Here is a 118,648-nt window from a genome sequence, read left to right as displayed (position 1 = left end):
TTTAGGAGGCATTTAAAAAATATTTTAGATGGCTAAGGCCACTGAAACCTCACACAAAATTGCAAGTTTTTTACAACGTCAGTAATCATGAAACTCCAGCTCATAAGTAACTCTTTACCCTGGAATCTGCTGAGTCCAAATGCATCACCTCTCTCCCTTCTAAGTGAAACCGGGACTCGCTGACTCTGTACCCCATCCCTCAACTGCAGCCTTTCCTTACGTCCAACAGGCACGCAGGCCACAGGAGTCATTCCCACTGTTCACCTCGCCAGCCCTGTAGGTTCTGTACCACCATCCTCTTCTCTTAACCCTCATTCAGCCCACCTCTGCTATCCCTGCCTTTCCCCTTTGCAGAAGTAACTTGAGACTTTCCGCCGAGAGCCTCCTGCCAGGATGAATGATAACCTCGCAGAGGGCTGCAGTAGCTGTGCTTTCTGTTGGCAGTCCACGTTTCCGCTTCCCCGCTGCTTCCATGCGGAACCCAGTCTATGCAGTTCCGATGCAGAACTCATGGTGCGGCCATCAGCCTTTACAACTCAACTGCTAGGTGCTACTATTTTCCCCCAATACAGACTGAAGTCAGAGAAATGATGTCAGCTCCTAAGAGGACAGGGTAGACTGAGGATTATTCTTCCATGTCTTGCTCTATAATCTTTTGTATGGCTTGAATCTTTTGATGTATTTTTTAAAATAATTTTAAACAACTTAAAAAAATAAGGATTCTCCTTTGCCCTCTTGGACTTCTACCGTTCATACCCTGACGACCTTCAACTGTGGGTTCATCCAGCATCCCTCTTTGGTTTTGACCCTAAGCTACTGGAGACTGCTGTACAAAGTTGGGAAACGGAGCGACTACTCTGGTCTCTAGTGTGGCTCTATAACCCTCCCTTGAGCCCTAAGCGGCTCTAACTTCCCCTCCTAGCTGTTACAAACCTCCCCACTCCTACTCTGTGCCAGCTGGTTTTCTCTGGGTCTACTTTTCTTTCCCCACCGGAGCCCAGGTGTCTCTAAGTGCTGGCGCTGGTGTCTCTCTCCCTCCTGGATTTCCCCTCACCCGATCACACACGAATCCTCACATCACACCCATCCTTTCATCACTCTCCCTCCCTGACCCCCTTTCTCATTTCTTTCAAGGACAACCTTTTTTAAAAAAAACATTTATTTATTTGGCTGCGCCAGGTCTTAGTTGCGGCACGCTGGATCTTTTTTTTTTAAGTTGTGGCATGTGGGCTCTTAGCTGCAGCATGCATGTGGGTTCTAGTTCCCTGACCAGGGATTGAACCTGGCCCCCTGCATTGGGAGCTCGTAGTTTTAACCACTGGACCACCAGTGAAGTCCCTCAAGGACAACCTTCTTGAAGAGCAGAGCACACTCACTGATCCCTGGGCTCCCACCCAGTCCTCAGCCCCTGCAGACTGGCTACCACTCCACACAAATGGCTCTTGAAGGTCATGACCTCAAATTCGACCAAATCGAGGTCATGATCTCAAATTCAACCAACCGTCAAACTCGAAGGCCTCTTCTCCGACGTGTGCACCACTGGCTGCCCCCCGAAGTTCCTTCCTCCTGTTTTATCTGATCTTCCATTGGCTTGTCTTCTCTTGCCCCTTGAACAAAAGACCTTCTAAAGGTTCCCCTGTGACCTCCATCCTTCTCATGCCGCATGATCGCCTTGTTAACCTTCTCGAACCGACCCTCAGCTGTGAGGAAAGCTCCCAAATCCATACCTGCAAGCCTGCACTTGTGGGGAGCCAGGCCCATTTCCTGGGTGTGTTGTCCCCCCACTTAGGTGCAGGTGCCTCAAGCTCAGCACACAGGGTCTGACTGTCTCCTCACGGAACCTGCTCAGCTCCCGTGACTCTCTGTCTCAGTGGCGAGGTGGGGGCAGCTTCCTCCAGCTCTCAGCCCCCTCCCTCCCTCGTTTTCACATCCAGCCAGCTGACGCGTAAGAGCCCATCACCGTGGTGACCCTCCCATCTCTTCTTCTTTCCACACCCACGGCTGTTTCTAGTTGTGTTGCTGCTTTTCTCAGCAACTGCAACAGCATTTCCCCTTTTCTACCAATCGCAGTGGGTGCCCACCCGCACGCAGGCTGTGATGCCTGTCCAGCCCACCCCCCTCTTGTACTCCAGACCCTGACAGATGTTGACTTACAGGAAATGGCCTGTCTGGGTACCATCTTGGCCCTGAGCTAATGCCTGCCATAAGGTGGCTTTCCCCGCTGTGGACAACTCCTAGTGACTTAAGACAGACAAGTATAAGGGTGCATGTTCACCTTTCTCCCTGCCTTGCTCCTTCTAAATGGATCCATCCGACCAACCCAACAAGTCCTAAACAGCATCTTCACAAAGAGCTCAGTTATGTACAGTGAAAGAACCTTTACTGCCAAATAAAGGTGACAACACAAAGTAACAAAGAGCTTTATTTTCATGTCCTGGTTTCTTCTAGGTTTTGCTAACGACCTGGATTCCTGCACTGTTGAGCATGTCAACTGTCACAAACACGTCACCTTGGGGAGGAAACAAGTCGCTTTTTTCTAAAGCCCATGGACACACCGGGAAGGGGGCCAGCTCCCTGGTCCCCCCGTTTCCCCTCCTTCTCCTGGCATCTCTGTCCCATGGGAAGGGTCCAGGCAGGAGGCTGAACCTGAGCAACACTCTCCTGTTACTCCCTCCCTCATCCCTGGATCCCTCTTGGGGAACCAAGAAGGATAATTCCCTTTTCCTGGTTCTCAAATGGAGGGACTTAACACCAGCCAATGTTTCAAAACCAAAACCAAACCAAACCAAACCAAACCCCTGCAAAGCGATGCTGGCTCAGCTGTCTTCCACTGGCTCTCATTTTCGCCGCCCCACTGTCACTCCGGGAGGTTTCCCCTTAACTGCCATCGCGATTTGCCTCATCTGTCAACAGTGGTGGGATTAGATAGGAAGAATTAACCAGAACTAGAAAAGAACAAAATCGGACCCTGTGGAAACTGCCTCAGCCTGAACTCCGGTGAGATGAACACCAACAGCACTGGCATCCCGACCCCACTCCCCCAATTCCTGTCCCCAGTCCCAAACCTGCCCACCACTGCTGTGGCGACACTCAGGCATCACGGTCCCTCAAGGGCAAGGCTCTGCGTAGAAGGGGCCCGAGCACCCGAGGAGGGCGGCACCTGCTCTGGCTCGTCCAGCGACAACCTGGGCTGGCACTGGGGGCACCACCACGTGAGCCTCTGGAAGCCCCCTGGAGGTCCCAGTGCCTCCTTCACAACCTGGTGCCCAGCAGGGCACCACTCCTTCTGGTAGATCTGCGTGTGCTGCTGTCTGCCCTGGAACTTGCCCCGCAGCCAGCCTGCACTGAAGGCCACCACGTGGTCCACCAGGGCCTCGAGGCGCGGAAGACCCAGGAGTGAGCCGGGAGAAAGCGGGTGGATCCCAGCTCTGAACAGGACCTCGTTCTTAATGATGTTCCCTAGAAGGAGGCAGGGAGGGGACAAGGGAAGGAAAAAGGACACATCCATAAGGAAAGCTGGCCACATAATTAACAAAACAGAGCGCAGCTGATACGATGGCAGCGGAGAGCATCTCAGGAAGATCCAGCGTGGCCGAGAAGCTCTCGGGCAAGCCTCACACTGAATCATCCGGCCCGTCTGCGAAGTAGTTGCTAACACTTACCCTTTAGGTTGTTGTGAAGACAAAATGACATAAAACTCACGCGTGGCCCATGTTACAGCAAAGAGATTAACAAAATGGGCTCCGGACCTGAGTGCCTGGCTGTGAATCCCGGCCCAACCAGATCCCGGCTACCTGACCCTGGTGAATTCCCTGCCTTCTTGAGGCTTCCGTTTCCTGGTCTGTAAAGCGCGGGTAGGTTCCCCGGTTTTCGTGGGCAGTAAATGAGAATTCTCACACACACATACAAATGCTGAACACTGTGCTGGTACGTAGAGAGGAATCAATAAATACTAGCTGTTATTATTATTTAAAATGTCAAGCATGATGCCTGAAATATAGAAAGTGTTTAGGAGGTACTATTATATTATTTTCCTACTCCTGCCTCATTTGCTGTGAAGTCAACCTCGACCTCTCCTTCCTGAATCAGTAAGTTTCTTCAAAATGTCCCAACAGTGCACTTTCTTTAACCTCTACTAGGCATTTATCATAGTCTATCTTTAGCTCCAGGGGGCTGAGTCCATGCTTGCTGGGTCACTAAACAACCCTCTCCTTCAGGAGAGAAGGTGAGCTCGGTGGAGGCCAGGCGTTTGGCACGTGTGGTGCAGATGGACAGGTGAAAAGGCTGCTCTTTCCAAGAGCTTCACAGTCACACAAAATTTCTCTCTAAAATTCGCCAGCAGACTACCTGCTTCATATCTCAGCTGTGCCCTTAGAGCAATGTGTCTTTTGCTTTAGTTTCTTCATCTGAATGAAGGGAAAACTAGTAAGTGGCCATCTTGAGGAAGAGCAGTAAGGATGAACCCACGTACCTAGCACAGTGGAGTCACCTGAAAAATGTCGGGTGTTCTGATTATCGTTTGTAACAACAGCCGGTTACACAGCATTTCTCTTGCTAATTTACCCCAAAGGCTGCTCCTGGAAGCCTGTGCTCCTCTGGGTGCAGGGTCTGCGTTTGTTCTACTATACTTCAATTAAAAAATAAATTAGGGCTTCCCTGGTGGTGCAGTGGTTGAGAGTCCACCTGCTGATGCAGGGGACGTGGGTTCGTGCCCCGGTCCGGGAAGATCCCACATGCCGTGGAGCAGCTAGACCTGTGAGCCATGGCCGCTGAGCCTGCACGTCCGGAGCCTGTGCTCCACAATGGGAGAGGCCACAGCAGTGAGAGGCCCGTGTACCGCAAAAAACAAACAAACAAACAAACAAAAAATAAATTAAAAAAAAAAAAGGATGGAGGGGATGTGATCCCTGCCCTCTAGAAGGTCATGCTCCAATGTGGCTATCAGGCAGACTACGACTGATAATATAATTAGGGTAGGAGAGAAGTTAGAAATGGCCTGATCTACTCCCTCATTTTAAAAACGAGGGAAGTGGAGCTAAGGAGCCCAGGTGATCGTCCAGCATCACTGACACCAGTGGCGGGTGCCAGTTTCCTGCCTCCTGGACGAGGGACTTTTTCATTAGGTCGGTCAGCAGGATCACCCTCTGCCATCAGCCATACCTAAGCCTGAGAAGTATCTCTGGTCCAACAGCGTATAGCAGACGGGTTGCTCCCGGCCCAGAGCTTCCAGGGCCTGTCCTCGATGGAACTTTTCCGACAAGATGTCAGAGGTGGGTCTGACCACCGGGCAAGAGGAGCTCCACACCATCCGACAGTTATAGAAGGCCAAGAAGCCGCCCCCGCCGAAGTGCAGGACCAGCCTGGGAAGAGAGGAGAGGTCACAGTGCACAGGGCTGTGACAGCAGCATCAGGTCACACGTGCACACACAGCTCCCACTCCGCTCAGGATAATCTGGGGAAGCTAAGGTCCCAGAGGAGAAAAGGGATGGCTCTGCCAGAATTGTTAAACTCTCACGGCCAAATGGAGTAATTAAAAGAAAATGTCTACTCTCTCCTTTTTTCTGATAATAACAATACGTGTTGGCAGAAGACAACTTGGGACGTACAGAAAAGTCTCAAGTCCAGGAGGTGTGGCTATGGCACAAAGCAGGGCTTGTTAAGGAAGGAGGACAGAGAAACTGATGCCAGGTAGGCACCTCTCCCAGTCCCGGGCAAGATCTACCAAGAAAGACACATACACACACCGCCCCCACCAGGGACACAGGAGAAACCTCATGAACCCTGATAAGCAATAACGGGCTACTCTGTGAGGGGAGAGACTCGGGCTGCAGCTGGACTCCAAGACTCACGTATCTGACCTGGGTGGTATCTTATGTGAAAGTAAAGGGACAGCTTGAGAGGAACAGGACTCAGAAAAACACCTACGCATAGTACCTGCGGTAATTACTCAAGGAAAAGTACATCCCAACAGAAATTAAATCAGCAAGGATCTCAAGAGGAGGGGAGATGGAAAGGATGGATGGAAAGATTAGCACTGGACTCTGTCACGTCTACTGTGAGATCCGAGTGGCCTGCAATCATAACAGTGCACCTGTAATCCAAGTGTGAGGAAAGGATTCTCTGAACAAAAAGACACCTATATTAGTGTGTTTTTAATATTAATTAATTTAATTATACATAACTAACAGTGTAGTTAATTAACAATACGGAACTAAAATTCTAAACTATCTCAGCAGACACAAGAGATGGGGTAGAAATGGCAGGAAAGTACAGAAGTAGAAATATTTTAAAGGTCTCATCTCAGATGGAGGGGGGAAAGAGAGTGAGCAAAATACCATTGTTAATAATAAGGGAGAGATTATTAATTTAATACTATTAAAAATTTGATAGTTATTAACTCAGGGAAAAAAACAGATATCATTTAAAGATAATATTATTACCAAAAGAATAAAGATGAATAGCAGTACTTCCAAATTAACAGAGGTTTAAAAAAAAAAGGAAGAAAAGAGACTTCCCTGGTGGCGCAGTGGTTAAGAATCCGCCTGCCAACGCAGGGGACACAGGTCCGAGCCCTGGTCCGGGAAGATCCCACATGCCGCGGAGCAACTGAGCCCATGCGCCACAACTACTGAGCCTGTGCTCTAGAGCCCATGAGCCACAACAAGAGAAGGCACCACAATGAGAAGCCCACGCATCGCAACAAAGAGTAGTAGCCCCCGCTCACTGCAACTAGAGAAAGCCCGCACACAGTAACAAAGACCCAATGCAGCCAAAAATAAAATTAATTTTTAAAAAAAGGAAGAAATGTGATAAATCCAACAGAAAAAAGAAAACAAGGGACAATAAAACTACAAATGAAAGAAAATCCAAATAGCACAGTTACCCCATTTCAAAACAAGGAGTTTGCATCTGAGTTTAAAGAGATACAAAAGCCTGCTATTTACTGTTTATAGCAAGCATACCTAAAATAAGTGAAAAAACAGACCTACAACTAAGTGGAAAAAAGACCAGGGGGTGAGCCAACCAAACATGGAGTGGCACTGTTAACATCAAAGAGAAGCAGAATTAGGGCTAAAGGCAGAGACAGGGTCCAGGATTGTTTAATAATGAAGCTGCAAAGAACCTTTGAGAGTCAGGGACACTGATGCCTGGGACCAAGGGCAGCAAAACACAGAAACAAAAACGAAAGACAAGGAGAAACTCTATAAAACCACAACTAGCCTGGGGGACTTCAATGATCCTCTTCCCAAGTTTTGCATATTAAACAAAAAAAAATAAGCAAAGGGCTTCCCTGGTGGCGCAGTGGTTGAGAGTCCGCCTGCCGATGCAGCGGACACGGGTTCGTGCCCCGGTCCGGGAAGATCCCACATGCCGCGGAGCGGCTGGGTCCGTGAGCCATGGCCGCTGAGCCTGCGCGTCCGGAGCCTGTGCTCCGCAACAGGAGAGGCCACAACAGTGAGAGGATCGCGTACCGCAAAAAACAAAAACAGAGAAAAGCTGAGCTATCAAAACAATAACCTGTTCTTAACATTTACAGAATGTTTTTCTTTTTTTGTTTGTTTGGTTTTTGTCAGAATGTTTTACTTTTAATGAACATTCTATCTTCATTTATGTACACAAAACGTAAGCAAAGATCAATTATGTGTTTGGCTGCAAATCTTGATGCCAAAAGTAGAAAATTTACAGGCTGCCACCCTGATCGTAATCCAATAAAAAAAATTAAAACAAAAACCCCAAAAAAGATGACCACAAACACTCAAAGATTTGAAAAATTAGGAAATAATCTTCCATGTGGTTAGTATACAAAACTATTAATTATTTGAAAGACCCACAAAGTAGATAAAACTCAGGCAAGCCTAATAAAGAAAAAAAGGGGGTAGGGCAGGCAAAGCAAAATATGCAACATGGAAGGAGTTATAACGTGACAGGAAGAGATTCAAAAATAAGTGAATGACATGAGTTCACTGTGTGGCAATAAATCTGAAGGCCTGCAGGACAAGCCTTGTTAGTGGAAGAGCGTTCCAATCGCCCCGGCTGGTGACCGGGTCCGGAATCAGCCAACGAGCCCAGCTTCGGGGCCATGAGAGGTTTCCTGGGGGTTTCGGGGAAAGCTCTCCTTGCTCATCTGAACTTTAGAAATGACCCTCTCTCCTCTCTTCCTCTTTTCTTGTGTGGATATAAGGCCTGGAACTGCAGGAGTCTCCTGCTGCTGGTCTAAGGACAAAAGCAACATGTGGCAAAGTGCAAAGTCAGGAGAATCACAAGAATGTGAAGCCAGAGGCTTGCACCTGCGTCAACGCCTCAGCCCGCACTCCCTCTGAGCTTCTAACGTGGTTGACCCCTGAACAACTTGGGGGTTGGGACACTGACCCTCTGAATAGTTGAAAATCCGCGCACGTAACTTGCAGCCGGCCTCTGTATCCACGGTTCCGTACCCACGGATTCAACCAACCTCAGAGTGAGTCATGCAGCAATGTAATATTACTATTGAAAAAATCCCCGTGTAAGTGGCCCCGTGCGGTTCAAACCTGTGTTGTTCAAGGGTCAACTGTCTGTGAGTCAAAAGAATCTCACCATTCAAGCCAGTCTGAGGTTTTCTTTTTTTCTCTCTCTCTCTCTTTGTTTTTGGCCTCACCATGCGGCTTGCGGGATCTTAGCTCCCCGACCCGGGATCAAACCCAGGCCCTCGACAGTGGAAGCGCCAAGTCCTAACCATTGGACGGCCAGGGAACTCCCGATCTGAGTTATTTTTATTGTCCCAAGCATCTTACTGGCCTTACATAATACCATAAACAAAGACTGTAGTTCTGGACATGAAAAAATATATAATTATGAAACTAGAAAAGTATTTTGATTTGGAGATAGAAGGAGCCTTCTTTAGCAAGAGGATAAAACTTAAGAGCTATCAAGGAAAATACTGACCACTCACTACCTACAAACTAAAAATCCTGAATGCCTAAAGGCACAAACACCATCAAAGGACACAGACAGGCTGGAAACACTAGCACCACACATCACAGAGGTTAACACACAAGGTCCGAAAGCCCCTACAAGTTGATAAAAAGTACACAAAAAACTCAGTGCTACCAATAAGAACGTTCATTCTCTCTGACCAGCAATGATTCCTCTGGGAATCTACACTAAGGAAAGAATCCTGAACATGGATAGAGTTTTCTGCACCGATATTCTCCTCAACATGAACAGACTGAAAACTGGGGCAATTCTGTCCCTAAATTCAGAGAGCACTAGTCAAGCCATAAAATGTTGTTCAGAGGCCTCCCAGCCTCAAGGGCTGTGCTTGTTGGGAAAGTACTCCCCGCTCTCTAAGCTGCCAGGTGGTCCCCATCCCTCTCTGGGTGCAGACCACAGTCGACCTGCCATCTCAGTAGGCAGAGGAGTGGGTTCTCTCTCCTAGGCGGCAGGCTGCTGGAGATCACCCAGCTTGCCCGCAGAGCCCGGCCCAGGCCCGCACAGCGGAGCCCTGGCGAACCCCACAGACCCCGCACAGCTGCCGACAGTCACAGCCCACGGCCTGCTCAACCACGCCTTACCTTGGAACAGGGTCCCTCCAGTCACCCCTCTTGTTTGCTTTCTTCGCTCTGGAGAACTCGTTCCCCCAAACGCTGCCAAACAAGCCAAAGCTGACCTGCAGCCACCTCTTGGCACCTCCTGCAGGGGTGTCTCCCCACAAACACCGCAGACCATCACCTCCACTGGGGACAGCATCGTCTCCTCCTGGGAACCGGGAGGACTGCTCAGAGACTTCCTGGTGGTGCCCGGCCTCTTCCTTCCACTCTTTTTGTAGAGGCTCTGACAGTGGGTTGTTGCCAGGGGACACGATTTCTTCATCTGGATCAAATCTAAGGAATAATTTCTTTCCATGGACCTAGAAAAAGATGAACATGATCTAAGGCTCTGCTATAGACTTATCTGTGTCCTCCCAAAATTCAGGTGTTGAAATCAACCCCCAGTGTGATGGTGTCTGGAGGTGGGGCCTCCAGGAGGTGATTAGGTCATGAGGGTAGAGCCCTCCTGAATGGGATTAGTGCCCTTATAAAAGAGACTTCAGTGGGCTCCCTCAACCCTTCTTCCACATGAGGACACAGCAAAACGATGGCTGTCTACAAACCAGGAAGTGGGTCCTCACCAGACACTGAATCTGCTGGCACCCTGACCTTGGACTTTCCATGCTCCAGACTGTGAGAAATAAATTTCTGTTGTTAATAAGCCACCTGGTGTGAGGTATTCTGTTACTGCAGTCAAAACAGACTGAGTCTTACCCAGAACGGGGAAGACTGGAAGAGGTGTATACAGACATTTATCCTAACGCAAATGTCTCCCCTCTTGCCTCTTCCATGAAACTTTCCCAACTTGAATATTTGGGACTTGCCTTTTCCTTTTTGCTCCAGCCATGTGGGCACTTAGTACATGGTTTTCAAAGTGATTAGAAGCAAGTGGAAGAATCAGATCAGCAATGAAATAGATGCACGCTAGATGCAGGGCCACCCTAGAATACCTGAGGGGAAATACTCCCAATTTTTTCATGAATTAGCTAATAAGTAAATACTTATTGTCATTCCTGTATTCAATTCATAATACTTTTTCTTTGTTAGAAATAATCAGCATACCTACACACACACACCACACGCAAATTGACAGCAGCTGAAGACGACCCACTGTAAAATTCTGCAGCCCTCACCGTCCCCCCGAAATTGGATTTCATAGAAGGAATGGCCACACGAGACCTCACAATCAAAAATGACGATCAACACGATTGCAGTAGAAGAAAATGAAAACAGAAAATGTGTGTAAAAGAATGTTCCAGCTGCTGAGTATCCTATTTTCATATTGCTAGTCCTGGCAGGTAATGTGTATATGGCCCGATTCCAGGATAAGCGTGTTCTGCAAGACCCGAAATTCAGGCAGTCTTTCCAAGAACTAAACACCAAACATCTGGCATTCATAATGGAACTGCCTGTGATATTTTGACCCCCAAAGGTACGTACTTAAAGATCACAGTTCTGATGAGATCTCCAATTTGTCAATTAGTATAAAAGTTAACCACTGGAGCAGTCTTTTGAAGGCCTCTCCCCCAAAGAGGGCATTATCTTTCTAAACAATTCCAGAATAGCTTAGCTGCAAATCTGAGCACAGTTGTTTGCTGCCACACATCAGAAATGGCTTAACTGAGCTCACATAAAAACCTGGGCAAGGAATTAAGCAGGCATGAGAGAATCTGCTCCAGGCAACACTTTCTCGGTGCAACTCACCCACGCTGGAATAAGGGTGATGAAAATATCTGTCAGATGACCCTCAAGGTCAAAACATTTACCAGGTCAAAAGGCCTAGGTCAGGAGACCCTTGCACCCTTCCCAACAATGGCAATTTCCGCCGTCCCTCTTTTAAATTCCTCTGACACTATGGATAGTTCAGTTCTAACTGCTAACTGGGTTTATACAACGTGCCAGACAGTGTGCTAGGTGCTGAGGGTCACACAGAGGAGTGAGCCTCTGCTCCTTCCCTCAGGGAATTCAGGATTTAAAAGGAATGAAGTTCTGACACAGGTTGTAACAGGGATGAACCTACGAAACATTATGCTCAGTGAGAGAAGCCAGTCACACATGGCATGATTCCAAGTATGTGAAATGCCCCCCCAAAAGGCAAATCTGTAGGATAGAAAAGAGAGTAAAATGGTCGCTTAGGGCTGGGGGTGGAGAGTTGGGGTGAAAGGGAAAGGACTAATGGGCACAAGGCTTCTTTTGGGGGTGACGAAATGTTCTGAAGTTGATGATGGTGATGGTTGCACAACTCTGTGTCAAGAAACTGAATTGTACACTTGAAATGGGTGAACTGGATGTGATGTGAATTACACCTCAACAAAGCTGTACATATTTTTTAATTGGAGGACTGATATGAAGTCTAAGTATACAGTGGGATTTGATCTCCAGATGTCCCACCCACCCAGACTAGGATGGGACAGAAACATTAACAGGCGGAAAGGACTCAGTATTTACCTCCCACCCCTAATGCTTTCTTAGGCAGCTCTGGAGTGTGTGCTCTGCAAAATGAGAGGCTAAAACAAAAGAGAAGATGATATGGGACCAAGTGTGGAGAAACTGCTGGCTGCCTCCCAATATCCCTCTCTCCCCTTCTCCCTACCAACAAATTTACTGATTTACAGGAACATCAACATACTCAGCTAAAAACCTACGTCTCCCAGCCTCCCTTACAGATGGGGAAGCCAGTGAGATTGTGCAGCAATGGTCAAATGTGGTTTCCGGGAAATCTCTTTAAAATGGATGAACCAGTTTCCAGCTCTCTCCTGCCTTTTCTTCCTGCCTGGAATGTGGATGTAATGGCTGGAATTCCAGCTGCCATGTTATCATCATCATCATGAGGATGAGGGCTAGACCCCAGGGAGAGAAGAGCAGGAGCTTGGGCCCCAGTGATCTTGCATCACTCCTACACCACCCTGGACCGCCTCCTCTGGACTTCCCATTATGGGAAGGGGGAAAAAACCTCCTGACTTGTATAAGCCACTCTTCTGAGTCTGTTATGAGCAATTATACATAATTCCTGACACAGAAACTGGAGAGCTTATAAGGAAGGACAGTGAAGGGCCATGCCAGATATACAGCCGGCACAGAGTGGAGCCAATTTTCCTCTGCCTCACGAGCCCACCCTGCTCATTCCACCTCCATGTTTGAATCTGTAACTGATTCTCAAACCTGAAATGCCCTTTCTTCTCCTTTTGACCCACTTAAGTCCTCCATCCTTTAAGGTCCAACTCAAGTCCCATCTCCATCATGAAGGCTTTTTCTCCAGGCCACAGGACCTCTTCTATGTCGAGGCCCCCAGCTGGGCCTTAATCACACACTCCCTTCCTCCATTCATTGTTACCTAACAGCTTCCCATTTAGGGACACAGGTCTAAACTTCCAAATTCAACTCTCAGATCCTGAGAATAGGACCCACGGACAGAGAAACAGAAAGGGAGCCCACTGATGGGGACCCAAATGCCAGGCAGCTCCCCAAGGCCACCTCCCTTAGGCTTCTGGGCTCCCAACACTGACCCCTGCCTTGGTTTACTGGGAAACCAGTGCCCAGATCCATCTCAAGGCTCCCTTGCCTCACATTCTTCTGTCCACTCAGCTATTGAGTAAATATTTTCTGCAAGCCAGCTCTGTGAGGGCAGGTGCTAAGATCCCGGCCACTGGGACCCAGAGGCAAAGGGACATTAATCCTGTCCTGCAAACTCTGCAGGACAGTCTGGACAAAGAGTCCAGGTGCTCTCACGGGAACAGCACAAACCTGGAGGTCAGGGGGCCTGTGCTCCAGTCTCTGTCCCTTGCTAGCTATGTCGGCTTGGGCTAACCGCTCCCCCTCCCTGAGCCCCACCTCCAAATGCAGAAAACACACATGAAGGTGTAGCAGACCTCTTCCAGACCGCTTCCAGTTCTAACCAAGAATGGTTTTATAGCCCGTGTGTGTGTGTGTGTGTGTGTGTGTGTGTGTGTGTGTGTGAGTGAGAAGGGCAAGGTGGAAGACAGAGAACTAGTATTTACCGACCACCTATTATGTGCCAGGTGTGTGTGTGTGTGTGTGTGTGTGCGCGCGCGCGTGTGTGTGTGTGTGTGAGTGAGAAGGGCAAGGTGGAAGACAGAGAACTAGTATTTACTGAGCACCTATTATGTGCCAGGTGTGTGTGTGTGTGTGTGTGTGTGTGTGTGTGTGTGTGTGAGAAGGGCAAGGTGGAAGACAGAGAACTAGTATTTACTGGCCACCTATTATGTGCCAGATGTGTGTGTGTGTGTGTGTGTCTCTGTGTGTGAGAGAAGGGCAAGGTGGAAGACAGAGAACTAGTATTTACTGACCACCTATTATGTGCCAGGTGTGTGTGTGTGTGTGTGTCTGTGTGTGAGAGAAGGGCAAGGTGGAAGACAGAGACTAGTATTTACTGAGCACCTATTATGTGCCAGGCATAAAGTCGGCTTAATTCAACAATTTTAACTGGTAGGTGTTTATCCCCATTTTACAACTCTAGCAGACACTAGAGCTAAGAGGTTATGTAACTTGCTTAGAAACACACAGCTAAGAAGCAGCAGAAATCCTTGGTTTTTCTACCGCCAATTACCAAATGCCTCCTAAGTGCCGAGCACTCAGTTAGGTGCCAGGAATACAATATTGCGCCCTGTTTACTTGTCTCCTCCACTCAACAGGCAGGACAAATTCAGCAGTGAGCATCCAACAAGAGGTACAGGGTGCCCGGGAAGCACAGCAGAGTCTCTTCTCCAACTCAGAGCAGGCAGGGCAGGCTTCTCAGAGGACGTGATGGCAAGGCTGAATCCAGAAGGAGACTAGGAATTACCATGGTAACATGAAGGGACAGGAATGGGGGTGGAGCTGGGAGAAAAAGGGAGACCTGCCCGCACAGGGGAGCAGCACGTCACCATGAAGGACTGTGAGAGGAGCTCTAGATAGTTCAAAATGATTGGAGAGAGATCTGGGGCAGGGTGAACTGCAGGCCAGAGAGGGAGGCATGAGTCAGACCACAAAGAGCTCTGCAAGCCCCTTAGGGCAGGGGTCCCCTACCGCCGGTACCGGCCGGGCCGTAGCCTGTTAGGAACCGGGCCGCACAGCAGAAGGGGAGTGGCGGGCAGAAGAGCGAGCGAAGCTTCATCTGCAGCTCCCCGTCGCTCACATTACCGCCTGAAGCATCCCCCCCAACCCCACCGCCCCCGCCATCCGTGGAAAAACTGTCTTCCACGAAACTGGTTCCTGGTGGCAAAAAGGTTGGGGACTGCTGCCTTAGGGAATTCTGACTCATGCTCAGAGCAAAGATGAGTCAGGCTGAAACCCAGATCAGAAGGCTATGCTCTTTCCTCACCTCCTTGCTGGCCCCATAGAATTAAACACGGTTTCCAAACAAGGTGCACATCAGTCTGTCCGAGTCATCACCACCACTCCAGACGCTGAATGTGAATACCCAGCTCATGCGCGTGTATTTTTTATAGTTCCACAGGCTACTGTGCTGCTCACCCGAGGCTGAGAAATGTCAGAAGGGGAGCTGCGTGGGGTCCCAGCGTGGTCGCCTCAGGCTCCAGGAAGTGACAGCATGAAAAGTCTTGAGATAAATTTAGGGGCGGTACAGGGTGTGCTGATGGAGTCGGCCCGCTGGGGTGAGCTGTGGAACGAGCCCATCAGAAGATGACGAACTCACCTGGGTGTCCTGCAGCCACAGGGACTGGAAGCCCACAGGGTTCAGCTTCTTACTGCTGCCCCCTGTCTTGACCACCTGCTGCCCCACGAAGGGGGAGACCAGATGGTGAAACTTCCTCACAGACGGCCCCTCCGGCATCCCTGCAGGCAGAAATGTGGAAAAGAGGCCACTGACTTAGCTGGTTTCTCTAGCATTTCTGATGGGTGCCAAGCTCCACACAGCCGTTTTTTGGGGGGTTTTTTGCCATCAACTTTAAGAGCATATACGGCCAAAAAGGGAATGTGCTGGGAAGCGGGGGTCGGATCAAAGAGAAAGCCCCGGTGCGGCAGGCTGTGAGACAGCTTCCTGAGGACCGTTGCCCCATCCCAGACCCTCTCGCCTTTCTTCAGGCAGCACCAACAGTGTGCCAGGCATCACACCACAAGCGCCCTCCGCTTTGATCCTGTGGCAGCCTGGACGGGAGCCCACCCTTGTTACTTGTTTCCTGGACTGTGGTCCTAACTCATCTCCAGGCTTTCTCTGTCCTCCTTCTGCCTCCCCAAACCGATCATTCCAGCCCACTGCTGCTGCTTTATCTCCCCTCTTTCAGTGGAGAGATGGTCGAGGTAGAGAAGGCTATAAGGGACACAGACACAGACGCAGATCCAGCCCTGCCAGGATCACCCTGCTAGTAGCAGCACTGCGTATGTGACAACAATGCAGGGCTCAGAATCATGACAGGTGCAGACACAGGGTCATGTCAGGTCAGATCAGGGAGACGCCACATCCGGCTTACCTAGAGAAGATTATCCCTGGTAACTGAGAAACAGCTGGGGCTCCATTTTAACCGTGATGTAGGATGACCTGTGACCCCCACCTCTTCCTGCCCAAATCATCCAAGTTCACTGCGAGCTTGTGTGGGAGCCATTCATATGTTTGGGCCTGAGCGCTCGGCACCCCAGCTTCTAAGACACAGAAGGCATTCCCCCCACCCTTACCCTACTTATCTACCTGTTTCCTCACCTGCACAAGACTGCAAGTTATGATGAAAACCCAAAGAACTAAGCAGTTTCCTGGCACAGTGGTAGCTACTGCATTTCAGTAATTTTAAGTAATATTTAAAAATCTCTGAAATGGCGGTGCCTCTCACAGTCCATGCTTTCTCAGAGTTTAATTAGCAGCACGTTCCATAATATGTATTTTTAATTTGATGGTGCTTTAAACTCACTAAAATGTAGTACAATTGCCCCTAATCAGACCTTCAAGTCACTCGAGAGGCTCTCCTGACAAAACTGCGGGGCTGCAGGAAGACCGGCCACAGTGCAGCCGACCTGATCCTCTACCAGCTCTGCGCCCTGGTCTCTCTAACCGTGGAAGCTTCTGGAAAAGCTCCCCTCTGAAATGCCTCTGATGCTTAAAATCTTCCGACACAAGGGCATGTTTCTTTCTCGGTTTTATTTATGGAGATGGAAAGCTGGGCAGCGAGCTGCCTCTACCACAGCCTTAAAAGATAAGAAGCCGAAGGGACACAGGTCCCGAGGGGACACCCCGCGCACCCTCGTTAACCGAGGGTTAACGGCGTAAGGGGCTGGCTAGCGGACCACACTGACAGAGGAGAGGGCGTCACCGCCGCCCCCGGGAGAGTCTAAAATGCCTGCTTTGCCCAGCGCCTTCTCGGGGTGATGCGGGGGAGAAGCGGGCGCAGAGACGGGACTGACGGTCACTGCAGGAGCCTCGGTCGCGGGCGGGGGAATGTTAAAAAGTGGTAAACAGCCAAAAAAGGAAGAAAAATTCAACCCGGGCTGCGGGTTTCCATGAGGGACGCTTCTAAAAGGTTCGGTAACAGTTTTCACGCCGGTAACAAGGTGACGAGGGTAAAGCTGGGGAAAGCCCTGCATTTCCGACGGGGGAGGTGGACCCGCTACAGCCAAGGACGCGCCGCTCCGCCCCCTCCCCACCCGCGCACGTCCCGCGACGCCGCAGCGGGACTCGTGGCGGGACTTACCGGCTCCCCGCCCGCAGACGCCGGGACCCCAGCGCCTGCGAGGCCCGCAGACCGCCTCCGCGCGGGCCGTGGAACACCCGGCGCCCGGTGTGCGCGCGGGTTCCTCCCGGGGTGCGCGCTTGACTCTGTCGTAAGCGGGCGGGGGAAGCAGACCTCTGACTGGAGGTGGGGAGTGGGTAGAGCGAGGCTCCTCCCTCGAGGGGGTGGGGTAGCTCGGGGCTCCGCCCCCCAGTCAGCGTAGGAGGCGGGGCTCGCCCTGCGTGGGTGGGGTTCGGGATTTCGTTGTCCAAACAGGTGCGGGGCTCTGTCCTGGGAGGCGGGAGTGGGGGGCGGGTCTCGCCCTTGGGAGAGCTGGTGAGGGTGCGGAGCTCCTCACCTAAGGAGGTCGCTGGACGCTGGGCCAATGCCGAGTGTCGCGGCTTAAGGGTGGAGAGAGAGTGAGTCTGAGCAGATGCGGGGGAAGAAGCAAACCGCGTTTGGAACGTTTATTGTCTTACGAAGGTAGAGAAAATTAAGTTGCTGAATAGGAGAACTTTAGGTGGTCAGGCAAAGGCAAGCCTTTGGTTTTGCTGGGCCTCCGAGCCCGGCGAGGTAATTGTGAAAAGGAAACAGGTTGTCAAGAAATCTCATGAAGTTTTTAAAGGGTGGGATTTTTTTTTTTTACTTTATATGATTTGAATATTATTATTTGAATTTTTACCATAAGCAAATTTTGCTTTAAAGGTAATATTAAATTTTTCCAGACAATACAAAAGATAAAATAGTAGACTATTTTAAAATAAGAATGTTCCATTGTTGTTAATTCTCCAAAGAGGATGGGGAGCCAGCACTTTCCAAGAAGTCAGCAGGGAAGTTTGGGGAAACTGATCCGGATGGCAGGCACCAGGGACCATAGCTGAGAGGGCCCTGGGGAGGTCTTGGCCAGCACAGGGAGACAGGCCCAGCCCCTCCCCAGGTTGTGTCCTGCTGATCCAGCCGGAGCAGTACGGGTGGCCCTTCTACTGAACCGGCTAGGGCAGGAAGTGAGGAGAGGAAGGCTGGAAGGTCTGTGTGCTGAGGGTGCTCAGCACAGAGGAGCCCTGGAGGGGGGATGAGGTTTGAGGGGATGGTGTTTCCATCCCCCCCGGGCCTTCTGGTCTCCCTCTTTCTGTACCTGGCGTCTTCTGGGAACAACATACCCACCACAGGATGCCACCTGCTATAGGATCAAGCACACCCTAACAGTAGCTTCTGGAGCCCCTAACTCCCCATTCTGTAGACTCTGGCTGAGCTGGGAAGGAAGCCAGAGACACAGTCCTTGCCTCACCTCTTGGACTGAATGCCTGGTGCCTAAGAGAGCTCTTCTGAGGCCGAAGGCTTGTAGAGTTGAGCAACCACGTGGTTCACAGCTTACCTCTGTCATTTACAGCATAGCTGTTGTTTGCTGAGCACATGCACTGTTCTAAGCTCCTTACATATATTGCCTCAATAGTAGTTATGGGGAGACAAGCAAGTCACAGTACCTCTGAATCTATTCAGCATGAAGTGGGATAGCTATTTCATGGTGTTATTATGGAAATATCACAAAGCAAGGTTTGTAGCAGGGCCCAAGATTTTGCCTTTTTCCCACAAGCTCACGGATGCTGCTGCTGCTGCTGGAGGTCCAGGGACACAAGGTGGAGCAGCGAGGACTCAGCAGCACGGTGGTTGGCAGTTGGTGGGCACTTAGTAAATATTCTTTGAATGAATGGCTAAATGAGGTCTTAGATACGAAACTCATAAACTGTAAAGTGCGGTGCAAATGTATGCAATCACCATTCTAAGACAATAGAGCTGGGGAATCTGCCTGGAGAAGGGCAAGCTTCCAGAAGCGCAACTACAGGATAGCAGTGAAGAACACTGTTGCTGCCTCAGACTACCTGAGTCCAAATCCCACCTCTCAGTGCGCAGAGCTGGGCGAGTAATTTAACCTTTCCATACCTTAGTTTCTTCGTCTGTAAAATGCAGTGAAATGCCTACCTCACTGGCTATGGTGGGATTTACTGAGATGATTCACCTAAATCTCTTAGCACTTAGCCTGACATGTAGCGATAGATCAATATGTTCTTAGTTATTATTAGTTGCGTCCTGGACGGGGACGGGGGGCCACCTCAAAGCCCACAGGAGCCTGGGCCTCAGCACAATGGGGGTCAGCACCCAGTTTTCTAAGGGCCATGGAGCCAATTTCTCCCTCTCCCTTTGTGCCGGTGACATCTTAAACAGGATTAAAGTTACAATGACCATGAAAATCGATTAAAGCAAGAAAGGATGTGATGGAGAAAAGCAGTAGGATGTGGTGAGGAATCAGACTGCCAATGAATGAGCTTGGGGTCCTGAACCACATGGAGGAGGTTTCATGTGTCTCTAGGAACACCTGGGGAGCCTGGAGAGCTGAGAGTGAGGCTCCCGGGTCCATTCCAGTTGTCCCTCTTTTTTGGACGTGTTACTGTGGACGGTGAGCCCTATTTTCCAGTGGTTCTAGGGCCTTCTTTCATCATGTCTAAATTGGAGAATTCGGAACCAAGGATTCTCCCCAACTTCTAGAAAGACGTTGAAAGACTTCAGCTTGGAGTGGGACCCCAGGTTGTGTGGGGTTTTCAGCTTTTAGGTTTCCACTCTTCGGGAGAGGCAGGGGGGCGGTGTAAAAACTCAGATTCTGCAGTCAGGTTTGAATCCTGGTTCTGCATGTACTAGTTCTGCGGCCTAAGGGAGCTACTTAAAATCCATGGGCTGTATCTCCTTCGTGTGCAAAACGTGGTTGTGAGGGTACAGGAAAGTTTTAATGGATGTATAAGGCTACTTACTAGCGCAGCTGATTTGCAGGAGTGCTCGGTAAGTGGCAGGTACTTTTTTTAGCACAGTTTCCGGGGTGGTCTCAGATTGAATGTTTGAAAATCAGGCTGTTGCATTGTGGAGGCCACAAGGAAGAGAACGCCGGCGCCCCCAAATGGTGAGCGCATTAACTGCAAGGGAGGTATCTTTATGCCAGTCTCGGCCTCCTTAGTGAGGGTAGGTGCTCAGTAAGTGCCCCTCTTCCTCATACCGGCTCTGTGGCCTTGGGCAATTTCTCTCGACGATGGTGGGACAAGAGGGTTTGGACCCGATGATCTCTGAAACCCCTCATGATCTGTAAATGAGTCAGGCATGGCCTCCCAATCCAGGCATCCTTTTTCCTAGTGGGGTTATTTCCCTTCAATTCGACTTGCCCTGGTCAGCTGAGGAAGGAAACCTCAGCAATACTACCCCCAGTCCTTAGCAGCTCGTGTCCTGTAACCCCCCCTGTACTCCCACAGACTCCAGGCCCAAACCCTTCTGTAAGGAAGGGGCTACCAGGAATTCCTCAGCCCTGTCCCTGTGCAAACTGCTAGATTTTAGGCTGCAGGACCTCCAGGGGGGCCTAGGGCCTTGACAACTGCCCTGGGACTGTCCCACTGCTTTACTTCATAGCTAAATGGCAAGGTTTGCTCTGGGTCCCAAGTACCAGGACACCCTGGTCAGATGGAGCTGACCTGGTCAGTTCGACCACCACAGCCTTGCAGCCCTGGACTAAACTGGAGCCTGAGTGTAGGTGTTCTTAACCTGGGGAATATGGAGAAGTTTCCAGAGTTCATAGAACCCCTGAAATTGTGAATGGTGTATGTGTACCACTCATATATGTGTACCTTTCTAGGAAGGTGGTCATGGATTTTGTTACATTTTCAGAGAGGTCTGGGACTCCAAAAATTTAAAAAAAAAAAACACTGCCCCAAATTGCAGAAAAGACTTTCTTCAAGCATTCTCCAAGCAGGACCCTGTTCCGGTCCCATAACCTGCAGCGCCTCTCAAACCTCATCAACGCAGCTGGGTAGTGAGGGAAGACACCAAGGTCATTTGATGGACGTAAGAAAACACAGCACAACTACAGCATGGCATGCTGTCCCCATCAGTGTGACAGTGGTGAAAGACCTGAAAATGTTTCCCATCGATCTGCTTCCTCCACTGAAATCAGCTTTCAGTGCCTACAGTCCTTTCTTCAATAGCTCTTCATGATGGCAAATTTCTATTCTTTGAAGGGGGCGTTTAGGATCAGGACAGGTGACAAAAATTGGTCAAGTGATGTAATTCTATTTGGGACCCCCAAATTCTGTTTGTGGCTGAGAAGCAATAAGCTTGGTTCTTTTAGGCTGATCTGAGCAGGTCTGGAGAGCCTCTAAAGGGAGTTCCAACCTGTGTTTTCACCGTGGCTGAAACAGTGGAATTAGTAGTTTCCAAGGCAGCAACCTTGAGAGGCAATGCTCATTTGGATGAAAAGCTTCTGAAACATTTTTAAACCTCATTACTTGGGTCACAGTAAAGGTACTATTTTCCGCTTGGAGAACATCCATCCGGAGTCTCCAGAGGGAGTATTTTCAAATCTTGGGGCCCTGAGATTTCATCTGTACCAACAAGAGTATGTAAGACTCAGAGAGATGAGCCACTTTGCTCAACTTGTGGTTTCAGAGCTGCTGGTCCAAAGTCCTGGATGCTGTATCAGTGTGACCCCAGGGATGAATTTCTTCATGTCTTTTCCTGACCATCCTCACAGCATGACACCAACCAGCATGGGACTTGTGCTCCCTGCGTGATACCAGATATGGCAAGGATAATTTCGGATTATTTCTGCTCTCACAACTGCTTAGAGCTTAAAGAGAACTTAAAGATTCCCTCCTCCAAAACATTTGCAGATGAAGCTGCTGAGGTGAAGAGCAGTTTGGTGAAATGCCCAGAGTCACACAGCTAGACACTGGCCAAACCTGGGCTAGAATTCTGAAACCTCAGAATCCCGTGTCTAGTGGTGGGCTCCTCCCTTACTTTTCTTTTCTTTTTTTTTTTTTTGGTCGTGCCACACAGCTTGTGGGATCTTAGCTCCCCGACCAGGGATTGAACCCGCGTCCTTGGCAGTGAAAGTGTGGAGTCCTAACCACTGGACCGCCAGGGAAGTCCCTCCCTTACTTTTCAAGGAAGCAGAAGCACAGGGGGAAATGGGTACAGAATCTGTTCCAGGAAGTGATTGTATGGTAGTGTTCCCCTCCGAGAGCCCCCGGGACCCAGAGATTCACCCAATAGGACCCCATGAGCCATTTTCAAATAGTCAAAAAAGCCCCAAGGTAACCAGCTATCCGATAGCCATACCAAGAGTGCAGAGCAACCTAAATCGAGCATCTCTGCCTAAGACGGGAATGCAATCAGCTTAGTGTTACGGACTATCTGGTAGTACTTGTCAGCAGAGATGAGCAGTTATGCTTTCTGTTCTTTAAAAAACTGAAGTGTAATTTATATGCAGTTTGGGTTTTGATCTATAAAAAGTGAGAAAAGCCCAAGTAATTATGTAGACAAAATAATTTCAAAACGTAGGGTGGGGTAAAGGGGGAACTTTGGCTATGGTAAGGCTGGAGGCCACATTAAGGAAACCTGCAAGGATGTTAAGGGGTGGGGGGACAGGAAGACTTCCTGAAAGTGTGTCCAGCCCATACCACTCCAGAGAAGTCTGGGGGATTCTCTGACTAAGTACAAAGCGATGGCTTTACACTGTAAAGCACATTAGCTGGTATCACTCATTGCTTTGTTCAGCAGAGTCCTGGTCAAAGGTCTGTTTAGGATTCTGTTATTTCAGTCTTACCTCTTTTGTTTCCCAGCCCAGCCCCAAAGTCTTAAGAGAATCAAGAACCCTAGAAATAACGGATCTTTTCAATTTTTTATTTTCATGAGTTCTAAAGGAAAAGGACAGAGGAGGAATGATAGAGCTAAATGTTTCACATGTCTAATTACAACCCAATTCATCTGAGTAAATCCATCTTAAAGAAGCAGTGGCACAAGAGACTACAATATCTTGGTTGTAACAGGGGTCTACTGGTAGTGTTCACTAGTATCATTTACTAGTAGTGAACTTCATCTGAATTAAGTCCTGCAATCAGAGATTCACTGATTTGGAACTTCCAGACTGCCCAGTGATTTGAACTTCAAGTACATCTGGTTAAAAACCTATGCAGTCACATGTTTATTTCTCAGGTGAAGCAAGGCCACCACAGCTGTAGGACAGAAGGCAGTCACCGCAGAGCAGGGAGGGGATGGAGTGTGTGCGTGACGGGGTGTGGGGATCTCACGTATCACCCTTCACTCAAGAGAAGCTCCCTCTTTGGGTCTGTCTGAAAACCCCCTCGCACAGGGCCTGCCACCGCTGCTAAGCTGGGGCTCAAGAGTACCACCCGGTACCTTGCAGGCTTTTCCTGGTTCCACTGCTCCTGTTAGCCCAGAGCACGGCTGTGTATGATTGCCTCTTTCTGTAAAACTAAACCCACAATCCCCCAGGCTTCAACCAGTGATCTAGTCATGCACAGACCTAAAGAAAACTGGACTTTGAGAAACTAGGTCTGTTTTAATGCCATTCTTGCTTGGATTATTTAGTTCTCCTTGTTATTGAAGTCTTTTTGCAAATGTTACAGCTGCAGCTATTGGAGGGAAGATAAAAATTGCACAGGAGCCAGGGTGAAGTAGAGCAGCAGTGCTCCCAGGAGGCTAAGGAACTGAACGGAAAGCAACAGTGTCCAGGGCAGGGAACCCTCAGGAGCATGGATTCCACTTCCCAGGCTAAACCTGGAAGCTTAGAGGCTGGTCCTTGGTTCTGGGAAGATACATATCTGTGTTGGTAAGGATGGTGGCGTGTTTGTGTTCCAGCTTCAAGCAAGGCAAGGATGCAATCTGAAGAGTAGTTTCCAATGTCAGAAAATGATTTAAAAAACTGAAAACCCGTCACCTCCACTCCCAAAGCAGCTTTCCAAGTGGCTGTTTCTCATGCGCTAGTATCCAAGTCAGTAAGTTCTGCGGGCTCGGAAAGGGGGGTACATCAAATAAACTCCAGCCCAGCTCCCTCTGATGCATGTTCAGTGAATATAAACTTATTTTCGCTACTGTCAACCCAAGCCAAACATAATCATGGCTAAATCTGCTACTACTCACCCCCTAAAGGCATCCAAAAGTCAAATATTAAGGATTAATGCTCTCGACTGTTAAAATGATTTGACCTGTGCTTCAGAATCTTTGTCGTCGTGAGAGGTGAGCCCGAAAGGGAATGTGAGGGATGTCTGAGCCCGAACACATGCCACTGGCTGCTGCACTCACCGTATTAGGCCAGACATTTCTTGTTGCTGGCCCCCTACCCCCCCCCCCCCACCTCCAGCCACTTCCCAACCATCTGGGAATTGCATCCTTTTGAGTATCCTGATTGGTAGCAACTTGACTTACTCTGAGGATGCATCGATTTGGGAAAGCAACCAAGTGTGGTGAGCAAGGAGGCTGAATCAAGCTGGATTTCACCATCTGGAGTGAAGCATAAGTTATGATTATATAAGGAGTGAGGTCAATCTTCTGGTAGTGTGTGTGTGTGTGTGTGTGTGTGTGTGTGTGTGTGTGTGTATTTCTGAAAACCATTCCTGAAGGGAAGTGGCAAAAATGTTCTCAGCAAAGACTTCATCATCAGAAAACACGTCCTCCCCAAGGCCAACATAAATCCTGGTAGGTTTTATTTTTGGTTTTGAATCTCTTGTTATTCTTTGCTAGAGTTACCGGTTACTCATCCCTTTGGATGGTAGCTGTGTTTAGTAGCTTTGGCTATTTCTCAGCCAATTAAAAAGCTTTTCCTATTTTACATAGAAGAATGGTTGTTAAGAGTTTTTTTTTTCCCTTACCTGCTCAAAAATAACAAGGGTGTTGTGAAAGGTCAAAGGCCGCCAGTTGCCCACTGGGTTTGGCATAAGCCAGCTGAGCGGCAGGAAGCTACTGCCAACAATTCTCAGTGGGGGTGGATTTGCCTGTCCGGGTTCCGTTCCCCAGGGCTTAGGGCCGCTCCCCTCAACCCTACCTCACTTTTAAGATGAAGCAATTAAGCAATTCTGTAGACTAAGAAAGTGAAAACAAAATGGACAAAGGAGAAATTTTCACCTTCTGTGCCACTGGCGTGGAGCACCACTGACCTCCTCCAGGGGCTTGTTTGGATCAAACCAGAAAGTAGGAGATGACAGAGCACGTCTAGTGCATGTCTCAAACCAGGAGGGCTGGAGAGACCACTGCCCTGCAGCTCTGCCTCATGCTCCAGCCACTGGTGTACCCGAGGGGAGGTCTAAAAATGCCCCCTTCGTTGGGAGGCAACTTCTGGGCCACAGGATATTTAGTTAAGGGCTGGTCCAACCCTCTCCTAGGAAAGCAAGCCTAGAGGTTACCTGTCAAGGTCACAAGCTAGTCCTTGTCACTAGCCCCCGACACACACAGAGGAAGCCTCGGCCAACTGCCGAAAGGAATGAAGGGAGAAGCGATTCAGACGCAGCCTGTGAGCGGATCAGCAAAGGGGCCTCAGTGGCTCAGGGCTGCCTTGCAAAGGGCAGCAGCGAACCTCCCAGCAAAGACCTCAGAGGGAGGAGGAGAAGGGGAAGAGGAATACAGATAAATTTATTAGTTAAATACTGATTTTACAGCCATTTCACCTTAAGACAACGTTAGCAGGTTTGTGGATTAAGGAAGGTATATAAAGGCGGCTTTCTTAGAAGAAAGCGATGTAAATGATTAAAACAGAACCTGGGTTTAAAGATACTCTCTGCTACCGCCAGGAGGATTTGGGCTGGGGGCTGGGTGTTTGGAGCACAGAGGAAGGCCAGTCAGCTACATTCTGTTGGCAGCCAGGACACGGAAGGAAGCGTCTTCGTGAGCCCAGGGCCACGGGCAGCGACAGCAACGTGGAGAGGCGGCCGATTCCCAGCCCGTGAGAGTGGGAGGGCACCCCGCCCCCGGCCGCCCGCCCGGTGTCTTCTCATCACTCGTCGTCTTTCTTCCATGAGTTGTGTAGTGTTGGTTTGAAATTATGTTGAGAAGCCCCTAGCATTTGCCCTCCTGGACAAAAGACTGCAGCTGGAGAAAGGACGTGGGTGCAGGAGCTGCGCCCCTCGGATGCCCTCGGTTGTCAGTCCCGGCAACAGACGCGTCTCCGCGGAACCACGGCGCATGCGCAAATTCCAGGCTGACAACCCCGCCCCGCGCAGCGCAGCTCCAGGCCCGGCGATGGTGTCCACTAGACATCCTCTCCAGAAAGATCTCAAGTCTTGGATGAATGCTAGTCAAACTTGCTTCAGCACCAGAACCGTTTTTGTTCTTACTCAGGACCCCCCTGAGCGTGATGGGGTGGAAGAAGGATTTGGGGACGTGTTCAGGCTGCGGGCAGAGCTGAATCACCGAGAGCAGTGGAGGGGCGCTTATTTTCAGAGGCCTCGGGCATGAAGAGAAGGAGCGATTTTAGCCGCGGAAGGAACTTGCGTGGGAGGCAAAGTTGCCAGATGGCGAGTTTGCCGAAGCCACTCTGCGGTGGGAGAAGCGGCCCCTCCTCCATCTCCCCACGGAGCATCCGGTAACACTGGCCCTACCCCGTGTTTCTGGAGTCAAGATTCGGTATGAGGGATGCAGGTGTGCCAAGCCGGAAGGGGAGTGTTGGGCGAGGGCAGGACCCGCCGAGGGGCCAAGGCGTCCAAACACACGTCCATCAGATACCCTGATTCAGGCTGGAGCAGGGGCCCCGGCACCCTGCCCTCGGATCCCCCGTGCCGGGAACACCGTGCAAAAACCACCATTTCGGGCCACAGCGGTGGAAAGACAAGGGAGAAGGACATCTCGTCTCTTGTCAGGGGTGGTGAGGCAGAAAATGAGAAAGAGTCTGCAACTCCGTGGAAGGGGCTTAAGTGTGATCTGGCGAAGGGTGGGGGCTCTTCCAGATCAGAGTCTGCGCTCTCTCCAGTCCCCCACCTGCAAAGCTATCCAATAAAATCCAGCGCCCGCTCCCCTAACCAAATCATTGACTTCAAGTTTCTTCCCAGTTGTTGTCTGGAGTCATTCCCAGACAGAGCAGGCCGGCCCCCGGGAGCCCAGAGCCTCATCTCTGCTGTCCTCCGAGTCCCAAGTCCATGCAGGAATCCAAGGAGGGAAGGAGGTGACATTATGCAGTGATTATGTCCCCGTGACTGTCAGCCAAGGCCAGGCTGTTCCAAGGGTCCTGCTTGGAGCTGGCCTGCGGTGACTGGTTGACAGAAGACGCATAACCTTGCGGAGAGAGCTTCAGGGCCGAGAGGACTGGGTGGATGGAGGACCCGTGGCCGGACATCGCGCTGACCGAGAACGTCTGAAAGCGAGAAGTAGTAAGATGCGGTCAATGGGATCCCTCCTGGGGCTCAGGAGGGGGTCTGGGCTGGAGAGGGGAGCCCCATTCCACAGCTGTGCCCAGGCTGGCTCCCACCCCAGGAAGGGGACGAGAGGACAGGGCCAAAGGAGAAGGGCAGGAGAGGCAGCGGGCAGCACTCTGTTCCCCTGACCCCTGTGTGCTATGGGATTCAGGGGGTCTGCGTGACTCGTCAGCTGCTTCTGAGCACTGACCCAGTAGCTTCGTGACTATTCTGGTTTCTCAGAAGCCTCTGACGGTCACACGAGGCATTTTCTACAGTCTTTTCACCGTCAATCTCCATTTTCAGAAGGAAGCCATCCCCCCGCCCCCCCTCCCTGCCCAGAAGGGGCTCCTGGCTCTCCTGGCCCCAGGGCACCAGCTTCTCTTCACCCTGACGGCAGAAGGCTCCTTAGGACTCGCCCGCCTCAAGTACAGGCGGAGAAGAGATCAGAGTTACTGGGAGACCGTGACCAAGCTCGGGGGCATCCTGATCCCGGATGGGGGAACCACACAGGGAAGGGGCTAGAGGAGCAGGATTGCCATTGTATCTGACAGAGGGAAACGAGGGTCCTGCTGGCCCGTCTTCTGGACACACATGTGAAGCTGGACCCGCAGCCAACCCTTGTGACAACGGCATCCTGCCTGTGACCTCCTCACCAACCCCAGCCCGCCTGCCCTGCCCTCTGCAGCTTCTACACCTTTGCCCACGCCAGGAGGGGCCTCCTCCTCCCCTTCCTCCTGTTAAGATCTACCCACCCTCAAGGCCAAGGTCAAGCCACCCTTACTTAGGAGACAGACTGGCCTAGAAAGCCCCGCTCCGCCTCCCACACAGTGGCCGCACTCTGATTCCGGTTGTAGCAATGCTGTGTGCCAGCACACGGGTCCTGGCACAGAGGAACTGCTAAACGCGTGCATCACGGTCGTGTGTCCAAATCGCTGTAGCTTGATCAGATGTGCTGAAACATATCCTCGTGCAGACAGCCCCTCGCCTCGGGCGGGAGCCTGGCCGCCTGGAGCCTACCCCCCAACGAGCAGTACCTGCGACAGGGAGCTGCCGTGCCCATAATGGGATGAGAGCCCAGGCTCTGTCTTGATGGGACGCATCTCTTCCGCGCTGCTGCTGGAAGCGCTGGTGGTGGGAGGGAGGCTCTCACTGCCCGAGGGACCTGGAACAAGGCAGAGTCAGGACACCCAGCCCAGGGGCAGGGACAAACGGATGGCGGCCCTTGGAGACAGCCAGGGCAGATCCGCACTAACGGCTTGTCTACATTTGCTGGGGAGAGAAGCAGGGTCCTTCCATCAGTGCAGGGCAACGGTTCTCACAATGAAGCAGAAGTAGCAGAATTTCGAGGGAACTTTTTCAGATGACAGGCTCACCACCGCTTATCCCAAACGCTTGGGGCTACGTGTGTCTCAGGATTCAAACTTTTGGATTTTAAAAAGGACAAAGACTGAGTATTAACAGAATACCTGCAGCGGGGTCTGGGACAACACCCCGTAATTAAATACATTAATAGTTCTACAGCAAAACATGGGAATATTCGCACATGGGATAACTGAAGACTGTAACTAGCCTGTGTCAGTTCAGATAACATTTTACTGCCAAATCTAGCTCCCTGGATTTGGAATTTCGGATAGGGGATTGTACACCTGAACCGACGCCTGCTCCCGCTGGGACCCCACCATGTAAAGAGATGAAGTTCCCCAGGGGAAGGTGCTGTTTGTATAAACAATGTGGAAGCAGGGAGAAAGGCCGAGGACCTGGTGTGAGCCAGTGAACGCTCTGCTAAGACGTGACTGCCAGAAGGAGCGAGCCACTGTTGAATCTGGAAAAGGAGAACTTTGGTCATGTTCTCAGCAGTGGAACAGGGAAACTTATCTGACTTTGTCAGGCCTTAGATTAGAAGATAAACTTTCCATCATATCAGCCGACTTAATTTCTCCACAACTGCCACATTTTCCAGTGAAATCTTTAATTTGACAGCGGTACTGAGGAGGGAGTGCTCTTGGTAGGGGACCCGAGTAGTCCTCATTCTGAAATCTAGAAATTGAGAAGGCAGAGTATATATTGAACAGAATATGGGCCCTGAAGTGAAAACTCTTGGGTTTAAATTCCAGCTCTACCCATTCACAGCTGTGTGACCCTTGTGATGTCACTGCCCTCTCTGAGCCTCAGCTTGCTCATTAGTAAAATGGAGATCATAAATGGGGTCTCATGGGGGTCTGTAAAGATCAATGAGATAATATTTGTGAAGGAGCTTGGCAAGGTACAGAGTACTACATGATGTTAATTATACACTGGCTTACAAATTAATGTTACAAATCAATCTGAACATGACTCACAGGACCCTGTCTTCCTGCACCCCACTTAGCCCAAAGCAAATTGAAAGAACTTGAGTTCCTGAGTGGCTGGAGCACCAAAGATGGAGGGACCGACTCATGTTCCTTTTTCCTCCAGGCCCTCAACCGGTCCAGCTGGACCTCTGCAGTCTTTGCAGCTGGCAAAAACCAGGCCACAACATGAGTTGAGCCTGCTTTAAAACCTCCCAATATGTTCCACGGTGATGTTACTTTTGCACTGGGTTATGCATTCTGTCCTGAACGGCCGGGGATGGACGATGCTATCATTACACCCTGGTAGCCTGGGCTGGCCCACCTGAGCATACACGATGCTCACACACTCTGAGAGCTACTGAGTTATTCATATAATTATACATCGATCTTTTTCTCACCTGCTGGTGTCTTCGATTTGTTAAGGTTCTTGGGCTTCCGTTTTCTGGTTTGAATCCCCTCTTTCCGCATCGCAAGAGGCCTGGGGACCTAGGGGGTCACAAGTCAATATACGTGGTTTTCCATTTGTACCTGACCCGTGACATTATTTACACACACACACACACACACACACACACACACACACACACAAATACACAACGAGAAGGCCAGATCTATGCAATTCCTCTACAAACCTTGGGGCTGAGCCTGAGTGAATCAGGCCTGGAACTCCTGCTGAGCAAGAAATCAATTCTACCAAAAAAAAAAACATGTTGAGCATGTCTATTCCATGCTGGGTATTATACTAAACTCTAGAGAAACAAAGACCTAAAGACACAGTCCCTTCTCTCCAGAGGTTCACAGTTGGGAAAGACAGACAGATAGAAGATAACCAGATTCATAGGTGATGAGGGAAAATAGAAAAGAAACACTGAACTGTTTCCCGGGCTGGGGGAGGGAAAGTGGCACATGGGCACATCAAGGCAGGCCTCCCTGAGGAGGTGATGCCTGGGTTGTAGGAGACTGTCAAGTCGATGAGGGGCAGACATTTCAAGCAGCAAGAACAGTACGTGCCAAAGCCGCTAACTGATCAGCCACACTGGGACACTGTGCGAGTGAAGAGGGGGTGCTATTAATAGCTATGCCGAGATCATGGGCACGCCCTGAGGCGGCCTGGAGAGTGGGGATGTAAAGTCACTCTACACGGAGCAGCTCTGCACCGTGCTGAGCCTGGCTGGGGCAAGTGGTGGTTTCCATGGGTGTCGGGAGCAGCGGGGACAATGGTGGAGAGACTGCCCTGTGGCCAGTGCCTGAGTCCTTTATGACAGCACTTTAGGGCGTCTGAATTCTCCTAAAGAAGCAATGACTGTCGGGCATCACACTCCTGAGCCATTCAAGATGCCTAAACAAGTGTCAGGGGCAGGCCTGCAGGGTCATCTTTCTACTAGTTTAAAATAGTGTGCCTGCCCCACATCTGGCTTCTTTCAGGCCTGGCCAACCAAATTGTTTAGCCCCTGGTCTGTGCTAGTGTCCCATATGGAACTAACAGAGGCCACACCCGCAAATACAGAAGGACAAGTGATGACCACGTCGGAGATGTGAACATGGAATTGTTAAGAAAGAAGTGCAGGGAATTCCCTGGTGGTCCAGTGGTTAGAACTCTGCACTCTCACTGCTGAGGGCCCGGGTTCAATCCCTGGTCAGGGAACTAAGATCCCACAAGCCGCGCATGGTGCGGCCAAAAAAAAAGAGAAGTGCAGTAGCATACGTGAACTCGAACTGCCTTCTAGTCAACTGCGAGTCAGACGAGACAGCACTCCCACTCGTGGAGGAAAGTATCCTCCCCTCCCCGCCCTGCCTCCCCCTACCACCCCTGCCCCCGCGCCCACCTCTTGAAGACCATCCTGACTTCAGAAGAATCCTGTCCTCATGTTTATCCCCACCCACCTCAGTACTTTTTTAAAAAAATTGTCATAAAATGCACATCACATAAAATTTACCATCTTAAGCATTATCAAGTGTGCAGTTCAGTAGTGTCAAGTATACTCGCATTAATGGATAAAGTCACCTGTGACAGTATAGTGTAAAGAAAGGGAATGCTTTCTAAAAAGACTTCGCAGATTTTCATTTTGAATTTTAAGTGGCAATTTTGAATTTCGGCTGCCAGTGCCAACCTCAAACCTGTAATTCTTAACATAGACGTTAAGATCGTACTCGTAATTATGATCAGATATATGTTAATTGATTTTCCTAACTTGGTGTCAGTTTCTAAGGATAAGTCTCCTCTTAGATGCCATAATTAAATGTGTTTAGAGGGCTTCCCTGGTGGCGCAGTGGTTGCGAGTCCGCCTGCCGATGCAGGGGACACAGGTTCGTGCCCCAGTCCGGGAAGATCCCACATGCCGCGGAGCGGCTGGGCCTGTGAGCCATGGCCGCTGAGCCTGTGCATCTGGAGCCTGTGCTCTGTGGTGGGAGGGGCCACAGCAGTGAGAGGCCCGCGTACCACCAAAAAAAAAAAAAAAATGTGTTTAGAGCTGATGATAAATTTCTTAATCTTAATTATTCTGGGAGTATTGTCCTAGAGACATTATGTTCTTATGAAAATTCCAAATACCAAAAATGCCACAGGGTATTTTGACATAGCATAGTGATGGTGGGGAGAAGAAATGCATGTGACTGAGAGAGTCACTAATTCAGTGTTTCTTAAAACTTTTTTTTGTTTGTTTGTGGTACATGGGCCTCTCACTGCTGTGGCCTCTCCCGTTGCGGAGCACAGGCTCCGGACGCGCAGGCTCAGCGGCCATGGCTCACGGGCCCAGCCGCTCCGCGGCATGTGGGATCTTCCGGGACCGGGGCACGAACCCGTGTCCCCTGCACCGGCTGGCGGACTCTCAACTACTGCGCCATCAGGGAAGCCCCCTTAAAACTTTTTTTCATCAAGCCCACCCCTAAAGCCTTTTAAACTTTTTTTTTTAAAATAGTGCCCCAATGAATTTTTTTTGGCCGTGCCACATGGCTTGTGGGATCTTAGTTCCCCAACCAGGGACTGAACCCGAGCCCTCGCCAGTGAAAGCATGGAGTCCTAACCACTGGACCGCCAGGGAATTCCCCCAATGAATTTTAATATCATAGATATGCTGTATATGTATTATATCTGCTTTATACATGAAAAGACTAGGGGCTTTTTTGGGTCCTACTTGGGGGTGACACCACGTGACACCATCCCCATTTGAGAATGCGCATGCTAATATATCTTTTTTAAAAGGAGAGGGGACCTAGTGATAGACATTTGCACTGGCAGATGTATCTCTATGTGTGTCCAAATCTTGAAGCAGTATTTTTTTCTGCCAGCGTCACTAGAAAATAGAAGAACTTTGTTTTCTGCCAGTCACCATCTTTTAACAGCTGTGCTTTATACCCTTCCCACCATAGGCATCAGACAGATCATTTCCCACTGGCTTTGGAGGTCTTGCTAGATTCTTACTTGATTTATAAATGTACCATAAATAGAATCATTCAGGTTCCTTCTCATTTATAAAAATCAATTAAAATCCTAGGTGAATGAATTTATTTTAATTAAAGTTTTTCATCATAACACGTTGATAAATGGCACTGAAATTTTACTGATGAGTCGACTGTCATATTCAAGTAGGCTGCTTGCAGGAACTGATAGAACTATTGGTTGATTTAAAATGTAACACAGATGCCAAAGTTTTAGTGTACATTATTACCTAGACTACTGCATTATCTTTGTAAAAATTTCCTCAGATGCTATGTACAGGTGCCATGTAAAACAGGCTAATGTGCATTTCTATGAGAATTCTGGTAAACTGCCTTGCTATGATTTTTCATGTAAAGTATGTCCTCTAGTATTGATACAGAGTATGTCTATTCACCAGTCTACTGAAACCTAGTGGTTTAAAATATGATTATTAAGAAATAAGTTTTTGGGCTTCCCTGGTGGCGCAGTGGTTGAGAGTCCGCCTGCCGATGCAGGGGACACGGGTTCGTGCCCCAGTCCGGGAAGATCCCACATGCCGTGGAGCAGCTAGACCTGTGAGCCATGGCCGCTGAGCCTGCGCGTCCGGAGCCTGTGCTCCGCAACGGGAGAGGCCACAACAGTGAGAGGCCCGTGTACCGCAAAAAAAAAAGCAATAAGTTTTTAAGAAGACTTTATTTAAGTGGGATCTAGAAGATGTGATAAGTACTTTTGACTTCAAAATAATGAATTTATAATTGGCCTCTGTCTAAAAACTTGAATTGCAGTGGATTTGTACCTAAACACAATCTTATGCGTAATTGTATGAAATTTGGTGTGGTTCAGAAAGGCTTTCCCTCCCCACTTTTTTTCCTTCTATTTAACTGTGGGCTATTAGCAGCCATATCAAATCCAATCATTTTAATTTTCCAATGCACCTATAATCCTTTTATCCTTATTCTAAGATTATCATTTCACCTCTTAATGAATTGAAAAAATGGTGAGGATACTTTACAAATTCACTCAATCACTGTCAATTTAGTAACTCTTTTTTTTTTTAAAAATAAATTTATTTATTTATTTATTTTTGGCTGCTTTGTGTCTTTGTTGCTGCGCGCGGGCTTTCTCTAGTTGCGGCGAGCGGGGGCTACTCTGTTGCGGTGTGCGGGCTTCTCATTGCAGTGGCTTCTCTTGTTGCGGAGCACGGGCTCTAGGCACACGGGCTTCAGTAGTTGTGGCACGCGGGCTGTAGAGCATACGCTCAGTAGTTGTGGAACACTGTAGCACACAGGCTTAATTGCTCCGCGGCATGTGGGATCTTCCCGGACCAGGGCTCGAACCCATGTCCCCTGCATTGGCAGGCAGATTCTTAACCACTGTGCCACCAGGGAAGTGCCCCAATTTAGTAACTCTTAATAACCTGAGTTAAAGTAAAAGCTCAACTGCTCGTGCCTACCATAGAGCCGTTGAGGACACGTGGCAACAGATCTGCTCAGTCCTTTGCTTTGTAGACTTTATCTAGAGGGACCAGTCAATATCTTATTAAACTATGATATGATTAGAATGGCTATGGCTGTATTATTGCAGGTCTGGGAACTATGCATTAAATGTGTCTAATGAATTTGGGGTGCTACAAAGTTATCAAATATAACTGAGCTGTTTCATTTCAGGGAATTTCCAGTCAGTGTAACCATTTTTAAATATTTTAGGATGAAAATAGTTTAAACCATTTTTTTAAGCTTGAAATCCTGAAGGCTGTGCTTCAAGTTGACTTAGAGGTAAACCTATTGGGGAAATAAGTGACCCACTTACAGACTGAAGGCCTCTATTACTTCAGAAAGATGCTCTACATTTTCTGGCATCCTAAGAATCAGATTTTATCTCTGTAAGTACACCTCATTTCCATTCTAGTTAGGACTAATGGATCCTCGTGTGGCAAAGAGCTGAAGAATGGAGAAGACTGGATAGCTGATAATCCAGATAGTTCTTAGCACTCTGAACAATCCCAAGTACAGCCATCCAAGCCAGTAACTACACTGCTGCATTATTTCTTTGTGAAATTTGCTTCTTGTCTGTACTCTTGAAATTGAATAACATTTCATGAGACTCCTTAAAAAAAAAGTATACTTGCATTGCTATGAACCATCACCACCATCCACCTCCAGAACACTTTTCATTTTGCAGAACTGAACTCTGCTCATTAACTGGTCACTCCTCATTTCCCCGTCCCCTCAGCCCTTGGCAACCACTATTCTACTTTCTGTCTTTAAGAATTTGACTCCTCTGGGACCTCATGTAAGTGGAATCACACTGTGTTTGTCCTTTTGTGACTGGCTTCTTTCATTTAGCACCATGTCCTCAAGGTCTATGCATGTTGTAGCCTGTGTCAGAACTTCCTTCCTTTTTTTTTTTTTTTTTTTTTTTTTGCGGTACGCGGGCCTCTCACTGTCGTGGCCTCTCCCGTTGGGACGCGCAGGCTCAGCGGCCATGGCTCACGGGCCCAGCCGCTCCGCGGCATGTGGGATCTTCCCGGACCGGGGCACGAACCTGTGTCCCCTGCATCGGGAGGTGGACTCTCAACCACTGCGCCACCAGGGAAGCCCAGAACTTCCTTCCTTTTGAAGGCTGAATAATATCCCATCGTATGTGTAGACCACATTTTGCTTATCCATCCATCCATCAATGGACACATGGGTTGCTTCCACCTTTTGGCTATTGCGAATAATGCTGCTGTGAACATGAGCATACAGATGTTTGTTCGAGATTCTGCTTTCAATTCTTTTTGGATCTATACCAGAAATAGATTGCTGTATCATATAGTAATTCTATTTCTAATTTTTTACAGACACAATCCTTTTAATACCTGCATAATATTCCTCTATCAGTTCCTTTTATCGTTCCCCTATTGAAGAACAATAGTTTCTTTAACCATTTTCCTCCCAAAGGTTTTTTTCCTCCATTTTCATTATTACAATGATTCAACAAGTATCCTTGTATACACGTCTTACAAAAGTTGACCCTTGAACAACATGGGTTTGAACTGCATGGGTCCACTTAAATGTGGATATTTTTTCAATAGTAAATACTACAGCACTACATGATCCGTGGTTGGTTGACTCTGCACATGTGGAACCACAGGTAAGGAGAAATCATGTACACGTAGGGCAGACTATAGGTTAGAAATGGATTTTTGAGTGCAGAAGGTTGGCACCCCCACCCCCTGCATTGTTCAAGGGTCCATATGTTTTCTTATGAGTATTCTTAACTATATTTTTAGACTTTTTTTTTTTTTGGCTGTGTTGGCTCTTTGCTGCTGTGCGTGGGCTTTCTCTATTTTTAGACATTTTTAAGCTCATTATAACAAGAAAACATGAAAAGATGCATGAGATTAAGTTAATAACAACCCCTCCCATCTTACTACTATCAATCCTCTGCCCATGAGGCAACTGGAATAACAGCCTGTTTCTTACATTTTAAAAAGTTCTCAAACATGTGTGCACATGTACATATCTATATACATATGTATGTGTATTCATCCGTCCAAAAGTGTTCAATGTATATATAAGCAACTACATATAAATTATGTTCTCCCTCTTTCTTTATAAAACTGGAACCATGCTATGTACAGTGTTCTGCGCGGACTTCGTTTTTAAGCACTATGTAATGGAGATTGTTCCAAATTAGAACATAAAGAGCTTTGGTAATTCCCTGGCGGTCCAGTGGTTAAGACTCTGCACTTTCACTGCCAACGGCCCGAGTTCGATCCCTGGTTGGGGAACTAAGACCCACAAGCCGTGTGGCCAGAAAAAAAAGAGGCTTGTAGAAGCTCTCTGTGTTCTGGAAATATTAATCCTTTTTCTCATGTATGTGTATATTGGTTTTACTTTCTTGGGGTATCTTTTTCCATACACTAATATGAATGTTATACAATCAAATATATCTAATTTTTCTTTTATGGCTTAAGAGTTTTGAAAACGTGCTGAAGAAAACGTCTCCTCCCACCCTTAAGGTTATATAAATACTCCCCCTCTACATTTTCTTCTAGCATTTTTCTTGTCTCTATTTAAAGATGTTTTACGTTTCATATGTTTAATACATCCAAGTTTGTTTTTGCTTTTGGTAGGAGGTAGAGGTCAAGTTTTCTTTTTGTTTTCCAGATTATGTCAATACAGTCATTCTTAAAAAGCTATCCCTTATCCATTGAATTGTTACCTTTGTTATATATCAAACTACCACACATATAGACTATTTTTTAGTCTCTTCAACTGTGAAATGGGAATTAGACTTATGTAATGTTAAAGATGGAAATGATGTTCCATAGCAATGTCTCTGTTATGGTCTGAATGTCTGTGTCCCTCTCAAATTCATATGTGCACAAACCTAACATGCAAGGTGATGGTATTAGGAAGTGGGGCCTTTGGGAGGTGATGAGGTCATGAGGGTGGAGCCTTCATGAATGGGATTAGTGCCCTTATAATAGAGACCCCACAGTGCTCCTTTGCCCCTTCCACCAAGCGAGGACACAGTGAGAGAAGTCTGCCACTGGACAGGGGTCCTCCCTCAACCCTGCTGGCCTCTGATCTCGGAGCTCCAGCCTCTAGAACCATGGAGGTTAATTGCTATTGTTTAAGCCGCCCAGTCTATGGTATTGCTATAGCAACCCTAACGCACTACGACAGTCTCTAAGGTCCCTTCCAGATCTACATTTCTTTGTTAAGAAGGAGAAAATGAATTATGATCTGCAGGGAGGAAGAGGGGTGAGACCCGAGCGGTGGAGGAAAGCGCGGGACACGGTCGGGGGACGCTTACGCCGTGGAGCTTCATGTAGAGGCCGCAGGCGTTGCACACGGGCTCGCCCTCGGCGTTGCGGCGCCACAGAGTGGTGGTGGTAGTCTGGCAGTTCGCGCAGGAGAGGCCCACTCGGCGGGAGGCGGACTGCAACACAGGAGACAGACCCTTCAGGTCCAAGGACAAGGACACGGCAGGTGCCGCAGCATCTCGCTTCACCGGCAGCAAGTGTGGGGCGCGGCTGTGTGAGAGTCTCAGACCAGCCACTGCACCGGATGCTCGGATGCCGCGTCCCTAAGCCTCTCCTGGGGGCGTGGGAGCAAAAGGGCTGTGCTGCAGGGGATGGCAGATCCTGGTCATAACTGCGGCGTCAGCAACATTATCAGTCACTCGCGTCAGGGAAAAGCCCAGCAAGCCCTGCACGCTGTAGGCAGAAAAGCTTCTCCCCAAAGTAGAACGAATCCGGGCCTCAGGGGCCGGGAGTGAGTGGGGGTGAGGAATTACTGTGTCCGAGTGTCTTCAAAGACTGACCTCAAGAAAGGGAAGCACCAGGGTTTATCCCCTCTGTTCTTCTTTCCCTAATATCTGTGGAAAGCTAGTTCAAATTGGTCAAAATCAAAGTTTAGTAGAAAAGACCAGGAAACTAGGAGACAAAAACTTGGTTCCAACTCTTCCCCAGCCACAGGGCCCAGCATGCCCCACATAATCTCCCTGGTCTTTGGGTTTATCAACGGATCAACTGAAAACAGGGTAAGTCACAACACAGAAAGGATGAATTAGCCTTCCTTGTGGAGTTGATGTGAACATAGGCGATACACCAGACCACGCTGGGTCGGGGAGCAGGAAGTCTGGACTCTGGTCCCTGAGGGGAGACTCAGTGTCTAAGTGGCCATGGGCAAGGCCATTAGTTTTTCTGAGCCTCACTGTTCATTTCTGCATAATTAAGGGGTTGAACTAAATGGCCTGGACCATCCTCGTAGCTCAAGCCAACTCTGAAGGCGTAAGAAATTACTATTTGCCACTCATCCAGCCCTTAAACCTGCACCTTCTCTGAAACATGACTTGAAGCCCCAAACTCAAAACCAGGAATTTCCCACCAAGGCCGAGCCCTGAAGCCAGGAGCTGACAGAAGGAGAGAAGCCTGGCTGCTGGGCGCGCGGCACTGGCTTACCAGGCGGCGCTGGGGCTTGATGAGGGGCCGGTTGATGCCGTTCATCTTGTGGTAGAGGCCGCAGGCGTTGCACAGGTAGTGTCCCGTCCCATCCCGCCGCCACAGCGGGGTGGACATGGCCCCGCAGTTGACACACTCTCTGCCTTCCGAGAAGTCGTCAAACATATCTACTGGGTGGGAAACAATACAGAGGATTAGTTCTCTGTTTATGCCAGAAATCTCACAGTGGAGAATCTAGACACCAAGGAAATAATGCCCTCTCCTTGCAAGGAGTGGAAGACGGATCGCTTTGGGCTGCCTGGCTTTTCCTCGCTTGGCCCTAAGCCTTGGGAACCGGCTCAGAGGGCTGTCCTAGCAAGTGGACCTTACCCCCGGCATCCCAGACACAGCAGGCTCTCCCTGGTCACGAGAAAGGGAACAGAGTGTGGCAGAGACCACGAGCGCCTGGATTTCTCTCTTCAGAGCCTGGCGGGGGCGGGGTTTCACCTAACACTGAGTTCCACTCAAGACCTTCTTTCTCTCTTTTTTCCCTTTCAAAATTGAGATTCCATTTCCTTTTCAATAAAAATATAATAAATATTTACTTCGGGAAAATTAAATGCTGGGATGTGTAAAAAAATATAGGAATCATACATAATCCTGTAACTCAAAGATCACCATGTTATTAACATCTTGTTCTGTTAGATCCTTTGCAACATTTTATATATTGACATATTTTTGTCTACTTGAGGTCAAGCTGTATCATTTTGAGCCCGTTTTTTCACTTCGTAACAAAGCGTTTTCCCACATTAGAAATTCTTTAAAAACGTATTTTAGTGTATATTATCCCATGCTAGTACTGCACCATCCTTTATTCTCATTGGACTTCTACTTAGCCAGTTTCTGACTTTTGTAGACACCGCTCATTTTGAAAACTAATCTTAGCATTTCTGCTTATTCCTTAGGATACTCCCCCTAGACGCAGAATTACTGAGCCAGAGGGACTATCTTTTTCTGAAAGTTCTTGAAATTTTCAAACTTTCCTGCAGAAAAAGGCTGTAACTCATTTTTCTCATTTCAATGTATCTGTATGATATGCTGTGTCATAGCTTGACATTTTTCTTGCTTATTGGAACATAAAATAAAGGTGCATATTATGAGCAATGGTGTTTTAGAGTGGAACCCGTCCACAGGAACGTGGCCATCCCTGCCATTTCCCTGCACTCACTCACAGGCCCCTCCCTCCCCATCCCCTTTGTCTTCCATGTCTATAGAATTTAACAATTGACTCATCTCACTCGTGGCCATTTCAGTCATCCTGCTGAGACAGGCTGGGCCAGTTTCCTTATTCCTTGTGATCTACATAAAGTCTGGCTCAGAACTTCCAGAAGTCTCTCTGACTCCATGTATACAAAATGCTTCCTATTTTGAACATTTTTATATCCTTTCTAAATTTTCTGTCCCTAAATACAGCCACCCTGGTGTTCAGATTGTTCTTGTCCTACTACCAGAGGCAAAAGTGGATTTTTCTCTAGTTCAGGGGGCAGACTTGGGGAGGAGGGTAAGAGCTCTCCCTCCATCAGCCTAGCCCCTTACCCTGGGGTTTAAGGCCGCACATTCTGCTAGTTCTGTGGCCTCGCTACCTGCTCTGAGGGAACTCGGGCTGGAGAAGAGGATGGTGGAGGCCCTCTCCTCAACTCTGGGTACACAAACAGTCATTTGCACCTGCAAACAAGTAACTATGAGTAAACAGTGTGCAGGTGTGAGGGGCTGTTTGCTCAGGCCGGGGAGCTGAGCACACATCGGTCACAAGAGAGGCTATTTTTGCACCTGGGTCACACTGAGAACCCTCCAGCAAGGTCACCTGCCTTGAGAGCCGCACATGACACGATGACTCCTGTTCCCGGCTTGCTTCCCCAAACCCGGGGGGAGGCGTGGAGTGAACAACCTGCATGTCACCCTCCACCTGCCCTTGCCCGGCGGCCCTGCTCCCTCGGCTCAGCCTTCCAGTGAGGGGACTGGAAAGGCCAGGGGAGCTCACACAAGGCCCTCAGACCAAGGAGGGGCGCTGGCAATGTCCTCATTTTGTAGAGTGTTTGCAATCAACACTAGATGGCGCTACAGCCCCTAAATTGATCCTCTGCATTCCTGTCTAAATCACGACGGAGGGCTTTTTACATTACCTTTCCAGTCCAAACAGAGCACAACCCAATTAGTCTATTTTTTTTTTTAACAATGAAAAAATTTAAACATATTAAAAAGTGGCCCAAATAGGAAAATGAGCGCTTATTTAATCACCATCCAGCTTCCAACAATTTGTGGCCAATCTTGTCTCAGGTACACCTCCTCCACCCACTTTCCCCCATCCTGATTTCTTTTGAAGAAAATCCCAGACATTCTGTCATTTCACTCATAAATATTTCAGAACGTGCCTCTCACCGATGAAGATTCACACTCTTTTCCTTTTAAAGATAAGCAAACCAACCTCTTTCCTATGTTCCAGTTCATCTAAAGAAGGCTGCACAGGGAGAGGGTCTTTCTCCATCCATTCCGCTTTTCTGGAGGGGAGATTCCCTTTTCTCTTCATATTTATTGTTTTACACCCAGGACAGGATCTCAGCCCAGGAGCCTCCCTAGCAGTCCTGGTCTCTCTACTGGTTACTGGCCTGACTACCTTGAGAACCCAGCACCGAGGCTCGCCTTAGAAATGCCTTCTTGCCACACAGAATGGGTTACACAGTCAAGCAACCATTTTACAGGCTGGGGGAAGGCACTGGAGGTTGGCAAGTGTGTATTTGTCACCGACAAATACTTACTGAGCATCTGCTCTTTCAGCACTCTGATAGATGTCACAGGAGCTCAGAATGCTAATGACCTGGTTGGGCAGATCGGGTCAGAGTATCAATAAGGAGTAAATATTACTGAATTCATTTGGGCCACATATCTTAAACAAGGTGGGCATTACGGGGGCAGAGACTTCTTGCCTAGGGTAGGAAGTGCAGTCCCAGATTGAAGAGTCAGGTGTTACAACAGCAGCCAAAGGAAGGATGGGGAGGTGAAGGCCGTGCTTCCTAAAAGCATCCCTCAGGTGCACCACGTCTCCTTACAACCCACCACACCTCCAAATGGGCAAAGTTTCCATATCTTCTACCAGAAAATCTTGCCATCCAACCCACTCAATGGAACGTTACATAATTGTAAATGATGATGACAAAGACAACCTAACAATAAAGAAAAATGCCTACCTCCCATGTTAAATGAAAAATGCATCACGCAAAACACCAAATACACTGTGATGGCAGCTGAGACTACCAGGAAGGGGCTTCTATTAGGCTAATCAAATTGTACAGACTTTTAATTTTTTTTTAATTTTTTTATTTTTTAAATTTACTCAATTATTTTTGGCTGCGTTGGGTCTTCGTTGCAGTGCACGGGTTTCTCATTGCGGTGGCTTCTCTTGTTGCGGAGCACAGGCTCTAGGCACGTGGGCTTCAGTAGTTGTGGCACGTGGGCTCAGTAGTTGTGGCGCATGGGCTTAGTTGCTCCGCAGCATGTGGGATCTTCCCGGACCAGGGCTCGAACCCGTATCCCCTGCTTTGGCAGGTGGATTCTTAACCACTGTGCCACCAGGGAAGTCCCTGGACTTTTCATTTTTTAAAACACCGTTCTGTAATGTTATAATTGCTTACTTTTTAAAATGTGAAAAAAAAAATAAGAATGAAACAAAAAAAAAATTTTGATCACCTCAAGCAGCTCCCAGTACACTCTGGGGGAAGGGACTGTTTTGCTCTCTTACATCTGACACATACATATATTTCCCCCCTTGAACTGAAGAAGGGAGAGAAAGAGGTTCAAACCCTGCTGTTTAGCACCCACTCTGGGGGAAGTGGGAGGTGACAGGCTGGGAGCCCCAAACCAGCACCATCATCTGACGGTGTGAACCTTGCTAATAACCACTTCATCAGACATGCACTGGGTGGAACTTCCCGAGGGCAAGTGGGCAGCAGCCTGATTTCTAATAAGGAAGGGCACAGCCATGGCCTTGAATTACGAAAGCCCCACCCACCCAGTGCTGGGCATCACGGGAACTGGACCAACCACTTAGAAGGCAGTGGGAATCCAGCTCTCGGAAGTGGGTCAGCTTTACCCCACATTCAGAGGAAAGACTCGTAATAATAGTTGTAAAGTACTTTGTAAATAAGAGGAAAAACTCACAACAATGGTTGTTAAGTGCTTTGCAAACACCAAATGAGATAACAATGATAGGTTATTGTCAGGGTTGGAGGGTTTGGGACGGAGTAGGGACAACCAGGGAGAACCTTGGTGCCTGGATATTGGGGGAGGGACAGATAAAAGAGCCAGGAGATTTGGGAATCTGACCTTTTCTCAGAATTGTAAATTGTCTATCACTCTCAGACTTGGTCCAGTTTGAGACTTGTGGGCAGGGAATGAACTTGCAGGCAGGTTGACTGGTCTCGGGGCTCTGCTCATGGGAAATATTAATTCATGATCATTTTAGCAACCAAAAGGAGAAAATGAATTGTGCCCTCACCCCAAGAATGGGGGTCTAACTCCTCACTTCCATCCATGCCCCACTTAAAAAAACTCTTTTTAAAGAGGGGAACAAACCCAGCCTGATTTCTTCGGCATCTAATTTAGTACCGATAGTCCTAGGAACTAAGGCAGACTACTCCCATCCAAGTGCCTGAAAGAAAAATGGGGGCCAGGAGGTTGAAGGATCCCACCCTGACTTCCCCACGGAGAGCTGACGCAATCACGGGTAGGGACCTGACCTCTCATGCCCGGCTTCATCCATCTCGGGGAACCCACCCACAGGCCAGCAGGCGAGTCATCCATCTCGGGGAACCCACCCACAGGCCAGCAGGCGAGTCAGGGCTGGGAGGAAGAACGCCAGGAGAGGAAAGAGGGGAGGTGGAGGGGAGGAGGAAGAGGACTCAGAGGCCGGGATAGCAGTTGGCAACACCCACTGGGCGCGGCCCCAAAGCTGGTTTGTCTCCCGACTGCTGGAGAGAGAGCTCAGGCTGAGGGATGGGGCCATGCGTGTGCCAGCCGCTGGGTCAGAGCCACAGAGCCTGGCTCTGCGCTGAGCTCCACCACAGGGGTGTCCGTCACACCCTCCCTCTTTGGAGGGGCTTCCACTTGCTAGGGGAGCTGGGTCTTGAGCCCGAGCCCGGGTGGGAGAGACCCTCCTCTCCCTCACCCCTCAGGTGCTGAGTCCATCTGGTTTCTGGTGGGGAGCCCAAACATTTGCCGTGTGTGTCTGCTCTACCTGCCTCTGTAGCACGTGCTGGACATAGAGGTATACTAGGTAAAGTTGGGGCAAAAATCTCTGCCCAAAGTTGTTTCCGTCTAGCTGGGGATGCATAACTCAAAGCAAATAATTACATAAAATGTGACAAACTGCAATGACGTCTGGACTGCATCACTACCCGGCCCCCCCTCCCCCCAGCAGCACATCCTCAGCCATCCTAGATCTCTCTGCGATCTGCGGAGGGAAGACACACAAACACAACGGAAATTACCCATGCCCAGGGTAGCGACTCAGTGCTGCAAATTAAGGCCGGCAAAGAGAGGGGAGGGGCCGCCCCGGAGACCTCCCGGAGCCAAAGGGGCTTCAGGAACAAAGTCCCCAGCCCCACCCAGACGTCCCATGCTGAACCCCAGCCCCGAGTCCCATCCAAAGTTCAGCAGAGATTGTGCCTGGATTTCCTGACAGGCCCGGCTCTGTCCCAGGGGCTGGCGCCTGGTGAAAAGCAAACAAACCCGGAGGTTTTGGGGCAGCTCCTGAGGCTTCAGAATTCTGGGCTTCGTCAGGCCCAGCCTGTGACAGGCTGCTGCGGCGGGGAGGGCGGACACAGCTCAGGCAACGTCTGGCTGGCGGGATTAGAGCACCTACTTTGGAAGCTCCTGCCGAATAGAAGCGGTTCCTGCTGGGCTGGGCTGGAGCTGCCCTGCGGAGCCGGAGCCGGAGCCGGGGGCCCTGCCTCTGAGCGCCCAGAACAAAACGCTGGGGTTCACAGAAAGCATCCACTACATCCCAACCCGATCCACGAGGGGCAGACAGCTTTAGAAACTTACAAACAAGGAAGCTGAGTATAATCTATATGAAACATTTAGCACACTACATTTCTGGATAGCCACGGAATAATATGAGAGACCTTTAAACTTTTCTCCGGGTGAATACTGTAATTGTACTGGAAATAGATTTCCACCACAACCTCCAACACACACACACAGAAACACACACACACACCCCCCTCCAGCATTTACCTAGGACCCTGGCTTCAGGCTTGAGGTGAGAGTTAAAGAATGAGTCAGGTTAAAAAAAAAAAAAATCACAAAGAAGCAAGGACATTCTGAAAGGAAGGAACAAAAGCACCAAAAACAGGGAGGGATGGAGAGAGAGAGAGAGAGAAAGAGGGAGAGAGAAAGAGATAGAGAGGGAGGGAGGGAGGGAGAGAGAGAGAGGAAGGAAGGAAGGAAGGAAGGAAGGAAGGAAGGAAGGAAGGAAGGAAGGATGGAAGGAGGAAAGAAAGAAAGAAAGAGAAAGAAAGGGAGAGAGAGGAAGGGAGGGAGGAAGGAAGGGAGAAAGAGAGAAAGAGAAAGAGAAAAGGGGAGGGAGGGAAAGAAAGAAGAGGTTGAAGAACAACTCTTGCTATGACAGACTGGAGGAAAATATTTACAGCATATTCCCAAGAGTTAATACCCCCTAATAAGCTAAGAAAAATTACACATCACACAGAGAAACATGAGGAGAAGACTTCACTGGGCAGCCAATGCCTGTCACTGAAGGAGCTGTGGGAAGAGCCAAGCCTCTATCTTTCCATTCTGTGGACCACCTGCTCCTCCCTTGAAGATCTACAGGCTCCCAAGTATCTACCTTCACTCCTACCTGGTCTGTGTGCACAGCAGGGGCAGAGTGGGAGGGAGGCCCGGAAAGAGGAATGTCACTGGGGTTCAGAGAAGTTAGGTCTTGCCCAGGAAATAGAGCAGCTGGGATTTCAACCCAGACTGACTGGGCAGCCTCTTAACCGTGGGCCCAGAGTCCCACCAGCTCCTGCCGGCAGATAGATGGCTTGACCATCCTGTCAGGGACTAAATTCTCTTCCCAGCAGCAGACAGTATCAACGCGAACAGTTCGAAAATCAGTAAGTGAAAGACAGTCTAGGGTCGCAACATGGCATGTTAGTGACGAGGACCACAGGAAGTCCAGGACGCAGGTATGCCCTGTTTACCCAGCTCACCTGATAACAGAAGCGTCTCAGGGCACGTGTGTTTCAGTGCTCTCCAGCGCACCAGCTCGGGAAATGCCTCCTAGCCTGCATCTTTGTGGCCTTCAAGAATCCCCACATGGGCTTCCCTGGTGGCGCAGTGGCTGAGAATCCACCTGCCAATGCAGGGGACACGGGTTCGAGCCCTGGTCTGGGAGGGTCCCACATGCCGCAGAGCAACTAGGCCCGTGAGCCACAACTGCTGAGCCTGCGCGTCTGGAGCCTGTGCTCCGCAACAAGAGAGGCTGCAACAGTGAGGCCCGCATACCGCGATGAAGAGCGGCCCCCGCTCGCCGCAACTAGAGAAAGCCCTCGCACAGAAACGAAGACCCAACACAGCAAAAATAAATAAATAAATAAACAAATTCCTACCCCCAACAACAACAACAACAAGAATCCCCACATGTAGGGATATAATTACAGTGTAAAAATTTCCCCATGACAGATGGGTCAGTCACCGGCCCAGGAGAAATTTCTCGGTGCTTTAGAATTCCCAGTTGACCCTCAGTGACCATGACGCCCTGAGCCTCCTGCATTGTGCAAAGTTAAGCCCATGATGGATACAGACTGCCACGCGGCTATTTAGAATTCTGTGGTGTTAGGTTCTGAGAATGTGACTTCGTTTGCCAGATCTGGAAGTTAAACACCCGAAGACTCCCAGGAGAGGGTCACTGTGGCCCTTCCCACCTGTGATCCACGGGCTGGGAGACCGTCTTCAAAGTAGGCAAATGAACTGAGCAGGAAACACTCAAAGATTGTGTTGTGTTGTAATTTCTATTGTAAAACTCTTGCTAACGTCGATAGTTTGTCCTTCTAACAATAAGTGTTTTTACGAACACTGTTTTGCCCAGTGGTCTCCTCGTCCTCTGTGGGCTCCCTCCTGTCCATTTCTACCCAGTGGATGAGCTGCCTGGAGTCTTCCCCGAGGGGCCCGGGGAAGAACCCTGCGGGACGTTGAGTGAAGACTAGCCAGGGTCTCTCTATAGGCTGCTGCGTTCAGCAGACACCCTGTCCTGTAGCCTCCACCCTCTTAAACCCGGGACCACCGGCTCTCCTCCTTTCTAACACCCCTCGGGCTGGCTTGGATGCCACACACCTCATCATCCAGAATGGCACGCTTCTGAGGGAAAGGTGCTTAATACCAATTATTCTGGGACAAGAGGCTTAAAATCAGACGTATGGCCACTTGCGGCCGAACTCCAGGTATGAGACCTACCACCCTGACACGCTTACTCCCCCGTGGTCCCCTGCACACTCGTTTCTCCCCAGTGCCACCACCTCCCAGGCAGGGTGCATGCAGAATGCAAGGAAAGGGGTGCCGAAAACCGCTCTAAATGCTGGGTTCTCTAGTTGGTCACTGACATCTCCCAGCTCCCTGGGTTCAGGCTGGGTTCAGCCTTCGGCTCGGCTACAGCCACGGGATCCCTGAGTGGCCACCAGTCATTGAAAATGTTTGCTACTTCCCGGACTCTGGGTACCGAGCCCAAACCCTACCCTTCCTTTTCTGGGCCTGGTAAGTTCTGAACAGCCCCTCATCCTGGTCGCCTTGTGATGGCTCTAAGGCTTCTGGGAGGGCAAGCACGCAGTCTCGAAAAACTAGAAGAGGTGTTTGGGTGACTCCGTGGACGTGCAGTGGAAGAAACCAAGGTCCAGAGATGGTGAGTCACTCACTTAAGCTTCTAGAACATTTCGTGACCTGATCTTTGCCCTGCGAGCACCACGCTGCTCTCAGGCTGGGTCACTCCATCTGCAGTGCTCAGCACACAGCAGAAACTCAGTGCATTTTGACCGATCGGATTTCAACAAATCAGCATCCTAAAGCCTCTAACGAGGCAGCAGCAGGATGGTGTCAATCTGAAGGCTCTGCCCCTGGCCTGCCTGCCTGGCCACTAAGATGCATGTTCCTGGACAAACATCATAATTCGGCTGACAGAATATGTGTACATATAATTATATATACAGATGGATGGATGTGGAAGAGTGCTCCGTGATGCATTAAAAACCAGCCCACACTTGCTAGTGATAAAACTGCTCTAATAATTCATTAGTATACATTAAAAGGACCCCATCACCACCACACAGAGAGACAGAGGAAGAGAGAAATATTTATTTTTAAGATGTTCATGGCAGGGCTTCCCTGGTGGCACAGTGGTTAAGAATCCGCCTGCCAATGCAGGGGACACAGGTTCGAGCCCTGGTCCGGGAAGATCCCACATGCCATGGAGCAACTAAGCCCATGCGCCACAACTACGGAGCCTGTGCTCTAGAGCCCGCGAGCCACAACTACTGAGCCTACGTGCCACAACTACTGAAGCCCACGTGCCTAGAGCCTGTGCTCCCCAACAAGAGAAGCCACCGCAATGAGAAGCCCGCGCACCGCAATGAAGAGTGGCCCCTGCTCGCCTGCACGCAGCAACGAAGAGCCAATGCAGCCAAAAAATAAAATGTAAATAAAATAAATAACTTTATTTAAAAAAAAAAAAGATGTTCATGGCAAAACACTGGAAACAACCCAAATCTCCACTGATAGGGGAATGAGTAAGAAAACTAAGCTGCAGTAAAAAAAATATGAAAATTTGAGTTGATTTTTAAAATGACAATTACATGGACTATGTTTAGATTTTCTCTTCCTATAACACAGCTCAAATTCATTAAATCAGCAGCTAATTAAATAAGCATCTCTGTATTTGGGGAACAGGGCTAGAGGCAGAGGGAACAGCAATGCAAAAGCCCTGAGCTCGGGGGAAATGGATGGTTAAAAATAATATCATGTACCGTGAAAGAAGCTGGTCACAAAAGACCACTGAATGTGTGGTTCCATTCATACGAAATGCCCAGAATGGGCAAATACACAGGGACAGAAAGTCGGTTAGCGGTTGCCAGGGGCTGGGGGAGAGGGAATGGGAGTGACTGTTAATAGGTTCAGGGTTCTTCTTGGAGCGATGAAAATGTTCTCAAGTTGATTGTGAGACGGATGCACAACTCTGTGAATATACTAAAATCCACTGAATTGCACACTTTAAATGAGTGAACTTTACAGAATGTAAATTACATATTACTTGCATAATGCATATTAATAAGGCTGTTACAAAATAACTAATACCATTTTTTTCCACATATACCAGTGTGTATCTGTGAATCCCAAACACTAATACAATTTTTAATTTACTTTTCAAAAGCATCTCTGCCTAGGAGTCGAGGGATTAGAGAGATGTCTACTTCATTTCTTCAGTTTCCCATGATCCTCTCATTCCAGTGACAAAGTGTCTTCTCCACTGTGGGCCCAGGTGCCTCCCCTCCCACAAAGGTGGCCCTCTCTGGGCTCAGGTATCCACTATGGCACAGACTGTTCTTCCCACCCCACAGAGGGAAAGACGAGGGTCCTTTCCACAGGGGGCACGACCAGAAAGTGTGGGGATGTATGACAAGCTAATGAGAAGCTGCCTGCCCATCTTGCTGTGGACAAAGTCCGGCACTGCTTCTGGCTCCTTGGAGTCCAGGCCTCCTGCCAGCCTGCCTCAGTTACCTAATTGTGCCCTGGGAGGGGGGTGTGGGGAAACAAGCAGGCAGATATTGATGGAGAGCAGGACATGGTACTGCCTGGGGCTAGGGAGATGGGCAACATGACAATATCTCAGGAAGAGTATAAACACTTGCACACTTGATCTAGAAATTCCACTTCCAGGAATTTATCCTGCAGATGCACTGGCGCTTGCGTAAAATGGCTGACGTATGGGGATACTCAATGTGGCATTCGTTTCCGCAGTGGCAGAGGACTGGGAAAACAACTTATATGTTCATCAATATGGAACTACTGTCAACTCAGGGTGCACTGTGTAGCCATAAAGAATGAAAATCTTTTACACACTGATATGGAATTCTTTCCAAAATATACTGTGAAATATTAGAAGGTACAGAACAGGGTATATGACACTCTCTTAAAAAAGAAGAGGTAGGCATCTATACACAGATTGATTTGTATGCACAGTAAAAATACCTCTAGGAGGATAGACAAGAAACTGATAATAATGACTTGCTTCCAGGGAGACTGTAACCTGGTAGCTCAGGGATACTGTTCACTGTATGTTCTTGTGAACATTTTGAATACTGAACTATGCTAATTTACTTCCTAATTACAATAAATAATTCTTTTATAGGTTAAATAAAGTAATGAAGTAAATGAACATGCCCTGACTAGCATCGTCACTGTTTCATGCAGTAATAGGTTTCATTTAGAGCAGGGAAGTTTCCCTTTTTTGATTTCCCACAAGAGCATCTTATCTCCCACCATTTTCCAAGCGGGTTCTCAGTCTAACCGACCCGCTGTCATCTCTCAGAGCACCCTGGTTCCTGTCCCAAGGGCCCCCCGGCCTTGCCTTCTCGGCAGGCTTAGGCCCCAGACCCCGGCGGATCTGGCTTGGCTTCTAACGCTCAGTTACACCCATGCACACTGCTTGTTTAGACCTTGTTCCTTTTATTAATTAGGAAGACTGAGAGGGAGCTATCGCCAGGCCCTTTATCAGGGCCATAGGCGGAGACTTATACCGAGGCAGTCTGGGCCCGTTTGACTCTGCAACCCCTCTTTAAGCTTGTGACAAGCTGGCAGGAGGGAAAGGAAATACTGAACAAATTGGCAGACCAGCTCCCTCAGGGATCAAGACAATGGGTCTGGAGGGAAAAGGCTTTTCCTTCCAGCCCAGTGGCTGTCAAAAGGAAACAACTTTCCTTTCACCTCCTGGAATGGCAGCAGCCAGCCAGCCAGCCGGGGAGATTTATGGAGATATAATGTGACCTCTTTATTGCTCTGAATGCTAGGGAGGCATTTCAGGGGAGATTTACGCCTTCTAGAAGGGGAGCAGCGCTACGGTGTAGAACTGTGTACACGGGACTATTTCCCCCTCTGGGGCTTTCTTGAGGATTATTTAATCAAACTAAGGTTAAACTCAATCACCAGCACTTTATATCTTCTTCTCCTGCTAATCCACCTAGTTACCCTGCAAGCTTTTCGCATGAAATGTGATTCTGAGGAGAGTCAGGAGGGCTCTGTTTAGCTTTGAGTTCACTTGACGTAAAACAAAACAAAAAATAAGGATGAAGATCGCTTACAGCAGGGCCAGGCGACGGTGTCCCTCCCTAGCGATGGACCCAGGCAGCATTCGCTGTACCTGCCTATGACCAGGATCTTCTTTGTAAAATGGGGGTGTCAGACCACCTATCGAGGCCCTTCCTAGTTCTAAAATTATCCAGATTAGTATCAGATCAAATGTATAAATGACTCTGCACCAGTGATTTTGATGTCACTTGTTTTTTTTAAGCTGCAGATCCATTTCTTCAAAGAGAATCTTATTTAGGAAGCTTGACATAAAAAGACAGCGAAGAGCAGCTGATTGGGTGAAAGGATGAACCAGACTCTTCCCAAATCCCCCTGGACATATCTATATCTACTCACGGTGGCCTTGAGGAAAGTCCTCCAACCACTAGAGGGCGCAGAAGTATAGCTGCAGGAGTGTTTCTCAGGACTCTCTGCCTATGATGTCAACGGGGTCCAGTCTTTGCTTCAATATCACAAACTACATTTACCAGATTTAAAGGCTGGGAGTAATGAGAAAAAATTCCAGAAGCAACTGGAGGCCAAAATGTTCAGCAACACTAATGTTACCTCTCTTGCGCTGGTCTCCGCAACTCAAAAATAAAATATTTGGAAAAGATGATTTCTAGCTCCCTACTTTTTGAATCATCTAACTTGGCACTACATTGTAACTCTTCTCATATATATATTTATTTATTTCCCCCTAATTTATGTTTAAATTGTATACATCATAACTGCTATAAGAATTCAAATACTCCAATAAAGATGTTAAAAAAAAAAGAATTCAAACAGTACAGAAAGATGTCACATGAAAAATAAAAGTCTCCACAATTACCATTATCCCACTCCTCAGAGGCAACGGTGGCTAACAAATTTTCTATTTCTAGACATTTTCTGTTATTAATTATAATTTTCATTTTTAGAAATTTAGAATTACAGAAAAGTACCAAAACTAACAATCCCTTTTATTCCCTATCAGCATCTCTTAACCAACCACTATTTTGAATTTAGTGTATATTCTTCCAATTCATTTTTATACTCTTACACACATATATACGTACCTCTGAACATTATAAGTATGGCTTTGTATAAATTTAAATTTACATGAATGCCCTCACACTGTACATTATGTTTACAAATTTACTTTTTAAAAAACATGGAATATTTCAGTAATTGAGAAGAAAAGAATATTAAAAGACTCCTGAAGCCAGCACCTAGCTTTGTTAAATCTTAACATTTTACCATATTTTCTTCTGATTTTTCAAAGAAATAAAGCACTGCAGATAGTTGACTTCTGTGTATCCATCCCATGATCCCCATCTCCTCCTTCCCTCAGTAGGAAAAAACCTCTATCTTGAATAGGTTTATCATTCACGTGAATGTTTTTACTCTGGTAATATATGTGCATACTTTTTTAAAAGCAATATATAATTTTTTTGCATGTTTTAAACTTCATAGAAATAACATGATTTGTATCCTTAAGTTTTATTTTTCATATTAATATGCTTCTGCGTTTTAATTATGTTGATACATGTGGAGCTACTTTATTTGAGTTGCTTTATCGTTTTCCATTATATTCACATATCATGTTTAGTTTGTCAATTTCATTATTGATGTATATTCAGGTAGTTTTCAATTTTTGCTGTAACAAATGCTGCAACAGGCATCCTTGTACATATCTCTACGATATATTAGGCACGTTATAGACATGTTCAAAACCTTCCATCCCCTGTAGTTATTGACTGCATGTGCCAGGCTTCTAGAAATTAGTACGTTAAACTGAACCAACTTGATGGGAGTAACTATCCACTGGACTTGTTTTCCAAAGAAAAGTACTGTTTAGAGCAGCAAAATTATAAGCTTACCTAGACATGTTGTAAAGTCCTTGAAAAGTAACTCAGAGCCAAGTTTTGTGAATTGGAATGCAGTGCTCAAGTCACATTCTGCTTTAAAACTTGTAACAGATAAAGATGAATTAAAGAGAAAAAATATATATATTCAGAAAACACTTATGTTTGGTTTTGGTGCTGTTTAACAATGTATCAGACAGCTTTTGCTAGGTTATGCTGTAACAAACAATCCCAGAATCTCAGTGGCTTACTATATTAAAGATTTATTTTCTGCTGTTCACATTACATGTCAGTTGCAAGTTGGCTGCAGTTCTGTTATATGTGTGTGCTTCACTCCAAGACCCAGGCTGAAGGTGCAACCTCTGTCTGGGTCATACAAGCCTCATGGCAGAGGCAAAAAGTCATGTCAGAACTACATAATGACTCTTACAGCTGTGTTTGGAATCTGCACAAGTGACTTCTAGTTACATGTCACTGATCAAAGCAAGTCTCATAGGCAAGCCTATGTTATCAGGGTTGGGGGATATAATTCTGCCCCGGGAAGGGACACCTGGAAGAACAGTACCATCTGCCCTGAATGCAAATGGGATCATAGCACACAGACTCTTCTGCAGTTTAGTTTCTTCATGGAAACTCATGTAGTTGGATATTTTCCCATATCAGTACAGATCTATCTCACTCTTTTAAAAGGATTTATTAGTTTTACACTGTAAAGGTATAAAACATTTATGTTCTAATCCATAATTCCCACAGTTGTTTAGCTGTACTTTGATATCGGAAAGGGTACATCATTTAATGACAGTCTTTTTGTACCATAGCTTCCCCTTTCCTAATGCCTTGGCTGTATTTCAGCAAGTAATTTTTCACTACTACATACAGCAGGGCTGTAATGAAGATCATTGCCTTAATTTCTGCCAGTACCTGTTTATTTTCACTTGTTTTGATTTCTGATAGCAAAAGTTCTCCCTTCTTACGTTTTCTTTATAAAAACGATCTTGGCTATTCTTGCACAATAACTCTTCCACATAAATTTTATAATCAGCTTGACAAGTTGTATTTAAGAAAGCCTGTTGGGATGTTTGCTGGGACTGCATTAAATTTATAGATTTTGTTTTGGTGGGGGGGAATTTGGAAGAAAGAATACTGCTAAGTTTTCCAATCCGAGAACATAGTATCTTTTCCCACTTATCCATGTCTTTTTAAAATATGTCTTTTAAATTTTATAGCTTTCTCCATAGTGATCTTACATATTTGTTTACCAAAGTTGACTATTTCATCTGCAGATAATGAAAACATTGGCTCTTCCTTTCCCATCTCATCTATTTTCTCACCAGGTAGGTTTACATGGGCTGGAAATCTGAGAGGTACGGATCAGCTTTCCAAGTCTTCCCCTTGATGTGGTTTGAATTTCCATTATATTTGAGAGTATTTCTGTAGTTGAGGGAATTTTCCTAGTTTCACTGGAGATGAACTTCTTACTGTATTCTGAGGGTTCTTTTCATCTGATTTATCAGTATTCAGGGAGGAAGGGGAGAAGGCATACTTTACTCTGCTATCTTCCCCAGAAAGTCTCTACCCGCTTCTTCACTGTTTTTTGCGGTACGCAGGCCTCTCTCCGTTGTGGCCTCTCCTGTTGCAGACCACAGGCTCCAGACACGCAGGCTCAGCGGCCATGGCTCACGGGCCCAGCCGCTCTGCGGCATGTGGGATCTTCCCGGACCAGGGCACGAACCCACGTCCCCTGCATCGGCAGGTGGACTCTCAACCACTGCACCACCAGGGAAGCCCCTGCTTCTTCACTGTACAAGCATCCTTCTCACATCCTAGCACCTGCTCTTCCTCTTCTTGTCGCGAGCCTTCCTAGACTAACCCGATGCTTCCATGGGTTTATTCGGCAATTTATCACATTGATCTTCAATTGCCTGTTCGTATCCTTGTCTTGGAGTGTCATTTACATCTCTTGGTATGACTTCATTCTTTTCTTCCAAACTATATTTTGTTCCTAAACCAAGTTACAAACACATGGAGATCAGGGTATAATTTATACCTTGTTTATGGGGTTAGTTTTATTTTCTTTCCCCTTTTTTCACTCTAGTCTCAGAACTCTGAGGCCAAGCAGACATTTACAAATTACATATAAAGATGTGGAGTTTCTCCACACTGGGGGCCACACAGCGCCCAGCTCTCAGCCCTTCTTTCTCCCACCTGAAGCGCAGCAGCTGAATCCCGGCGCTCCTGGACCGTTTTTGATGACAAAGGTCTAGTAGTTCAACCTGTCCTTTTACAACTTTCACAAACTTGGCAGACATCTCAGGAAAAGTGTGAAGCTGCTACAGAAAAGCAATCTTAGAGAACAAGTTCAGAAGAGATAGTACCACCAACTCTTAGATTAATACTGCTTACACCTTTGTGGAGGCAAATAGTATGCAGTGTTGGGGACTTGCTAAGCTTTTACACGGTCTCTCTTTCTGTTTTTTATTTTTAATCGAGGTAAAATACACAAAACATAAAATTACCATTTAACTGTTTTAAGTGTACAATTCAGTAGTGATAAGTATTTTCATATTGTTGTACAACCCATCTCCAGAACTCTTTTCATCTTGCTAAACTGAAACTCTGTGCCCATTAAATAACTACTCCCCTCTCCCCTCAGCCCCTGGCAACCACCATTCTGTCTCTATGACTCTGACCACTCTAGGTCCCTCATGTAAGTGGAATCATGCACAGTTTTTTGGCTTATTTCACTCAGCATAATGTTCTCAAGATTCATCCGTGCTGTAGCCTGTGTCAGAATCCCCACATTGTACATATACACACCATGTTCTGTGTATCCACTCATCTGTCTATGGACACTTGGGTTGCTTCCACCTTTTGGCCACTGTGTCTCTCCCTTTTAAATCAATTATTTATTCATCTTTACAAAACAAACAAACAAACAAAAGCTAAAAATCAGGAACAAATGCAGAGCTGTGCACTGAACAGCCGAATAAATCAGTGAGATCTCGACCACTACGGCTCCGGTTTGCTGGCCCAGCTGGGGAGATTCCTCATGGCAGGGTCTTCCTACGGCTCTGTCTTCCAGAAAGAAACTCAGAGGTAGCAGCAACTTCAGAAGAGCCAAGACAAAAGGAAAATCCTGTGGCGGCAAGATCCCGAGGGAAGGAAGACTGCCCAAGTAGCCCAGCCTCAACAGAGCTGTTCAGGCACGTGTGCGGTGGCCTCAGCACACACAATTCCCTGAATCCTCCATGATGATGTTAACCAAGTGGTGCTGGACTTGGACCCCAGGGAAGACCCCACCGAAGCAGCTCAAGGCGGAAGGGGTTCTCATTTACTGTCAGACTCCCAGCGACAGACCCCAGCCGGGCCTCCTCAGGACACATACCCCCCACAGACACACCACACAACCCTTCTTCCTTTCTAAGTGGTTTCTTCATTTTTTCCCTTTTGTTCAGCTCTCGCTGGAGGCAGACAACTGGCTCCACCTTCCTTGGAAGGATTTAAAAAAACATTCCAAAGCTATGACAAAAGTCACTCTTCAGGTGTCTTATAAGCCCCATTAGCCTTATGGCCATGTGTCCCCCCCCCCCCCCGTATATAGAAGAAATTACAGACATTAAGTTGGATATGGGGTCTATGTCCCTAAATGTAGACTAATACTGAGAAAGAAGGCCACTTCGAACAAATACAAAACCCTCATTTAATTCCACCTGGCAACCTAACCTTTCATTAGTGGAGCCAAAAAATCCTGTTTGAAATAATATCTGTTTAATGATAACAGTGAACATTTACTAACAGGTGACCCGTGACTAACACTTAAGGATGCTTACCGCGTGTCAGGTACCAGGCATTATGAACATTATTCCAGTTACTCACCATGACCCTATGAAGTGGCTTCTATTCAATTTTACGGACGTGAAAAGTGGGGAACACTGCAATGGGTAATAAAGCTGGAGTTTTAAATCGGATGTCTGACTCCAGACTCGCTCCCTCCACCACAAGCCTCTTCCGTCGCCCCGTCATCACCTACCAAACAGTAAAAAGATGTACGTCCCAACAAGATATATAAGAAAGAGTTGTGACTATGACGAAAACCAGCCCAGCTAACGGGCTCTGCCTTCACCGAGAACAGCTGGTCAGATGGTGCGCTCGGCCAGCTCTCCCCGGCCAGGCAGATCCGTCCTCCTGGTCCTTCTCCACCACGCCCCCCACCGCCCCTTCTGCTTTGTCTTGGGAAAAGGGTCCCCTTTATTAATGCTATTCCTGGAGATGTGTTTACACAGGGCAGGAAACTTAATATCAACATTCCCTGAAGGAGAGTGTCTTGTCACTTCTGTGAAGCACTTCAGGCAGGCAGAGACCAGCCTCCCAAATCAACAGGCACTTATGCCCTTTAAACAGAGTCTGACGGGAGAGTTTGTTTCTACAGAGAATCTTTGAGTTCCTGAGCCCGTTTGTTATGATGAGTTTGAGAGGCGGTTACCCGTATACACAAAACTCTCCCTGGTGCCTTAAGAGGCTCTCTAAGAAGGATCTCAAGGAATCTATTCACAGCGAGGAGGAGGGAAAAGAGTGGATTCGGGCACTCAACGGGTTGGAAAGGACAAACTTGATGAGTGAAATTCTGCAAGTCTCCATACACTGGCAGGGGGAGACGGGCTCCAGGGCCAGAATTCTGATAGGATGTGAAGGCTTGGTGGCAGGGGGAGGGGGCCTTAGGAAGCCCAAGGGGGCACCATGAGGGCTCAGCAGAGCATCACAGGATCAAAGAATGAGCTCAGGTGGGTTTTGCGAGGTGAAAATGGAGGGCACGTAACTGTCGATTTTTTCAGCTTCCTTTCTTAGCTCCTCTTGTCAGGCATCTCTTACCTGTTACCCCTCCCACCTCTGCTGGAGGCCAGCACTGCCCCCCCAGCCCCCCGTCACTGTCCCCACGACCCTGGGGGATCTCTCCTGGTCTCATGGCTTCAAACAGAGTGATGATCCCAGACTCCAGCCCCGGCTACCTGCCTCCTGGACATCCCACCTGCCTGTCCCTCCCCCATGCCTCTGGCCCACCATGTCCAATACGTTGTCCCACCCCTAGGTGCCCTGTTTCCTTGCTGTTACCTTTGAGGACATATCACTAGAGTCTTCTCTGCTCTCCCCTCTCCCGCCACCTCCTAGGTTTGGGCTGCCTGAGCATGATTCTAACAGCTCTTCAATATCCTCCCCTCCCCACCCCCCAGTCCCACCAGATCCCTCTCCCTGTAAAACTGATCATGATGGGGCCATGCTCGTCCCTGGACCCCTCCCCCTCAGGTTCCTTTTACAAGGATGGTTCCCTCCTCCCAGCCAGTCTCAGTGGACCCGGACTGCAGGTATGAATATATGAGCCGGAGGGGCCATATACTTTGTGATGAATTCCTGATTTTATCTTTTCAGATAATGAACGTTTACTTAGTATTTACCATGTAATCGTATCCTGGACTCCAAACTGAGTGAGGTATAATTCTTGCCCTGGAAACACTTTCAATCTAGAAGAACTATAATCCAAATAAAAGGACAGCACCATGGAAACGGTGAGAACGCTGGCTGTGTACGATTCTCGGGGATTCTGCCTGTAGGTGAGTCAAAGGCTGCCTGGAGAGACGAGCCCACCCCAGCTCTCTTGCATTCACGACAAGAGCCACCTCTGCTCCCTCTTGGCTACCAAGAGGCAGTGTGAACCTGATCTCTTTGATTCTTCCTTGTTTGCTTCTGGTTCTTCCACAGGCAGGTGAGTGAGAAGAAGAGACCAAAGTTGTGTGCATGAAAAAGCCACTGTGGAATGACTAGGGTAGAAGGAGAAATGAGACCATCAGATCCCAGGTGGCTTGCCAAGGCGTTTCCTCCCCAGGACAGACAGCAGGCAGCCTGGCCTCTGGAGTTCAGAGCTGAGCTCAGAAGCTCCCACCATCTTGGCCTTGGCATCAAAGGCCAGGACTCTCCAAGCTAAGCAGTAAAACCCAGGGATTCTCTGGAATACAGCAGAATTTGCCCTGCTCTCCACAGGAAAGCAGTCAAATAAGAGCCTGCCAGCTCTCCTTGGTGGCCTCGCTGAGAGAGGCCAGGCATTTTCCGGGCTGTCCCAGCAGTCGGAGGCTACCAGGCAAAGGGGGAAGTGATGCCTCTGATTCCCCAGGCCTTAAATGGGGACGTGCGGGTGAGAAATTCTACCTAACAGTTTACTCAACTCCCTATTCACAAGTTCCTCCAGACTTTTTCAGTGCAGCAAATCAAGGTACTGGGGGTAAGGGGGGTGTGTTCCTGATGGGGAAGTGGAATCCCAGACAAGGGAAGAAGTGACATTGGCCTGGTCCACACAACAGGTCAGGGATGTGAGGCCTCAAATCCAGGATTCCTACCTCGATCCAGTATCCCCTTTGCTACCGTGTATCCCCTCTTTCTCACCCCCACTCCCACCGGGAGATTATCAGCTAAGTGGAAGGGCGGCGTGGTGGAAGAACAGTTCAGATTCCCAGAGAAGGGAAGCAAACTCAGATGCCACCTCCGGGCCAGCGACTGGGGGATGACCACCCCCAGCCCATGTAAACTGGGGGATGAGGGGCGCATGGAAGCTGACATACCACTGTCTTCACCCATGCCTTTCCTGCAACAGTCTGGCCTGGTAACGTCTCAGGCCTTTCCTTCCATGTCCTCTGCCATCACTCACTCATTATTCAGGCTAGAGAAAGCCTCTGACAGCCTCTAACTGAACCAGAGGCCTTCTGTCTCCATGCCAGCCTCCCTCCCTCCCTCTCTCTCTCTCTCTCCCACACACACACACACACACACACACACCTCTGTGTGTATGTATTCCCAATTTATTGCTTCAATTACGTTTGCCTCTATTCATAAAGTCCTAAACTCCTCCACAACCGGCCCCACTGTGTCAACCCTGCCGGTCCCTAAAGGACAACCAGGCCGCTGGAGCACTGGGAAAAGGTCTAAGATGTGGCGGATGACGTGCCAGATGCCCAAGGTGGTCCTCTGGGGTGCAGCACTGCATCAAGAAGCAGGAGATAGGGCGAGTTGCCGTAAGCAACCAGCTCGTGTAGTTGCAGAGGAGCCCAAAGCCAAGAGCTGGAAACACTGGAGGTAAATCCGGAGCCAAAAGGCAAGGAAGGACCAAACAGACAGAACAGGTTTCAGTAACCGAGTGTCAAGGTTAGCGTCGGTACGGGTCTCCTCAGACTCTTACGGATGTTACGGCATAAAGCAAACGAGGAATTATGTTGGGGTTTTTGAGGATGAAGATTCTTGGTGTGGATGAGAAGATTTAAAGATGTAAAATGGTGCAGTCGCCATGGAAAACGGCATGGTGGTACCTCCAAACCACACACAATTACCACACGATCCAGCAACTCCACTTCTGGGTATATTCCCAAAAGAAATGAAAGCAGGGACTCGAACAGATATTGGGACACAGGTGTCCAAACAGCACAATTCACAATAGCCAAAAGGCAGAAGCCACCTAAGTGTCCGTGAACAGATGACTGAATAAACAAAATGTGTTCTATCCGTACAACGGAATAGTATTCAGTCTTTAAAAGGAAGGAGATTCTGACACAGGCCACAACACGGATGAACCCTGCGGACAGATGCTAAGTGAAATAATCCAGACACAAAAGGACAAACACTGTATGATTCCACTTACATGAGGTAACTGGAATAGTCAAATTCCTAGAGACGGAAAAGAGAATGGTGGCTGCCAGAGGCTGAGAGGAGGAAATGGATACAGAGTTTCACTGGGCGGTGGCGGGGGGTGGGGGGGGGAGACGAAAACGTTCTGGAGACAGATGGTGGTGACGGAGGCACAAAAATGTACATGCACTTAATGCCAACTGAAGTGACACTGAAAAACTTGTTAAAATCGTCAATTTTATGTTGTGTATATTTTACGACAGTTAAAAAAAAAGGATGCATAAAGGGAAGTGAAAGTCTTTCAGTCCTAAATTTGAATTGGAAGTATTAGCATCCACACATGATGTATTTTATCTTATCTTCAGGTGGACGGGGGAAGTATTTCCTAACTCTCTATACGGAATGACTAACCCAACAGCAAAAAGCACAACTAGCGGAGCCAACTCTAAGAGTGGTGTCCAAATGCCATTTCTCACTAAAAGGAGTCAGGCTTTCCTGGAGAGATAGCCAAACCCAGGTCTGGGAGGAGAAAATGTATAAGAGCTTGGAACATTTTGTAGTATGGAAAGCAGGAAAGGATCAAACCAAGATTTTGTCAAAAGAACTCAGGAGCCAATTTGGACAAGTTTCCACTGGCAAAAGATGGGACAATGTGAACATCAATCAGGATAATAAGGACATGGGATAAAACACATCATATCTGTTTAAATCCATGAGTTCTTAATGATACTAAAAAGTTTTTATTTCACTGGTAATCTTGGAAGGATGCTAGGGAACTAATTCACGATTTTGAACACTGAAGAGTAAAGTGAAAGAAGCCAGCATTTATCCTGCCTTTCCTATACAAACTGTATCTCAGGGTAAACAAATATTTGATAAACTAAAAAAAAAATTTTTTTTACTGTTATAGACGTGTATCAGCTAATAAATGAAGAAGGAGTGAGAGCGTTAGAATGCGACCGTTTGCAACCCCTGATGAAATAACAGATCTAGGTAATGACCGTCCATGGCTGCTGAACATTACCTAGCCTATTTTTCCAATCACAGATTTACACGAAAAACAGGGGACAGAGGAACATGTTAAATGAGGGAAACGCAATCAACAAAATCCAGGCTGTGGGAAACCTACAGGAAATGCCTAGTTTCTTTAGCAAACATACTGCTGGAAAAAGAAGAGAGAGTAAAAGGGGAACTATAGGTTAAAAGAAACTTAAGAGACATCAACAGAGGCAACGTATGGACCTTATTTAGATCCCAATTTGAACAAATTGTTAAAGAAAATTAGACAAATGGGAAATTTGAACACTGATTGGATATTTAATGATATTAAGGAGTGGTGGTTAACTGTATCAGAGTGATACTGGTCCTGTATTTTTTTTAAAGTGTCCTTATATCTTTTAGAGATACAGACAAGTATTTAGAGATAAAATGATAAGTTGTCTGGAACTTCCTTCAAAATAACCTAGTGTAGGGGAATGCGGGGGGGCGGGGGGGCGGATACAGATGAAATACAGCTGGCCGAGAGTTGAAGCTGGGGGATGAGTAGACACTCGCTACTTTTGCATATGATTGAAATTTAACATATTCTTAAAAACTTGTTTAAAAGGCAGGAATTGAACTTAAAGTCTTAATCTTCACCTCTAACCCTCCTGGGAGGGAGGTGCTGTGGCATCCGGCTTTGCACACCTGCATAAACAGTATTTTCCCCTGTAATTATCTGTATTCCTATTCAGGCCACTCCTGGCCCTTTATACCTCACCTTTACGGGCAGAATCACTGAGAAGAAGAGGGTGGGACCCCACCTCTGAGGTCAGATCAGCCACGGCCCCATCCTTTCCAGGGCAGGGATCTGGTTTGGGAACTAGAATCAGCCCGGATTTCTGCCCCTTCTTCTACCTCAGCCTGGACACAAGCCGCCCAGCCTCACTGTGCCCTACTGCTAAAGCACCCACAGACACACAGCTCCTCCACAGCATCTTCACAGCGCGCCTCTTCCTTTCCATCAGACATCTTTCTCTAAGTGGGAACGGGTGCAGAAACGCAGAGGGAAGGCGGTCATCACCTTGCAGGAGCGAGGCAAAAGCAAAACAAACAAGAGCCACTATTTTTAGCCTTTCTACACGATAACCAAAATGACATATCCAAAATGCTACTTGAATCCTGCCCCTCCACTGTCTAAGTCTTCTCTTCCCCAGGCCAAGTCCGAACTCTCCAGATGCCTCTGCCTGCTGCGTGGCCCCCTCACCCCACCCCCCGACACTGCAGAAGAGCCAACTCAAGAGATGTCCTCAGCTTACCATGTCCTTCCTCCCATGCAGCAAACTCCTAATCATCGTTTCAGACTCCCTATAGGAGTCCACTCCTCCAGGAAGCCTGGTGTCTGTCGGTTTGGCAACCTGGACTCTCGTGGAACCCAGATTTACCCCTCTATAGCCCTCCATATACTCAGACTCTCACAATTTTTTTACCTCCCCTGCCAGACTGTAGGCTCCTGGGATGCAGAGACCACCTTGTTCGTTTTCGATCTCTAAAGCCTAACAAGTGCTCAGCTCACAGGAAGCAGGAAAAAAATATTTGTTGGCTGGTTGGCTGATGAGGCAAATGATGTGTCTGGTACTGGTGTTTGTAACAGAGCTCTACCCTCTGTGGATCTCCACGGCCTGCGGGGACCTTAGGCACTGAATGGGTTTAGTTAATAACAGAAAAACAAAACCAAAGGAACCACAAACTGAGACCAACTCTGAGGTCACTTAACCCATGGTTTCCCACCGTTGTTTTTACATTTTAGTAGTTAAGTATTTTATAAGAAAAAATAAAATTAGCCCATCAAACTTGAAATTTCACAGATACTATTGCTTAAAATGAGGCAGGTAGCCATGGAAACCTGCTCTACACAGACTGCATGAAGGCAAGTGGATGCCAGGTAAGCTCAGGAAGGTGACATGTTACTATGGTAGCTTTGCTGTAACAGCCAGCATGAACTATTGTCATGGGCACTGCCATCAGACCCTGGATTGATTTGATTTTCTTTCTCCTTCCTTCCTTCCTTCCTTCCCTCCTTCCTTCCTTCCCTCCTTCCTTCCTTCCTTCCTTCCTCCCTCCCTCCCTCCCTCCCTCCCTCTCTCTCTCTCTCTCTTTCTCTCTTTCTCTCTTTCTTTCCTTCCTTCCTTCCTTCCACTGTGGGCCTTAAGGAATCTTAGTTCCCCGACCAGGGATTGAACCTGGGCCCACGGCAGTGAAAGCGTGGAGTCCTAAACACTGGACCGCCAGGGAATTCCCAGACCCTGGATTTTAAATACCCCTTCTCACTATTTCTGTGCCTGGCCTGATTTCTTAACCTTACCAGTGCAGATACTCAAGCTCAGAGGGGCTTCATAAGTTGTCCAAAGTCACACAGCAGGAAGATCAGAGCAGGGGACAGGATCTTGGCGCTGGACTGATACACTTTCACCTCACTGACCTCCCCTTCTACAAAGTGGGTTGAAAGCTACTTGCTCACATTTCTCAACAAAGCAGAGCCTCAGAAATCAACACATCCTGCAGCTGGTCACCTCACTTCAAGGGGGCGACCACTTAAAACTTATAAATATGCTGCAGCCTTAACATGGCTAAACATAACACGCTGTGAGATTGAAAAGCTATGCTTTCACACACAACGCTCCCATTTGATCGGCTATTTATTATTGGCAGTTCTTTCGGTCAATTGCCCAGTTTTGCTCTATTTAAGAGACCAGTCTTTAGGAGCCAGTCTGGGTCACCAATCTTATGAAAACTTTCTTCAGTGCTGAAATAACTAAACAGTAACTTTTATGACTGTTTAAATATATAGATATACACATGCCTGTATATGTATGGTAACTAAGAAGTCAAGGATTAATGTCTAACAGTGGTTATCTTTGGATGGTAAGATTACAAATTCTGTGCGTTGGTTTATATGAGTTTTTCATTTCTCCATAGTAAATATACCTGAGTTTAATAAAAGAAAAATAATTAAGTTTTACTGATACTATTTGAAAAAAAAAACTTTGTTTTTCTGAAGCCATCTTTGACGTGGAAAACATTCTCTTTTTTCAAATAAGCAGTATTTTCCTATTAAGTGTACACTGTGAGAACCACGGGTCAAGTTAAGTTCTCCCTATATGCTAGCGAAAGGTTTTATTTGTTGTTTGTTTTCCCCCGCCTACTCAATTTTGATGAGTAACCTGTATTATTGCCTCTCTTTGCCTAGTTTGATTTATGATCCTGGAAGTCAGGTCATTCTCTGCTAGGTCAAAGAAAGAAAGAGAAAAAAAAAAAAAGGTTTCCCCACCTAATACCTGATAAAATATCTGAAAAGGTCATTGCAGACCTTGACAGAAACACATACAATTTCAACCCAATCTGATAAAACAGCAACTAGAAAACTTTTATCAGGAGAAAATGTAACTTGCCATTTCCCAGCTCAGTTGACTGAACTTTTTTTTATCTGAAATGACAGACATCATAAGATAGGAAAAGCTGCAGATAAGAAGAGTTGTCTTGAATCAGATCCGATTGTCTGCCTGGGTTCAAACTCCCACACCTGCTCTGAATGTGTCAATGAGAGTCTCTTGGCATGGTCCCGGAGGGGTTTGGAAACATTGCAAAAGTGGTGAACTTTGAGACTCCAGCGTTTATTCTGCGATTATAATTAACCTGCTCACCAGTTGCTATCGATCAATACTGAATGGAGCTGATAAAGTTTGACTGGATTTCTAGAAGTAGAAATGGAGACTTAAACTAGGAAGAAAAAAAGGAAGATTAAAAAAATACTTTAAGGATTTAATTCCACTTTAAGCAGCAAAACTGAATCTGTGACTGACGAATCCCAAAGCCTGCGGCTTAATAATCCTCAAAATTTCCCACCATATTCTGGTGGTAACTCCTTGATGTCTCATCCTCCGAAATAAAGTTCATCTATGATGATTCAACACAGAGTGAAAGACATCCTCACGTTCATTCCATTTGCAGAAGGTGAACCACATGGCATGGCTTACCTGTCTGGATTATATTCCTCCCTCGGCAAAAAAAAAAAATATATATATATATATATTTAAAGACATGAAGGCAATTTGGGGGCTCCTGCAAAGTACTGAAGCCCAGAAAACCAAATTCCCTTCATTCAGATAAGAGGCTTAAATATCCTGGCTCAGTTCTGATTACAGAGTAGCAATAGATAAAACCCTAGGCCCCCTGCCAGAAACGAGAAAGCTTCCACTCATGGCTTCTGTGATCAGCTCAGACCAATTCCATGGGCTCTTCCAGCCTGGGGTTTTATCCACTGTCTTGATCCATGCCCCTATTCTCATCTTCATTAAAAAATATAATCACTGTGATTCCTCTCCTCCTTTCTCAGCTCCGACCTTCGGAGAAAAGGGAATACGGAGAAGACGGTTCTAGTTTCCTTAAGAAAAGGGACGTTTGAGAGAGCCAGACGGCTTTGCTCTTCTTATGCAGCCAGCAGTCCCCCCCAGAGTAAGAAGAATCTTCTAGTTTGGAGGGTCTGAATTCTGGGCAATCTCTCTTTAATTCTCCGCACACCCAAATCAGGATGCTGAAAGGAAGCTTGTGTGAGGCAGGGACTCCTGGCATTGCAAGTTCTGCAGTATCAGAATGAGATGGAGAGACATTGGTGGGAAACAGGAAAACAGAGAAGAGAAACTACACTGGGGAGAGGGAGCAGGTAGTGAGCAGAGTAACAGAAACTCCTGAAGCTTACTTGAGTCCTTCAAACACCACGTACCTTCTGGATCTGAAGAGTGGAGCGCCCTTAAGCTTGGCAAATGCAAAGTGTGGCAAACAGGGAAAAAGCATGGTCCTAGAAGTGGGACTTACCTGGGTTCTAAGCCAGGGCTGTTTACTACCAGCAGGAATTGGGGCAGATTAATCATTCTGACCATCAGCTTCCTCTTCTGCAAAATGGAGATCACAATATCTAATTCTCAAGAAGGACTTAAAAGTTCCTGTTACCTGACAACTTCCTCATTGACCCTCGAGAAAGGATCCAACTTACTTGCATATATGCACAGTACACAATACGTGTATATATATATATATATATACACACACACATAGATATATGTATGTGTGTGTGTGTGTGTATATATATATATATATATATATATTCATATATGGTACAAGATATAGGTTCCTATCCCTAAAAAGTTGAAAGTTGTTAGCTGGTTTCCAAACATGAATGTACCCAAACTTGTAAACTTATTTTGTATAAATTAAAACAGGTCAGAGGTTATTCCTAGTATAACCCCACTCACATTATTTTCCCTTACCTTCTTGAGAAGGAGACAAAAGAGTAGCTCTATAGTAGCCAATAAAACGTTTAAATAATCCTCCCTGGAGTGTGTTACATGAGACCATGTCATGGGCCATAGAAGGTCAATATAACAGAGTGATACTCATTCCCAAGCCATGAAAGAGCCTTATCAACTGCACCTTATGCAGGACTGGAGGTCAAAGAAGTCACCAGCAGACAAATACTTTCCGATGTCAAAAAGGCCCCTTCAAGATCTTAAAACAGCAGCATCCCTGGACCTGCAAGAATTGCCCACTTCTAGAGCAAGGCAATGGGAAAACCTGCGGTCCTTCCTCTTTCTTATGCAAACAGAAGCAGCAACGTTTGCAGCTCTACATTCAGTACAACTCAAAGGTCTTAAAACGACAGGTTGAAAAGAATTGGCTAAAAGACTTACCTTGCCTCGGAAGAAGGTAATGTGGTTTTCTAACACAATCCCATCACTGTCCTAGGTTAGTGGTTTTCCATTCTGGCCCCAAAATAACCTGAGGGAGAAGTACCCACACCAGGAAAGGTCACCAGTGTATGTGCCCACGAGGGGATCTTAGGAAGTCACGTCAGTGGGGTTGGGTTCGGGAAAGGGGGCGACATCTGACAACTGTGGACGGAGATCTTGCTCCCAGAAGGCATTACTGAGAGTAGGATAAGGGTTTTTTGACCCCTAGGTAAAGGACTCTCCTGTTGGATAAGCAAAAATCAAAAGCCGAATTCAGTAAATAACAATTTATGTTTTAAAGTACTCTTCCTGTACATCCATAAACTCTAAATATAGAACTCTATTTTTTTTTAAAAAAGGCGGGAGACTTTCAGGAAGTTAATTCATGAATACTATGTCTTTTTAAAAATTTAATTGGTCTAATGTTTTTTTAATTGGTAATATAGTCACATGGCTCAAAATTAAAAAGGTTCCATTTGTACACCCACGTCCACAGCAGCACTATTCACAAGTCAAGAGGAGGAAACCACTCAAGTGTCCATGACGGATGAATAAACAAAATGTAGTACACACATACAATGGAACATTATTCAGCATTAAAAAGGAAGAAGTCATATCACAGGCTACAACATGGATGAACCTGGAGGACATTATGCTAAGTGAAATTAGGCAGTCACAAAGAGATGAGTGCGGTATGATTTCCACTTACATGAGGGATCTAAAGTAGTCACATTCATAGAGACAGATCTGAAGTAGTCAGATTGGGCTTCCCTGGTGGTGCAGCGGTTAAGAATCCACCTGCCAGTGCAGGGGACACAGGCTCGAGCCCTGGTCTGGGAAGATCCCACATGCCGCAGAGCAACTAAGCCCGTGCGCCACAACTACTGAGCCTGCACTCTAGAGCCCGTGAGCCACAGCTACTGAGTCCACGCACCACAACTACTGAAGCCCGCGCGCCTAGAGCCCGTGCTCCGCTACAAGAGAAGCCACCGCAATGAGAAGCCCGCTCACCACAATGAAGAGTATCCCCCGCTCACCACAACTAGAGAAAAGCCCGCGCGCAGCAACGAAGACCCAACGCAGCCAAAAATAAATGAATAAATAAATTTATTTAAAAAAATAATAGAGTAGTCAGATTCATAGAGACAGAACGGCGGTTACTAAGGGCTGGGGGAGGGTGAAGTTCGGAGTGTTGTTTAATGGGTATAGACTTTCAGTTTTGCAAGACAAAAAAATTCTGAAAATCTGTTTCACAAGAATGTAAACAACAACTTAACACTACTGAACTGTACACTTAAAAATTGTTAAGGCAGTAAAAACAAAACAAAGTAAATCTTAACTTTAACCTCCCTGTATTTTAAATGTATTTTCTTGTTATTTAATGGATTAATAAAGAAGCACAGAAAGGACAATGAAAGCTGGTTAAGGTGGTTAAAAATTCAAAAAGTTCCAAGGCACAGATGGTGAAAGTCCTTTTCTCACCCTTTCCCCTCACCTCTCCAGTTATTCCCGACGGGCAATCAATGCTACAGGTTCCTTGTGAATATTTCCAGAGAGAAATTAAATATTTCCAAATGCATATAATCTTTTCTTCTCTTTTTTTACACAAATACAGTGCTACACACACATCCTGCACTTATAAATGTCTTGAAGAGGATACCATACCATTACATAATGAACTTCCTAATTTTTTATGCTGGCAAGATATCATATTGTTTGTACCATGTGAACACAAACACTCCCCTAATAATGCGGATATAGATTATTCACAATTTTGGTTGGAATAATTAGTTCCAACGACACAACAGTGCTGCAACTAACATATGCCCATAGAATATATTCTATATTTGTAGAATAAATTCCTAGAAGTTAAATTTCTAGGTCAAGGGTATCAGCTCTGTAATTTGTCAGATATCACAAAGGGCTCTCCATAAAGGTTGTACCAATCTACACTCCCATCCACAGGTATCAGAGTTCCTGTTTCCCCACACCTCGGAGTATGTTTGTTTTCTTAGCTCGTTTAAGTAAAAAAAAAAACAAAAATAGGGAGGGATACTGAAGAAAGTGTTATCTAAAGCTGTCTCCTGTGCATCATTTCACCTGAGTGCTTAGAAAGTACCTAACAAATGTGGCTTGACCTTTCAATGGGACACCCCTGGGCAGGTGACAGATCTCACTAGAAGCAGTGACATATCCCTGGCTACGCCCCCCTCCCCAGCCACACACACACCTTCCCCATTTAAATGGTTCTCAGGGCAACACCACAGACCAGCCCCAGCTCTGACTGACCTGCTCAGGGTGGTAACGGAAGTTAAACAACTTTGGTTTCTCAAAGACTGACGAATGATTCTCTAGCCAAACAAGATACCTACGACGAGTTGATCTCACAAAGTTCCCTACATAAATGCACTGGCTCTGAAAGCAAGTGGCTTAATTGATAAGCAGTCCCCAAAAGATCCAGAAAACACTTCAGAGTCTTCCACCAACCTATACCATAAACAAACTCTTAGAACACCGTGAATGAGACAAAGCTTTCAAAGAAACCATTTGGCTAACACTGAGTGATATACATGCATTTCTTTGTGTTGTTATTTTTTTTTAATCAACCCTTAAAATGATTCAAAACTGTTGCACTCCTTTGAAATTATAACTGCTTGTTCTTCTATTACACAAAAGAATTGTTATTCCATCATAAACTATATTTTCGTAGCTTTTCCAGTAACATCTACCACAATGTTATTTTCTTTAAGGCATAGTCTCATATAATTTCCAGTTTCCTTTTCAGCCTTAAGTATTTACAAGCATTAATTGGTACAAAAATCAACGTTATTGTGGTGTAATGTACACACAATAAAACACTCCTATTTTAATAGTATACATCCATGAATTCTGACAAATGGATGTGCCTACGTTAACAACCGTGATCGGGATCTCTAAAAGGAGACAGCTATATCATCCCGCCACAGCTAACTCACAGGCACACCAAGGCAGACCCGAGCCCTTGAAATGCAAGAGTCCCCAGCACAGCTCCACTGGCAGATGGCCACACGGTGTCTCCTTAAGCACTTTCAATGCCCAGGGGTGCATGAATAAGACATAGCCATTCCATTTCAACAGCTACAATCCTGTGTGCAAAAGTGTTCTTCTCAAAACTAATGTCTGCTCACCTAGAGCAACACAAAGTTAAAAGGACATAGACTTTTGCCTTTTAGATATTTATACAGAGACACTCTCTCACTCTCTTAACCACCCTGGGACTTCTCCAACGGAAACTGCTCCAGTGGTTTCCCAAGGCTTCAGGAACCCTCTCCCATCTGGCTCACGCCTCCCCAGAGCCCTCCGGTGGGTCTCTTCAGCAGCCGTGGTGTGTGGTTTGACCTGGGCAGAGGACTGCAGCAACTCCCTCCTGCATCTCCACTGAAATATTTGCTCAGTGCCCAGCGTGTGCCAGGCACTTACACATGGGTGAGACTCTGTACCTGGTCTCAGTAAGGTCACATAATTCCATCAGTGCAGCCTAATTCATGAATTCAATGGTTGTGTCAGGGCTCATATTGAACTTGGAATGAATTAAAGTTTATATACATGGCAGTCAAGGCAGAGTCATTCCTTCCACCCTAAGTCCAGAGCTCTACAGAGGCCCCTGTTTGCTTTTATTACTTTGCTTTTTGCCTTATTCCAATAACCAACAAAAGAACTCTGGCAAGATATGAACTATTGTTAATACTAACGTTTAATACTTCATAGAGAAATGAAGGTGGTCTCTTTTTTCTCCTCTTTGAAATTAAAAACAGTTTCTGTGTGAAGAATGAGTTAATCTGTGTGGTTTCACCTATGGTGATAAATACATCATTTAAACAAAGCCAAGCTGGGTTCTATTATTTCATGGTACCAGACAGTGTGACAGTAAATGAGGGCATGCATTTTCTTTCTTTTTTTTTTTTTTCTTTCCAAATTGCAGGTACTTTTCCTGACAAACTTCTATTTACCCTTCAGCACCAACTGCAGACAGCACCACTCAGGTGAAGACTTCCAGATTCCTAGACAGAGGGAGGTACACCTCTGTCTTCTCTCCTCTGCTCTCAGCTCATGGCCAGAGCCCATTGCTGGGTCACTCACCTGTCTTCACGCCTGTTTAGGGGGACCAATTATCTCCGTTTGTTGGGGGCCTGTCCTAGGTTTAGCACTAAAAATCCCCAATCCTAAAAAGCCCTCAGTCTTGAGAAAATCAGAAAAATTGGTCACTCTGCCATGATAGTGACTATTTACTCAAACAGCCATCATTTATGTGCCCAAGCCAAGAACTTCACAAACGTTACCTTATTTTTCTAATTTAAAACAACAGTAAAAGTAGTTACAACCATCCCATTATACAGGAAAAGAGAGGAGACTGAGAGAGGTAAGTACCTTGCCCGAGATCACAGGGGCACCCGAAATTGAATCTAGGTTTGCCTTTGTCATATCACACCCTGTACTGCCATCTTAGGACCCAGTGGCAACTCCCCACAGCAAGCTCTCAATAAACACCACGGACTCAGTAATCACTTGTCATCATCCTTCGATCACTCAGCATCAGTTAACATGTCAGTGATGGTCCTCGATAAAGCTACCAGGCATTAACAGGAGGGTCCATGTGATAGGAGGAACATATAAAAAGCACATGTACATATGCTGCTTTTAACTGGCTTTTATGCAAGTACCACCCGCAGAACATGCTGGAGATCTGAATGCCAACAAACTCAACGTGCCTCCTGTCCCCTCACACAGGTAACGTGGAACCATTCACCACTTGACCACTTAAAACACCTGGCTGTGTACAGAAGAGAAAATCCCACTGCTTGGCCAGACCCCAGGACTGTCTTCAGGTGGGACTTCCTGAAGTAGTGGGACAGAGCACTGCGTGCCAGGAAGACAGGCCACACTTGTCAGCAAGGGGGCCCTCCTTAAAGGTCGGCTTGCCATCTGTTGACACTGGAGTGTGGGAAACACTGCTTACTCCAACACCCTCCGGCCTGGTATGGGTTACATTTGAGAATCTAAATACTCACTGTGTGCACTCCTCACACCGTATTATTTTTTTTTTACATTGTTGTGGCTGTAACTCTCATGACCACAAAGAATCCCCCCCCCCATCTTTGGATGTCAGACTTCTCTTTTTGCCCTAACCAAGCACCAAATTCTCAGTCCAGGATCACAAGGGTTAGGAAGCAACCTCCCCACCCCTCCCCCAAGTTCGAAGAAGTGAAACTGTGTGGACCATTCCTCCCTATTTTAAAATAGGAGTTCTAGAGGGAGCTCTAGAGAGAACTCAAGAGGGTTCTAAGAACGTGGGGCCTGAGGGGCCCACGCCCAGCATGCTCACCTCGAGCTGCCATTGTATGGAGATGCTGCCGAGCTATCTCTCAAGGTCCTCCCGAGGGTCTCCGGAGCCTGGGGAGGGGTGGGCCCTCCTCTCTGGGGGTGCCGTCTGGCTCCCCCGTGACGGGGAGGGGGAAACTGGGAGCCACAGCTCCAAGCCCCGGCGCCACATCCACGGTTATCAGTTTACCTGAGATGTGTATTTGGGCGGACACCCCTGGGGATCTTCCCCAGGCCACCCAGGGTCTGAGGATAAATTAAAAGCTCTTCAAAGCCTGGACCCTTCTCGGAGCCAGCCCAAGACTGGAAACCTGGGAGGAACAGACTTTACTCTTCAAAGTGAGAACAAATGCGAAAGGATTTAGCACTTAGTAGGTAGTCAATAAATGTTAACTTTGTTGCTCAAGTCTGGGCTTCCCCTCCCCTACAAGAGTAGTCTCCATCCAAGCCCGATCCCGTCCCTTCCTGAAATTCCACAGGACCAGAGGTCATTTGCATTTTGAACTAGCGTTGCCACTTCCTTTCTCTCTCAGCCTGAAGCGCCGAAGCCCTTCCTCGGACTTCATTTTGTTCATCTGTAAATGGGAGCAAGGGGCACACGTTTGATGTCCTTCCCAAGTTTGACATTCAAAGAAGCTATTAAAATTGTGCCCATTACGATTGTAATTTCTAACCCCAGCCCTCGGGACCGGACGAGGCTGAACACTTGGACCTGCGGCAAAGTCTCCACTTCAGTCGGGCATTATAAAGATGCACCTCTGGGCTTCCCGCGTTCCCGGACACCGACCTGGAGTGCGCTTCCAACGCAGCCCTGGGCACCTATGCCCCGCCGACCAGCACATGGTCACAGCACGCTCTGGCCCCGAGGCACCCACCTGGCACTGATCCCAGTTCAACCCATCTCCATTGTTAGGGTCCCTCATTTGTTCCCGGTGTGAACTCCCCGAAAGCAAAATCTTCTGCCACCCCGAGGGATCCTCCAACTGGCCCGCCAAATGGCCCAGAAGATGTTGGGCCCAAGCCATGTAATCAGTTCCCTGCGGAGGACGCTGAGCAACGGCCGAGAGGAGGCGGGAGCAGAAACCCGGTGCTCCCAGCACTGTGCAGCCGGGTCGCCCGGCGGCCTCCGCAGTCACCTACAGACGGGCGCTGCCCGGGCGCACGTAGACCCAGACACACCCGACGCCCGGGGCCACCCTGCAGTCGTCTCTCCCTTTCAGAAAAGGATCTAGAGGGCAGGCCCGCCCTCACTAAACAGAATCTGGGTTCCGTGGGGCTGTGACCTTCACCGCCGCTACCGCCCACCCCGGCCGCCAGGTTCTGTCTCCCAGTTTGCTTTCCTTGGAAAAACTCACGTATCCCCTCTATCCCCTGCCCCCGCCCCCGCATACCTGTGAAAAATTAAATGTCCCAAACAAGGCTCAGGACTACCTCTGTTCCGGCCCCGGACCGCCCGGGGACGCGCGCTCAGCACTCACCGAGATTGGGGTGTCGGGTTGCAGGGTTGGCCCGGCCGGGCAGGCTGTGCAGAACCGGGCTGTCGAAGGGACCGGCGGAGGCCGCGGCGGCCGCGGCCCAGGACGCGCCCACGTCGGCCATGTAGGCGGGGTAGGGGCTGGAGTAGGAGCCCGCGAAGCCGGCTCGCCCGTACTGCTCGCGGCCCGCCAGGCCGGCGCCCGCCGCCCCGCCGCCACTGCTGTAGGCCGCGGCTTCCCGGGCCGCAGCGGCGGCGGCGGCAGCGGCCAGGGACCCGGTGGTGCCCGGGAAGGAGAAGCGCGGCGACACTGGCGGCGGGGTGTAGGCGGCTCCCTCGGCTCCCGCCTGGCTCCAGCCCGGGCTGCCCTGCTGGGTCCCGGGCCCTGCGCCCGACGGCGCGGCCCCTGAGCTGCCGCCCGAGGCGGCCCCGGACACGGTGCCCCCGCCTCCGCCCTGGAGGTAGGACAGGCCGAGCACGGAGGAGGGCACCCGCGGCGTGGGCACGTAGACCGGCGAGGACGCGGCGCCTGCGCCGTGCATGAAGGCGCCCGGGCCGCCCGCCTCGTAGGGGCCCGGAGGGGGGCCGTGGTTGGCGGCCATGGCCAGGCTCTGGTACATCGCCCCGCGCGCTCGCAGCGTCCGAGTCCTCAGGACAAGGAGCAGTGCGGGGAGAGAAAATAATAATACAAAAATAAAAAGACGAATAATGTACAAGTCAGGGGCTGTCACAAAAATGAAGATCAAAAATCAAAGGTTAAAAAAAAAAACACGAATCCTTCAAAAATATATGCGTATTAAATCCAGCATTGAGCCAAAGACAATAGGCTCTGGTTTACTCAGGAAAATCCCAAACTGAATTTGCGGTTGTTCCCGGAGGTGGTGGAGGAGAGGCCGAATCCACTGCAGGGACTAGAGGTCGCGAAGACGCGGGGTAGCGCCCGGGCGCGGGCACGGGGCTCCAGCCGGGGGCACGCGGCCTGGCCTGTCGCTGCGCGGCACCGCCGTCTTCAGGACACCCCGGCCTGCGGTGCAGGGTGCGGGAGGCTGCCTCCAAGGCCGAGGGCCGGGCTGGCTCCTTTCCTCCGAGATGCAGCCGCGTCTAAAGAGGGAATGACAAAGAGGGAAATAAGTTCATCCAGAGATTCCAGAGCCCATTTCCCCTAAACTTGGTTGCTTCTCCCGCCGTGCAAACAAAATCGCCACTCTCGGGGGCCCAGCTTCGGAGGCCACCCGGCTCCGCGAGAAGCTATTCTGCAGAGGCCGTGGGGTCCGGCTGCCTGAGGGAAGCCTCGGGGAGGGGCGATTTAGAGACCCGGGACTTCCCAGTTATTGGACATGAAATTACTGGTTATGATCACGCTCATTTTTTTTTGTATTGCTTGTCAAGAAGGACTTTAATTTTACCCTATTTCTAGCATATTCTTGTCACAGTATTTTAAAAGTCCAAGGGTTTCCGGTTTCCGCACAGAACCTAAACCTAAGAAATCTCGCCCCATCTCCTCTGTCCCCCCACCTATCCCCAACTGATCCTGGCCATGAAAGAACTTTAGATTGCCCATGGAAGACAAGGACAAACTTTATAAAAACCAGCAGCCTAAGAAATTTTTGTTTGCAATCTTTTTTTTTTTTTTAACTAGAGGCAGAGTCTAAATATTTATAAGTGAGCACAGTGTCTGCTAAATCTCGGTGAAAAAGTTTGTGGAACCTCTTATCCATACGCTATATCACGTGGACATCAAATCAGACAAGATACACGTTTCTCGCAAATAGTTTTATTTTGGAGATTTTGCAGACTGGATATTAAGAAAAGTAAGAGGAATGTACAAAGTCACTTTACAGAACTACAGTACTCACTGAACCATTCCAATTCATCGAACGGGTTTTTCATATGGAATCACTGATCCACCCACATATGGAATCAGAACACCAATGAGACTGCTTGGGGGAAAGAACAGTTTGTAGGACTTGATTATATCCTTGTATCCTGTGTTTTTATTTCACCAGGCAATTTTTCTGATAAAACTAAGCACTACGCGTTCTGAAGCACCTGCTTAGCTCCAGGTCATTTTCTCCACAATTCCACTAAGTAAAAGTGTCTCTCCTCATTTTACAAAAGAGGGGACTGAAGCATCGAAAAGTTTTGAAACTCCTTTAAGATCAAAGTACAATTAAAGGGGGTAGGGGACAGGATCTGTAGAACTCCAAGGGTTTAAGGCTGTCCAGTCCATGCCCACTTTTCTCCTTAGGAGAGGCAGCTACCCTTAACATTTTTTTTTTAATTGCAGTAGTAGACTTACAGATATATTAACTGAACTATGTACTAAATCCAGGCTCTGCCACTTACTGAATGAATGACTGTAGACACACTTACTTAACCTTTCTGTGTCTCAGTTTCCTCATTTGCAAAAATTCAAATATTAAAGGTAACTATCTTGTATGGTCATTGCGAGGATTATAAATTAATATATGGAGAGCACTTATAATAGGGCCTTATAAAACTTTTATAACAGGCACAAAGAAAATTCTATACAATTGACTATTACTTTTACTACAATGTATCATGAGAAAATGCTTCAGACCTATTATGTACTATAATAAATGGTCATCTTTATTCTTGTAAAAAAATTCTGGAAAAGGAATGTCTAATACATACTATATAATGCTTTTAACCGCTTTTGCAACATCACTAATAATAATAATGTTATAGCACAGTATTATACAGTCATATGTTAACTCCTAAGTGGTTTATTATTTGCTTTCAAAACTATACAATAAGTTATTGGTTTTGGGAACATTTCCTTCCAATAAGAAGTTTAGTTAGAGGATAGATATTTAAAAATTTGACCTGAGATCACCAACTTTCCCCTTTGAAAATGAAGGCAAAAAATTAATACCTATAGGAATCTCTGGGCTTCAGTAAGTAAATACATAGGTTTACCTTAATAAAATATTCGGTATTTGATTTAAAAATCAAATAGTTGACCTATTTCATTGTATTTTCTGGAATACTCCTGCAGTTCTAAAACAAATGTCATAAGTTTCTTTTCTCAGATAGCTGCAGGAAAGGAAGATTTATAATTTTGTAATCCAACTTCCAATATACATACAGATGCTAACTTAAGCTTTAAAATGGAAACGCTGAAAACGCCATAAATCTAACATCTGTCTTTATTACATTCTCTGCCTTTTTAAATGGCTGATACATTACCTCAGAGTTGGATTACTGAACAATACAGGGGGGAAAAATACCCCTCTATACCTTTCTGTTAAGACAAGAAATGAACTACTCCCTTTAAAAGACTCTTGCTTGTTTCTGTAATTGACCCTCCTCGCAGGCCATCCCGGGAGGGAGCGGAACGAGCTCCTGAGAATGGCAGAAGAGGTCTGGCCTTGCTGTGGGGATCCGGGCTTATGCCCCAGTTTTCCGTATCCTGCTCATCACCCATCCCAGTTCACCCAAAATTCACAAGCCAGACAGGAAAGCTTTCTTCCTTTTGCTGAGTGAGCTCAGAGCCCTCTTCTGATCTACTTCTGAGAGCGGAGAGGATCGAGAGCGTCCTAACGTTCCCGTGCATTTACAGGTCGCTCCTGCTGCTTCGGTTCAGCTGGCGCCTTCGCCCTCGGCCTGCTGCGCAGAAAACTGTCACACCCGAACGCACAGCCAAGCCGGCAATAACGGACCTGGTCGCTGCGGGGGACGTGGAGATCCAGAAGTGGAGGGGGGAGTATCACCCCGTCACCCCAATAAAACCTTTCTCTCTTTAAAAGCCTGAAACCTGCTCTTGGCTGCAGTTCCTTTTCTGAGAAACACAGGAAATCCTTCCCCGAGGCGCTTTCCCAACCTTCCCGGCAGCGCTGGCCGCGACTCCCACCGGCCCTGGGACTCTCACCACCCTGTGTCCCCAATCGCAAGGCCCCTCATTCTTTCAACCTGGCGGCAGTCTACCACCTGGGCATCCTCCTCTCCCCTGGGTGACCCCCGCCCCCAGCCCAAAGCCAAGAGACATAATTTCGTGGACCGGGGTAGCTAGCCATGGCCAGCTGAGGGACATCACTGCTCTCCGCCGGGTTCCCGCCCTCAGCCAATCCCACCCAGAAGCAGTGTGGGTTTAGTCCCCTGGACCCCAGATAGGAAGACGGGGAGGCATAAAAAGTGCGGGCGCTCAGCAGTATTCCCGACTTCGGAGCGCCTCCCCGGGGCCCGAGGCCCAGTTGCGCCGCCTCCCACCGCCTCTCTGTCACCCACGGGCGACACTCCTCCGTCTGACTCCCTCCGTGTTCGAGCCACCGTGCAGCCTGTGCAGGGTAGTCGGTCAGGGGGATTTCTCGCGGCCACCATCGCCACCCAGGCCCAGGCCTGCGAGATGCAAACAAGGTCTGGGAAATCTGCACGCGGGGGCGGAGATTAAACACGTTCAAGTTCACACAAAAAGAATCCAGAAGCACTTCGAGTATCCCTGTCCGCTTTCCCCCAAAATCTTACTCTGCTTTGAAGAAGCTGCTAAGCCAAAGCAGAGCCGGCTTTGGGCAAGGTTAGGGAGAGGGGGATGATCAACGTCTCCCTTCCATCCGCTGGTTACCTCTCTACTCCCAAGCAAACAAGCGCGGAGGAGACGGCAAAGAGCAAGGAGAGGCGCGGGAGAAGCCGTACCTGCAGCGGCTCGAGCTTCCTGGAGGCCGGCGCGCGCTTCCCTGGGCGCCGCGGGAGCTTCGGCGGTGGCGGAGCTCTCGCAGCCTCCCTGCCGGCCGCCTCGGAGTCCCCCAGCTCGCGGCGCGGATCCCCTCGTCCCTGCGCTCCCGCTCGCCGGCGCTGACTGGCCCGCGGGAGTCACGTGCAAGGACAGGGGGCGGGGGTGCGCCGCGGCGGTCTGCACCTCCGCTGGGCGCCTAGCTGCGGAGCTGTTCATAAAACTCCCCTAGCAGGCAAAGTCCAGGCGCAGGGATCTCCTCGGAAGACGCCGAAGTGCGACCGCCGGGGCGCGCGGGCTTCACCCACCGCCCTGTCTGAGGTCGATTCGGTTTGCGGTTTTGCCCAGGGTCAGCTTTATTAACGAGTCGTCTCTCTCCCACCTCCTCCCCTGCCTTCCACCTCCTCCCTCCTCCCCACGCTTCCTGGTGGTCCGGTTCCAGCCGCGGCCCCGGACGCGGGGGGCGAGGGGCGGGGCTGATAACGGGGAAGGTGACCTCTTGGGCGCGACCCCGGCTCGGGTGTGGGGCCCTGGGTCACCGGGGGTGCCCGGCTGGTTGCAGGGCTCCGGGTGATAGTGGGTAGTGGGATTCTCCTAGCCCCAGATTCTGGGGAGGAGGAAAAGACACCAAACTTGAGATTGCCCCCCTCAATCAAAGCGCGGACACCTAAGCCTCCCTTTCACCTTCGCAGTAGCCCGGGGAGTCGGCCAGGCTCCTGCGCTCAGTTTTATGTTCATGCAGATAAAAGTGCACGCTTTCAGGGCGAAGCTTCCCAGCCCCCGCGGCCTCCTCCCTTCAGATCTTTGCGTTTTCTCTGCTGCCTGCGGCGCCGCAGCTCCAGTCCAAGGGACTTAGGGACTTGGGGAGCTCGGCAGTCCAGCGGAGTTTCTCCGCCGAGAGGACTCTTCCAGCGGCCTCAGCCCCCCTGCCTAGAGCGGGGGCGGGGAGGGTGGCAGGCCTGAGTTTGGAGTCGGCGTCAGTGCCTAGAGGCCCCAGCTCAGCGAGGCTGCGAGCCGGAGAGTCCCTCAGACAGGTCTAAAGGTTAATAGAGCAATCACAGGGCCCTATTACCGCGTAAAAATAACCCATCGATTACCGCAGCCTTCAGCTCCAGATAACAGCCGGCCGGTGGCTCTCAAGCTTTCGGTTAAACTTCCCCCCCATCCCCCATAAGGTCGCGTTTCTCTCCCTTGCGCAGGTTTCTCATACCAGATTGGAGGGGTCGGGAGGGGGCCGGGGATACCACCCTGAAAGAAACCTGTGCGCCTCCGAAGTAAGGGTACGGGCGAGACCCGCTTCCGCAGTCTGTAATCGGTCGTGGATTCCCGGCCTGCGCGAGGGCAATCCGAGGCTAGGACGCGGGGCTGATTGGAAGGAAACCCCCCAAAGGGATCGTGGCCAACTCGTGGGGATTCTCAGGAAAATCCCGGAGGAAGGACTGAGCGCGGCTGCGCGGGGAATTCTCTTCCCCGAGCTGAAGGTGCGGAGGTCCAGAGGGGCTCAGGCCGAAGAGAGAAAACTGAGGCGCCCGGCAGAGCGGCGGAAGGGCTGAGCGCCCGCTGGACTCACCGACGCCGCTCCCTGGGCCGCTGCCCGCCTGGGCCCCTTCGCGCCCGGGAAGCTGAGGGTGGCGTGCTAGGGGTCCCTTCTCCAGCTTCCTCCAGCTCCTCGCCAGCGCCTTGCAGAATTTGGGGCTGCAGATCCCAGGCCTGGGAACTTAAGAGGGAGGTGGTCCTGGGGATCCCGGAAGCTGGACCTGGGTAAAGGCGGTTTCGCGGGGACACTCCGACCGGCGCACTTTCTGATGCAGCCGAGAAGGGCACGCGACCCCTGTGCTCTTTGAAACGGGTCCTCCTTCCCCCTGGGGTGAGCGAGAGAGCCACGAAGCCAAAGGCCTGCGCCAGGGGCCTACGAGGGCTTTCTGAGGAGTTGCAAGGCTGAGCTCGGAGGAGCAGGAAGCTGACCCGGCATCTCTCTTCTCCCTGGGAATTTGTGGCTCCAGCGATGCCCCATGTCTCAGAGCTGCCTCCCGCGCGCGACCCCCAGAGGGCGAAAGGGTCTGAACCTGGAGACTGGGCCTTGGGACTTAGCATCTGGCGGAGCGGCCATCTGAGCGTCCTCCCCAAAGCCAAGGACGCGGGCCGCTCCCACGCGGGCTGCTACCTTCGTAGTGCCGGGTCGGCCGCGGCGCCAGAGCGCGTGTGCTGAGGGTCGCAGTAGCTGGGTGACCAGCGCCCCCCCCCCCACAGCCTCCCGTACAGTGGTGGGGGCAATAGCAGGCCCTGCTCTGTGTGGCTGTTGTGAGACCCCTGATGGAAGAGACTGCTCTTTCTAAGCGCTTCCTTTCGAGGAACCCCGGATGCACCAGGGGGGCGCTCCTGGCCAGCCCTGCGACAGAGCTCCTTTACAATACCACCGACACACCCCAGCCCCCCAGCCCTGTCCGCGCTCTCCTGGTGGGCTGAAGCCTGGGAGTCCGTCAAAAATTCCTTGCTTCTAGGAAGATGCCTGGAACCGAGAATTTTGTGTCTGTGTTCTGCGTTTTCCCCTCCCTTTGGGCCCAGCGCCCCAACTTTCTCCCCAGAGGGCTCAGCTCAAGGACGGTCCCGAGAGTGGCTGGCGAGCGGCCCGCTCTTTTAGGGTGTTTCGTTTTCCTTCGCTCCCTCCCTTCTTCCTTCGCTCACCCCCTCCCTCCTTCTTTCGCTCACCCCCTCCCTCCCTTGGGCGAGGCGGGAGCAGCCGCGGCCGCCGCGCCGTTGCCAGGAGCGGAGAGCATTTCAAGGCCTCGCTGGCCCGCCGGCTGGAGGAGGTTTATCGGCTGCCGCTAAGTTCCCAGGCTTCTCCCTCGCTCAGGAGGCCGCTGGGAATGGAGTTGGGGGTGTGTGTGCGTGTGGTGTGCTCTGAGGTTCGGACTCCTGGCTATTTTTAAGGAGATGTCTCTGGGCTGGCCTGGGATATGGCCCAACCCCATTCATGCCCTCTTTCCACTTTTCTTTCCCATAATCTACAAGGAAAATGTAATACTGTAAAGTCTTTGACCTCTTTTTTACTAAGGGCCTGGGTCTAATGAGTCAAGTCGTGAAATTTAGACAAATAAGAATTACTAAGATGTACTATTCGATTTAAAAAAAAAAATCTCTCCAGGACACAAGACTAAGTTGCCGGAAATTTTTGCTCCATTAGGGCCTCTGGGACTTGAGCCGGTCCATACCTTAGAGACGTATTTGTAGGGCAGGACATGGAGTACAGAGGAATCGGAACTCTAGTTCCCTGAAAAAAAGTTAATAAACAGTGGACGATGGGATTCACAGCGACAACAGCGATGGTCTCCCCGGGCGGGGTTCTCCGGAGTCCCTGGCGGGACCCAAGCGGGCTTGCTTTAAGCAGAGCGCAACGCCGGGGCCACAGTCTCAGTTCTGGCTGGTGCGGCCGCCGGGCACCCTGCGGAAATCAGCCTCGGCGGCCGCCAGCCCTGAAAACCAACGACGCCTGAAAGAACAGCAGGCCCCCAAAGTCTTCTAATCGGGAGCAAGAAACCCGCAGAGAGACAGGACCGGGGAGGGCACTGGAAAAGTCACCCCTCGTCCTGTGTAACGAATTCCTCCGGCATGTAGACGCATCTCTGCGAGCTTGTACCTAAGGGCTCCGGGACAGACAGGCAAAGGGACCCGCGCTGAACGTTTGCCGGCTCCTGTCCCCACGCGGCCCTCCAATTCCCCCGCCGGGCCTGGCGCCGCCGGCACGATTCCTTCTCCCTCTGCGACAGTCGGTCCTCACTCGCGGGGCCCGCACTACGCCCAGCGTCACCCCACACCCCACCTCGCGGGTGGAGCACAGAGGATCCGGGTGCGGAGCAGGGCCGTCGCCCGCGGACGGAAAAATGGAGAACGAATTAAGCTGCGAGGCTAGTAGACCTTCTTTCCCTCCCGAGCCCCTGTGCCTTGGCAGCGGGAATTCTTGGGGGGGGGCTAGAGACCCCCTCCCCGGGAACCGAGCTCTGCCCACCAGGAAGCGCTCATCAGCCTCCTGCTGGTGGACGTGAGGAGAGAAGTCAGCCACGCTTCTTAATTCTGTTTTGCTAGTAAAAATACTACTCGGTGCTGCAAGGCGAAGCCATGCTCTGTCTCGGAGATCGCAAACGCTTCCTGCTGCTTCCGGCCCTGAGGACTAGAGTTTCTGGCACACCCTACCATATTTCCAGATTACAGAACACTTTCAAATTCCATTTTTTTTTCGAGGAAACAACAACATCGCCGCGCTAGAGGGAGGGAGAGAAGATGTTCCCATCCTCATACAAACGGGAACTAGGAGACCCAGAGAGGTTAAGATACTTGTTGGAGGCGGTAAAGCCGGGGCGCTCTGCAATAGGTCTCGAATCTAGATTTCTGAGTCTTAGTTCTTTCATCCATTCTACTTATTATCGAGTTTCTATAACGAAACGCTTTTTAAAGCCCTCGTTTTGCTTTTCAAATCTTTCTAAATTTCATTTAATGAGGACGTCTGACATTTAAACATTAAAATCAAGTTTAAATAAAACAGTTCGTGTCTCATAATCTAAGAACCCGTGGGAAGGGAATGAAAAGGAGTCTCCACGTTTTCACCAAGTTCGGGAAGGATGCCAAAAGCTTTCTGAATGGGGAGGGCATTCCTCAGGTCCCGGGGCAGCGGAGGCGAGAACTGAAACCCAGTCCAGGCGCCCGCAAGTCCGGGCTCTGCCGCCAGCGGGTCGCCGAGCACCGGGCGCCCTGCGGCCAGGCTGACGCCCTAGCATTCGCCTCTCTACCCTCGCCCAGCCTGGCTCCCTCTCCCCTCCAAATCCACGGACTTCGGATGGGGGTGGGGGAACAGCAGCAGGCGGAAGCTTCCGGTACCCACTGCCCAGGCTGCACCGAGACCCGCTCTGGGTCTGCAGAATCTCCGAGCTCTCGGGAGGGGCCCTACTCTTGGGGACCGAAGCTGTCACCTCCAGGATCTCTCTTGGTGATGTGGACCCCATTCTTTCCCTTGTGGGTTCTCCCTCCCTCCTACCCTGTTAGGGACTTTTGAAGCTGCAGCACTGGCTGCACCCATTACAGAGCAAGAGCACGATAAATGTTCTTGGAATACATAAAATGTGACTTTGCTTAATTCCTAGGTCTTCTGTTCCCTGGAGTTACAAATTCGTTTATCTGTGGTTGCTTATACACACCCCTTCCTCCCACACACACCCCAGAATGTAGGCTCTATGAGGACAGCAGCCGGGGCTGGCACATAGTAGATGCTCAATAAATGTTTGTTAAATGATTACAATTACAAAAGGAGTTGCTAATAGCATCTCTCAGGGTTGCTGGGAGTTGGAGAAACAACACTCCCTTCAAAGGCGCATGCATCCCCTGGCACACAGTAGGTGCTTAGAGTCACCACCATTTCTCAGAGTAGGACACTGAGGCCCAGGTCAGACACGGAGAGGCCCAGTCTGAGTCGCTGCAGAGTGTTTATCTGCACCGCCACCTACAAATCTCTCGCCCAAATCTAGGCTGCCTCTAAGGAAACCAGGGGTCCCAGGACTCTGGGGTCTGCAGGAAGAAGGGATTTCCAGGTGCACAGTCAGGATTTTGGAGGTCGAGTTCAGCTAGGGACCTGGTTAGGCGCTTAGGCTGCGACGACTGGACAGGGAGTCTGCCCAGATCCCTAGGACAAAGGCCGACAAGAGACGCCAGGTGTACCATCTCCCGGTGCGGAGACGGCCCAAACCCGTACCTTTTGGAAAGCTGGAGGGATGCTGTCCGACAGCAAGACCCAGAAAAAAAGTGAGGGAGGGATGGCGAGAGGCAGAAACAAGAGAAAGCAGAGAAAAGGAGGAGAGACAGAAGAAGGCAGGCAGAAAAGACGGAGAAAAGACTGGCTTGAGAACCCAGAGGGACAGGATTTGTTCATTCACCGATTAACTCATTCATCCAGTCATTCATCCTATTTTTACTGAGCACCTACTCAGTGCCAGGGACTGTCCGAGGTGCTGGGATTCAGTATAGAACAAAACAGAGAAAAATTCTGCCTGGGGAGCTTACATTCTATAAGAGGAAGACGGAGAATGAATAAGTCAGTATAGGCTTTTAGGTGGTGTGAAGTGTTATGGAAAAAAACAGAGCAGGGGAAGGACAGGCAGAGAGCAGAGAGGAACAGAGACCAGGGAAAAGGGGTGGGGGGGACGTCGGAGACGGAAACACAGACCCAGAGAAAGAAGAAGAGATAGGAGTCAAGGGACCAGGCGACAGAAATAGAGACCGAGACCCCCAGGGAGAGGGAAGGCCAGCGAGAGAACTGGGAAGGAAAGGCCTGGGCCGGATGGAGGCGAGGGGACCAGACGGGGCGAGGTCAATCCCGAATCGCGCCCCGCTCCCGGGAGGGCTGCGGTGTTGACGGGGACCCAGCGGCTGGAGCGCTGCCAATCCAAGACCCCGGCGCTCATGTCGGGACTTGTGGAGCCACCGGAGACGCGGTGTTCCTAGCGCCAGCTTGGGCCGGTTTCCGCACAGGCCGCCCCCGGCACCCTTCCCCGGGCCACCGAGCCCGAGGTGACCCGGAGTTGGGGAAGACGCCCAGGCAGGCGCCGCGACCTGGCGGCGGAGCGAGAGACAGGAAAGTGTCAAGGAAGCGCGAAGCCCAAGTGCGAGAACAGCTTCTCCTCCCTCGCCTCCACCCCCAGCCCTGGAAGCAGAGCCCGCCCGGGGCATCTCCCAAAGCCGCGGCTGCGGGGCTGAGGGCTCTAGGCCCTGCGGTCCTGCACGTGGGGGAGGACCCTCTCTCCACAGGCCTGGGCTTCCCTGTAATGGACAGTAAGGTCGCTTACAGGCCACCACCGCTCAGTGGCAGCAGGTGCCCAAAGAGAGTAGGCTGCCTTCTCTCACACACCCCTGGGCGCATGGAGGTATTTATTACTTATTTGTAAATGATCAGTTTCTTGCAACAGCAGAAGTAAATGCGAGGCATGGAGCTTCCAACAGCTTGACCTACCTATTTCTGTCAAAAGGATATTTGCTGTATTTTGACCTGAGTGAAGAAAAAGACAGCAAGATCCCTGACATTCCATTTCTCTTCCCTAGTTTCAACTTTCCCATACATGCTCCTGTATCTGCGTGTTTGACTGAAAGACAAGGGTGTTCTGCCTTTAAAGTCTGCTTTCTTCCACAGCCCCAGGCCCTCTTTAGCAGAGGTGCTAATCCACAGCAAATTGCCAAAGGGCAAGGGACTAAAGGGAGAAAAACCAAGAGGCAAGAGTCTGAGTGAAATGGAATAATCAGCACCTAGATGGGAAGAGCTGGCAGGGTTCCACTCTCAGAGGTGCAGAGCTGACCCCAGGAGCCTCAGCTCGCTGCGCCTGCCCCGTTCTCCCTCTCCCATCTCATACCACCTCTCACTGGGGCTGGAACCTTTCCCCTGTGAGGGGAAGAGTCCTTGCGCCCCCAGCCCAGGAAGTCTCTGGAGATGTTCCGTTCCCATAGCCCACACTCTGCTTGGGGATGGGGTAGGGGTGGGGTGGAGGGCTCGGAGGAGATAGAATAAGACACAGCCTTATCTGTCAAGAGTGATCAATTTCATAATCACTAGGTGAGAAATTGGTCTTTATTCCACTCCAAAAGCCCTGGCTTCTCATTCTCTCTCCTCGCCTCTTCCTCCCCGCCCCCACATCTCTACATAAGATTGTCAGAGACTGTGACATTCCCATCCCAAACTCTCTGAACATGGCTACTCAGCATACGAATTATTTGCGATTTGCCTCAGGATAAGAAAAGCTAAATGTAAGTTGTGTTTTAATCTATAGAAGAGGATTGCTGGTATCTTCACACTTAGCCCCAAACTGGAAGCCACACAAATGATCCTCAACTGGGAAATGGATAAACAAATGGAGGGGAGGCCACGCAAGGGAATACTACTCAGGAACAAAAAAGAATGAACTACAAATACACCCAGCGACGTGAGTGAATGTCAAGTGCACTAGGGCTGCATGAAAGAGGTTGGACTCAAAAGACTAAATGAACCCATTTGTATGACATTTTCCCAAAGGCGAAACCATAGGGATAGAAAACAGAGGTTGCCAGGGGCAGGGGTTTGGGGGAGAGGTGACTGCAGAGGGGGAGGAGGAAGTTTGGCGGGGGGTGTTGGAGCTAGCCTATAGCTTTTTTTTTTTTTTTTTTTGGCAAATGTTCATAGCAGCTTTATTTGTAAAATCCCAAACTGAAAACCCAAATACCCTCCACCAAATGAATAGACAAACAAACTGTGGCACATCCATGCCATGGATTCAGCAATACACACAACATCTTGGATGAATCTCCAGGCATTATGCTTAGTGAAAAGAGCCAGTTCCCAAAGGTTAGATGTTGTATTATTGCTCCACATATATAACATTTTTGAAATGCAATACATTGTAATTACTTGTCTTTTTCAGGTTGATTCTCCTTCTCAGGCTCTTTGACAAAACCATCTTTATAAATCAATAGTTCAAATGACTTTGGCAGTTTCCATCATAAGGAGTGTGTCATATTTGGTTATGAAATCCACCTTGCTGTGATCTACACCCAGTACCATTATATCATAGATTTTCAAGGGGCAGAGAGAATTCTAAACACCAACCATAACTATCTCCAACATACAGATGAAAAAACTGAGGTTCAGAGAGGGTAAATGTTTTGCCCGAGATTGCACAGCAAGCTCCTAGTATCAGGACCACAGAGATATCCTCACTCTCGGCAAGAGCTCTCCGCTGCTTCACTCCAACACTTCTACTTGGGTGCAGTGCCACTGTTTTCACGGTTTTCCTCCTACTGCCCAAGGCACTTCCTTACCTTGTGAAGAAGCCTCTGCTGCTGTCAGTCAGGAGCCTTGCTGGAGATGCCAAGTGAAAAACTATGGAACTAGTCTATATCTTGATTGTGATGGTGGTTATACCATTTGTGTGTTTGGCAAAACACATAGAACTGTACCCTAAAAAGAGTGAATTTACTGTATGTAAATTTCACCTCAATAAATCAGACTTTTAAAAAAGCAGGGGGTTAAGAGTATTTCTGGGACAGGAGAAAATTCTTCAGCCCCTATTCTCTCTCTCTCTCCACACACACACACTCCCGTCTCCAGTCTTTAGTGAGACTTCACATCCCTGGTACATGATTCACTCCCCCCTAAAATACTTCAGAAAAGTGATTTCTATATAAAAGAAAACCTTGCATCTCTTCTAAAAGGATCCAGTGCCCAAGGTTGGTCCTCCCTATTGCAGGAAGGGTGACTTCCCAGGGAGGGTGACTGTTGTCTCATCCTGAGAGTCCTAGAACCAGGTAGCACAAGCTCAGAAATTGCTAAGTCACTTCAACCACACGGTTGCTCCCCCAGGCAACTGGCTGGCAGCAGATGGAGAGCGGGGAGACCCAGCTGGCCAGAAGCTAGTCAGTCAGAGGAGACTGGGTTTTGTCCAGCTGGTCCCATGAGGCAAAGGAGACTGGGTTTTGTCCAGCTGGTCCCATGAGGCAGGAATAAGCCAAGGCCTGGCCTTGAGAGAATGAGCTTGCCCCTGAGAGTAGAACTATACTTCCTTTAGTCCATTTGGTGAAACGTGGCCTTTCCTGCACATGATCATATTCAGCCCTGCAACAGTTCTGCAGGATAAGTTGTTTTGACTCTGATTCTTACATCAATATTCATCACACTCAGCTGCAGTTCGTGACCAGCACGCGGAAGGGCTACCATGCAGATAGATGGTAACCGGAAAAAAAGTGTGTTTTATGCCAGATAAAACTACACTTTGTACCTGTATTTACAGAAGTCATGGTCTAGTAGACATCGCAAGCGAGCCCAAAGCCACTGACTACCAGGTCCATAGGATGGCTCTGCTACCTTTCCTGCTCAAAAAAAGTGGTGTGTGTGTGTGTGTGTGTGTGTGTGTGTGTGTGTTTGTGTGTGCTCATTTCTACCCCTTCCAAGAGTTGTCGATAATATCATTGTTTTTAACTCTCCTCAAACCACTGTGGTCATGGAGGAAAAATGACAGTTAATGTTAACAGACACCCATTGGTCTTTGGCTTTAATCTCATCCTGTTCACTTGAATGAAAAAACCAACAGCACTAACAAACACAAAACACCACCATCAACGAAAACAGAACAAAACCCCACAAAATACTGTTTCCTGTTAGAAATAAAGCAAACAGATTGGCTTTGTCTATTTCCCTCTTACTCTCCTCCCCATCCTTCCAAAGCTTGCTAATGAAGCACTGGAAGAACCAAAAGGTGGGAAGGGAAGGGAAGAAGTAAAAAGCATGCAGGAAGCCACAACTAGGAGACCTTGTGGCAGGTAGCGTTCTGGGAAAAAAAGAGGGAACTCTGGGGGCCAGAGGTAAATCAAGGGCCAGTCTCTCTCTCACAAAATGAGACTAAACACCATGATCTGAGAGTTCCTTCGGCCTCGATGTCCTCTGAACCTTAATCATTTGGATTCCCTTACAAGTATTGCAATTCACCATAGCAAACACGTATTGAATGCTCGCTGTGTGCCAGGCACCATGCAAACTTTGGAGATCTAGGGATGAACATAAGTCGCTACCTCCAAACTGGTTCAGACCAGTGAGAAAAAGAGCCCTGCCAACAGGCAACGGGAGAAAGTGCTGCAACAGATAAGTTAGAAGAGAAACCATGTTAATTCCTTGAGGTGGGGGGAGGGAAGAGTACATGGGAAGAGGAAGTAAATGAACTCAAGGAACTATATTATTTTTATATGTAGGTGTCTCCCCCCCATACTTTTGCCTCATTTACTCTTCCCTTTCTAGACCTCAGCGTGCGCGCGCACACGCGTGTACACACACGCAGGCGGCGACCTGGCTTGACTGTTAGGCACACCGAGAACCTACAACACGCACGACTTCGTCCATTTCACACATCTGATGCCAAACACGCATATGCGTCGTGGGTCCTACGCAGTGCCCATGTGGTCGGCGCGTGGGCTGGGAATCGGGGGGTCAGGAGACCTGGCCTCTCGTTTGCATCGCCACCAGGTTGCGTGACCTCAGGCATGCCCAGTCCCCACTCTGTCTCAGTTTCCTCATCTGTGAAATGTGCGGATTGTGCTAGATCATTTCTAAGCTCCCTTGCGGCTCTTTAAAAACAAATGAACACGTTCTTAAAAGACACTGGGATTAAGAGGTGGAATAAAGTCAAATATTTGTTGATGGATAGAAAACGCTGCCTCCGAGTCGCGCGGGTCTGTTTTCGGGCTTACGTGGAGTCCACCCGGCTCCCTGGTGACCGCTGGCGTCTCCCGGGTCCCGCTCACCCGAGGGGCCGCCGGCTTCCGTGGCCCGCGCCCGTCCCCCGCGAGGGGTGCCCTGCGCCTCTGGCCGCGCGGGCCGGGTGATGGATGGCAGCGGAGCCGGCGGCCTGTCAGGCCTTATTGATGAGGTGCGCGCCGACGGCCGCCGCGTAACCCGAGGCGGCGGGCGGCGAGCGCCGGGCGGCGGGCGGACGCAGACTCGGCGGCGCTCGGGGTCAGCCCCCGGCCGGCCGCCCCCGCCCCCCGGCGCGCCCCGACCCGGCTCCGCGGAGGGGGCGGCGGGTGCGGAAGGGCCTCCCTGGCCCGGCGCCCGGTGCGCGGCCCCACTCCCTCCCCGCCGCCGCCGCCCGGCTTCCCGCCCCCGCTCGCCCGCGCCGGTTCCCCGGGGGGCCGCGGCCGTAGCCTCCCCGGCGCAGCCCCCGCGCTCGCTCGGCCCGCGCCCAGACCTCCGCTCTTACCCGGCGGCCGCGGTCCGAGCCGGCGTCCGACCTCCGCGCCCGCCCTCCGGCCGCGCCCGGGAGAGGAGCGCCTGCTCCAGCCGAGGGGCCGCGCCCCGCGAGGCGGGACTACGCCGCCGCCAGGAGTGTCTCGTGCAACACAGCTTAGCAGGGGAATAGTCAGTTTTCCGGGCATCACTCACGCCCGCGTGAGGGGAGCAAAATCAGGACCCCGGCGAACATTCCATTTGGGTTCGTTCGAATTTTTATATAGTGATAGAAAACAAGACAGGTAGATGAATAAAAGTCAATGCACCTACATGTAAAGATGGTAAGGCGTGGAATTCCCCCCCTCCTCCATTTTTGTACATTTCTGAGGTTTCAACTTCGCTTTTATAATAGCGAAAAACACTTCACTTGCTCGGCTTGAAAAGATAGGATCCAGCTTAGTTCACGCTCAACCTCCCGCTCACTTTCTCCCAGTTCCACGCTCCTCCATCTTGTCTTTGCCCCGTTTTAGAAGAGCAGCTATCTGAGCGCCAGACGGACTGCAGAACTAGGGCAGGTGGCCTTACCCCTCTGCCTTTCTAATGAAAGCCCCCAGGGCCACCTTCTCTGTGGGGGACACTCATGTGGGGATCGTGAACATAGTACCTGTAAAGCACTTTCGCTTAGTGAGAATTAAAGAAGTCAGCCCTGGAGACAACTTAACACGAAGTGCTAAAGGGCTCAGATTTTTCCTTTCTCCATTCTCCCCACCCCCGCCCCAGTCTGAGTCAAGGGCTAGTTCTGACAGATAAAGGGCCCTCATTCTTAGATGTGACCTAAGAACTGGGAAACAGGTAGTCTTTTCTCTGGGGCACTGGACGGAGGGCCGAGGGAGGGATCCCAGGTGGCCCAAGAGACTCCCTGCAGAAAGCAGCTCAGGCCAGGGGGTCGGGATCTAGGGAGCAGGTGACTGGTGGAAGCTCATTGATCTGCAGTCAGGAGTCTTGGGTTCTAATCCTGAATCTGCCACCAGGTGAGTGGCAGGACCACAGGCAAATTGCTTAATGTCTCTCTGCGCTTTAGTTTCCTGTCTGTAAGTGGCAGAGGCTGGGTGCTTTCCTACACCAACATTTTGTGACATTAATCCCCAGGTGGATATCTCCAAACTGTGCCATTCTGTTCCTCAAAAGGTTCTATAACAAGGGGCTCACTGCTGGTCCCACATAGTGGAAGAGTGGGAACACCAGACCTCTAAGTCTGAACTCAGTCTTAGCCACAGATAATGAGCATGTTCAGTGAGAAGCACAAAATGTGAGGCCCATCTGCATGTCTATGATAAAAGGCTTGGACTGCAGATAAAACTTCAGTCCATTCACTAGGCAAACGTTTACTGAGTAACAGCTACCACGGGGCACTTACTATATGCAGGCACAGTGCCAAGTACATTGCATGGATTGACTATTTCATTTATCTACACAATCACTCTATTCCCCCATTTTACAGATGAAGAAACTGAGGCACAGCGCTATTAAGTAACTTGCTGAGCTTAATATGTGGCAGAGCCAAGATGTACAGGCAAGTAGTTTGATTCCAGAACCCAAATACTGCCACTATGAGCAAAGCATTGGTACTATGAGGGATAGAAAAGGGAAAAAGCAAGGGCTTTCTTCTCACAAGTCCTCCTTTCAATTAAAACACATTTTTAAAAAAGACTTCAATTCCCAGAATCAATCCCTTCCCCTCCCCCCCACCACATCTTTTCCACAGGCTTTAACACATTGTATTTCATTTTAATCTCTCCACGTGTCTGCCTGTCTCCATAACTCTCTTCCAAATTTCAGTCTTCTCAAGGGCAGAAATCTTACTTGATAGCTTTGTATTTTCCATAGTTTCTAACATGTAGTAGATGTTTCTAAAAGTTTGTTGAATTGAGTTCAGAAAATTGGACTTTCCGGCTCGTCCTTACACAGTGTAAATCTCTGTCCTTTATGACTGAAGGTGTAGTACCAGGGATGTGGCGGAAACACATGTGCCATGGTCCCTTCCACTGTGCAAACATAGAGAAGCTCATGTGCAGAAGGTGCCACGGGATGCCTCACCAGCACCTCAGCCCGAGTGCCCCTGTTGGGGGGGTGACCATGGGCCCAGGTACCTTTGGCCTCTTTTTGACACTGACACTGATACGGAGAGCTGGAGTTGCAAGGGGGCTTGGGATTCTGGTCCAAGCCACTCATTTAATAGATGAGGTGATTAGGACCCAGAAAGGGCTACAGGCTTATCCAGTCACACAGCCATTTAATGGCAGAGCCAGTAGTAGGTGCCTTGAGACCTGGTCATACCCCATTTTTCCATTTCAGTATGCTGCCTTAGGAACTGATAGCTCCCCTCTATAAATCTGAATCCCAAGGCCAAGCTTTCCTCACCCTGGTGCAACCACCAGGGTGAGAGGATTAGCGATAAGGCACACTGAGCTCTGGGGTAGCCAGAGTACGTGGTGAGCGCTGCCACCTCCATCTTTGCAGGAAGGTGGAAACGGTGATCAGGGCTCAGCCCCGATGGGGGTGGGTGGGGGAAAGAGGCTACAGTAAAGGGTCTCAGTGAGTCATAGACATTTAAAACTAGTCATTTCAAGCCCCTCCTAGACGGAGGACAAACCAAGCCAAAAGGGGCATTTGGTACATAATATATTTCTGGACAATAGCTTTCAACTATCCTCATAAATATTCCAGCCTTCAAAATAAACAAAATAAGGCAGCAAAGTTGTGGATGGGGTTGGGCGGGAGGCATAATGGACAAGGTTCTGGACTTGGTCCTTGTCATGACCCTCATTGTTTCATGGGGTGACCCTACGTCCCAGTTTATGCCCAATGTCCTGCGTAATTATTCGTAGTACACAATTCACTCACGATTTCACATACATTTAATGGTCACCCTTCATCACTTGGACTCGCTAAGCTTTGGTTTCCCCATCTACAAATTAAAGGGTTTTGAGTTAATATCTTGGAAAATGCTTCCATTTTATGAAGGTGGGGCTACAAGAGGAGCCTCACAGCGTCTTTTGTCTGGGCAGCTGAGAGCCAAGTCACTTTGGATTTGTGACTGCCCTGTTATTGACAATGACCTTTGGGCCTCAGGTGCACCACTGGGGAGCAGATATTGATTTTTTTTAAATAATAAAATAAACCAGTCCTTCTGAATAACAACATGAGAATTCATGAGCGCTCACCTCCCAAATCTGCAAATCAACTGTTAATTTTATTCATTTTCAACATATGTTACAAATATTTTAACTGCTGTTCCCACCCTAGCAGATCCCCTCCATCTCTTCACCAGTTTGTTTGTATTTAACATGTAGCTGAGTGGAGGAAACGAGGTTTTTGGATTGGGTTCTTAATTGGGGCAGTCAATTCACTGTCTTTTTTTTTTTTTTTTTCTGCCTGTGATGGTTCCCAGCCCTATTCTCATGATAAAGAAATGTTGTTGGGGGACAAGGTCGTGGCAAGGACACCCTCTCCGTGTGCTCCTTGTTGTGGCTACCCCAGCCGTCAGGCAGTCTCCCTTTCCTCCTATTCCCACCCACACATCCCTTTATACACGCTGACTCCTAGGTTCAAGTGTGTGTGTGTGTGTGTGTGTGTGTGTGTGTGCGCGCGCGCGCGCACGTGCAGCGCTTTATTTTGTCACTTCATTAAGCTTAAACAGTCCTTGATGGTTGGAGTAGTATTTAATCATTCTCCATACCTCCCACTGTGCCCTGCATACAGTAGGTGCTCAATACACACCCAAAATAATGAATTAATGATTGAATGCCTCTGGAGGCCAAATATGGAGTTCTGTATAATAAAAGTGCCTATTTGTGAAATACACAAATTTCTTTCTTTCTTTGTTTTTTCCTTCTTTCCTTCCTTCCTCCCTCCCTCCCTCCCTCCCTCTCTCTCTCTCTCTCCCTCTCTTTCTTTCTTTCACATTTCAGGAGACCTGGGGTCCCAGCCACATTGTAAATGTATGGCTTTGCAAACCACTTTATTTTCACTGTTTTGATCTCACATGTGTGGAGGCTCTCAAACTGCTATTTGTTTCACTTTATAACTCGCACCTTGGAGAGGCTGGATGATAAATGAAAGATGAATAATTCCTTATTGCTACTTATCCGCTGAATCTATAAACTAGTGTCAGCATTTATTCAGTTAGGTTTAAAGCTGTGCCTGGTATACTTATTAACCTGCTTACAATAAGCCATAAAAATGGGCTTGGTATACAATTGTTTTACCTAATTTTTAAAAATGACATTGGTCATATCCCACTAACTCGTGGGGTGACCTTTGGCAAGTCACTTAACCTCCCCGGGCCTCACCTGTAAAATGAAAGGTGTGTGTGTGTGTGTGTGTGTGTGTGTGTGTGTGTGTGAAATCAGCTTTAAGACCCTTGCAGCTCTGTCATTCCTTGATTTCAAGATTTGCAGATGAGTGAATTAAGGGATCCAGATAACACCTATTACAGCAATTACAAATCAGTTCCTATAGATCATCTCAGGAATCCTCAGCATATTCCTGGAGGGTGGGGAAGGCAGCACTTACTAGGCAGAGTAGGGCATTTTGAGTTTTATTCTGTTACTTATTAGTCGTGTGACCTTTGGCAAAGCAACATCTCTGAGTCTCAGTTTCCTCATCTATAAAACGGGCATAATACTCTAATAATATCCACACTGATTACCCCAAAGAACAATCAAGGATCCAATGTGATATGTATGTGAAAGGACTCTGATACATGCTATTCCTTGTCCGCAACTTACAGACGAGGCCATCGACCAAGGTACTGTTTGTGTAATCAGTTCGTAGTAGGGTCAAGGGAAGGATAGTTTGATCTCTCTATTTTGATTACACGTGGAAATTATTTTAAAATTATATAAAGGCTGAGCACTTAGGATACTTCCCTGGGGTCAGCGTGTGTTCAAGAAAACCCTGTGCCTGATGAGGCATTTCTGAGAATGCTAAATGGCACAGTGATAAGAAAATCAGCCAATATCTACTGGCCCACAGACCGAGGAACTCCTAGGTGGTGGAAAATAAAGCATTCTGTGAAGGCTTTGGAAATATGCACCCTTCCCAGCTCTGGTTGTCCTAACTTCTCATACCCCTTGCTTCAGGATATATCCTGGCCAGATGCAGGGCACATATGGTTGGCTCAAGGCTTTGGGTTTGTTCCCTTCAGAGACAAATATAGAGAAATCAGTTGTTGCTGAGGATTTTTGTCGTAGAGAATTCAGTCAGCAAAGATGTCTAGAATGTGCTCCTGTGAGATTCTTCTTCAAAACATTACCTACCACCATGCCTGTACGGTGCAGGGGGCTGGCAAGTGTGGCATGAAGATAAATATGGTGCCTGACTGGGCCCTGCTTGCCTCGTAGGTGGAGAAGGCAGAGAGAAACTCACTCCAGTCTACAAAAAACTAAAATTTTGTGGTTCTACCAAACTTCTATTCATATTCCTTTATTACCAAGCAACCAACCAACCAACTATACAAAGGCTGACCTCAGAGTTAAAAAAAAAAAGTATAGAGCTTAGAGAGAGAGGATAGGAGTTGTATTTTAAGTCGATATCCCCTATTGTACTCAGACTACAATTTTTTTATTTGCTCAATGTTTATATGATCATTAACATCAATGAAATTGACCTTCGACTCAATGCTACTTTTATCTTCTGTTTTATCTTCTGTTGCCCGAATGTGTTACATTAAATTAAAAATCTCAGTACAAGATTTTTTGAAGGCTCCCTAAGTTTATGGTGGGATTTTGTTTCTATTTCTTTGTGTTACCACCCTCCCCTCAACCCCATCGCACACTCCACATATGAAGTGGGAGGAAGACACCCTTCATCTTTATAAACTGCTACTTATTCCTCTACAAATAAAAACTATTTCAGTTTTGAAAATGGCACCTGACATTCACTAATACTTGTAATTTATATGGTCCTCGGTCGCGTTCTCAGTGCTTAACTTCCTTGCTTTCACAAAGGTCTTCCCTTCTGAACACCCTCTCCAGCTTTTTTAAAGGTCTGCTTCCCCTGCCCAAGTTCCCCTCTTCTTCTCCTGGGGTCTGAATAATCAGCTTTTATTAGCAGCTGGACGAGAGCACCTGGCCTTACATTCCACCACATCCTTCTCCCAGCAAAAGGAGTTTTGAGAAGAGGAAAAATTTACAAGAACTTAGACTATTGTTTTCAATTTCAGCAACACTCAAGGTTGCAAGTGAAATTCTGAGGCAATCTGGATGACTGTGAAAACATTTTCTAAAGGGGGAGGGAGAACCCCATTGTGGAAAAATCACTCCCACCAAATGTAAGTGTCTCTAGAGTCCAGGAGTGTTTTTGGAGTTTGAGTCCATTGAGTTTTGGGGACTTTAAAGCTAAATTCTCTAAAATAAATGTTTGTCATAAGCACCATAGTCATGAAATCTTAAGAAGCAAGACATGTATTGGATCTGATCAATCATCCCCACCCCTCTCAAAATTTTTTTTTCTAATTTCAAAGAAACAGGAGCTCATTGTAGTTCATTTGGAAAATACAGGTGAATATAACAAGGAAAACACAATCTGTCCTTAACCACATCACCCAGAAAGAACCATGGAGAACATTAGTGTTTTCTGTCTGTCTGTCTGTCTCTCTTCCTCCCCACCCCACCCAGCCAGTTTCACACAGTATTTCATAATCTACTTTTTATTTAAAAAAATATATTATGAGATATTCCCATGTCATTAAATATTTTAAGGAAAACAGTTTGATGACTACATTATGGACTTTGCAGTTTATGTAAGTAAACTATTATGTTCAGAGTTTATGTTATTTTCTATTTTTCCTTAAAATAAATAAATGTTTGAAGTGCCCTTGTCAAATCCACATAAATTTTGGTAAGTAAAGCATCTTGTAAACCCCTGATTATTTCCTTGGGGTAAATTGCTATTACTGGAGAAAGTGGGTCAAAAAAATATGAACACTTGTAGTGTTTTGGATACATATTGCTAAATTGCCTTCCAGAAGGGTTGCATCCAGAATTCCCACCAGCAACACTCAATTTTGGGTGAGATAATTTTTAAACATATTTATGAATTTTGGGGTAAATTTACACCTCTTGTTAGACAAATTTAACTACTGCGGTGTTTTGAAGTTACAGGTTAAGAACAAAACAAACAAAGCCAAACAAACCCGTGAGGGACATTGATGCCCGGCTAATGAATTACACTCCGGAGATTATTTTAGGGACTGGGAGAAGTCTTGTCTGCCCTCTAAGGTTTGTGAAGATTTCAAAATACAAGAAACCAAAGCATAAAAATGTTAAGTAATTTGCCCAAGATAACATAGCCAGTAAGTAGTGGACATGGGATTCAAATCACATTATTCTAACACTACAGTCTAAACTCTCACATTCACCCAGGGACAATGTGCCCTTAGTATCTCATCAGAACTAAAGTTTCCAGAATGTTCTTTGTGATGAGGTCATTATCCAGAAGTTGTCTTTTGTAGCTTTTAAGTTTTTAAACAGCAAATGAGAATAATCTCAGATTATAGAGGGGGAATTTTATCTTTGAATAAGGTGACATCCTCCGCTATTGAGAAGCACATTCACACATCTTATTTCAAGAATACACCAGAAATAGACGTGGAATAACTTGGTCACCACTGGCATGACTGGGTCCAGGTCACCCAGCTTTTAGGTGATTGTGTTGAGACAAGAATCCAGGCTCTGGCCATTCTTTGACTACTGCCTATACTCTGACTGGCAGCACATAATCCCTATGGACAAGTGAGGCAGGCCAGCTTGACTAAGGCCAATGGCATCTTAACATTTCTTTGGGGGTTAGTATCCTGCACCTGGAGACTCCATTCCCAGGGGAAGTCTGAAGGGAAGGTGGCCCAGCCGGGTTAGTGGGACACCTTGGGGGTCACAGTGGCACGAGGGGCTTAGCAACCTGAGTTTAGGTGTGGGCAAGCGGAGACCGACTTCTTCTAGGGAAAGACTTTGCAGTCCACGGAGCTTCGTTCAAGCCCACGCGAGCCTCGTTGTGGCCTTCTGGGGCGGGGATTCCTGCATTGAATGGAAGGCTGGACCAGATAACCTCTGAGGCCATTCTAACTCCCAACGTCTCTGATTTGTATGTCTTGGGGGAAAGAAGTGAGCAGTCACGGGGCTGGAATAGTTGATTTAGGGTTCCGCCCACGTTGCCAACCTAGTCCTCATCTTGGGCAAATAATTTAACATGTCAGTACAAGGCACAATGCCTGCCGGAGGAAAGCTTTGTAAATGTTTGCCGAATGAATGAACGAAAGAATGGGTGGATGGATTTAAGTCTCCCAAGTCCCAGGGAATACTGGTGAAAATTGGAATCTTACAGTGCCCCTTGATTGGCGTGGAGTTTGAAAAAGACATTGTTAAGTATCTACTGAAATTCTTAAAAGAAAATGTGATATTCCAAACCCAAAGGGATCCTAATTCGTCCTTACACTGACAATGGGTAGAATTATAGTTTACCAGCAACGGAAGCATACCACGTAGGGGCGCCTTGTGAGTCCACACGAACTCAGCTTCATTAATTCCCCCGCCATTCGCCCCTCCCCCCCGCCCCCGTCCCCCCCCTTCCCCCGCCCCCGCCGCCTCCAATGGGCCAGCTCAGCGCCTCCTAGGCCCGGGTGGGGCACGCCAGCCCCCGTGCCTCCCTTCTCCCCCGCCCCGGATAAATGCCGAGGTCTAATGGATTGTTCATGCTGCTGTCCAGATTAGATAGCGAGCCCCTCCGTTATCGCGGCTGGAGCAAACCCGAGCGGCCACCAAGCTGAGAGTTTTCGAAGGCAGCCCTGCGCCAAGCCTGGGGAAAGTACAAGGCCCGGGAGAGCTGACAAATTCTGGGGCCCTCAGGCGGTTTCCTCCCAGAGCCTCCTCGCAGGACTTGCCCTGAACCCTAAATCCTGCCCCTACTCCCATAGTATTTAAGGAAGCAGGTATCCGATGTGGTCGGTAGCGACTATCTGCTGAATTCTAGGGAGTAGTTCTATGACTCGTAGATTCTGCTTGTCAACTTTCCAGAAGCTAGGAACACTTTGAACAACCCTCCCCCCCCCCCATTAATACCAGAGAGTTGCTTTTGCACAAACAGGGGCTATGACATGCGACCAGTACGGTACTGCCTTTCCTAATTTTTGTTCTTGAATCATCGCAGAGGAAGCATAGCTAACTTTCTGACCTCCGTTCTGAATTTCCCATGGTCAAGTTTTTATCTGTTAATGATCTTGTTTCTCTAGAGTTTCTTTTTTAAAGTTTCTTAAAGAAATAAACCTTGAGGGACTTCCCTGGCGGTCTAGTGCTTAAGACTGCCTTCCCATGCAAGAGGCATGGGTTCGATCCCTGGTCAGGGAGCTAAGATCCCACATGCCGTGGGGTGTGGCCAAAAACTTAAAAAACAAACAAACAAAAAAACACCTTGACACTTCTCCCCCCCACCATGAGCTACTTTTATTGCGTCTCCAGTTATTTTCTGAAAAAGAAAAGGACATACTATCTATCAGCACTATTATAGGAAACAAAATTTTCACATAGGCTCTAACAACAAATTCCACAGAAAACAAATAATAGATGCTCAAAATTATGACTTATCTACAAGGAGAGACTCATTGTTCTATCATTATTACGCTAGAACTACTCTGATATAACAAAAAGCAAACAAAATCTTAGCTGATGAACAACTGCAAGTTCTCTATTTATGCCATATCAGTTTCCTGCTAAACCTTTGGAGTTAGTGGAAAGCCATAATAAATGGTGTGGCAGGACAAATCATCTGGCTCAGTATTATATGTTTCCACAACATTAAACAACAACAACACTGCATCATGACTTTGAGAGAATCAATCTTGTTAGACATCCACCTAGAAGCTGGAAAATAATTTTGTAGGGCGCTACTTCTTCAGAGGTGGAGATTTAAGAAATTCCTTAAGGGCAAGCAAAACCGCCACTGTGTAGTTTAACATTCAGAAATTAAAATACCTCGCCAACAGGAAGGCTTCTGATTCATCCAATAAGACATCCGAATTAGTTAAAACGAATTTATTATAAGGGGGTAAGGGTGTTGGGTTGGGATGAGAAAATATCAGGCCAGACGCAGAGGAAAATTTAAAGGCAGAGCGTGTGTAAGTTAAGAAGACAATACTAAACGAATAAAGAAAATCCCTAAGAACGACGAGTGGGGTGGATGACGGAGAAACTACATCTCTCAATATCTAAAAAAAAAGCAGCAGCCATTCCAACCCCCGCCCAACGTTGACCTTCGCTAACGCTGCAACGGCGCCTGGACCCCGGCCCCCCAGTGCGGGCATCTGCGGGGGGCATTGCAGGCACTGTCCCCGGGTTTAGCGACGTGCTGTATTGGAAGGATCTGCGGGGAGTTTTTCCAAGACCAGGAGGAGGCTTGCTGGGGAATTGTCGAGTTTGGGGCGCGGGCCGAGAAGTGAATAAAAGACTGCCCCAGAACCTCAGCGTGCCCAGGCCCGGGAACCCGTTGATCCCCCCATAAGCCCCCAGTCCAGAAGCTGCGCAAAATCTCTACTTCCAGCCCCCGCGTGGAGCCGTGCCTGAAAGGCTCTTTGAGCCGAGGCCGAGGGAGACTCCCTGAACCCGGTGTCCGTGGCCACTAAGCCTGCGAGCCCCGGGGGCTTCCCATTCATTCCCCCCCACCCCGCAAACCCGGTCCAAGAAATGACTGATCCAGTGCCTTTGGGTTTGGAGTCTGCGGAGGTTCGCTGCGACCCTCGACTCTGGGGATGGGGAGGTGCCTCCACGGGGATGTTGAGATGCAGAACAGCCTAACTGGGGGATGGAGTGTGTGTGTGTGTGTGTGTGTGTGTGTGTATGTGTGTGTGTGTGTATGTATGTGTAAGAATAACCGTTTTGATGAAACTCCTACTGTGATCTGTGATTCTTGGCCAGTGTAGGGACTTCATAGGGGCGGTCGCGACCGGAAGGACACCGGGAACGGGGTTTCGATACAAGCCTCGCTGCCCCGACCGTGGAGGCAGAGGCCTCGGGGCGAGCGGGTCCAGGGGCCGCTAGTGCCCTGCACACGGAGAGGGGCCCGCGGGCGGCGGGCAAAGCCAGCCCCCCTTCTATTCCCCGGCACCCAACACGCCCCCCGCCATCAGTGCGTCCTGCGTCCAGCATCCCGCCACCTCTGAGCTCCGTAAATAGGTCTCCCGTGCAGAGGGCAACCCGGGCAGCGTTCTGATCAGCGCCAGGCCCAGGCCCGAGGTCACACCCGGGCCCGGAGCGCGACCGGACCCCACCGCCTGCGGTCTGGGCTTTCTCGCCCACCAACCCTGCTCTCAGGACATTCGCTTGCGCGGGGAACCCGGGGCCTGAGACCCGACCCTGGAGATCGCGGGCGCGACACCCTTCCGAGGTGGCCTGGCCTACAGGGCGCCACAATAATTGAAATGCGTTCAAACCAAACCAGCGACGGCCCCGCCAGGAATAGGACTAAGAGGGAGCTCCGCGGCCTTGTGGGCCGAGCGCAGGAGAGTGGAAAGAGCTCAAGGGCGCTGGTGTACACTTGCAGAGGCCCGCCGGCTCTAGGGCGCGGTGTCAGCGGGGACCCTGCAAGTCTCCAGGGGAGCCCCCTCCACCACCACTACCTCGGCCCCTACCCGCACTCGGGGCTTCGCACTAGACGGCTCGGCCGGAGGGGCCCGATCCGGGAGGTTAGCAGCCCCGAAGCGCTTTTTCAGGCTTCCATCCACCAGGTTTCCGCAGAGCTGCGTACTTCTCATCCGGGCTCTCTCCTGGGAAGATCTTCTCGAATGAGGACGAGTCATTCAGCAACCGGTTCGAGCCCCTTTGCGGGGGACCCTGGCGATGTGCTGTAACTTTGGGCAGAATATCTTCTTGCGGTCTCTTTTGTCGCCATGCGAACGGTGGGAGAAACAAGAACTCTATGTAACAGGAATTTGTAAACTTTGAAGCGCCATACAAAAGGGATGAAAATTGATGACTAATGATTAATACTGTCATCCTTTTCCTAATTTTTCTTATTTTGGGACAATTCTCTGGCTCTTTGAGGGTTCCCAGAAGTGTTTGAGTGTTCTCATTATTTGGGAGTCTCCATCTCACCCTCCTCCGTTCCTTAATTTTTTCCCCCCAAACTTTTCGTTCCCTTCTTCACACTCTCGGCGGAGTTAGGTCTGTTCGCCCAGGGCCCGGGACACTTCCAGGGTCGCCGTCACCGCCGCAGGGACCCCACCCAGTCCGCCCGTCCTACTCCCCTCCCGCGGGCTGCGCGCCCAGCACGGCGGCCCAGGCTCGGCCCCGAGCGCCCCCACGCCGGCGCCCGGACTGGGACCTCCTCGGTTCTCGGCTCCTTTTCATTCCGCCGACAGCCTCGAGATTGTTCTCTTTCCCTCCCGCCCCTGTCCTTTCCGACCCTCCGCCGGAGCCTGACGCCGCCTGGTTTATTGACCTTAGATCGGCTTTGGGACTTTATCAGACCCAGCGGGGCGTCCCGCGGCGTAGGCCCCCCTCTCCCAGTGGCGCGGCGGGAGCCCCTTTAAGCTTTTCTAGAAACCTCTCCTTCCTTTCCCATGCCCAACTCTAATCGGAAAACCTAGAGAAAAATCTCCCGAATTCGGTGGTCATGGAGACAGCCGAGGCAGAGCCCTCAGGGTCACGCACATTTTCCCGTGTTGCTCCTTTATCTAGATAGTTCAGGTGAAAGTACCTCCCCGCCCCCAATTATTCGGATAATTGTCTCGAATCTCCACTTGGTGCTGTGTTTAGACAGTTGGAGATTGATCGCTTGAATTGCTTCAGTCTCTGTGCTGTCCCAGCCCTAAACCATCTCTGGACTTACACATGCCGAACTAGAATTTTCCGTCCCATAAATCACTTGGCAAATATAACAAGGCATTAGAAAGTCATTTGAAATGGATATTTTATTGGGTTTGAGAACTAGAACTGGGATAAAGAGCAACTTAACATTTCCTCAGTACCAAGCACACAAAACTAAGATTTCCCCCCTCCCTGCCAATCGAATTCACAAATGCAGTCACTTTCAGAGACAAATTCTTTAGAAGAAACAGGAAATGTCTAGTTTGCTAAACATGAACTCTAATGAATTCTGTAAAAAAAAAAAAGGGTTCATAAAGTGGGACTTTTAAATATCCTTTTACGCTAGGCTGATTTAATCAAATAAGACTAACAGAAACAAACAAACAAAATCCAGCACATTACTACTATTAATAAAAAAGTCAAATCAATTTGTGATGGGATTCTAGTAGCCTTTCACAGTAAGGTTTGCCCTCAATTCAGAGGGGCGCTTCCCTGATTTTGCCCTGCTAAAAACCTCTCAAATTCCCTTAATTTTGGAGATCACACAGAAGAATGAAAATATCAGCCCTGGGGGGAAATGGGGAGGGTTAAGGGAACCAGAGTTGGGCAGGGGAAAGATAAGTAAGGCAGATCAGGATGAGTTTTTTGTTTTGTTTTGTTGTTTTTTTTTTTTTTGGTACGCGGGCCTCTCACTGTCGTGGCCTCTCCCGTTGCGGAGCACAGGCTCCGGACGCGCAGGCTCAGCGGCCATAGCTCACGGACCCAGCCGCTCCGCGGCATGTGGGATCCTCCCAGACCAGGGCACGAACCCGTGTCCCCTGCATCGGCAGGCGGACTCTCAACCACTGTGCCACCAGGGAAGCCCCAGGGTGAGTTTTGAGACAGCTTTTGAATCACCCCGCTGGAAGCCGGCGTGAGGGAAACATAGCAGAAGGAACACGTTTCCACTCTCTGCTTTGCAGAGTTAATATTTGTAGTAACTATTCAGACACCAAGAGACTGCGCTAAATCCTTCCCAATTCCAGATGAGCGCTTGTTTAGTCCTCCTAAGGCTACAGAGTTAAAATACCCCATTGTGTGTTTTCAACCTTTGGGCAAGTGGACAAAGCTCAGATAACCTACGTGGTTTCAAACTCTCCCAGAGCCTTCGTTTTTAAGCAATGGTTGGCCATTCTCTACCCTTGTGCTTTCAAAGCTGCCCCTCTGTCTTTACCACTGTATCTCCTTTTCTTTCTGACTGAAACTGAGCCCTTTTCTCAGCTACAAATAAGATGCAAAGCTCATTTGCCCAAACAGTGGGTTTATAGGTAGCAGAGGTAATTTCGATTTGTTTGCAAAAAGCATATGCAACCAAGCTCTTGAAAGCGCAAAGTGGGCTCGGGGAAGAGAAATACAATCATTGAGGTCCACCTGTTAAGACCCACCTTCACCCCCTCCTTCCCATCACATGTCTGGCTCCAGAATTAAGGAAAAATGAAACCCAACACCAAGCCTGACTGACCCTTGACCTGTGAATAGGTGAAGAAAATTATCAGATCCTGAAGGCCACGAGGCCTATTTACTAACTCACCAGTGAAACCAACAAAAAACGCCAGTGAGATTTTCTGCCCTGAAAGCATCCCAGGAAGGTCTGACCTGGGTCAGGAAGGGTTCTCCTAAACTTTCTAACCAGTTCTCAAGACAGAGCATCCACAGCAGGGACCCCAGAGGAAAGCCATGTGATCTGGGAGGGACGACGAAGCAAAGGCAAGAGGACCCAGGGGCACCTGGTCAGATTGTTTGATTTTTCGTGTGGCGTGTATTTATTTGTTTTTTTTTTCTTGAGAGACTGCCCATCCCCATCAATTTCTGATTGTTCAAGTGGGAAGCCGAACCAGAAAATGGCGAAACTAAAATGACACCCAATTGTAAGAAAGAGAAACCAAGAAAATAAACCAGAGAGCGAGAGTGGGAAAGCAAGCCTTGGGCTCTGTGGCTTGGCCTGCAAAGAATCTCATCCTTCCTGTCCCCAAGGCCTGAGAGCCTCTGCGTACCCTCAGTCCACACTGGCTGGTCCTCTCCCTGCCCTCCTTCCCCCACCGACCTTCTATCCTCCAGCCCCCCGGCTCCGGGCCCTCCGGGCTCCCTGGGTGCATCTCCCTCTCTGCCCTGATGAAGGGGTCACCACGGGGGCCAGGAGGGGACTCACCCGCGGTGGGAGCGGTGTCCCTGCGGCTCCTCACAGCGTCCCTCAGTCCCGGGGACTCCAGGCTGTTCTCAGCGTGTGGGAGGGAGGCGTTGTGAGCTGTCTCCCAGCTCCCTCGGAGCTCCCAGCTTTCCCCTCGGAATTAGATAACAGGAAAAATAGATAAGGGAAGTGGTTCATTAATTCAGCAAGGCTTTTTTTCTTTTTTGGTATGTGTACAAGTAGAAGGAAACCCTGCTAGGGATTGAAGCCCTGGTTGGACATTAAAAAAAAAAAGTCAATGTTCACAAGGTTCCAGGGATGCTTCTGAAAGGTCACTTGGAAGGACCGGAGATCAACAGGAAAGAAACGGAAGGAATCACTGTTCTTGGGGAGAAATGCTGATTCAGAGTGCGGCTTCTCCAGCCCAAGTCCCTCTCAGGCTCTAGTCCTTCCCTTCTGAGCAGGGAGGGCCGCTTTGTGGTCTTTGCCTGGGTCACGCAGTCATCCTCGGAGGGCAGGAATAATAATAACAGCAGTACTATTCTTCCTAGCATGGCAATAAAAAATAACAGATTTTCAGAGCCCTTGCTCGCGTAGGATTTCCTGGGCTCCTCAGGACAGGAGCAGTTGGGCAGATTACATAATAAGAGATAATTGAGGCAACTGAGCTCAGAGAGGTTAGGAACATGGCTAGTCACACAGCAAGGAAGGGGATGGAGCCCACACTGGATTCAGATCAATTGATTCCTAATCCAGTAATAAAGAAATCAATGGATTCTTAGCATTGGAAGAGAACACAGAATTTCAACCTCCTGCCCAAAGCAGGAATTCCCTGCGATGTGATTATCTGCACTCTATTTGAATACTCCTGGTGATGGGGAGTTCATCCTTTTACACTGCAGGGATGTACAGTGCTACTGGCTACCACGTTTCCCTGCCCCACAAATGACCCAGGATTGCGGGGCTGTGCTAGGCACACAGAAAGAAACAGGGAGCAGCAGCTGTGGCATGATGTGAGGGACCAGGTGGACCAGATCTCTCTTGAGAGGCCTGCTGTGTAATTCTCTTGGGTCATGTCTGGCATCATTGAGGGTAAGTCTCACCTGAGGAGTCAGTATCTCCCAAAGGCAGTTCTTAATAATAGTGGGAATAAACACAATGGCTTTATATTTTTACATATTTCCCTCTTCCCCGTCTCCAGGATTCTTACAACAATCTCTGCAAGGAAAGGAGAGAACATAAAAGTTATTACTGATTTCCAAATGTAGACTAGGAACCTGAAACAGAAAAGGTAAATGAATTGCCAGAAGTCAAAGAACAAATGTTTGGTGGAAAAGGAACTAGAGAGATGAAGGCCTGGGAAAAAAGGGAAAGCATAAGGGAAAATGAATATTTTTCCCTTCCGAGAATTTTTAGTTATGAATATTTTTGGAAGTGATAAATAAGGTGTCTATTATTGTTATCTGTCTTTACACTCTTCTCCTGCCAAATAACTTGTAGGAACTATGCCACAGGAAGATTTTAGTGTACAACTCCCTGTGGTGTCAGATCATTAAAATTCCTAAAGTGTGGGCTGAGCAGGACAAAACGGAGGTGCAGAAGCAGAGCCATGCCTGCTTTCTTCAGGGGGGGTCTCTTATATTTACCAGAGGACTGTTCCCATGTAGCCTCCCTTCATGTAGTTTAAAAAATTATTATGGTAATTCAAAAAGACACATGCACCCCAATGTTCTTTGCAGCACTATTTACAATAGCCAAGATATGGAAGCAACCTAAATGCCCATCGACAGACAAATGGATAAAGAAGATGTGGCACATATATACAATGGAATATTACTCAGCCATAAAAAAGAAATGAAATTGAGTTATTTGTAGTGAGGTGGATGGACCTAGAGTCTGTCACACAGAGTGAAGTAAGTCAGAAAGAGAAAAACAAATACCATATGCTAACACATATATATGGAATCCAAAAAAAAAAAAAAAAGTGGTTCTGAAGAACCTAGGGGCAGGACAGGAATAAAGACGCAGACGTAGAGAATGGACGTGAGGACATGGGGAGGGGGAAGGGTAAGCTGGGACGAAGTGAGAGAGTGGCATGGACATATATACACTACCAAATGTAAAATAGATAGCTAGTGGGAAGCAGCTGCATAGCACAGGGAGATGAGCTCGGTGCTTTGTGACCACCTAGAGGGGTGGGATAGGGAGGGTGGGAGGGAGACGCAAGAGGGAGGAGATATGGGGATATATGTATATGTATAGCTGATTCACTTTGTTATAAAGCAGAAACTAACACAACATTGTAAAGCAATTATACTCCAATGAAGATGTTAAAAATTATTATGGTAATAAATAAGTAAATAAATAAATAAATATATAACATGAAATTTACCATCTTAACCATTTTTAAGTTCAGTTCAGTGACACTAAGTGCATTCAGGTTGCTGTACAACCGTCACCACCATCCACCTCCAAAACTTTTTCATCTTCCCAACCTAAACTCTGTCCCCATTAGATAACAGCTCCCCACCCTCTCCTCCCTGCAGCCCCCAGCACCTGCCATTCCACTTCCTGTCTCTATGAATTTGACTACTCTGGGTACCGCATGTAAGTGGAATCAGACAGTGTTTGTCCTTTTGTGACTGGCTTCTTTCACTCAGCACAATGTCTTCATGGTTCATCCATGTTGTAGCCTGTGTCAGAATTTCCTTCCTTTTGAAGGCTGAATAATATTCCATTCTATGTATCTAACACTTTTGTTTGCCCCTTATCCGTGGACGGTCATTCTGGCTATTGCAAAGAATGCTGCTATGAATAGGGGTGTCCAAGCATCTCTTCTAGTTGTGCTTTCACTTCCTTTGGGGTCTATCCCCAGAAGTGGAATTGCTGGATCATATGGACCAGAGTAGGTTAAATTTTTTGAGAAGCCACCATACTGTTTTTTCTATGCCTTGTGGAGTTCTGATCTAAAGTGGGGAGAGGAGGTCTCCCTCCCCCTAAGAAGTGAAGAGCTGGGACAGCAACACCCACTTACCTCATGTGGGGCTCTATCCGGGCAGGTCTCCCTGCCTGCTCAGAAGTTCCCAACTTCAGCTCTGCCGTCTTTTGCCTCTGTCTTCTATATGCGACCACAAGTCGGGGGCCTCACGGCATCCCTGTCCAGACAGCGACGTCAAGGAAAGAAACGCAAGTCGTAGACGGCACATTTTCATGTTCAGAAATTTTAAAAGTAAAAATAATCATGGGAGCATTAATGAAACTTCACGTATTTTTGTTTCTCCTTTACATTACTGAACTTTTTTGTGAGGTGGAGGGAAGCCCATTTTTGTCCCCTGTGGTTTCAAACTTTCCAGAGGTTTTGTATATTTTGGGGAACCTGAAACTCTATCGTCCTGAGGCCTAGCTTGGGGCTCTAGTGATCCAGCCCAGGCCACTGCCAGCCTTTCCTGGGAGGGATGGGAGCCCCCAGGCCCTCACTGCCCAGGGGGTGGGGTGGTGAGACGTGCCCAGGAGCCCAGGTCAGGGAAGGGGTAAGGAAGCCCCCTGCCAGCTGCTCCTTACCGTGCTGGCCTGGCTTATTGTCATATACACTCCCCTGCTTGTCCTATTCTGTCAGAGGGTAAACCCCAGGGATGATGAAGATGATGTAACTACTGACAAAACCAGCCAGAACTCTCTAAAAACCACTCAAAACCCACCCCAGGGAGAGGTCCAGAGAGAGACTTCCTGAGGATCACCTGTTTTAGGTCTGCTGTCCCTGGTCTTGAAACACACACACGCACACACACACACACATTTTTTATTAGTTTTTATTGTTGAACTGTTACCTATTCACTGCTAAAATTAAAAGTACTGAACAAGGTAGAAAGCGACAGTCTTTGTCACCATCAGCCCCTCCCCCTTCACCAGATCACTCTAAAATTCTGACTTTTCTTCTGAAGACTCCTTTTTCTGGGCTGTTTGATATTGAACATGTAATTAAAAGACAGTCTCCAGAAATTACATTTCTTACTCTTGTGTGAGCAAACTAATGAACATCTTTAGGCCTCAATTTTCAAATCTGTTAAATGGGTATAATAATAATTTTTATCTCAGAGGGTTCCTGTGAAGGTTAAATGAGATGGGAATCACTTAGTGTGATGCCTGGCACATGAATGAATAAACAAACAAACAAATAAATATTATTAATGTTATTAGCTGTGGGCGGAAGAGGAGGCTTGCATTCAGCCCAGTGATCCTGTTCTGGCTACCTATGCTGACCTGTGTCCAGGCAGGAGATCTGTGGACAGCCATCTGACAAGTTCTGGCTGTCTGTCCGGGAACCCTCCTACAGGCCCAGGAGCTCATGGCTATGCTGTGCCTGGTGGTGACTGCCCCCACTGTGGTGACATTACTGCTGGTAAGAGTGTCCCCTGGGGACCAGGAGGTCGCAAGGTGACTAAATCCTGGTCAGGGTGGGCACTCTATTTGGGCCTGGGTCTCCAGAAGACCTCCTTGCCTGAAGAATTACCTGAAGTCCCTGCGACGCGGGGAGAGGTAGTGACAGTTTGAAGACAGGTGGCCTCTGGGCCAGGCTCTGACTTGACTCTGCATGTCCGCCTCTGTTCTGACCTTTGCTCTCTGCTCCAGCCTGTCAGGCTTTGGTTTTTAAAAAAATTGAGATATGTTTCCCATATCATAAAATTCCTTATTTTAAAATGTAGAGTCTGGTGGTTTTTAGTATATTCACAGGGCTGTGCCGCCATCACCACTATCTAAATCCAGAGCGTTCCCATCACCCGGGCTGTAATTTGGTTGGATCTAATCAATGTTTACTGAGAGCTTCTTAGAGAAAATCCCAGGCTCTCTAGTTGGAGTGGTCCTCAGGGTTTTGTTGGTCTGACCCCATTCTGGCTTCGTCTTCTGGGTCGGCCTCCTATTTCTGACCACATCCGCTCCCTCCTGTCCCCCACGTTGACTTGTGGAACCAGCACCATGGCTGTGAACGGTGGCAGTACTCTGGGTTCTCACCGTGCACCACGCACCACCCTGAGCTCTTCATGTGCACGTTCTCTTATCCTTTTATTTTACCTCGTTTCACAGAAGGCCCTTGAACCCTGACATGTTTCTCACTGTGCCCGCTGACTCTGAACCCCTCACTGTGTCCTCCTCAGGTTGGGGATGTCCTCCTTCTAACGCTCTCTGCTAAATCACACCAACAACAAATTGGGTTGCAGGTGACAGTGACCAAGCGATCACATCTGTTTTCTCATTGGACCCTCCCATTAATCTTGTGTGTTCAAGAGGCAAAACACTTTCCCTCCTTTGAAACTGCTCCTGGGCGTCTCTCCGCTTGAGAGCCATCTGAGTGCAGACCCTCCAGGCACTTCAGAGACCAGTTCAGCATTTCCTTATTCACACTTCACTGGCATCCTCTCAGATCAATGCCTTCATAAAGCTGAGGTTCTATGTGTGCATATTTGCCGTCTCCGACCTCTCATGTTTATATGTAAATTGTGCATTTGGGTTCATCTTGTTTCTTCTTTGGGGCACCAGGCCTGCAGGGGTGGGGACCACCTGATAATTTCCTTTTCAAGGGCAGAGAGGACTCCTTTGGAGGGCTGGTCCCAGGTCTTGGCCTCTCTCATACCTTCTTCAAGTGGCAGAATCCTCTTTTCTATGGGACACTTAGGCTTAGTTGGAGCAAATGTCCAAAGTTGGCCTCTTTGAAGATGTACTCAGAATTTTCCCGAGACTTTCTAGCTGGAGACAATGGTGAGAAAGCCATCTGTCTACCCCAGCTGGGTTCCAAAGTTGGTGGGATGTGCATCTTCAGGTTTCACTCATGGAAGAGAGCCTGCTGGGTCATGAGGGCCCTTATGATACATTTTAATCCCTAGATTCAACTCTGCCTTTATTAAACTAATCTGAATTGTTTTAGGCACTTGGAGATGAAAAAGTCCTAACACAGGACTGCACACACAGAATAACCCATAATCTTGTTGACTGATGGGTCCTTATGAAGGAGGGGACTGTGGAATCAAATAAACGAAATCTCCTTTCTTCTTACGGTGTGACAAGCAATTTATATCACATTCTAAAGGATCAAGCCTTCCTTTGACATTCCATGTTTTCAAAGGAAGAAGGTGCAGTCATTGTTTTCATCCCAGACCAGCACCCATGTTTAATTAAAAGAGATACGTGCTACTAACGTGTGAGGAGAAGACTCTTTACCAATGCTCTTCCCTTTACGGGCTTTTCTCATAGGAAAGTCCCTTGACTGCTGATACACCACTGATTTGCATACACATATAAAATCACAGAATACATGTGCTCTTTACCCAGTTTCCCTCAGTGATTACATCTGACATAGTTAGAGTACAATATCAAAACCGGAAAATTGACATGGTGCAGTGTGTATAGTGCTGTGTCATTTTCTCACATGTAGATTCATGTAACCACTGCTGGAATCAAGATACAGAACTCTTCCATCGCCACAAAGACCCCCCTCATGCTACTCCTTCATAGTCACGCTCATTCCCCTCCCTCCCAGCCTCCCAAATCCCTGGCAACCACCAATTTTCTCCATCTCTGTAACTTAGTTATTTTGAGCATGTTATACAAATGAAGTCATACAGTATGTGACCTTGTGAGTTTCGCTTTTTTAATCAGCATAATGTCCTTGAGATCCATCCAAGTTTTTGCCTGTATCATTAATTCATTCCTTCTCATTGCTGAGTGGAACCCCATGCTACGGATGCACCACTGTTTATTTAACCACTAACCTACTGAGGGACATTTTGGTTGTTTCCAGCTCTTGGCTATTACAAATGAAGCAGCTAAAAGTAATTGCAGATAGGTTTTGATGTGGACATGGTTCTCATTGTTCTGGGACAAATGCCCAGGAGTGTTTCCACTGAGAAGTTTGCTGTCATTCTAGTAGTTTTCCCCATAGGTAGGATATCATTCTCCTCTCACTGCTTTCAAGACTTTGCCTTTATTTTTTCAAAGTTTGACGGTGATGAGTTTTGGCATGGATTTCTTTAGATTCCTCCCACTTTATTCTACTTTTTCAAAATTATTTTAGCCATTCTAATTCTTTTGTATTTCTACATAAATTTTTCTTTCTATTTATTACATAAATAATCTTGTTTGTAGCTACAGAAAGTCTTACTGATATTTTCACAAGAATTGCATTAAAACTATATATGAATTTTGGGAGAATTGACGTCTTTACTCTGTTGAGTCTTCCAATCCACAATCATGGTATGTCTCTTCATTTATTTAGGTCTTCTTTGATTTCTTCTACCAGTGTTTTATAATTTTTCATATACAGTTCTATGTAACAAAACAACATGTTTCGTTAGACTTACTCTTAATTAATTTTTTCAGCAATTTGTAAATAGTATTGTACTTTTAATTTCAATTTCCACCTGTTCATTGCTAGTATGTAGAAATGTAATTAATTGTTGATCTTGTATCCTGCAACCTTACTGAACTTATTTATTCATTCTAGAGGTGTGTTTTTGGTAGATTCTTTAGGGTTTTCTCTTTAGATGATCATCTGCAAATAGGAACGCTTTTATTTCTTCCTTTCTGATCTGTATTCCTTTTATTTCCTTTACTTGCCTTATTGTTCTGGCTAGAACTTCTAGTACCATGTTGAACAGAAGTGGTGAGAGTGGAAACCCTTGTCTTAGTCTCAGTCTTAGGGAGAAAACATTCAGCCTTTCACCGTTAAGTATAGTGTTAGCAGTAGGTCTTTTGTAAATGATATCAAGTCGAGAAAAATTTCCTCTATTTCTGCTTTTCAGAGAGTTTTTGTCATGAATGGATGTCAAATTTTGTCAAAAGCTTTTTTCTGTACCAATCGATATGATCCCATGACTTACCTTCTTTAGCCTATTAATGCGGTGGATTACACTGATTAATTTTCAAATATTGAACCAACTTTGCATCCCTGGAACAAATCTCACTAGTGGTGGTATATAATTCTTTTTATATGTTGCTGCATTCTATTCGCTAACATTATGTTAAGGTTTTTGCATCTATATAAAAGAGATATTGGTCTGTTGTGTTCTTTTTTATTTCTTAGTCTTGATTTGGTAACACTAGCCTCATAAAATGCATTGGGAAATGTTTCTTCCATTTGTATTTTCTGGAGGTGATAGTGTAGAACTGGTGAGATTTCTTCATATTCATAACATTTGGTAGAATTCTCCAGTAAAATCATCTGGGTCTGGATATTTCTTTTGGGGGGAATTAAATTATAAATTCAATTTTCTTAAGAGTTATAGGGCTATTCAAATGGTCTATTTCATATTAAGTAAGTTGTGGTAGTTTGTAGTTTTTGAGGAATTGGTCCATTTTATCTAAGTTATCAGACGTATGTGTGTAGAATTAATCACATTATTCCCTTATTATTCTTTGATGTCTGCAGGGTCTGAAATGATGTCCCTCATTTCATTCCTGATCTTGGTAGTTTGCATCTTCTCTCTCTTTTTAAAATTTTCAGTTTTTCTAGAGTTTTGCCAATTTTACTGATCTTTTCAAAGAGCCAGATTTTCGTTTCATTGATTTTTCTCTATTTTTTTCCTGTTTTCAATTTCATTGATATTTAACCTTGCCTTTATTATTTTCTTCCTCCTACTTGCTTTGGATTTGTTTTGCTCTTATTTTTCTAGCTTCTAGAGGTGGGAGCTTAGATGACTGATTTGAGACTTTTCCTCTTTTTCTAATATAAGCATTTAGTGTTATAAATATCCTTCTCAGCAATGCTTTAGCTATGTCCCTCAAATTTTTTAATGTTGTGTTTTCATTTTCATTCAGTTCAACGTGTTCTGTGATTTTCTTTGAGATGCCTTCTTCGAACGATGGATTATTTAGAAGTGTCTTGTTTAGTTTCTAAATGTATAGAGATTTCCCATTATTTTTCTGCTACCGATTTCTTGTTTGATTTCATTGTGGGAGAGAACACACACTGTATGATTTCAATTCTTTTATTTTATTTTTAAATTTTTATTCATTTATTTATTTTGGCTGTGCCCAGTCTTCATTGTGGCATGTGGGATATAAAAAGCTCTTACAAATCAATAAGAACAAGACAAGGCTTCAACAGAAAATTAGATGAAGGACACGAGTAGACATTTCACACAAAAAAGAAATGAAAATTTCTGATTAACCTGTGAAAAAAGTTAAGCTTCACTAATAATTTATATAAATGCATATTAAAACATAAGTGAGATAGCATTTTTGTGAATTGGATTAACAAAGATGAAAGATGGTCAGTGTGGCTGGAGAGTAGAGTAAGGTGGGAGAAGATTGAATCAAGATGAGCCTGGAGAGATAGACTTGGACCAGTTCATGGCTGTGTAAACCATGGTAAGGATTCTGCGTTTTATCTCTAGAAAAAAGGGATGTCTTTGAAGCGTTTTAATCAAGAGAATTACATGATCAGGTAGATATTTTGAAAAGCTCACTTTAGTAAGGTGTGGTGAATAGAGAGTATGCAGAAAGACCAGTTACATATCTATCTATATCTATATCTATATATCTACATACTTAGATGATCTGTTTGTGTTGGAAAATGTCTGGAAGGAGATACAGTTAATTTTAACATTTTAACAGTGGTTGTTTTGGGTGATGACACATCTAGTGATTTACATTTTTTCTTTTTCCATATTTTCCAATTTTTCTGCAAAGATTATGTACTACTAACCTTTTTATTTTTACATCAGGGATGTGTGGAGATGAAAAAGAGTAGGATTTAGAATCAGAAGACCCTGGCTTAAGACCTAGTTTTCTCATTTACCCTTTGTGTTGCTGTCGAACAAGATACCCAGTTCCTCTGAACCCCCCCCCTTTGATAAAAAGTCCCTGTGAGTAAAAGTAAAAATAAAATAAGGTTTTCCCACTTGAAAATGGTGATGATAATAAATGCTTACCTTACAGAGTTTTCATATAAATTGTATTCAATTGAACAACATAATTAGAAAGTATTGTATATACAAACTACATAAATGTGAGCTGAGATGATGATTAGTTTTGTCCACAGTTATATAACACATGGTTGAGATATCTAAAGAGATATATGTTAAGATATCTGTGTAATTTATTTCAAGCACTAAATGAGGTACCACTGCACCTTTCTGACTAAATGTGCAAAGGAATTATTTTGAGTGTGTACATTTTGACCAGGATTTATTGGATGCTCGGGGAGAAGTAGGTAATGTCAAGATTATAACAAATTTTTGGAGGTTTCAAAAACGATTATTTGTCATTGTAGCAAATATTCCTAAGGAACCTTCCATTTCTGAGAGGGTACTACTCGGTCTTTAGAATACGCTTTTTGAACAAATAAAATTATCAGATAAAATTATTAAGTAGTCTGGACAGTGGAGAATATAGAATTTGGATAGAGTCGCCAGATATAATTCAGGATACCCAGTTAAATTTTAATTTCAGATAAACAACCAATCCTGTTTTAGTCTAAGTATATTCCAGATATTGTATGGGACGTACTTACACTAAAACAGGATTGGTTGTTTATCTGAAATTAAAATTTAACTGGGTGTCTTGTGTTTTTTTTGGCTAAATGCGGCAACTCTAAATATGGAGAACCTGCAACAATTGTTTTGGGGTCAGTGGATGGGGGCGTGTGTGTTGATGGGGATGGTGCGTGAATGAGGGGGGGTCCCTATACTTGGGGGTGCTGGGGCAGCACATCCTGAAAGTCCCTTATTCCAACGTTTGGATGAGTAATTATGAGCACCCAGAGTTGAGAATAAATGAATATTTTATGAAGATGGTGTTTGAATTGGGTCCTGGAGGATGGTGGATTTCCCAGGAATATTATCCACACGCAGAACACACTATGTTGCACATAACGCCTTCCCACTCCACCTGCTGTCCCCACAGTTCTTGTTTAATGGTTTTTCTCAAGTCACTCACGCACACTGACTCACTGCTGCCTCAGAGCCTCCCTCCTTCAAGCTGGCGTCTGACTCAGCAGTGGTGGCTGAGTCCACAGGCCAACAACTTGGGTGCTTTCGGGCCGAAGGGGAAGGAGCTGGGCTGGGAGGAGCCAGGCTGAGTCAGTGTTTTCTGGGAGTAAAGTCTCCCCTTAGAAAGGTGAATGAACTGTCCTCACCCTGGTCCACAGTCACATTTTCCTGGTCTATGGGTGGAGAGTGCATCTTCCACACCACCCACCTCCGCTGTTGTCCCAGGACAGGTTGTTCCTGGTTGTTGAGTAGCAAGACCAAGACCAGAGAGGCTCACCTGCTTTTCAATGAAAAAGCACATCGATACAAACATTTAGAGCTAGGTTTGTATCTAAGAAATGTCTGGAAAGACAATGACAACTTAAAGCTAGTTACCCCAGGGGAGAACAGGATTGGGGAGTCAGAGTGGGGGCACTTTTGTACTTTTTACACTTCTGTATAAAAACACTTTGGCAGGGGCTTCCCTGGTGGCTAATTGGTTAAGAATCCGCCTGCCAGTGCAGGGGACACGGGTTCGAGCCCTGGTCCGGGAAGATTCCACATGCTGTGGAGCAACTAAGCCCGTGTGCCACAACTACTGAGCCCGAGTGCCACAACTACTGAAGTCCACTCGCCTAGAGCCCGTGCTCTGCAACAAGAGAAGCCACCGCAATGAGAAGCCTGCGCACCCCAATGAAGAGCAGCCCCTGCTCGCCGCAGTTAGAGAAAGCCCGTGTGTAGCAATGAAGACCCAGCACAGCCAAAAATAAAATAAATAAAACAAAAAAACACTTTGGCAAAGAGAGTGTCCCAACTTGTTAAGAGACCAGTACGAAAGCAGTAACATTGGAGACGAAGTTTTAAACTAAAACCCACTCTCAGACACAAATATTTTCTTTCATTTTGAAATACTGCTTCTCCCAGGCACACACACAGCACAGTTGCAGTCACTGGACGTGTCCTGGTTTGTATTCTGCTATGTTGCTTAACATTGTGTCACGGCTGTTTCTCTGCCTTGCTAAAAATTCTAAGTATCACTCTTCAGGGTAGAAGGATGGACTTTGAGCTACCAGTGACTTGCTGCTTGAACTTATCTTCCCTGGGTACTGACCTGACCAGCAGAGGAAAAGCGGGGGTGGAGGTGGTGTGCTTTTTTTCTTCATCTAGAAAATGAGACACTGGAAGTAGGTTCTCTCTGGGGTCCCCTCTAGGCATCGTTTATCAGCGTCATGAAGCACATCATACATAATGATCATTTAGACATAGTTCTTTGTAAATCTTTATTTAATCCACCAGCCTTCCTGCTTTAAGATCACTTGGTGTAACGCAGCTCATTTATCCTCATGATAGCTACACGGTGGTAGATACAATTTTCCCTTTCATAGATGGAGAAACTGAGTCCAGAGGTGTGGGGTGATTTACCACAGCCTTGGCCTCTTATCAGGGCAGCCCTGGGGTTGGCTTCCCCGTGTTACGGGTGATGGATTGCAGATATCTCTGTGGAGCAGACAATATGGGAAGGCTTAGGTATGATTATTAAATAGATCCATCATCTTCCTGCCACCTCCCTTTTTTTCCCTCGTTGAATTCTAAGTCACTAATTCTCTGTGGCATTTCTTTGGGACATATTCATGAATG

General features: G+C 47.9%; 2 protein-coding genes across 4 annotated transcripts; both read right to left on the bottom strand.

Annotated features, from left to right (window-relative positions):
* Window positions 1-2,390: 2,390 nt before the first annotated feature.
* NEIL2 (nei like DNA glycosylase 2) lies at window positions 2,391-17,346 on the bottom strand. Its single transcript, XM_030879193.2, has 5 exons — window positions 17,204-17,346; window positions 15,220-15,359; window positions 9,552-9,886; window positions 5,161-5,360; window positions 2,391-3,459 (listed from the first exon to the last, which is right to left on the bottom strand). The coding sequence occupies exons 2-5, from the start codon at window positions 15,355-15,357 to the stop codon at window positions 3,098-3,100; spliced, it is 1,035 nt and encodes a 344-aa protein (XP_030735053.1). The 5' UTR covers window positions 15,358-15,359; window positions 17,204-17,346; the 3' UTR covers window positions 2,391-3,097.
* Window positions 17,347-27,212: 9,866 nt separating this feature from the next.
* GATA4 (GATA binding protein 4) lies at window positions 27,213-75,233 on the bottom strand. 3 transcript variants are annotated; one of them, XM_030879190.2, is made up of 6 exons: window positions 74,618-75,233; window positions 39,143-39,312; window positions 37,993-38,118; window positions 30,167-30,254; window positions 28,473-28,600; window positions 27,213-27,395 (listed from the first exon to the last, which is right to left on the bottom strand). In XM_030879190.2, the coding sequence occupies exons 1-6, from the start codon at window positions 75,231-75,233 to the stop codon at window positions 27,213-27,215; spliced, it is 1,311 nt and encodes a 436-aa protein (XP_030735050.1). The 3 variants fall into 3 exon arrangements, with proteins under 3 accessions (XP_030735050.1, XP_030735049.1, XP_060156037.1); XM_030879189.2 differs by having other exon boundaries at window positions 39,143-39,309; XM_060300054.1 differs by lacking the exons at window positions 37,993-38,118; window positions 74,618-75,233 and having other exon boundaries at window positions 39,143-39,307.
* Window positions 75,234-118,648: the final 43,415 nt, after the last annotated feature.

The sequence above is a fragment of the Globicephala melas genome, chromosome 6, assembly GCF_963455315.2.
Source record: "Globicephala melas chromosome 6, mGloMel1.2, whole genome shotgun sequence".
Lineage (NCBI taxonomy): Eukaryota > Metazoa > Chordata > Mammalia > Artiodactyla > Delphinidae > Globicephala > Globicephala melas.
The sequence above is the reverse complement of the archived record's forward strand: the minus strand, read 5'-3'. Positions and strand labels throughout refer to the sequence as shown.

Bases quoted from the DNA above. Each gene is read 5' to 3' on its own strand.
- NEIL2 (XM_030879193.2), bottom strand. From the start codon at position 15,357: ATGCCGGAGGGGCCGTCTGTGAGGAAGTTTCACCATCTGGTCTCCCCC. The intron at 5,361-9,551 runs GTAAGGCGTGGT...CTCTCTTCCCAG, and splicing joins TGGAGGGACCCTGTTCCAAG to GCTGGTCCTGCACTTCGGCG. The intron at 3,460-5,160 runs GTATGGCTGATG...GCCTCCTTCTAG, and splicing joins GAGATACTTCTCAGGCTTAG to GGAACATCATTAAGAACGAG.
- GATA4 (XM_030879190.2), bottom strand. From the start codon at position 75,233: ATGTACCAGAGCCTGGCCATGGCCGCCAACCACGGCCCCCCTCCGGGC. The intron at 30,255-37,992 runs GTAAGCGTCCCC...GTGACCCCCTAG, and splicing joins TCTACATGAAGCTCCACGGC to GTCCCCAGGCCTCTTGCGAT. The intron at 27,396-28,472 runs GTACTGCTCGTT...TCTCGCTTTCAG, and splicing joins ACGGCAGCTCCCTGTCGCAG to ACGTTCTCGGTCAGCGCGAT.